A 144,179-nucleotide genomic window follows, 5' to 3' on the forward strand; every position below is an offset into this window, starting at 1 on the left:
TCAAAGATGAGGAAGGGAAACAGGATTTGGGTACAAAGAAGAGGGGGATGGAAAAATCACTGGTCACCTAGAACTTTTGTTTTTAGGGCTTCTTTGGTGCTCATTGGAGTGAGGGAAGACTTGCTAATGCATCTGGTAAGCTCAACTAGTTCACTCACGTGCCCAGAGCTGACACAGCTCCAAAATGTCAAGTCAGTGACTTTTGTCCTCAGAGTATCTTCAGCTCTCCTTTTAATGACTCTTTGTCAGCTTGGTAGCCCATCAGTCTCTCAGTGTAGCCAGAAACATTTCCTCACACAGATCTTTCAAATCACTTGTTCAATCAGTTTCCATAGAAAGCCTGCAGTGTGACAGGCTCTGAGTTGTGATTGGCAAATAAGTGAGCCAAACCTCAAGGACTTTATACAATGTGGCAGAGGTAGTGGAGTAGAGCTCTCATTTGGCATGTCATCAAGAAAAGTACAAGTGACATTTTTAGACCCCAGGATTTATACTATCTCTTTGATCCTACAACTGACATGGCAAAATGAAGCTCATCAGTTTCTTCTGGCTTGTGAACTGGCTTGCATGCAAGACAAACATCACATTTCATGGCTGCTTTTATCTAGTGATTCCCAGTGTTGGTCTTTGCAACTCTAATTGAATTTCTTATTTAGTTTCCAAGTTTCGATATTCACATATTCATTCATTTTTCATGTGTCCCCCATGTATGTCTTTCTATTCATCAAAGGCCTTCTGGATTCAATATGTAAAAGTGATTTGCTGTCCAAATGGCAAAATACGATAAACATTGAAGCTGGGGAATGGTCATATAAGGTCATTATGCCTTTATTTCCGCTTTTAGAAAGTCTAAAATACAAAACTATAACAATAGTGTTTTTTTTATGATTTTGTGTTTAACAAATGAGTACAGAGTTACAGACTTTACAGAAAGAAGTTTACAGGTAGACTCACAGACTTAAATGTGCTTCCTCTGTCCACTAAAGAACAGAAATATGCCCATTAAAAAACAAGTATTTTCTGTACTGATTTTGTGTGCAATTAAGTTTTTGTATGAAAGGCTGTCAGTCTCCTATGGTTTCTAAGTTTATTTGACAGGATGATATCATGTAAATCTTGATCAAGAGTTAGGCCTTGAAATCCTAACTGCTAAACTCACCATTTCTGTGTGGTGGTCATTGTTCTTAAATATAAAATTCCACAAGTCTGTGATTCTTTTTTTAACCTATTACTAGAGTCAGGGACCAGATGTTTCCTTTAGATCATGTTAAGGCTTCTTAGTTGCTTCCCTTTTTTCTCTTATACTACATATCTACCAATATCTTCCATGCAGTGGTTTGAGGAACATTACACTATAGAGTTCTTGAGCGGGAAGCCTGGAATAGTGTCTCAGTGACAAGGAAGGAAACTCTAAGTGAAAAATGTGGAAAGAAAAAACAACAATAAAAGAAACAAACACAGTATATGGATATACTTGACAACATTCTCCAGTTTTAACTGTGAACTTAATGCAGAAGGAAAAACAAAACAAAGCAAAACAAAACAAAACCTAATGGGAAGTGTTCTAATTCACATTGTTAGTTCAATATTCAGAAAAGCTTTTAGTAACTGTCTTTTAGGATGTGACAGTGTCTCCATGGCCTGATATCCTTACTATATTGGGGTGCGTCAAAGGACTAGTCACTTAAGCGATGGACTTTTGATTTTGGCTCAGGTCATAATCTCAGAGGTGTGAGATCCAGCCTCATGTCAGGCTCTGCAATAGGCATGGAGCCTGCTTAAGATTCTCTCTCTACCCTTCTCCTTCCTCTCCCCTCTCTCTCTCCCTCTAATATACATGTGTATATACATATAAATATACACACAAACATATATATATATATAAAATTACATATAACTATATATAATCACTTAATGGGAAAAACAAATATACTGACAATGTTATTCATTATGTTTCTTTCAATGTAACTTTTTTTCCATATGACCAAATAGAAAATACGCATCATTGAAAGGCATTTAGGATTGTAACGGCTATTTTGAAAGTCAAGTTATTCAGGTTTTATTAATTTGTCATCTTTCTGCTGCATTTTACAAATAATAAAATTAAGATTTAGAGAAGCTAAGTGGCCTGTGATCACATATATTATAAGTGGGAGAGTCACCATCCCAGATCTCCTGATTCAGATTGCTTAATTTTCAAGGATTCCCATTATGTAAACAGCTCATTTTTTCCTTTGATAATAAAAGAAAAATAGCATTTAAAGATATATTCTGGGCTTTTTTCAGCTTCTCAGAAGTCTTCTTTTTCAGATTTCAAAGAGTCTCAACTAAGTTGTCATTTCGTTGTCAAACATATTGAATTGGTCAATCCTGTATCTCATCTAAATCTCATTGCAAGTGGTTATGTGGTTTTGCCTGACAAACATTATTTTTCAAGATCTCATTATATTTAGCAACAGGATATTTCCAAAGGAAAGAAATGGCAAGGCTGTATCTTTTTTTTTTTCTTTAACAAATGCTGTATTTTAGGGATGAAGGCCAGCTACTTCAAAGTCTCACCAGAAATTATGATGAGGAATCATTTGTCACTAGGAAAAAAACAGCCACTAAATTCTGTTTCGCATGCTTGCCAATTCAGAGCCCAGAAGGAATTTATTGGTACTTTTTCTGCTATCTACTAACTTTATCTATAAACATATACACAGAATATAAGTAAATTCTGAAAATGTCCTTAAATGTGGGGATCCCTGGGTGGCACAGCGGTTTGGCGCCTGCCTTTGGCCCAGGGCGCGATCCTGGAGACCCGGGATCGAGTCCCACATCGGGCTCTCGGTGCATGGAGCCTGCTTCTCCCTCTGCCTGTGTCTCTGCCTCTCTCTCTCTGTGACTATAATAAATAAATAAAAATTAAAAAAATATTAAAATGTCCTTAAATGTTCAAATGTCTGTTTTAAAATGTATTTTAACAGGTGATAAATAAATTCAAGAAGCCTAAATAGATTCCATTTTAAATGCCAAACTGTTGGGGCACCTGGGTGGCTCAGCCAGTTAAGTGTCTGCCTTTGGCTCAGGTCATGACCTGGGGTCCTGGAATTGAGCCCTGTGTCAGATTTCCTGCTCCGTAGGGGAGTCTACTTCTCCCTCTCCCTCCTCCTGCTTGTTCTCTCCCTTTCTTTCAAATAAATAAATAAAATCTTAAAAATAAATTCCAAACTGCTAAACACAGGCTAGTCATTTGGGACAGCACATGAATGTCAAGGAAGAAGATTGATTTTTTTTTTTTTTTTAAGGACTGAGACCTCATTGAAAATAGCCCACTCAAAAAAACTGAGAAACCCTCATTGCAAATGGAATGAGCCTAAGCCAAGTCCGTAAAATAAGGCTGAGATGCATATTCCAGGCCAAGAACCTAAGAACACCAATATCAATGATGAGGCTTGAGGTTAAAATCAGAAGTTTCAGAGCTAGATGAAGGAATTAAAGAATGTCATGAAAACAGATTGGAAGTGAGCAAGCATGTCTGAATCTCCTGGGCTGTCTGAACTAAGCAACAGAGTTGAGATGCCAGTGAGGCTGACTAATTTCTCACTGATTCTGAATGGAAACCTACGTCAGTAATTAGATAAAATGACTTGAGAAAATTTTCTTGCCTTCCTGCTAGGCTTCTTCTTCATCAGGACAATAGCCTACGCTCTCAATGAGGGCCGCCCACTTTCAACCGCCCCCCACCACCAACCACACACTCACCAGTTGAACTGGAAGTAAAAGGAAAGAAGTTACATGATTACATGTTCAACAATTTATTGGCATCTGCCTTCTGGCAGATATGTGACACATACACCAGGCACATGACCTAACATTTATTATTTCTGAAGTCTTCCGTCACTGAAAAATGCATGGCAGGCCCCCGTTGAGTGCATTGCCACTCCCTGTGGCAGCTCTTGAAATATTTGGGGGAACATTAAAGAAAAAAAATCCTCTATCATGATGGGCACCAGTAAGGAATAGAATTATTGAATCACTATACTGTATACCTGAAACTAAGATAACACTATATGTTAACTCTACAGGAATTAAAATTTAAAATATATTTATATATATATATATGAGGATATACATATATATCTCACGTTCCACAATCATGATGTATCTCAGAACAAAAAAGCCACCCAGGGATAGGTTGCAGGAACCCAGGGCTAAAAAGCACACTAGTGACTCGTATCAAATGCACTACTGTCACAGAAATAAATTCACATTGACAAAAGTGGTGGGATAGGTTAAAAAAAAAAAAAATTCCACAATTGCATGCCTAGGGTGAATCTATAGTTTTCAGACCCCTGACCTTTGCTCAAATATGAACTAGTTAATTCCTTTATGCCTGAGCCTTTGTATTTTATCTGACCCTCTTGGACTAAACAGCAACGGAACAAATCTACAGCCTTTTCTTAAAGGTCCCTGTTTAAGTTTGTGCACTTTCCAATAGGATTTGACGGAGCCTGCATTAAGTCGCAATGATCGCTGTTTCATTATGGCATTTGAGCCACCATCAGTGACAGTAGACAACATTGTCCTTTGAACACTGTGTATCCTTTAGTCAATCTGCTTATTTGTTTGAAAAGGCAAAAAAAAATAGTTTATTTTTTAAAAGATTTTATTTATACATTCATAAGAGACACAGAGAGAGAGAGGCAGAGGGAGAAGCAGGCTCCCTGTAGGGAGCCCAGTGTAGGACTCGATCCCAGGATCCCTGAGCCAAAAGCAGACATTCAACCACTGAGTCACCCAGGTGCCCCAAAACATAAAGTTTCTAGAGAAAAGTAAGCTAAAAGCTGTTTTTTCCATCAAAGATAAAAATTTAGACACAAAATAAAGACTTGAAAGCTATTGGTGGTGTGTATTTTGAAAGGATTCATAACTACAAATGAAGACAAAAGTTAAAATCACTGAACATAATGGAATCTTTTGGGGATCTGTGACTGCCGCATGCAAATTCATAATAAATCAAAGTATGATCAGCAAACATGCAGGTTTATCATCTGGTAACAGAGACTATTGTGATGAATTATGTAATTATAAAATTATTTGAACTTTCTCTCATACAAAAAGACATAAAAACATCTTGTTACATAATATTATTATTAAGTCTTTAGGCTGTCTGCCAAAAATGTTTCAACTTTGATAGATAGGAAATCTCTTTTCCTTGTACTCTTATTGTTATGACTGATTTCTGGCTGGGTTTTGAGTCACCAACTGAATCATGGACACGATCAGTAATTATGATCTGAACTCAGTACAGAGATTTTGTGGATTTGGTTCCAGACCACCACAATAAGGCAAATATCACAATAAAGTGAGTCAAATGAATTTTTTCACTTCCAAGTGCAGATGACAGCTATGTTCACATATACTATGTTAAAGAGTGCAATAGCATTACAGCTAAAAATAAAAAAACCAAACCCCATGTACATACCTTAATTTCAAATGTATTGCTAAAAAATGCTAACCACCATCTGAGCTTTCAGTAAGTTGTACCCCTCCTGCTAGTGGAGGATTTTGTCTTGATGTGAATGGCTGCTGACTGATCAGGGTGGTGGTGGTTGCTGACGGGTGGGGTGACTATGGCAATTTTGTCAAATCAGACAATGAAACTTGTCACATTGAGTCTTCCTTTCACGGATGATTTCTCTGTAATATGTGATTCTGTGTGTTAGCCTTTGGCCAAGAGCAGAACTTCTTTCAAAATTGGGGTCAATTCTCTCGATCCCTGGTACTGCTCTATAAAATACATTTCTGTAGTATTCTAACTCCTTTGCGGTCATTTCAAATCTTCACCAGCATAAATTATATCTCAAGAAACCACTTTCTTTCCTCATACAGAAGAAGTAATTCCTTATCATACAGAAGAAGCAACTCCTTATCTGTTCAACTTTTACCCTGAGATAGCAGCCATTCAGTGACTGCTCTAGGCTCCACTTCTTACTCTACTTCTCTTGCTATTTCCACCTCATCAGCAGTTACTTTCTCCACTGAAGTCTTGGCCCTTCGAAGTCATCCATGAGGGTTGTAATCAACCTCTTCCAAATTCCTGTTCAGGTTGATATTTTGACCTCTTCCCATGAATCGTGAATGTTCTTCTTGCCATCTAGAATGGTGAATTGTTTCTAGGAGGTTTTCCATTTATCTTGCCCAGGTCAATTGAAGAAACCACTGTCCATGGCGGCTACAGCCTTACAAAATGTATTTCTTCTTCAGTAGTGAGACCTGGAGTTCAAAATTTCTCCTTAATCTGTGGACTGCAGAATGGATATTGTGTTATCAGGCATGGGAATATTAATCTCATTGTCTACCTTCATCAGAGCTCTTGTCAATGAACAGGAATATTTTGAAAGGAATCTTTTTTTTTTTTTTTTTCCTGTGTAGGAGGTCTCTCTCTCTCTCTTTTTTTAAAGATTTTATTTATTTCTTCATGAGAGACACACAGAGAGAGAGACAAAGGCCGAGCGAGAAGCAGGCCCCATGCAGGGAGCCCGACATGGGACTCCATCCTAGGTCTCCAGATCAGGCCCTGGGCTGAAGGCGGCGCCAAACCGCTGAGCCACCGGGGCTGCGCGGCTTAAGAGAATGTTATGGCTGGTTTGATTTTCTACCCAGACCACTAAAACTTTGTATCATCAATACAAAGCTTCACTTTAACAAGGGGTGGTGGAAAGGAAGGTGGGTGGGGGGTTGGGGTGACTGGGTGATGGGCATTAAGGGGGCACTTGATGGGATGAGCACTGGGTGTTATGCTATACGTTGGCAAATTGAACTCCAATAAAAAGAAATAAAAAAATAAAAATAAAAAAATAAAAATAATAAATCATTTTACATTAAAAAAAAACAAAGCTTCACTTTCTTATACTTTGTGTGTTCATGGTATAGCACTTTTAATTTCCTTCAAGAACTTTTGTTTTGTTTTGTTTTGCACTCACAAGTTTGTAAAGTGTTTGGCACAAGAGGCCTAGCTTTTGGCCTATCTCAGCTTTTGACATGACTTCACTAAGCCTAATCATGTCTACCTTTTGATTTAACATGAGCGTCGTGAGACTCTTCCTTTCACTTGAACACCTGGAGGCCATTGTAGGGTGATTGACTGAAATAATTAACATACACAGTTATATTAGTTTCAGGTGTACAACACAGTAATCTGACAGTTCAATACATTGTGCTTACCCCGATTAAGTATTGTCACCATAAACTGTTATTCTCTATGCTGTACTTCACCTCCATGGCTTTATTTTATATTTTATTTATTTTATAACTGGAAGCTTAACCTTGTAATTCCCTTCTTCTATTTTTCCCATCCCCTATTCCTCACCTCTTTGGCAACCACTAATTTGTCTTCAGTATATAAGAGTCTGCTTGGTTTTTGTTTGTTCATTTGTTTTTTTTAGATTCCACATATTAGTGAAATGACACGGCACTTGTGTTTCCCTGATTTGTTTCATATAGCGTAATATGAATCCTACATGTTTTCACAAATGGCAGGATCCTCTTTCTTATGGCTAATATCCCAGTGTTATACCACACATTCTTTGTCCATTCCTCTATGGATGGACAATTGAGTTGCTTTCATATCTAAGTTATTGTAAATAATGCTGCAGTAAACATAGGGGTGCATATATCTTTTTGAATTACTCTTTTCATTTTCTTTGCATAAATATCCAGTAGTAGAATTACTGAATCATATAGTATTTCTATTTTTAATTTTTTTAAAGATTTTATTTATTTATGAAAGATGCAGAGAGAGAGAGGCAGGGACACAGGCAGAGGGAGAAGCAGGCTCCATGCAGGGAACCCGATGAGGGACTTGATCCCAGGACTCCGAGATCACGCCCTGGGCAGAAGGCAGACGTTCAACCATTGAGCCACCCAGACATCCCAATTTTTAATTTTTTGAGACATCTCAACACTGTTTCCACAGTGGTTTCACCAATTTACATTCCCACCAACAGTACCCAAGGGTTCCCATTTCCCCACATCCTCACCAACACTTATTATTTCTTGTCTTTTTGATGCCAGCCATTCTGACAGGTGGGAGGTGATATCACATTGTGGTTTTGGTTTGCATTTCCCTGATGATTAGTATGTTGAACATTATTAATGTTGTCCACACAGTTGGCCATCTGTGTGTCTTCTTTGAAAAAATGTTTATTCAGGTATTCTGCCCATTTTTTAATAAGACTTGTTGGTTTTTGGGTGTTGTGCAAGTTATTTACACATTTTAGATGTTAACCCCTTATTGGGTATATCATTTGCAAATAACTTCTCTCCTTCACTGGGTTGCCTTTCTGTTGTTGATGATTGTATCCTTTGCTATGCAAGGGCTTTTTATTTTGAAGTAGTCCCAATACTTTATTTTTGCCTTTGTTTTCCTTGCCTGATGAGACATTTATCCATAAATATGTTGTTAAAGTTCTTGCCTAAGAGACTACTGCCTATTTTTTCTTTTAGAAGTTCTGCAGTTTCACATTTCACATTTAGGTCTTTAATTCATTTTGAGTTTGTTTTTGTGTATGTGTAAAAAAGTGGTCCAGTTTCAGTTTTTTGCATGTAGCTGTCCAGTTTTCTCAACACTATGTGTTGAAAAGACTATCTTTTCCCCCATTGTATATCTTCCCTATTTCATTGTAGATTATTTGGCCTTTTAAGTGGGGGTCTATTTCTGGGCTCTCTTTCCTGTCACATTGATCTATGTCTATTTTTGTGCCAATACCATACTGTTTTGATTACTATCGCTTTGTAGTGTATCTTGAAATCTGTGCTTATGAGTAGGGTTATTAACCAGCCTAATTTCAATATTGTTGTGTCTCAGGGAATAGGAAGGCCCCTGAGAGGGAAAGAAATCAGAAAAAGCTGGCCAATGAAGCAGTCAGAACACACACAACATTTATCAATTACGTTTGGTGTTCTACACAGCACAGTTTGTGATACCCTAAAGCAGTTACAATAAAAACATCAAAGATCACTGATCACAGATCAGACCACAGACCTAAAGAACTACTTAATTAAGTTAACTTAGAGTACATGAAGTTTGAGGTCTTCTGAAGGACTGCTGAGTTTTCTTTTATGATGAGAGCATTGACATATGTCAGAGTTCCCTTGTGGGCCTGGCTGCCAGGAGACAGTAATCTTGGCTTTGAGTGAACTAACATTCCTCAGGTAGGGTTTTGAAATAAATCCATCTCCCCTCCTTCGTGATTGTTTTGTTATTTATTTCATGTCTCCATGGATTTTATGTTGTCTATTGTTTTAAATAAGTTTTAGAAAACAGATACAATAAAAAAGGGGAGGTGAGTAAAACCATTTGCCTGTCAGAGATCTTTCTTTCTAAAACTATGATTCATAGTAAATCCCTTTACTAAACAATTGGTTAGTATCTAGGGACTGTGGATTAAGTTAAATTTTAAAAAAAAGCTCTCAATGTCATCAAAGAGATTAAATAGGTATGCTAAGTATGATAAAATAAGATTTTAAGTTTACAGGGAAGTAAAGCCTCATGTATAATTCTATGGGATGTCAATATAAGAGAAGCTCACACTAGGGGGAATTGACAAAGACAAGACTGAGAGGAGAGATTTTCATTGAATTTTGAGGCAGGACTACTGTGGCGTGGTAAATACAGTAATGCTTGCTGTACACTGAATAATACTAAGGAGTGCCATTTGTACTGTATGTGTGATAAATTATATATAATTTATATTATAACTTACAGTAATATAGTATAAGATATATAATAAAAATAAATGTAAATATATGGCAACTTTCTCACAGAATATAGCAGAGTATCTTGAAGAAGTAATTCCTTTCATGTGCACAATGTAACCATATGGGCTAATGGTAGCATTAACAGTCATTTTTAAACATGGAAGCATCCATTAATTCTGATTTAATTTGTCTGGGATGGAAATTGAGCACATTGTTTCTTAAAGCTTCTGGTGTACACACCATGTTAAAGAATCATTGAATTTGAAGAATAACATTTAGGTAGAGCATTGAGAATTTTACATAAAGGATATATTTGAAGCAGTGGGAAATGCAAAGTGAGAATGCAGGGACCATATCACTGAAGAAGAGACTTCACACAGGAATAAAAATGACAGATGAGGGCCTTCTACAGTGGTCTAAGGAGTTAAAGTCCATTCTCTGGGAAATGGGTACAATTAATGTTTTATTTTAAATAGATAAGTCATAAAAGCTAATTTGTGGTTTTGGATGATTAATCTGCAAGAAGTGGGAAGGATAAATGAGAAGGGAGTAATTCCGCATGCAGGAAAATCAATTAGGAGATCATGGCAGTGGACAAGGTAGGTTGGATCCAAATCTGACTTAGTGACAGCAAAAATAAAACACAGGAGACAAATAGAAGATTCATGGTAGACTTAGAATTATTAGGAATTGGAAGATGACTGGGTGCATGGGACACAGTTTCAGGCTGGGTGAGGGAAAGCACAGTGACAGAACAGTGCAGAGGTTGGGAACATAGTCTCAGAGACAAGGATGCGGAGATGAGTGTTGAAGGCAGCAGGGTAGAGTTGTTCACAGAAGCAGGAGATGAAATTATATCACAGGGAGTCAAACATAGCAGTGTCTCCCAGCTTGAGAGCTGGATCCCTGGAGAACTGGACCCAAATCTCTCCATCTGAAGCTCTCTAATTTTACTAAACTTCCATTTAAATTTGTGAAGTGGGGACACCTGGGTGGCTCAGCGGTTGAGCGGCTGCCTTTAGCTCAGAGCATGATCCTGGAGTCTGGGGATGGAGTCCCACATCAGGCCCCCCACAGGTGTCCCCACTTTACACCTGCCTTCAGCACAGGGTGTGATCCTGGAGACCCAGGATCGAGTCCCACGTCGGGCTCCCTGCAAGGACCCTGCTTCTCTCTCTGCCTTTGTCTCTGCCTCTCTCTGTGTGTCTCTCATGAACAAATAAATAAAATCTTTAAAACAATAAAAATAAATTTGTGAAGTAGTAAATATCAGTTTATCCCAAACTTTAAAAAAAATTATATAACACATACACTTTATTAGTGTATAGAGAGTTCTCAAAAATGCTAAGTAAATTTACTAGTAGGATAGAAGTTAAGGGTAAAAAAGAGATTTGGGGATTACCTGCTGGAGTGCCAAATTAAGCCAGAGTAGGATATGTTGCCAAGGAAGAGAAAATATTGGAGGAAAAGAAGAGATAGGTCTAGACCTTCATAGATGCCTATGAGAATCTAGACAGAGCAAGGGAAACCCAAAAATGGATGGGACAAGGACAGCCAACAAAATGGATGTCTGATATTTAGATGGGAAAAAAAATGCAGCAAAAAAAGGAATCAAATGCAAAGTATGACCTACAGACTGGAGGTCTTAATTCTAGAGCTTTGTTAGAATCTTTTAATTGACTTCGGGATTTCCTACTTAGTCTTCTTCTCATTTCTCTTAAAGGAAAAAGGAGAGAGCGCTAGATACTACTTTGTACAATCACTCACCAATAAAGTACTAAGATTTGCCTGATTGTTAGCTGATTATTATGTGATAACACAAAAGCAAAATATTATAAACAGAAAGTGCTCAACGTGGAAGTAATAATTATAATAAACCAAGGCTCTGTGTCTGGTTTTAAAAACCAGTGGGACATCTGCTTGGCTGTTATCGTAATTGGCTACCAGCCTGTTGTTTTGTTGTGTTGGAAGGAGGACTTTATGTTCTGTGGATGTTATTTGCTCTTGGTCCAGGGGGACCCAAGTTTCCATTAGATTACAAGTTCTATACACATAGCTACATGTGTGCAAGACTCTTGCACAGTTTCTCTAAGTCACTGTAAATTTCTTTCCTTTTAGCACTGGGTTCTTTCAGGGTTTCCTGTTCTTTCTTCTGTGAGAATTAACAATCCCTCTGGTCTCTGAAGTGTCACTTGCTGTGTTATGATTCCCCTTGTGATAGCTTTGAGAAAACTGCCTATAATAAAACAAACAAAAAAGAGGTATACGATGTCACAACATAACTGTTCACTCCTGTTTGCAACGTACTTAATTCCACTCACTCACCTATTCATTTGTCCGAGAAATCTTTCATCTGAAGAATGTTTCAGCATAAGTTCTGTGCCAAGCACTGAGCTAGATGAATTCTCTCGTGTTATCTGAAGAGTAAGTGTTCATGTTAGGGTGTAATTTTTGGAATAGCTTCAATAATTGACTTCCTCAATTAATTTTTCTTCTCCCCCCTTCCTCATACACCACAATCACAACCACCACCAAAATCTGTTGATTTTACCTTCTAAATATTTTTTTTGGTAAATCCATGTGGGTTTTTTCCCTCCATTTTTCCTTACATTTATTTTAGGTCAAGCTACCATTCAAGTTAGCTGGTTTTACCACATCCATTCTTACCTCTCTTCAATCCCAGGAGCCATGTTGCTATCAGAGTATGTTTTTTCCAATGTAATTCAGATTCAATCATGTATCTCTCTTGATTAAAATTTTTTGAAGGCTCCCCATTGTTCTTAGGATGTCTCTGCAAATGTCTCTGCAAATGTCTCTGGTGCCTGGCTCTTCCCTAATTCTTCTGTTACTCTTCCCTATCTTCTCATCCAGCCACATTGGCCTTCTGCTTTCTGCTTGCAGTTACTTGAATCTTCGGTGCTCCTTCCTGTCCATGGCAGGCTGCTTAGAGTGCTGGCTTCTTACCTTTGAATGCTTTCCTAATTCTTTGCCTCTTAAAACCTACTCACTCTTAGATATTAGCATGTGCCTGTACAATAAATGGTAACTAAAAATAGTAAATAAAAAGCCAAAGTTTGTGCTCCCAAGTATCTTCTTGTTTTATGAAGACAGCCAGGGATTATTTAAGAAATCATAATATAAAATCATACACTGAGATAAACTGAAATAAATTGAAAAGGAATGTTACACTTTATATAAGATAAGCTCGTAGATCAGAGAGGCTTTGATCTCTCTCTCTCTCTCTATATATATATATATATAAGCTTCCTTATATATTGTGTACTTATATACACAACTATATATGATATATTCCATATCCACACAGATATACATAAAAATGCTTATAATTTATATACATATACATATATGATCTCACATATAAATATATATACATACATACATACACACATATGTATTAGAGAAACCTCTCTGATCATTCAGGTTAGCTTATCACAATGACACGTTCTTTCATTATTTATCCCAGTTTATTGTAACACATTAGGATTTGTTAAATGGTGCTTGTCTTCCTTCATTAAACAATAAGATACTGAAGAGCACAAACTCTGGCTCTTAATTAAGCATTTTTCCCCAAAGGAGTAGCACAATCCTGTACACAAAAACAGAATTTCAATACATCTTGCTTTGAATTAGTAAATGAATAAATGACCACCCATCCAACTTAAAAGGGAAGAATGCTGCTTTGGGGCTATAATGTTTCATGCAAATTCTTAGTAAAGCTTTTATGACTAATGAAGATGACATTAGAGGGGAGATAAAAGTAAGGATATGAAATCTAGCAATAATTTGAGGCTTCAAAGACTTAAAGCAAAAAGAACTACTCTATTAGATTATTTTTGATAGCATAGATTTCCATTTATCATCATTACTTTTGAATAACAAACAGAGCTAGAATTCTCTCATAGAGTCAGTTTTGAGAATAAATGGTAAGAAAAGCTTTACCTTAAATGAATGTTCAGAATAAAGGCATTTCACACACATATAGATTTGAGGAGAGCAAATTAAGAGAAGATTACTAGTAAACCTTTGTCACAGCCCTACTGAGGAAAATGCTCCTTATGAAGAAGCTTTTGAGTAAAATTATTTATTCCATGCTAACATGGAGAAACAAACAGAAAATTCTGGTAAGAGGAGTCTGTGAATAGAATCTGTTACAAAGAAACCCCAAAATGTCTTTCAGATCCTGAATATGCACTTTAAGCAAGCTGATAATAATCCAAGGGCGTTTTCCAAATATGTTTTTCCTAAAAACAAGGTAGCAAGGTTAATGTGTTGAAGTATCTTGGTGAATATTCTCATTGTTTTCAAGTGTGTACAGGGGCTTATGCCAACATTTCCCAACAAGCCACAAACTATTCCTTCCCTGTTATGTTACAGAGCCAGGAATTCAAAAGCACTTCACTGTTAACTCTTACACAATGGACAGAAATATAAAATAAGGGACAGATCTTTAATTTGAATTTCTCTGAAGATAATTTTTTTCAAGCATATTATTCATTTGAAAGTCTTAAATGTGTATATCATGGCATGCTTAAGGGTGATAGCAATCCTGTTACTAGTACTTGATGAAGGCTGGTGGGATGAAGAAGAAAGATATCTGGAAGAAGACTGGCACCCTGGAGGCCTCAAAGGGAGGAGGTATTGGGAAGGTGTTGGGAAGGACAGAAAACGTGACTACTACTCATGCCACTCTATTGATGATGTTTTGCATATGTACAGATGAACTGCTTGTTTTGAAAAGAGCTTTTCACCAAAAAAAATGGGAAATTCCATAATAGCATGTTGTGAGGAACAGTCTATCAACAGCTAGCGACAGCTGCTATTAACAGCAGGATTATTGGTTCAACTTGAACGCCTTAAAGTTCTGCCATTTGGTGGGCAACAAAAACCAGATGTTTTGGTTTTGTCAGGTTCAAAAATTTAGGCTCATTGACACTTGAAAGATGGACTGATGAGGGGGGGAATCGTGGGTTTAACTGACATTCTGTGGTGAAATGTTGAATTTTGAAGATAGTTGGTGAAGAAAGTTTCTGACGATTCTCTGGATGAAGGCGTCAGAGGTCTTGTCTTAGTTCGTTGTCCCAGAGCTATGGTCTTTTTAAAATTTTAACTTTAAGTAGGCTCCATACTCAGTGTGGGGCTTGAACCCAATGTAGAGTCACATGCTCTACCAACTGAGCCAATCAGATGTACGCAGTCTTTTTATTTTTTTAAAATCAATATACCACTATTCTTTCCTCTCCCTCACCACCCATTGCTTATAAATCGGTGCCTAGCAGGGAGTGAACAATTTAATGACAATGAATATGTAATTCATGGAAAGGAAATTCAAAATTTCCTATTCTTATTTATAGGACATAATCCATATTCAAAGATAATGGTGCTTAGTGTTGGAGGCATTCTATGATATTCATTGTGATTCATGGAAAATATGTGTGATAGTTCACTAAAGTTTTTGTCTTCTCAGTTTTTTAATGAAATGTTTTATTAATAAGTTCAAGTAATAGGAAAACTTTTTACACACGTGGAACAATACTTTTTTAAAATGAACAGGGTCACATTCTATGATAGTGGAAAATGTGACACCACCTTCCCTTCTCCCCCCACCCCTCCTCATGCAAAACCTCCTAACCTCACTGGCTGACTCTCTGCCACGTGGATATTCCTCCTCTATGCTGGTCTTGCAACCTCCAACTGCCAGACCTGCTATTATGGCTGTGAAGTGGCCATCGGGCCCTACCCTGCAGGCTTTGGCAGGTCAAACTCTGCTTATACAAATTAATGAGGACAAGTTGAAAAACATAAATAAAAGATATGAGAAATATATCTGGCTAGAATTGTGCCTTATAGATTTATCTTTTCTTTGTGCTGGGGACATAATGCTTTTGGGGATTTCCTGGTGTCATAGCAATACTCCACAGGGACCATTTCTGTACTTTCCCTAACTTTGTTTTAAAATAAAAAATTTAAAGAAGCCTTAGAATTACTCATAGGGTGGCTAAGGTGATACAGATAAAGCATGGAGGAAACTCATTTTTAACCTGTAACTATATTGTATGATAAGAAAGAAATATGCTTTCAGTCAAAATCATATGAATTAGACTCTCATATGAGCCACTTATTAGCCATAGGTCCATTGTCAACATTTACCCTTTTAAGTTCTAGGTTTCTTTTCTGCAAAATTGGACCTAAAAATATTAACTTGATTTGAAAGGATATTTTTTGCATTAGGAAAATGAGATTATATGATATGTACTTAGCAAAGTGCCAAAAACACAGACATGGCCAAACACATGGGACTTATGATTAAAATACAAAAATACTGGTTTTAGTAATCTGATAAAAGAACCATTCTCCTTTCTGGGATGATAGGTACTAGTTACAGATCAGCTTCATTTGCAAAGTGGTAACCCCAAATCCATTATTTTTCTTTAATAGCATGCAGCAAAACCTACTATTAACTAAAAGTATTTAATGCCTCAAAATCTCATGAGAGCAGTGTGACTTTTCTAGTTCCTCCGTTCACTTTATTCTAAGATAGAATTAGAGATTCTTAAATTATGAATCCTAGAAAGTGATTTATTGTTAGAAATTTTGCCATTATATCTTCAAAGAAATAACTTTAATCATAGCTTCTTAGGCCAAAGGTAACCTCATTTATATGTTTCCAAATAGTACTAAGCAAAATTCAACTTAAATCCACTACATTATACAACTATGCCAAGAGATGAACTGAAACCAAAGCACCTGGCAATGCACAACACTTTCTTCCTCACTAATTGAGGCACAGAATAAAGGGCCAAATTGCTCCTTCACAATATAAGAGAGAGAATATGAGAAAGTTTACCAAATAAATACTCACATTTAAGGATTCACCTGCAAAAGTTACTTTTAAAAAAGTTGAGTAGATAATTAACATTCACTATTATGTGTCTTTTATACTTAACCAAGAAAGGAGAATTTGAGCCTCTCTTGCTGTCACAACAAATGGTAATTATGGAGAGAAGCAAATAGATTAATAATGATCATTTCAAATTTCATGTTTCATAAGCACAGAAACTGTTTTTAAGAGGCATAAAAGGTTTTAACAGGAAAAGGATTAACGGGTTTATTTTCCTCAACTGAGGCACAAAATGAATGAGATTTTTTTCAAGTTAACTTCCATTCTATCTGGCTCAGGTGTCAGGGATCTATATTTATCTTGTATTAGGCATGCGCCTGGAGTGCTGGAAGGCTCAGGACGTCAATGGCTTTCAGATGTCAGGATAACCTTAAAGACAGATGAATGGTCAAGACCCCGTGCCTCATTTTTGAGTTCTCAGCTGCTGTGCTGTGGAAATCATGTGTTTATTTTCTGTGTCTCCTCCTACAACAGTCTCTCTGCAGCCAGACTTCAGATCCCACATCTAGGCAAGCAAGCTCTTCCAGAAGTAGGTGAGCAAAATGATTTTTGTTTAGGGGTGTGGCTATAATGGTCTTTGTTGTTGATGGGCTATCATCTAGTAAATATTAATAATTATTTTTAACTCTTTGGGAAGATAATACTATCTGTTGTGATAATGTAGTCTATGATGCTTCTTCTAACATTTGTAAGCTTTCAACTAAATAGATGAAGAAAAAGATGCTTGACACTTAAATTTAACATCTCCACTAGTCTCCAAATTCATCTTATGAAACTTCCATTTACACATTTTCATGGCTTTGACTTAGAAAGTATGAGAAAATGTAAATTCCTTATTTCAAAAAGTATAATTTTACTGGAAATATTATTCCTTCAGACTCTCTAAGTTAATATGACTTGTCCCAATCTAGTCTGAGTTATCTTTTTATATAAATTTATTTTTTATTGGTGTTCAATTTGCCAACATATAGAATAACACCCAGTGCTCATCCCATCAAGTGCCCCCCTCAGTGTCTGAGTTATCTTATTTAAATTTCTGTGTGCCTTCTTCCAGGCTTTAAAAAAATATATTCTTTTGAAAAGGACACTCTAAAAATCTGACCAATTAAATTTTTCTCTTCCAAACTGAAAACTTTTTTTTTTTAAATGAGACTAGAAGCTGAATGACCTTTGTTCATGGGACTCTGAAAATGTTTTTTTGGCACGTTGTCAAGACTAACAAGTTTATTTAAGAAATAATTTAAAAGATCTGATCCCCTTACAAACTGATTTAGAAGGAAAAAAAAAATCTTTCCATACGTATACTTACTGATCCCGAGAGATCATTCAAATTGCACTGACTGTGGGCACCAGATATTTTACTTTGGAAGGAGGAGGTTTTGTCCCATAGCAGAACTTTGTTACTTGGGGTGTTTCGTAGCGTAGCTGTATCAGGTCAGAAGACACTGAAGAATGAGAGAGGAGTGACTTAAGCAGAACGGAAACCTAAGGACCTACTTAGAGATCAAACCAGATTCTGATTTAAAAATCACCCCCACCCTCCGCATGTTAACTTCTAAGTCTTGAAAAGAATTGGGTATAATTCTTTACCTTTAAAGATCATTTCCTTTTATTCTTTGGAGAAATGGTGGCTTGGAGCTGTGCTGAATTCTGGGGATAGCATTCTGGACTGATGCTTACAGAAGTGTTAGATTGTTCATTCTGCGTGTGAGAACCCACAGCTCAGGTGGGACCTGGATCACATGAAGAGAAATAGGCAACCTGTCCTGTTCTCAGGTACACCTGACTAAATAATGGAAGTGGGATTTGTAGGGCAATACATGAGACTCCTGTAATCCTGGCAAGGAAAAAAGGAGAAATATTTTCAAATGATGTACAACACAAACACTAATTATTTGGAATCAGATCCTTTTGTAAAGGACAATGACAACTTTGCAGCTAACTGCTCTGAGGGTTTAAGAAAGAAAGCAAACACCTGAGGATAATAAAACAGTTTTCACCTGGGAAAAGGTAAGCTCCTGAACTCTGAAGAGTCACTGGTAGGCAAAAAAAAAAAAAAAAAGGGGGGGGGGGGGCTTTAGCATGGTTAACAAATCACTGGTAGAGACTATATAAGCCTGCAGAGTAGCCCAATTAAATGAAAGAATGTGTTTTTCTTAGAGTGAAGAAATACATAATAATCTATTGATGTTACTGTGACTATGGCTAATTTTGCTTTTAGCACAAATGGCTAGTTTAGATTATTCACTAAGGAATTTAATATTCCTAGTTTTTATAAACTAAGCTTCATAGGATTCTGAAATTTAAAAAAATGCCTTAAAATGAATGAAAAGGAAGATATATTTTATTGGTCCATTGTCTATGTTTTTGATTGCTCTTTGGATGAAAGACTGCAAAGTGCTTCACCACTTGACCACAGCCCAAAAGTGGCCTGGAATGAGGAAGGGGGAGGTACTTCAGGTGGAGAAGCGACCCTATTTTTTCATCGGGTTCCTGGAATCCTAAATTATGCTGCATTAATAGTGATTCTCTCCATCACAAATAATGAACTGTTCATCAGGAAAAAGGAAACAGTCTAAAACTAGCTTAAGTGCACAGAGAATATTAAAAAAAAAAAAAAACCACATAGATTTGTAAATAATTGGTTTTACTCTTTGCTGTATTGTAGCAAAGTGCAGAAATACATTCAGCCACTAAATACTTTCTTCTTTCACAAAAGGCAATGAGTCAGCCGCCCCTGGTTTCCCAGTGAACTTTCTAGCCGTTTCTTTGTGAAGATTGGTAAGGTGCATTCTGATCTGTGCCTTCTGACCAATTTAGCTGTGTGGAAATTGAGTAACACTTTATAGAAGGTGCTTGGTGGTCCATTGTTAAATTATTGAAAATGTTTTGAAATCGACCCAGAGACCTTTGTCACAGAAACACTATTATCTGAAAGAGGAAATGACAGGAAATTGGCGAGCATTATTGAGGGGCATAGCCAATAGCTTGGCTCCACTCATTAAGCAGTCCAGAGTGTCCCCAAATAGAAAAGCATTGTTCTTCCTTCAGTGCTTCCGAAGTTTAAATGTGGAATAAGAGCGGTGCTTTAAAAAACAAAACAAAAAGCTATTAGGTTCATCGCTTAATGTTGTTGTTCTCCTTAAATCTTCCAAATATAAATGTTATGGTTCTCCCACTTTAATTTTTAGGAAATCAAAAAGCATAGTAGCGGTCGTGTCATAGTTCAAAAAAATTAAGAACATGGTCCAATCGAGAGTCGCGTGGAGACTCATGTTGTCCTGTTTTGGAATTTCCTTATCCTTCTATTTGAAATGTCACAGAGGCCAGTTAAAGTGTCCTTCTTGTGCTGCAATCTAAGAAGTTTTCGAAGTGAAGTAATAATAGGTCATTTATTCACTGCAGTGGCCCCACAGCATAGACCCTAAACACAGTGGTATATTTTTAGAACAGGCCTAAATTTGTAGTTAAGTGAGTGGCAGGTATTCTGACTCTAAGGGTGAGCCCTACAACAGCAAACCTGATGGAATCAACTATTTTTCAGGGTCACTTATTCATCATCGATGCATTTGTTAAAATCTATATGTGAGCATTTACTAGGTGTCAGACACGTTGTAGGCTCTGGTGAACGTGGTTAATAATGTTGTGCTAGAGAGTTCTACAGATCCAGGATCTTTTTTTCAGGTGCTTGTTCTCCCCCCCCGCCCCCAGGTGCTTCTTCTACATTTTGTTTATATGGGATGAAATCTTTTGATGAAAGTGTTTAAAAAAAAAAAAAACTTTGTAAATGATAGAGCCATGGGATGATTTTGTGGACAAAATCATGGGTTTTGATTTAAATACTAATCCCACTGATCATGGGAATAGTATTTATTCCCCATGGGTGCCCACAAACCGACCCTGGTCCATCTACCCCATAGATGGTTATGGACCATCTATGCCCTGAAGAAGATGTGCTGGATGTGGGGCTGTTCCCTTTACAGAACCAGAAGGGAGATGCGGGGCAGAGTTGCTTCCTTTGCCCACTCTTAGCTTCCTGCCCCTATAAATAAGCCACCCATTCTTAAAGTGTTAACAGAACATACAGAAACTCCTCCAGAATACGGCAACACAAAGGGGTCCACACTCTAAACTGCACTTAATAGCTCCTTAAGATTACTTTGTGTTGAACTATTTAGTTTGAAATGGGGAATAAATGCTAATCTACATTGTAGCTCGCTCTCCTGGAGGGGAAGGGAAAGATGTCTAGTTTCTATGGAAACTGCTAGTTTCTAGGAGCCTCATTCATTTAAGATCTTCTTGGTCAGGGGGCACCTGGGTGGCTCAGTGGTTAAGTGTCTGCCTCTGACTCAGGGCGTGACCCTGGGGTCCTGGGATTGAGTCCCCCATTGGGTCCCCACCAGGAGCCTGCTTCTCCCTCTGCCTGTGCTCTGTCTCTCTCTGTGTGTCTCTCATGAATAAATAAATAACATCTTAAAAGAGCCTCTTGGTCAAAGTTAGACCTAGGCAGCCACGTGGACAGGCAATTACTGTAGAGGACACAGGCTGTGATAAGTGTCCTGGATGGTGATAAGTGTCCTGGATGTTGATAAGGGCACTGCTCACAGACCTTCCCACTCCCTTGGATCAGCCCTTTGGCTGGGCTGTGAGCTCCCTGAAGGCAGGGGTCATTTGTACCTGAGCATCAGCACTGCCCAGGGCCTGACACATAGTAAGTGCTCAACAGCTTGGTCTTACTCATTTATCCAAACTTCTGATGTCTAAATGTTTTCTAACCCAGAGCATTCACCTTCCACTAAGTGCTCTAAAATTTCAAGAAATTTTCATCACTTAAATGCATCTCTTAGGCAGAGTGCTCTTTTAAAAAATCTCCAAACTAATATAAACCCCTACCATAAAGTGGTAGATCTGTGCAATGCTTTGTGTGCGACATCCTTAGGAAGGTCGTTGCATAGGGTGTTCGCACCACCCGCCGGCCCTTCCCAGCATGACTGGGTTTTTGTTTTGGTCGTTATTTGGTAACGCAGGGCAGATCATGTATTACAAATGCAATTATGGAATGTAATACACAAATATTGTCTAATCCACACGACACTAAGTGTATAAGCTCACACCGATGATGATCTGATGGGTCAAGTCCATGAAGCTCCTTTATTTCTCCTAATCCCACTGATTTCTTCCTCTCCCTTCCCCGGCTCTGCCGTGGGTATGCAAAGCTGAGATGTGCTTACTTCTGCACTCAGTCTCTGAGACGGCTTTACTACTTGTGCCACGTTTTGGAAAAAGCTAGAGAAAACCTCTTAGTTCTGTCCATCTACTCAGGGCCCAGGGGTCGTCTTCAGGTTTGCTACCCCGGCCCCAGGTATAGATTATGATTTCTCTGCTTCTCGCATACTTCATGGGAAGCCACAGCAAGTATAGTAGCTGCTGTTGGCTGGCCTGGCCACACAGAACCCCCAAAGCCTCCCTGGGGGTGGAGGGAGCCACCAGCTGGCAGTGGAAGCATGGTCATCATCTGTGGTCTCTCAACCCCGTGGTCAGTATTTCTCGGTGACCTCATTGAGAGCCTCTCACCCGTTTCTTCCTTTGGTTTGCCCAACCTCCAGGTATTGCACTCCTTATGTCATTGTCCTTCTACTGCACTCCTGTCACAATAACTCAGTGATGTCTTCTGTTTTACCAGGTGAAGGGAGGAAAAGATTAGGAGGGAAGCAGGGACGTCCTGGTATTAAGAGGCAAACTGCAGCAGCTTACTATGCTTCTGCCCATCATCTTCTGCCCCCCATTGATATTCCTCTTGAGTAACAGAGATGCCACTTTGTTTGTTTGTCTCTAAACTCTCCCCCACAGAACTTCTGTACATAGTAACCGCAAGAACATTTCTGAGGCTGACATCCTGTAGAATAAATAAAAGCAACTGAAATGAGCTGAATGGTCTTTTGTGAAAAGAAAACTACTTACTAATGATTTACCATGGCAGAGCAACAGCTATGAGGCTGGGCCTTTTCTCTAGGGGTGAAAGCTGAAGTCGACTTTCGGCAGCTCTCGCAACGTTCACATTTGTTCACAGCAAAAGCTGCAAACATTGGAAGTGGGAAGAGTTCTTAGCATCGTCTCAAGCCAAGATCGACTGATTTTACAAGTGAGGACTCCGAGACCCACAGAAGTTAAATGGGCTTTTTATGCCGTTGCCTGGACACTGGGGTGGCCCCTGAATCCTTGTCGGTGGGTTTTTCCTAAGGTCCCTCTCAACACCTCCTAAGTGACCTTCTCAGTCTTGATCGTTTGACCAATGTGTCAAAAAGGACCCGAATCTATGTGCCATGGCCCTAATGCCTGCTGCTCAGGGTCTCCATGTGAATGTTTTCTGTCTTACGTTGAAGGCATCTGACCCTTTAAAAGCATAATCTCGTGTTCTGTTTCATGATGTGCATTTGACTTTCAGAACTAAACTGAAAGCAGCCCCAAGATAGGCCTGTCGCTTACTATGCTCGAGTCTCTCCGAGCGCTTAGTAAACTGTATGTACTTACAAATACTCTGCAAATACTTCTTAGACAAGTGGATAGGCTCAGTGGGTAATTCTGTCCTGCCAGTGAAACCAGAAATTATAACCACTCTGATGATAATTACATAAAATGATTAGTATTTAATGAGAGGCATTGTAAACTATCGGTTGAAACCCCCTCTCTGTAGTCAGATGGAAAAGGTTTGAGATTTGGATCTGCCACTTGCCAGTTCCATGACCCTGGCTCAGCTAGTGAAACTTCTTTGTGCTTCCTCTTTCTCCTCAAAGTGGGGACAATAAGAGTACCTACCTCATGAACCAATTGTTCAAAGTAAGCGAGTTACTGCACGTAAGATACTTACACAAGTGCCTTGTACGTGGTAAGGGCTTAGGAGGATTAGCTGTTGTTATTTCTCACCATAATTTAGACATGGGTAGTGTTATCCTCATCTTAAGAATGAGTAAACAGATTAAGAAATGGCCCAGGACCTTACAGCTGGTTAAGTGAAAAGGGCATACACCTAACCTCCTTCCACACCCACATCTAGTCCTATTATTTCCTCTCCATTCTTTTCTTTCTTCTTGTTACTACAGCCTGAAACGTAGGGCTTGTTCTTGATTTTTTTTCTCTTGCCTTTACCTAGCTAATTGTTCACCAAGGCTTAGCTATTCCTGCCACCTTCTAAATATCTCCCCATCTCCACTAAATATTCCTGAAATCTGACCTTCTTCCTTCCCACAGCCACTATCTTAATAAGTTCAGAACATCTAACTGTCTGCCTGGGTTATTTCAGACGATCTCCTCTGACTTTCTGTCCAATCTATCTATTCTCCAAGAGTGCCAAAGCCATATTCCTAAACCTAAATTTTATTACATCTTCCTTCCCTAAAATACTTGAGTAGCTCTATACTTCTTTCAAGAGAAATTCCTGAGAGAATGAATTCCTAGGGATTGGGACACACACCTCAGTCTCGCATGGGTGGCATGAGGACTTCATGTGGTCATTTGTGCCTTTCTCTCTAGCGTCCTGTCTTGTCTTTCCAAAGCTCAGACATTGTACCAAAGCCTTCTCGAAATAGCTGTATTTCCTCAGTGTGTGTGTGTGTGTGTGTGCATGTGTGCGTGTTTTAAGATTTATTTATTATTTTAGAGAGAAAGGGAGAGCATGGGGCAAGGAGGAGAAGGAGAGGGAGACTTGATCTCATGACCCTGAGATCATGACCTGAGCTGAACTCAAGAGTCCATGGCTTAACAGAACCACCCAACTAATATATATAATTTTTTTAAGGGGGAATGTGTTTCATCCCTTCACCCTCTCCCACTTTCTTTACCTAGACTTGTATTGTAGAACTCTCTAGTAAGATAATGCTTCTTCCACCACAATGTCCTTCATCACCCTTCCCTTCAGCACCATTCTTCTCTAATCTGGGTGTGGTGGTCACAATGTATCGTAATTGTCTATTTACAAATTTATCTTCCCAGCGATACTGTGAGTTCCTTGAGGGGAAACACCAGGTTTTTGTTTTGTTCATTCTCCTATTTTATCCCAATTATAAATCCAGACTAAGAATACCTAAGAAACTTATTTTCCTCCTTCAGAGGCAACAGAAACTTTTGCCAGTGTCACTGGAGAAATAAAAGTCCAAGTAAGTGAAAAGCAAAGTTAATGATTCAGACTACGATAGCAAAGCAGCTTCGTAAGTAGTCTGGATTTTCAAGAATGAGGAAGAGTTTGATAGGGAAATGATCCAGTATTGGAACCTGTAAAAATAATTGCAAAAAGCCTGGAGCAAGGATTTGCATATCTTCTGGGTTGTGACATGGTAGCGAAGGGAGCCGGATCAGGGCTTGGTTCAGGTTGCAGGCATGGCCGCCTAACAGGTGCTTGCTATGTAGGCAAAGGGTTAAGGGCAAGACAAGATTAGGGAAGGACAACACTCTGATGGGTGAGCCAAAGTCACAGTCTGCTCTAGTTTTAAACCTTCCTTCTTTTCAAAAACAAGGACTGGCAAGTGAGTGTTGGAAACTATTATCTCCGAGCACTCAGTTTTAAGAGCTGCTTAAATCAGACCAGATTTAGCGCAGTAGTTCTCAAAAAGCTGGTGTGTATGTGAACAACCAAAAATATTTAACTCGGTTCTCATAATGCCTGTTTTGAAGAAATCTATTGTTTTATTGCTTCATCATCACCATCATCGTAGTTTCTCTTACTGTTTTTCTTAATCTACACTCACGCCTTGTACTTCCCCCCCCTTACTGATTACCAGTAAAATTTAATCCCTTTTAAGAAGTTGTTTAAAATCAACCTACTAGTATCTTGCTAGCCCTTTACTGGGAGGGTCATTAGTTCTCTAACTATATGTGCTATTGCTATGTTTTGTAGATGTTAGGCTTGGATCTTCAGTGCAGTGGCAGAGAGTCCTTCCCCTTAGTGGGGTTTTGGTCAAAAAGACTTAACATACTCCCCTAACTTCTTGAAGCAGGACTAGAAAGCTCTTGACAGTGTTTCAGTGTCCTTCAGCTCTTGATATGTCGGTCCTCCCTGTGCCCTGGCTTATGTTCCTCATCTTCGCATATTCTTTTGTTCTATATTTGATACAGCTGCTCTGACCTCAAAATCTTTGTTTAATGCCATTTTGCATGACCCTAACCACCTCTCCTGTTCCTCAGCCACTATGGCATCTTCTCATTTTCCTTCCCTCAAGTCCCATTTAGTCTTCTATAACATTCTGGGAGACTGTGGTACCAAATATATCAGAGCCTCCTGATGATACTGGCCTGCAGAGCCAAGCTTTTGAGCTGCTTCATAATTGTTAATGCTCTTTAGCCCAAGACCAGTAGGAACACACCTGCAGTTGAACAAGCTGAGTTGATAACTCACTGCAAGGAGGGCAAAGTATACTTCAGGCAACCAAGAGTGACTCAAGATGTTAGAATCTCTTAAAGAATTTGGACTTTGGACGATTGGGTGGCAGGGCAGGAGGGAGAGGTTAAGAAAGCAGCTTTGTTTTGAATTGGATGTTGTCAGGAAGCAGAGTAACTACAACCGCGTGTCTGATCTTACCTAGGAGGAGGAAGATGAGATGGCTAAGGCTGCCAGTGGCACAGAAGCCACAGAGACCCATATTAGCTGGGAAAGGGGGTAGTATGTTAGCTTAGTGTTCATAATTGGTCTATGTTTGGACACAATTACAGAGCGTTTCGTTTTTGTTGTGACCTGCCGTGATCATAGAGTGGCCTTGTCTAAAGTTGATACCCTGTGAAATTGTTCATGTTTGACAAGAGGATCCCAAGGCCTGTGAGTAGGAGGCCAGTGTCCAGAAACAACAAGACCTACCAGATAGCAGCAGGCCAGGTCCTGGCCATCAGAGGCTGTTTTCTCTTTCTCATGACAAAATTCTTTATTACTTCAGTAATGAAACCTACTTCTATAAAATCCACTTTCCCCTATTTTGGTGATAAGATTCTAACAAAGTCTCTTTGTAATTTTCTCCCCAAGCCCTAAGGTATGGCCAATGCACTGAATATTGTGATAAAAAACTTCATTTATTTTATGCTAGCATTTTGATGGTCAGTAAGAACCTCAGAAGGTCAATCTGTGTATAGCTATAATGTGTACTGGTTTAGGGAATTGATTTATTTCTTTGCCTTTACAGGATAAAAACAAGTTTGTTATATAAATGAAAAAATATACCATTGAGAGATATGACATAAATGGAATGAAATCTTAATTTCACTTAATGAAATTTACCTGTGGAGAAGTTAGAGAGTCTTTCCACTTACTACATAGGGAAAGGTCAGAGATCACAGAATCTTGGAATTGAGAATTACCATAAATCAAGTATTTCTGAAAATTGATCTAAGTCGAAGTTAAATTGGTTAAAAATAAATATGCCAAATTTCTACTTAGATATTCTAGGTGCCTCTTAAATGGGATAATCTTTTTCTTTTACGTAATAGACTATCATAAGTTTTGCATAAAAGAACATCTAGTAAGTGATTCGGGTTCACAATTGAATAATATTCAACATTTTAGTAATGTGTGGATATAAAATGATTAGAAACATTGACAAGTGCCCCAGGCTTGTAATTTGCTTTAGAATTTTTTATAAGTCTGTAGAGGAGGTGATGTGGATTGGGATGGGATAGGTGGTGAGGAGGAGATGTGATAAGGCTACAAATTAAGCTTGAATCCATAGGTCATACATGGAAAAAATACCTTTCCACAATGCAGTAACTAAGACACTTGGCATATTGTTAAATATACCACTTTTTATATGTATACTTTTTAAACATAGGCCGCCTTTAAAATCCAAGGCTTCAGTCAGATGTGTAAGATTAAGTTTCTCCATCTTTTGATTTTTTTTTCAATTGGTTTTAAAATAGAATGAAGGCAATACAAAGTAAACAGAGATTTGTTTTTACATCTGCTTTATTTATCGTACTATCTTGTTAATAAATAGAAGCTATTTTCATTGAACTTTATAGAGTTTGCCCTGTAGTTACTTTTGTGGATATCATCTAAACAAAGAAAGATGTGCATTTTTTACTTTCTCCTTAAGATCTCCCCTTTTGCAAGATCCTATTTCATCTTTCCTGTTTTCAAGTGAAACATGTAGCTTTGTTTTGTGTGAGCCAGGAATAATAATTTACTGAATGGGAGACTAAAATTGAGAAGTTAAAATTCCAGTTAAACATTCTGACTATTAATTAAACAACAGGCTTATGTCTTCTTAAAGATTACAGATGTCTGTTATGAGCCTAGGTGATGTGGGCTTATTCAAGTCTTGTACAACCAATGGCAACACTTGGGATCCCGAAATCTGAATAGTACAATAGTTACAGCAAGATCCTGGTAACTGACTTGATTCCTTGTTAATAGCAATGAAAGGAAATAATACCACTAGATATAAAAAATATCCACTAGTTACTTGGGAAGTTAGTATTTTTGAGGATCATTCTTCTCTATTTTATGCAGGGTCAAATTTGCATAAATGTATTTGTGGATGTATCTATTCTTTAGTTTTACTGTCTAGAAGTTGGCTATAGATAAACATTAATTACTGGCTTTGGTAATGGTCAAAGTAGTTTTGTGTGCTCAGTTTAGCAAGAGCTACCCACATTAAATGGAACTAAAAAAGGATGAGGGCCAATTTTCTTACCTGAAACATTCCTGTACTCTTCACATACCATAGAGATGTTCAACCACTGAGCCACCCAGGCGCCCCCATCACAGATACTCTTAAAACAGTTGTTAGGACTGATGCCAAAATAAAATGGCAACTTTCTCCTCTTGCTTTTATCTAATCCTTTTTTCTCCAGAGCATATCGGCCTCAGAGGCAAACAGAGGTGACTGGTTTTCACTGCAAAAATGACCCAGATTATTTCTTGGGGAGTCTTCTTGTTTTCCACTGGCTTCAATTCTCTTTCTTTCTTTATCCTATACCTCTTTAAACTGTCCTAATGCATTTATGTTTTAGGTACCCACTGGCCAAACAAGACAAATTGTACGTATGTGGACCAAAGAAAGCAGGTTCAAATAATCTTTTTACTTATTGCTTATTCCTGACAAAGTCCTTCTCTAAGTTACTGACCCTGGACTAAGTAGAGCAAATGATCAATGTCTCCTACTTCCTGGTCTGAGGACTTTGCAATAGAGCCCTCTTTCTCTTGACCTTTGCTCCCCAACCTCATCCCCTGCATCTATTCCCTGACTCCCATGATGCTGACATGCTACCCTGATTCTGCACTACCTTGTGAGCCAAATTGCAGCGTGGAATGGGAAGTGGGGAAAAACTAGAAATAAGGAGATTCAGTGCTCCCTAACAGAGCCGAAGGTCACGAGGGCCCTTGTTACCTGCTTTGTCACCTGTTTGCATTATACCGTAGTTGGAGCTTCAGCCAGAGCCAAGAGAAGTCCTAGGCTCCTTTGGGCTTTAGTGTTTTTGTCTCTGCTTCTACTGGGGCTGTTGGTTCAGCTCTCACCTGGCTTTCATTACTTCTCCTCTTCTGACCCCTCTGCTAGGGGTATTTCTCCCACTCATGAGGACTCAGGGGCCTAGCTTCTCGGTTTGACAGCCCCCCTTGCCATGGCTGCCACCATAACTGCTGCCCCCTACTCCAGATTCCGCCTGGAATGACTCCACCCTCTTCATAGTAGGTTGAATACCAGTTTGGGTTTAGAGCCTCCTGTCTTGCTGGTGTCATTAGTCTTCTATCCCGACTGAGTGCTTTTCATATGACCCTTATAAGTGAAAACTCTTATCCTGTCATTTCCCCTACTTAGTTACTTAATGATTCTCTTCTGCTTACAGAATAAAATGGAAGTTTCTTAGAATTAGGCAAGAGGCTTCAAAATCTGGTTTCTACCCATTTTCCTCACTTTTGGCTCCTTCCCTGAAAAATGATTTTGTGGCTTTCCAAACACATCATTCCCTTCTGACTGTGAATTTACACACCCTGTTTTGTCTGTCCTGACTTTTCTCCCTCTTATGTGATTAGAAAATGTCTACCTATCCACTGAAGCCCTTGCATTAATGTATAGTGTGTCTCCTCTCAACAAAACCACAAGCTGTTAAAGACCATATTTTTATTCATCTTTGTTTCCAAGCTCGAAGTCTGGATATAGTCAGTTAAGTGTTTAAATGAATATATGAGTAAATGAATTCCATAACACCTTTCTTCCCTTTTAATCTAAAACTTGGAACTTTCTTTACTTCTTCTACCCTTTATAATTTCTCCAAAAAAAAGCTTAGGAGGAAAGCCTTTTGAAAATTCTTGGAGTTGTTCCCAATAGCAGTTCCCAAGTGTAAAAATTACAGCCTATGTGGCATTAAATAGATCTGAATTCAAGTGTGATGTATGTGTACGTGGCCTTGAATAAATTATGCAATCTCTCAGTATTTCAGTTCCCCATCTGTAAAATGGGTGTACAATTATTTTTTACAGTTATGATTTTAAAAGCCGGACTATACAAAAAAAAATTGGAGCTCTGTTTCCTCATCTGAGAAATCATTTAGATTAAGTGATTTTTAATATCCCTTTCAGGCTCAGAATTAGAAGACTTGAACTTTGGTCCCTCTTCTCTTATTCTCTGTGACATTGAGAAAATAAATTTTAAGGTCCTTTCTCTGCTTCTTAAATAAGGAAGTTGTAGAGAGGTGTAGAGTTGTACAGAGGTGATCTATAAAGAATCTTCCAGTCTAAGTTGACTTGATCATCCATTATCTGAATCTATACATCCATTTCCTTTCTCTTGTAAATATAATTACACTATAGTTTCCCAAGTATGTTCCTACAACTATTGACAGATGAAGATAATCTCAACAGGGGAAAGTGTTCTAGATTTACAGGATAGGTGGCTGGGAACTGGTAAGTGACAGGCTATAACATCTTGGTCAAATTCCAAAAACAGAGGTAAATTTTGGTGTGTTGATCTACAGAATTATACAGCATCTTATAAAGACTTCAATAAAATGTTTAGACCAAATAGGAATGATGTCAGCAAGAGAGCAATTTTTAGAGACTTCTAGCACCAATTCTGTCTCAGAAACATCAATCTGAACAATTACAGACCCATAAAAGTACCTTCACAAGAGCTAAGGATTCCAGGTGAGGAATTATAGGACCTGTGTGAAGCAGGTACTCTATTTTTATATAGATGTCGAGACTATATCAGATGGCCTCAATATCTTTTCAGTAGAGTAGAAAGTAAGGCAGTTTTCTGAGAAGAGAATTTTCCTGTGAAATTCTTAAGAAAATGAAGACCCAGAAGAACCAAGAGAGTGAAGGTAAGAGACACAAGGTAGGGGGGGAAAAAAAAGTAAAGGATTGGTAAGTAGTTACTGTGGGCAGCTCAATTCAAATATAATATTGTTTTAAAACATATTGGATTATCAAATGTGATTGGAAAAAGTCAAAAGAATTTTAGCACCTAAAGAAAAAAAAAAAAGACAATTGCCCTAGTTCCCTAGTTTCCCTATTTTCTCCTATTCCCCGTGTCTCTTTTAGGGAGAAAAAGACCTTGAACATTTTCTAGATAACATATTTATAGTGTCATTCCTTGATTTAAAAAAAAAATGTGTTTTACACATTAGCCTTTGATTTGCTCTTGTGGAGGAGGAGGATCTCACAGAACCCTCCCTACACTTCACCCACTACCTCCACATACCTTCTTCTTCCAACCCAATCAGTGTGGTTCCTTTTTTGATATTTATTGATTATTTGCATTCATATTAGAAATTTTCTGAAAAGTAGAGCCACAAGTTTGGAATGAATGCTTTCTGGCAAAATTTTTCTTTACCTCTTTTCCTGGTGATGATAACTGTCTCCTTAACTCCTCTATCGTTTCCCTGATCTAATATTAACTCCCACCTCCCATTCCCCCATACCTCTTCCAGGCCTGTGCCCTAGTTCTTGGAGTTGAGGTTTCCTTTAAATTTCTGTGCGGAACTTCCCCTTGTCTCTCAGTTGTCAGACCAGCTATTTCTTCAATCCTCAGTCTTGTGGTTCTTTGGCTTACTTCCTTGCTTTGGTGGAGTTTCTGTGCTGGGAGTTCTTGAGCTCCTTGGGAAAGAGTAAAAGACGAGTAAAACTTGGGAACCGACAGACATTAAGAAGTCTTTATCCTCATTCCTCAAAGTATGTTTACATATAGAATTACAGTTGGAAATAATTTCCCCTCAAATTTTTGATGAGATTGCTCATATGACTTCTAAATTCCCAGTGTGTGTGACATTACTCCCAAGCCCACCAGAGGTTTGTAAGAACTTCTGTTTATTCTTGACACTCTGCAACCTCCGGACAGGTAGGACCCCGCTTGTGGCCCCGGTAATCCACTACGCTGTAGCTGGGTGACTTCTTGCACTCTGGAGACTTACAAACTACCATTCTGGAAAATACTCATGCATTCTATCCTTATTTCCTCATTTCGTTTCTGGTTTTATCTTGCTTTCCCTGGAAATGTCTTCATATGAATGTCGGATCTGTTCTCCTACTGTGAGGGTGCTCTTGTGGCTCCTCTGGACGCTAATGCTGTGACGCTCATAGTCCAACTGCTCCACTTACTGTGTTATTTCTGTAACCATCACTTCATTTTTCCAGATTGCTACGTTTAATTTCCCTTTCTATGATTTATGATTTTCTGTTTCACCAGTCTCAGGATGGAGTATCTTCCCTCAGTTGCCTAAAGACATTAATCACAAAAATATTTAGTGCTTTTTATTCCCTTTTTTTATATTTATCCTTATTGTCTGCTTGTCTGTTTTAAATTTTATCCTGCATGCCAGAGGTATTCCTCAAATGTCTGGTGATTGTCCATTTATATTGAAGTTGTGGCAAATAAATACAAATCCTGTTCTAGAGATTCGTTGACCAGGAGAGTGGCCACTAGTCATAGGTGGCTATTGAGAACTTGAAATATAATTAGTCCAAACTGAGATGTGCTGTAGTAGTAAAATAAAAACCATATTTCTAAGGCTTTGTATAAAAATCTCATTAATAATTTTATCTTGATTATTATAAATAATGCATTATAACATTGTAATATATATTAATATATACAGATTATTATAATTGATTAGAATAATAGCATGTATGATAGTGGGATAAATGATATATTAAAATTAATATCACCCATTTATTTGTGCTTTTAATGTAGCTACTGAACATTTCAAAAGTGTATAAGCCATGAGGCTCCTATTATAGTTTTATTGGATAGTATCAGACTAGAGGAATCAGATAAGGTCCTGGCCATATCATGTTCTTCCCCCACAGCTTATCTCCACTAGGAAGTTCTATCAACATGTTTTCTCTGACACTAGCCAGTTCCCCCAGAAAAGAACCCTGTCATTTCTGGCTTGCTAGAATTCTGGAAATGGCAACAGAAAAGGAAACAATATGTGGAATTTCTTTTTTTTTAATATTTTATTTATTCATAAGAGACACAGAGCGAGAGAGAGGCAGAGGGAGAAACAGGCTCCATGTAGGGAGCCTGATGTGGAAGTCAATCCCGGGACCCCAGGATCACGCCCTGAGCCAAAGGCACACACTCAACCACTGAGCCACCCAGGTGTCCCAATATGTGGAATTTCACTTAAACTTATTTCAGCATGGATCTCCCTCCTGCCCAAACTGTGTCTCCTGTTCTTAAGCCCAGAATTCTCTGGCTCAATATGCCAAAGAGGAGCAACCCCCACCTTTCAGCAGGCTGAGTGGAGTATGTGGAGAGAAGATCTAGGGTTTAGGGCTTCTAAAGATACTCAACCAAGTTAGACCCTGCTTCCCATTGCACTCTGTGCTTCCAGTTCATGGCCCTGTCTGGGATTATATAACAGATTCCTTTTGCTTCTTACTGGCTTTCTGTTCACAGCAGAAATATTGAGAATCTGACCCTCTATGATCTGCTGAGCAATTATCATTAGTTTGTTTGCTTTCTAAATATTGACTTGTTTCTGGTCTATCTCATCTAAATATTTAGGCTGAACACATGCATTTTTGTTTTTATAAACTCTATTGCTTTCATTTTAAAGAAATTTCAAGTGCAAGTGAAAATGTATTCAATGTACCATTTAACCAGAGTCTTAATAGTACTTCATCTTTTCCTTCTTCATTCCTTTCCATCAGATTCTGCTCAGGCATTTAAGTCTCCTATAACCTGGTCTAAATGTACTTACATCACCCCGTGGATATGTCGAACCAGGCACAGGTTGTTCACATGCTTTTCTTTGACCATACCAGTTACAGTACTAAATGCTTCATATAATTACCTAATTGTATTTTCTGAGAATCTCACTTCCTTCTCCTTGTTTGAATTCAATGACTCTTCTAAGGAAGATTAAGGATCTAAGAGTTCTGTGAATATATTCTCAGGACTTCATGTGACTGTTCATCTTTACAGTTTTTCTAATAGGATAAAATGTGATTGTGACATACTAATCCACATAGTTTTGTACCTCCTACACTCGTCATTCTCTTTGAACCACAAAACAGGAAGCTACAAATTGGGGAAGGACCTTAAGTGGAGACAAGAAATGGTCTTCACGTGACTATTCAGGATTTTTTTAAAATTTTTTTTTGGGGGGAAGCATGAATGAGAAGGGGTGGAGAGGGAGAGACAGCATCTCAAGAAGACTTTTCACTAAGGGTGGAGCCTCATGGAGCACCACATGGGCCTGATCTTATGACCCTGAGATCATGACCTGAGCTGAAACCAAGAGTGGGACACTGAAGGGACTGAGGCCCCAGTCACCCCAACTACTCAGTTTTAATAAAGATCTGGAAAGTAGTTATGATCAACCTGAAATCCTGTTCTCAACATTATCCCACGGTAGATAAAAGAGCAATAAGCTTGAATGGAGGTGGGAACACAGGAGCTTAGATGTGAAGGAATCCAGGGAGCTACTGTCGTGCCATAGACACGTTCCTAAAGGCAAACTTTCTCCCCTCCCCTCAGGGGAGTATGAGGATCTCAGCACTGAGGTGTGGCTCAGTGAGAGCAGCCTCAGAAAACACCTGTCCATCATGGCCCCAGAGCAGTGGTGTATCATGGGATCTGTGTGGTGTATAGGCAGATATGCTTAGAAGCAGACTCATGAAGACCCTGGGACCCTAACACTGCGCTCAGAGCCCTAGAAGGTTGTGTAAGTAGACAGAAAACCAGAGCCATCATCTGCTAAGCGCTCAGGGCCAGGGAAAGTCACAGCCACCAGTTTAGAGAAGGTATGATCTGCGTTCTCATCTTCCTCTGAACCTAACACTTCCTGAGAAATCTATAATTGAGAGTTTAAACTCTAAATGACTGAGGAGTATTTAAAAAATTGGGAAGCTGTTAAAAGTGGCTCTATGAAGTATGCTATACCAGATAGAATGAGGGCTTGAAGTAAAAAATAAAATGTAGAAAAATAGAATTTCCTCTTTGCACACCTGAGTTTGTGACTCTGAAGCTCACTTCCATTCCAGTAATAAACAGTCATTCCCAAAGCTGCCAACTTTGACGGGTCACTCTTGCCAAGACAAGTGGAAAACCCTCTCAAGGTTACCAGGATGCATAGCAGTGAACTTCGTATTCCACATTCCCTTTGTCAGGCTGGACAGTTCTGTTTCATGGGGTGATGGAAACTTGGACTTGACTTGTACTTTAGATTTTGATTTTATCTTGAAACCTTAACATGGAACATTTTCTCTCTTTAAAGAGAAATATGTACCCTTCTAGGTGACAGGAGATGCTGTGGCATTTTTGTGGTCTCTTTTAAGTTGATGGCATATGCGCGCGCGCACACACACACACACACACACATACACATGCACGATTTGATCAAATAACTGCTATCAAGATGGTATAACAGCACAATGTTTTAAAATGGCTGCTTTAGACAAAAGATAGCATTTCAGAAGCTGATAATTATTTCCTAATAGGTATTATTTGACAAGTACATCAGTGTTCTTCTGTATTTTGAGCTACTTTTTTTTTTTTTTGTACATTCTGTTGCTTACAGACGAAAGCAGTCCAGTTGATACAACAACCAGAGTTCAAGCACCCTTTGACCTTGAGCCACATACTTAACCCGTCAGTTCTTTTGCCTCTCAGCACTTTGATACTTTTGCCATTTGTACTACTGGGGAAATGATAATACCTCAAATGTTAGAAAGATTCATTTAGACCCATATAAAGTTCTTGGTCTAAAGTAAACACCCTCTGTGTTAGTATTAGTATAACATGACACAATTTGGGTTTTTCAAAAAAAAAAATATGTGCTTCTAATAAGATGATCATTTCACAAATAAAATATGATGTGACATTACAAGAAATAATAATGATGATGTGATTATTTAAAAAGTCAACCAGTACATGATAAGACCACATCAACCTGCCCTGCAATCAGATTCTGGAGATAAGTGCAATGACTTTTGAAATTACTCATCAAACATAACTTTGGTTGTACTTAACCTAAAGCATGAAGAGGTACAAGGTACCATTTAGGTAGTATTTACAGTTAGATTTAAATAATTATTTGCCCAGTTGTCTCATTCTAGGAGCTCGCCCATATATCTGAACACTTATTTGTGAGTTTAAACATTGAAGCTCAGGGATGTGTGGAGATAGAGGAATCCAGTCCCTGCCTCCAGGGACTTTGGGAGTTACCTATTTGATAGAATAAAGCAAGACTTGGCTTTTTATTACCTAATCCAGTTGAGCAATAAAGAGGGAGAGACTCCAGGATAAGCTGCCTGACAGAGGTCAGAACGAGGATTGCGTGCAGAGTGTCCTGTCCTCACATTGCCTGTGTCTTATAAGATTAGGAAAGCCTCAAGAAGAATATGACCAGAAAGCATGATATTTAGGTGGCACCTGTAGGAGTAGATTTTAAAATGAGTAATCTGGGGTTGGGAAAAGACTTTTAAAATGAGAAGAATAGAGGATATTAGAGGCCAATCAGTACTTATAGAAAGCCAAGTTCCTGACCTAATGCTGCAAGGTAGGCTATCCATATTTTAAGAATGCTTTAAGGTGAAAAAATAGAAGAACTGAGAAATTTTTCCTTAAGAATATTTTTTCTCCATGCTTTCAAGTGAAAACAAATTCCACCCCTCACCCTTGCATTTAATTTTTTAAAGAAGAATGCCTTAAGTTTCTATCTTTTGTGAATTAGTATTTGTACAACCTCAGGTTTTTTGTTTACCAAGGCGTGAATATGAATGTCTGCTTTCTCTAACACCTAACGTTCACAGTAGAAATGATAGACAGGTTTTATCCATAGTAAGGGATATATAAATATACTAAGATCTTCTTAAAATTTACTTAATACAACAAAGAAACCTATAATGCCATAAGCATGTACATTTTGATATGTTCAGCCTGACTGGTTTTAGATTTAGAAATGATTCAAGCACTTCCAAAGTCATAAATATACCTTTACTTTTCGTCTTCATTATTTTTTAATCAAATTGGTATGTTTTTATAACAACATATTTACTCTCATTTTCTGAGTTTAAATGACCTTTCGTAATCTGTGACCATACCAAACAACCGAAGAGGTTCATAAAATGCATCCAGTGTGGATTTTTTTCCAACATTAATTAAATTTTTTTGTGCCTTGAAGCAGAATTTTTAGTTCTTTCTTGGACTCATTTATGCAAAGTCATAACTCTCGGTAGTTTAATGCAAACTGCTTTTGAATTTTAAGATAAAAGTACACTTTGACCTACCAATGCCTGAATTTAGCAGACACTTGTTTGGAAATTAATTTCCTCTAATCTTGTTCATTTTAATGTTGCCACAACTACGTTTTACATTTTCTTCATTGAAGTCACCAGCTTTCTGGTAGAAATTGCTCTATCTTTCTAAAATTGAGAAACATCCTCTGCCTTTAACCCTTCTTCTCTGTATTGGCCAATACATGGTAACTGGTGTCTGCTTCATGCTTGCAGAAAAAGCTGGAAAGAGTTCCTCTGTGAAGCTTGGCATCTCTCATTCTGAAATCTCCTTATTCTGTAGGTCCTATTCTGCACCCTAAACCTTCTATTAAACCACCTATTGTACTAATATCATAATTTTTCTGCATGTCTGTCTCTCAATCCATGAAGATAAGGTTTTATTTTATTTACTTTCATAATCCCTGCACTCAGAAATATCCAGCCCCAAGAGGAATAGTTTATTAAGACAAATTTATTCACACCTTTAAGACTGTAATCTCTCTATAAAAGTAATGAAAATCTAAAACCTCAAAATAACATAGCAAAACGCATCTGCATCTGAGACCTCTATTTTTACAAAAAGCAAAGATTGAGATCTGGGCAAGGAAATGCTTGTATGTAACCATATATCCTTATGTCTTCCTACTAATCTTTGATCATATGTGTCACTTGGATGTAGAAACCCAAGATCATCCATTTCAAACTAATACTGAAAATCTCGGCATTTATCTAATGTTCCTAGTTTTCCCTGTATTAGTTGTGTCCTCAGTAAAAATGTGGCTAACGATTCCTAATTATAGAATTTTTTGTGGACTCAAATAATGACACATGGAAGCATTTAGCACAACGCCTGGCCCGTGGTATAATGTTAAAAATATTTGTCTTCTCTCTTACTCTTTCTTAGAACTTTTCAAATTGTCTCATGTGAAAGGGAAGAAATAGAATATATTAAAGAAATAGAAATGTTTTTTTTCATATTTAATAATTTAAATGATTTTTTAAAAATTTTAAATAGTTAAATAAAATTTGACAAGTCGAAAAAGCAGGAACCGGAATAGTTTTTCAAACTCACTCTAGTAACAGGGTCTAGCATATGGGAATCAAATTATCATAATTATCTAGGAACTGAATATTAAATTAACTAGCATTGCTGAAGAAGAACAAAGAATCATGACAAATACATGCAAAATTAAAGCAGTGTCTTAGCAAATTATCAAGCCAGAACCTGAAAGAAGATATGTGAAAAAGAGGTTAAAAAAATGGAGAGAATATAAACATAAGGAGAAAAAGCAGTATTCTGGTTGAGGCTGGTTTTTGTTTTTGTGTTTTGTTTTTTTGGAAACCATTAGGACAATGTAGAACAAGCATTTCTGGCTCTTTGGATCTCCCCAACCTCTTCTGTTAAATGATCAGGACCAGCTGATTCCTAAGATTCCTTCAGTTTCTGCAGTATAAAGGTCATGAATAGAGAGAGGAAATGTGTCTACACAGAAGCGGGTGAAAGGTCTTTGAACGAAGAGTCACAGCTATTTATATCTGATAAAATGTGCATGTTCTGGGAGCCCAGGAAACTTTGTGGTCTTCTACCCCAGAATTTTCGCTTAGAATTATCCTGTGTGAGCTGCATCCTTAGAATGGGAGCTCCTTGCGGGTAGGTGTTGCTAACCTGTCCTAGCCAATAATATGCTGTTATTGGGTTATCTTAGTAAATTTTGGTAGCCTTCAATAACCAACAGCAGGGAGAGCTACGGATCTCCTTTACAAAACAAAGTGAAACTCTCAGATTGGCTTCACAGAAGCAGAGGAGAAGCAAGCAGAAACTGAACCTGTTGCACAAAGCCCTCACACTTTGCATTTTCACTGTCTCTGTAGTTCTTACCTGGACAATTCAGAGGCATAAGCTTAACATGCTAACAGTGGAATTCAGAGAACTGCTCAGTAGAAATGGGACAACCAGGAGTGCCCCCAAATCAAATGCTAGACAATGGCTCATTTCTCACCTAAGCCTTAGGCAACTGGGCTTGCTGGGTATTTGGAGCCTAATATATAAGAATAGGGAGTTAGCCATATTTTTAGCCAACTCCTAAATCTTGGAAACCATTCATTTCACCATTGAAAACCTCCCTATTAAATTCTTATGGGCATTTTCAGGTTTCAAAGACAAAGATAACTAAATAACAGACTTTGATTACAAGCTAAATAGCTCTGCAATGAATGTCCACAACCAGGTGGCACCACATTTTGAGAAGGAAGATCGAAAGTGCTCAGAGCTCACACGTTACATTTTATATAGAAGTATTTTGAAGGACATTGCAGAAAACCTCCTGGTAGGTATCAGGCTCTCTTCCTCTTTGTGGCAGACTTCTGGGTACACGGTGGCCACATGATAAAGTTTTAGCAAAAACAACATGTACGGATAAGAGTGTATGTCATCAACAGTAATCCCCAGGGAATTATTGCCGAACTGGTGTGGGAAAAATCTTTTAAAAATTTTTTTTGGTCTAATTTAGCATATACTATAATGGCTTGATTCGGTTTTGGAGTGTCTTTGTTTAAAATTGTCATTCTTATGGCATGCGTTTATAATAGCATACCCGCCAAATATTGCTGTCTTGGTTCTCTTAAATGGCCAAGAGTGTTATAACTATCGTAGCCCTGAACTCGTTCATCTTGCAAGGCCTGGCACAGTAAGCCTCTTACCCCCCAGCCTTCACAAACCCGAATATTCATCGCTGCTTTGTTTCTCACCCTAGACAAGTATGCACGTTGTTAAGTGGTTCCTTGGAGGACAGTGGAGTCCTATAACAACGACACAGGATGAGAAGAGTCAAGGGAATTGCTATGAAAAAATAAGTAGGGATACCCCTGGAGAGAGACCTGCTTCTGTGTTCTTTTAAACGTCACAGACTAATTGTTTCTTTTTGTCTTTTTTTTTTTTTTTTTTCCTTTAAGGAAAGAACCAAGGTGAGGAGCAGCTCACTTTCATGCTGGGGAGGTTGGCAAAGGCTGGCGGCAGGGCTGTGTGTGGTTTAGGAATCCCACTGCCTCAGTGGGTGTCACTCAAAATTCCACAGCCATTCTGGGATCCTTGGAGGTGGGGCTGGCTGATGTACAGCAGTGGCTTGGCCCAGCACCTGGGGCAAGCTCAACCACACTTACCAGTGTTAATTCCATTGTCTTCCAACCAGCATTTTGCAAGTGAGTTAACCTTGGCGGCCTCGCACTTTTGCATCGGACTTCAAACTGGTAATTATGCTTATATAATCCCTGTCAAGTTTTCTAGCCTAACAACATAGGACCCGAGATGGTGCCTGCAACGCTAAGATCTCTACTTTGATCTGACTTTTGCTTTCTTCGTGTCCAGGGTAAGCTCTACTTGTGCTTCTCTCTTGTCTCGGGGAGTATTTGAGATCCAGGCATTTAGGCACCCTATCCCAAGCTTTCAGATAAGAAGTTGTATGTAAAAGAAAATGGAAAGAGTTGGTCAGGTGTAGTAGCTTTACTGGGCTCCTGCCAGTAAGAACTGTGATACTAAGGATCAGAGGATATTTAAAAATATTTGAAGGTACCCAGACCTTCCAACACATGTGTATTTACATACACGCAGCAATCGAGGACTCTCTTACTGGAGCAGCCACATCCTAAAAGGGGAAATTCATTCACAGTTAGCTTTTATTCTTAAGAACACCTGTGCTCGGGGAGACTTAAGTTGCAGATGGTCACTTTTTACATGAAGAGGCAGTCCGATCTCATAATAATGCAGGTTTTGGTCTCTCTTGTATTAAGATGGGAGTTGTCTTCCGAATCTTGGAGAAGGAAGCAGCCGTCCTTGCCCCCTAGAGTCCACATGATCAGTGGAGGGCACAGGCAGAGCTGCTGCTGCTGGCATTCCCGGGGTGGCTGCAGCCAACAGGTGGCTCCTGGGACTTGTTTGAGAGGTGACTCTGCAACTTTATTCTATACTCCGGTTGGGGAATTCAGCCATCGTATTGGATAGCTGACTCGGGTGACTGAGTCTTTGATACAAGGCTAACAGGATATAGAAAGTAACGTGAAAAAAGTAGCCACTCGGGATCCCTGGGTGGCGCAGCGGTTTGGCGCCTGCCTTTGGCCCAGGGCGCGATTCTGGAGACCCGGGATCGAATCCCACATCGGGCTCCCCAGGCATGGAGCCTGCTTCTCCCTCTGCCTTTATCTCTGCCTCTCTCTATCTCTCTGTGGCTATCATAAATAAATAAAAATAATAAAAAAAAAAGTAGCCACTAAACTAAAGCCCATTTTTCAACTTGTACATCATTCCTATGCTGTTTGTCATGGTAAAAAGCAGCCACCTGAAATGATAGATGGGAGGTGTCAAAGGCCAGATGTAGAATTAGGTAAAACTTTACAGATTTCAGACATAACCATTTTATAGGTCACATGTGACCATTTCTAGTGATGGCATTTTATTTTGACCTGCATTGTAACCCGGTGTTCAGCAGGAAGAAACCATGCTGATATGCCTGGGCTGCATTTCACTGCGATTATCTTAAATAGTTGGGAAGTAACCCCTGTGAATCCCAAGGCAGCTTTAGGGGCAGTGATTCCCCTCTGTGGGCATTGTGTGAAGACGGGGCTGGGGAGAGAGAGGGACGGGGATCTAATACCACCTCATTCAGGGCCTTGCTTGTACCTCCGCCCTCTACAACTGTATTTGACATCTTGGTGGTTAATATTATTTAAGCCTCCTAGACAAGCCATAATTAACCATTTCAGTACGAGATCACAGGCAACTACAGACTTATAATTACCTATGCTACCTTAATGTAAATAATTAGAAAACAAAAAAAAAATTGAAATGACATGCTGTGGCAATGCTACTACACAGAGAAAAAAAGCTTTTTTAATACTGAAAGGCAAGGACTTCATGCATGCTGGCATTATGTACATGACTTTGTCTTCAGAGAGTTGGGTTGTGTTTATTTATTCAACAAATATTTGTCTGCCCAACACATACTCAGTACTGACCATTTTCTATATCTAATTTCATCCACATAGCACTTTGATAATCAATGCCTCATTCCAAATATTATTCTTTAATATGTTAAATCAACATGAGGCATTTTATAGGAGGCCGCTACTCAACGGGGTCATCAGGGAATCCTCCACTGAATTTGGGACTACGGGTTTTCCTATTTCTCCCATAAGGACAATGAAAGATCAGTGATTTCCTGAGTATCTGAAGTCTGTGGAGTCTTGGGTTGCTTAGGAACCGAGTGACTATGGGCTTGCTATGGCAACCCAATTTATCAGTGAATGCAAAACCAACGTAGCTGGCATTGTGCTACACCTCCATACTTCGCTGGTAAGAATATTCAGATCACATCCTCTGTTGCATCAGCATTTTTTTTTTGTTATTATTTACACAATCAAACTAAAATTCACAGATTACTGAATTTTGAAATAGCAGCCTATAGTTTATAGTGGATAGCAACTACATGAAAATTAAGCTTAAATTTACTGTGTAATTTTAGTTATTTCAAATTTATTGTCTGCTGTTTATTATTCCATTGCCTACCTTGCTCTTATATATAGGATTTTCATTAAATCAAAAGCACGAGAAAGCAAGACTAGTAAAGTATTTAATCTATGTGATAATAAAAAGGTTCTGTGAGTTTGATTTAGATTAATAGCTCCTTACAAATTTGTAAATGTATCTATGTATGTTGTTGTACATTTTAGTAATATTTTCATTTTATATTAACTATTTGCATATGATTAGTATATTTTACGATACTATTTTTTAAAAATCTTATGCCACGTGTGATGTGCCATGTCATCATATGCACAAATGTATTAGATAATTATTTGAAAAGCACATTTTTTTTGCAATAATGGAAAAGACATTGGAGGCCTAGTCTCATCCTCGGTTTGAGCATTTGCTCCCTGCAGTGCATTTGCAACTGTTTTGCCCTTTTTGCTTTTAAACATGTTTTCAGATTTTAATGATGCCTTTTCATTTTCTTTATATATTCACACTGTATTTAACTGTCATCTTTGCACCTCTTCATATGTAGGTGTTGCATTTATCTTATCTCCCTGTTGATCTCAACTTTCGTATGTTTATTACAGTCCGCAGCAGAGGTAGAGCTGCAGCCTCTCCTGAGGAAAGAATGCTAGCAGGTTCTACGACTGTCCTTTTCTCCTGGGTTTTGGCATTTATGCATTTGTTTTGATATTTAGGAGTTCATTGTATTAAAGGTTCTCCTGAGAATTAAAAAAAAAAAAAATCAGTCTGATCCAGGTTTTCATGGGACAAGGAAGGATACATGTGGTGATACTTTTAATTTGTTCTCTGTACTTTATTATCTACAGAATTCTGAAATTGATCACTTTTTTTTAATCCCCCAGCATGTCTATTCAGCTGGGCAATGCCCCTCTTAATGATAATATATATGTCTCCTCTCACAGAGGGAAATAAATACAAAGACAGAACTTAAGGTGTTTTTCTGGAACTCACTGCTACCAGAAGAGAAGAGCCAGTTCCCGGGGATGCTTGTTTAAGGCTCCAGTGACTGTGCCATACTAACACCCTTGACAAAGGTGCAGTTTGAAGTCATATAAAAACCCATTTTTTTTTTTTTTTTAAGAAAATAAGCAGTCTAGAACCAATCCTCTAGGCAACCCAGAGGAATCAAACTGGGAATCACATAGTTTATGAAGAGATAGATTGGCATGTAAAAAATTAAATGGTAGATGGTAATATTCAGAAGACGTGCAAAAACTTCAATAGGTGAAACAGGACAACACAATCACTTATTAGTGATATCTACATCTATTGAATCATGGTTTTTGGTGTGGTTGAATTATTTTAGCAAGTTTTAGGATTCTTTGTCTTTTAGAGATTTATTTTAGAGAGAAAGCGCCTGCACGCATGCATGGGTGGGAGAGGGGCAGACGGAGAGGGAGACAAGCAGATTTGCTGCTGAGCACAGAGCTCATTGCAGGGCTTGACCCCATGATCCTGAGATCATGACCTGAGCTGAAATCAAGAGTCAGACGCCCAACCAAGCGAGCCACTCAGGTGACTAGAAATCTTCATTTTAAGATGTCTGTTCCTTGCTGTGGATCCATAAACACAATTGGTATATTGGATTCATTGGAAATGGTTGCAAAGAGTTTATGGTGTGGGCCCAAGTCATTCATCCTTGCATGGCAGCTACTCAGTAAGCGTCTGGAATGACAGAGCCATTCATAAGAATATTTTCTAATGCGGAGAAATCCAGTTATTTGTTCAATGCATGCAGATCTTTGCTTCAAGCAGAACACATCGGTTCTTGCTTTGATTTCATGCCTGGTGTCTACTAAATATAAAAAAATGCACACCGAGGGAAGAACCAGTTCTTTTAAACTTGGTATCAGATAACCTGGTACCTTCTCTCCTACCCAAGTATCTAACATATCCAGGTCTCTTTTTGAAATATGCTATGATACCTATAGTGTAGGTTTTCTAGTATCTGTTCAATGCATATTTAAATGCCTATCATGTGCCAGGCACTCTTTTCTTTTCCTTTTCTTTGTTCTTTTCTTTTCTTTCTTTTCTTTCACAGGCACTCTTTTAAAATCTGAGATATAAAAAATAAATAAATAAATAAATAAATAAATAAATAAATAATAAATAAATAAATAAAATCTGAGATATAATGATAAGCACTACCAACCCAATTCCTAGTGAGTACCTTATAGGAGGCCTCACTGTGACTTGCTCCCTTGAAAATCGGGAATAAACAAATAAATTATGAATTGAGCTTTTTATAGGACTCTTTATAACACTAAAGTGTTCTGGAGATACATAGAAGAAAGTGCAGTTACATGGCATTTTACATGTGCTTAATGTCATATTAATATCTCTGTTGCATATAGTGTAGAAAATCATATTTCTTTCCTTTTTTCTTTTCGTAAGGCCTTGTTAAGTTGTTCCTTGACCACATTTAATGAGCTAGAACTCTGGTTAGGTATTTTAGTTGCTTAAAATGTATGTGACGTAATGCCTACATCTTACATAGAATCTCAGGGTATCTGTTTGGGTGCTTTCAACTCAAACTGACTCAAAACAGGGATTTTTGGTGGTCCACAAAATTGAAAACTCCAGTTAGAACTCTTTAGGCATAGGTAGCTCAAACTTGCTGGTTCTCTCTATCTTTCTCTATTCTTCCCTTTATTTGGGTGTTGGCTTTGACTCAGAATGACTTTCCCTGAGGTTCTAAGAAGTCCTCCAGCAGCACGAGTATGTCCTTCCTTATACTTTTACACACAGGATGGGGGTGGGGGTGAGATAATAACAGAAAGAGGGATTCCCACCAATGTTGAGCAAAGGAGTTTTTGTGAGTCCTGAGGGAAAATGTATGTTCTTGTAACACTCCCTATGTAATTCAAGGAAAATATTAAATGGGACATTTGCATTTTTAGAGGCAATGCCTCTAGATTCAAAACTTTTATGAATCAAAACATGGAGGCAGTTTTTGAATCTTTCCTTCTGAACTCTATATTTAAAGGCCTGTCTAAAAGCTGAGTCAACCACTCATGGTTTCCAGGTCCCAAGCCACTGCTCTCTACAGAGGAGGCACTAAGGTTGAGGGTGTGAAGTTCCTAAAGAATTAGTCTTTCCTCTGCAAAATTCTCAAGCATAGTGAAATATCCCTTAAAAGTCATGATTTAGGGATCCCTGGGTGTCTCAGTGGTTTAATTAGAACCTGCCTTCAGCCCAGGGTGTGATCCTGGAGACCCGGGATCGAGTCCCACATCGGGCTCCCTGCATGGAGCCTGCTTCTCCCTCTGCCTGTGTCTCTGCCTCTCTCTCTCTCTCTCTCTCTCTCTCTCCCTCTCCCTGTGTCTTTCATGAATAAATAAATAAAATCTTTTTTAAAAAGTCATGATTTAGTTAATTAAAATGGCTATGTTTCATCAGATGTATTCATTCTGTTTCATCTTTAAAAACCAAAGCCAACTTCCCAAAACATGTACTTAATACTTATGTATGGGGCTTGAAAACAACAACATTGTCTATCTTCAGTTTTAATTTAATTCACCTAGGGTTGGATGAAGATCGAAAGACTGACATATATGATAGCAGAATATTCTAGAAAGAAAAAGTTTTCCAAGTAATAAATTTGCATCAAAAGACTTAAAAAGAAAAATCACACAATGTTCCCCCCCTCCCCAACCCTAGCTGGCTTGGAGGTTAAACCAGAGAAAGTTTAGTAAATAACACAGATGTAACATAACCTTTACTTTTTGAGTTTCATAGTTTGAAGAATTCAAGTATTTTCTACTGTACAGGATGGCAAATATGAGATTAAAAGAACAAATGACAACATAAGGCAAGGTTTTGACTAGAATATTTTCTGGTCATATTTGGAAACCAATAATTGTATATTGAACTCCCATTGGAGGCTGGATACCTTTCAAAACGGAAATATCTGTGAAGTGGATAATGTGAGCATGTTTGTAAAAGGAGTGAAAGATCAAATGAATTCATGATTTCCGCTGATCTAGGGATAGCTATGCTTTTGTAAATGCAACTGCAAGAAGTAATTTGGATGCAACTTCAAATTTACATATCCAAAATTGTGTACCCTTTCTAGAGAAACCGAAAAAGATAAAAAATGAAATATCAAATAGTCGCACAGAAATCACCTGGGATAGATGTGTAGGATAACCCAGGAAGGAAAGAAGCAAAAATTAAAACCGAGAAGCTCATGAGAGAGAAGCCTGTGCTGAGGCTTATTATAAAAACAATATTTGAGGACATACCTCTTTATGACATAGGAAATATTTTAATGGTTTTTAATTCTGAATTGAGTTAATTCATGAAATGGTGTGTTTTCCATGCTCTTATGGGCTTATTTCACCTCCTAATTTTACTCATGGTAGCCTTCGTTTCTCCAACCTCCTGTGATGACCCAGTTTTCCCTGAGGAGCTGTAGGAAATGAGCGGAAAAACAGGCCTAGCAACATTCTTGGACTGTGTCCAGAAAATAGTTTTTAGTCCTTGGAATACTTGGAGGACGCTGCTCCAAGCCTTGGGTATGCGGTTTGGGAAAACAGTAATATCCTCGGCCTTCTCTGTGAACAGGAGAGCACTGTGCAGCGAACAAAAGGAGCATCACAGAGCACAGGGAAAGGTGCTCAGAGAACACAGGCCCTCCAATCACATTTGTAGCTTTACCTGTGAACGGGAGGCACTGTGGAGGAGGAGAGTGGCTGCCTCTGTGCCACAATCCGGACACCTCAGGCCCCGGGAACCAAGAGAACAATTGTGTCCCTGCAGTCCCTGAGGACATGGGAGGTCATGAAGCAGAGCCAAGCTAGCAGGACTAGTAGAGTCACAGGAGGGTGACATTCTGTAGCAATTCAGATTCTACTCCCTGCTGCTGTTTGCTTGAATCACAAGCTCCGAACAAAAGAGAAGAGTGACCTTCAGGAATCTGGAAGGGGTGGCTGAGGTGTATGCAGGTTGTGAGTCCTGGGCTTCTTGCTGGAGAGCTGAGAGGAAGGCAGATGCTCGCAGGGACTGCATGGCTGCTGCCTGCACGCACCTCCACCCCCCTGCCACACTTACCACAAGGTAATTTGCCTCATCAGTTTTTCGGTCAATGTCCCCCAACGCAACGCCAGCTCTCATGCTAAAGCGTCAAAGCCAAAATGAAGTTTAATAGGCCAGACTGCTTTAGGAGTCAAAATTGCAGTGTGGAGGTTACAAAGGGAAGGTTTTACTCCAGTTCTGATGAGTTGTAATTTCTTTCATGCAAACAGCTAACCAGCAAGCACAGAGACAGTTTCAGGGTTTTGGTATTTTAGGTTATTCTGAGTTCCTATTTCTGTCTAATGCATTCGAGAATGGTAGCGTACCAGTTTCTATTCTCTCTGGATTCTGCTGTTTATGCTCTCTGGAATATATCCATTGAAATATATAAAGGAAGTGATTTAAATGATTCATAACATTTTCCGGGAAATATTTGCTCCTGGAAGTTTTATCAGATATATTTCTATATACACACAGTGTGTGTGTGTGTGTTCAATGTTTTTGTTGTTTGTTTTTTCGTACAGTTATATGAGGCTTTACTCAAACTGAAAAATAAATCTAGAGTAAAATGTTTCCCCTTTGAATCCTGTGGATTCCTAGAAATCAAGGATATATCTCAAGTTCTTCCAAGGAGTTCATTTGAAGAGTAGCACTCTAAACCAAACTCGGTCTCTCTGAAGACAGAAGACTTGTCCAAGAGCAAACCTTTCCCTTCAGCCCCGAGAACCAACTTTGATGATGATGGTGATGGTCTGATATCACTCTAGGATCGATGATAGACTGTTTTATATTCCTTAGAACTTCTAGCAGAGGCTGCTGTGTCACACAAATGTAGGGTTTGTGCCAAGTAATTCTTCACAGTGGCAAACTCCTCCGCTTCAAACAAACAGAAAAAGAAAGGTATCCGGATTGTATGTTTTCCTGGGTGGTGATTTTTTTTCAAATAAATTATTGTTGTACAAGTTGTATCTTAGAAGCTTTCTCTCATCTTTAAAAAAGAAACCTCATTAGGTATGCTTCTCTGTCCCTGGAAAAGTGTGAGCATGTGCGTGGGCGTATGTGTGTACGCGCGTGTGCACAGGTGCACACATGTACGTACATTTACCTCTTATAGGAATCTGATGTCCAAGTGTTGTGTATCTTTCAACTTAAGGTGACAGACTGTCAGATGGGATGGATGTCCATATAACCAAGTTTTTAATTGTCTCTAGTATATCTATTAAATGGAACAAAACCACTTTGATCCTCATTGTCCAGCTGATTTCTTTGTATAATTTTTTTTGTTGTTATACATTTGCCACACCCTTCAATTTTTTATTGGTGCTTAAACAGTAGAAAACCTTTTTAAAGCACATCATTTTGATCAAGCCATGAGCTACTGTGAGTATAAACTGATTTCTCTAGCCCTTCTCAAAATCATTTTATTACATTTTTAAGACCCCACTTCAGGGACTGTCTTTATTCAGATACATTCCTTCACAATAAAATTTGTTGCACTCTCAATTCAGTCATTTTTGTACATTTCTGTCCTGTGAAATTTCAAATCAATTGGTTGTGTATATCTTTTTCTCAACCTTTTCTAATTTGGCATTTGTTAACTAAATGCTTGTTTTCCTTATTGATTACTGTGCTTTTTTTTTTTTTCCTATTTCGCCATGCTATCTTTCAGACCTAGTTATCCTTTTACCTGATTCTTTCTGTTTTCCCCCCTAATAATTTTCAATTTGGTGTATGAGCACAAATTATTCTGACAACTATGCTGATTATAACTTTTCCTATGTTTCCTAGTATCATTTAAATGTTGACTTACTTTCTTTCACCTTACAGAGTTGAGTCAGCTTTGCAAACTGTTCAAGTAAAGATTAGGTCTGTCAACATTTTTTAGATGGCCCGTGAAATTTACATATTGATTTGGCCCCGCCCACAGGAGCACTAGCCACATAAACAGAGGTGTCCCTCTTTAATCTCTCTTTTACACACAGCTCCTACCATGGCTTCTATTAAACGCATGGGTAAGTTTATTTTCTGATTTTAATGCAGCATCTTTGCTTTTATCCCATCTTTCTGTTCATTAGATCACATGGTTTAAACCTAAACTTTAATTACTCTGATACTCTGCAGTTTACCTTCAATGATGTCGTTGAAATTCTCCCTTTCAGGCCATCTTAGAAGCCTCTGTTTTAGTCTCTAAAGCTTTCCCTGGCATTACATTATGCTGTTAAGTCTTAATTATATGCATATATGTTTATTTTTATGCCTGTATGTGATGTCCTTCCTCAGCATAGAAAGTAGGTGAAACATGCCATTGGTTTAATGCTTTCACAAATAAGCAAGGTAGCAGTTGAAAATATTAGATGTATGTTTATATATGTCCACACATGCACGTAATTATGTGTGTATATACGTATGCATAAATACGTATGCATATGTGTGTATATAAATCTCTATGGTTATCCCCAAAGATTAAAGTGATGAAAGCAATTTTACTTATGTTTGGATGCTGTTAACTAATGTTCTGCGATAGTTTACAGGCCTTTAGAAGGATTTTATTCCATTTCAACATAATTCTGTTAGCTACCACTTACAGACTATGTTCACTGTTCATTCTTTGTTATGGTTAGATATCCTTTTCCTCTCAATGTAACATCAGGTTATTTAAAATTGTTATTCAATTTGAACAGATGTGTCAAAGAATATGCAATATCAGGTATTGGTCAAGAACTTTTTATGTCCTTTTTTTCTTTTAGAAAAAAAGTATTGGATCTTCATCCAGTCTGTCTGGGTTTTAATCCTTGCATTGGCACATACTATGTTTGTGACCTCAGCTAGTTGTCTCAAGAGCCCAGGGAGGTGGTATGACAGGCCAATGAGGTAACACAGGTGAAATACTTAGTTCAACAAGCCTCCAGTGTGTGGTAGCTCTCATATTACATCATCATCATGATTAATAGGTCATTGCTTACCCATACAATCCACAATTGCCATGCATATTATACTAAGATTCTTCTTTTCAGTTCCTGAACTATAAAAAATATTAAAAGAAAAACTCCTTCTCTAGTAGAAGCTGCATAGATTTACATTAGGTATAAACCTAATATCTGATTTGATCTTTCAGCCTGAGGGTGTAGGTGGGTCCTGTATGATAATCCTCTTTGGCAAGAAAGGAAATCAGAAATACAATGACTATGTGTTACTGAGTCCACAAATCTTGTTATTTTTAATAAGGAGTGATCGGAACTCAGACCATGTGACCCTTCTTTTAGAGTCCTTACAATGCATCTATCATCTGGTTCTCAAATATGTTGCAATATTTGTTACTGAACTGACTTTACTCTTCCTCTTTTACTTCCTAAGTGTTAAGTTCCGGGAACCAGCTTATCTGAAAATACTGTTACAAAGGATTTTTTAAACCATACAAATGCTAAGAGAAGTTTTATTATTTTTAATATTTTCATGAGAAGAGGCTTTCAAAGCACAACACAATATTTAAAAGGAAATTACTTTGAAAGTTAATGGCATAAAAATTCTAAATTTTAGTAGTATAAAATTATAATAAAAATAAAGTTTAAAATACTCAAAAAATTTTTTTAATTGTCCAATATCAGAAGACTGGCCAGTTCCTTACTAACCAAGAAGGAAAGGACAAACAAATTCATAGGAAAAAAATGAAGAAGAATATAATCACAAATATTTTTAAAATTTATTTATTTGAGAGACAGCATGTGCGTGAGTGAGCACAGGGAGGGCAGAGGGACAGGGAGAGAGCGATTCCCAAGTAGACTCCCAACTGAGCATGGACACCTCCCTCCCCAGGGCTCAATCTCTTGACCCTAAGGGATTAGGACTGAGCTGAAACCAAGAGTAGGACTCCCAAGTGACTGAGCCACCCAGGTACCCCTCACAAATATTTGAAAATAGAAATGGCTAACATACTTAAAATAAGGTAAACTTCATATATTTGAATATTTACCAATAAAAAAGTATCTGTTAAAAACTCAAAGTTTGGGATGCCTGGGTGGCTCAGTGGTTGAGTGTCTGCCTTCAGCTCAGGTCGTGATCCTGGAGTGCTGGGATCGAGTCTCACATTGGGCTCCCTGCATGGAGCCTGCTTCTCCCTCTGCCTGTGTCTCTGCCTCTTTCTCTGTGTCTCCCATGAATAAATACAATTCTTTAAAAAAAATTTTTTTTTTAAACCTCAGAGTTCAGTATAAATCAGTATGAGTGTGTGTGCAGATAGGCAGCTTCACACAATGTTGTGTAGATGTATAAACAGAAATTTGGTAAAACTCCACCCCTCCCTGCAGCCCCCCCCCCAAAACCCCACAAACAACCATACACATGTTTGACCCAGAAATTTCACTCACTGCTATTTACTGGTGTCCTAGAACAGGTAAACAAAATTACTATACAGGCAATGATATTGTAATAGCCTTGTATGGTGACAGATGAGAGCGACACTTGTGAGCATAGCATAACGTACAGAGAAGTTGAATCACCATGTTGTACACCTGAAACTAACATCGTGTGTCAACTATATTCAAAAAATTTTTTAAACTGTGTATGAATCCTTAATATTTTTTGTAAGATCAAATAACTGCAAATAAAAAAGTGTCCATTAAATAAGAGATCTGTTATTTACAAGATAATACATCATTTACTATGGAATATTTTTTAATAATGGAAAAAAGAGCATCAACTCTATCCAAAATATGGTATCTCCAAGGCACATAATTTGAGAAGAGTCAAGTTGCAGAAAGTATGATTTGGTATATGTATTATTCCATACACATATGTATGTAAATTTAAAATTTGTAAAGCTATAGGAGGTTGAGAACATACCTGAAATGGGAATTGAAAGAAACTCATCATTTTATACCTTTTATAATTTTCAATATTATTTGTCTGTATTACTATAATAAATTCCTTAAAATAAATATTTGCTTGGTAGCCAATGATCACCATAGGAAGTATTGATTAAACACTATGTCAGGCTCTGTGCTAAATTCTTTATATTATCACTGTCCATCTTTACAACAATTCTGAAAAGCCAATATTTCTACTATAACCAAGAGAAGTGAAGTAGTTAGCAACAAGTCACATACTTTAGGAAGTGATGAACTCCAAAATCAAACTCTGGTCCATTGACTTTCAAAGCAGATGCTCTTCATCCCAAACAATCCATTGAATAAATGTGGTACAGACACCATAGTAACTTCTGATTTCTGGCCATCCTCACTCCTTTATTTTTTTATTTTTATTTTTTTTTATTTTTGAGGGAGAAAGGGGAGGGGCAGAAGGAGAGAAAATCTTAAACTGGCTTCACGCCCAGTACAGAGTCTGATGCAGGGCTCGATTTCACGATCCTGAGATCATGACCTAAGCTGAAATCAAGAGTCAAACACTTAACGAACGGAGCCACCCAGGTGCCCTCAGTTCTCACTCCTTTTAAAAGATTATTACGGGGGGATACCTGGGTGGTGCATCGGTTTGGCGCCTGCCTTTGGCCCAGGGCGTGATCCTGGAGACCCGGGATCGAATCCCACGTTGGGCTCCTGGTGCATGGAGCCTGCTTCTGTCTCTGCCCCCTCTCTCTCTCCCTCTCTCTCTCTCTCTCTCTCTCTCTCTCTCTCTCTCTCTCTATCATAAATTTAAAAAAAAATTTTTTAAATATTATTACAGTTATGACAATTGTTGTATGTGATCATTTATTTAACTGGTTACCAGCAGTGAGCCTAGTCTTCACTCGGGATTCAGCAGCGAACTGACTGCACAAATGTCCCCCTCCTCATGGAGCCAATATTCCAGCAGATGCAAAATCAGGGCCAAAAAAAAAAAAAAAAGAAAAAAGCCAGATCTATGTCTGATGGTGCCATGTAATCTCAAGAAAATACAACAGAAAGGAAAAAAAAGAGCAGGGGCCTGATGGAAAGGATTTGAGTTTGAGCGCCTAGTAATCAGGCCCCTGTCAAAGGGGAGTTGTGTTGACACAACTCTCTCATTTAGTTATTACCATCCTCTTACTTAGTTTTGTCCATTTTCTGATTAAGAGAATAAGAGTAAGTAATCCTTTAACTACCAACCCCCCCTTGATACAACCAGTGCCCAGTAATATCAGAATTCACTTGTCTGATTCCAAACTCTGTTGTCTCTGACAAAAAAAAAAAAAAAAAAAATCCCAAAGAATGATGCCTAAGCTGACTTTACTTTGCTGAAAGTTTTATCCTTCATTATACTAGATTCATCTAGTGCTATAGTGGATTTACATAAGGCAAGGTGTACTCTCACATAAAATATATCCCTTCAAAAAAAAAAATATATATATCCCTTCAAAATACTGCGGGTACATATTCTTTTCCCAAAAGGAAAGCCTCAACTTTCTTTATGTGGAAATGGGTGCAGCACTTTTCTGCCTTATAGTTCAAGGTATATATGTTGCTCCAAATCTAAATATTTGGTTACGGATTTTATTTAGCTGTGCCCTTTCTGGGCCTTAGCACACAAGACTCAGAAAGCTACTCAGGAACTGCTGTCCATGGGATTGAACACAGCTGCCTCTGGGAATGTAAATTTGATTCTTTGGACTGCTTGGGAGTGTGTGACATTTTCTTCTCCAGAGACAGCCAGAGGGTTTGGATGGCATTAGGCTACTGATGAGTGATCCAAGTAAGTTCAGTGTCAGCTTAAAGCATCTATTTTGCTTGTCTTTTTTCCAAAGTATCTTTCTCAAACAGTGTTTATGCTTTCCTCATAATTTAACTATGCTTTCAATATGTTTAAAATTTGCTCTTTAAAATAGGTACTATCTCAACTCCTGTGTCGGTGAGCTATTTCTGTATTGTCATGCGGGGGGCGGGGGAGATATGTGAGAATTAAAGTTGAGAAGAAATAGATCCAAGCAGCTAAAATACAATAAAACAGACATTCTTAATCAGAATATTTCTTAAAACAGCCCCTTATTACCTCTTCACTAATGCAGCCAAGATAAATGGTCACGGTTTAGAGGAATCCCCTTTTTAAGTTACCTGAAATTTCTAAGCTCTTCTTTGGAAACGAAAAGCATAAATCACAAGAAGATTGTACAAGTTCATTTCTCCTTTATCCTAGCTAAGTGGTCTAAAATTTGAAAAAAAAAAAATCCCAGTATATCTCAAGTTTTAATACCTAAGCATTAATTTTTAAATACAAGTGTCAGTAGTAAAAATACCTTGGAAAAAGTAAGCAATGCATGAGGGGAAAAGAGCATTTCAGATTCCTTTCCAGTTGTACTGTAATACTAACAACTAAAAAGATTCACCGCGCTCTCAGGAGGAATTAACACAGGCAGTCCAATGAAGAGGACTTATTTAAATATGATCTAATGAACTAAATATATTTCTGCCTGTTATTGTTAGCTTGCTTTATTTCAAGGTTGTCTTAGAGGCATCTATTCAGCTGGCCTGTCTGGCAGATGACAGTTTAACATTGTAAAGATCTTGATCTTCCTTCCATGATTTTGAGAATTTCTCTGTAAGATGACCTCCACCCCACCCCCGCCCGCCAAGACCTTCTATTTTTATGGGATTTTTAAAAGAATGCCTTTCTTTTGAAGTACCTGGAGTAAATACCTTTTTACGTGAAAAGGTCATCTTAAATGTAATTCTATTTCAATGTTATTTAATAGTTATATTTTGGCAGAAGAAATTGAAGGGAAATTTACTTTTTTTGTTTTCATAGCAGTATTTTGCTGTGCTCATGAAACTCCTGGAAAATTAACAGAAAGTAATAAACAGTTAAGAATTTGCAGTTAGAACAATATGCTATTTCCTTTTCTAAAGTCCGTTTGTCATCCTTGTTGATTGACAGTGTCTCCAATTGTTTTCAAAATCTTTAGTCTTTGTGTACTTCAGATCAAAACTGTATAGAGAAGTGCATTTTATTGAAACCTCATGGAATTTTGCAAGCTAAATTACGACAAGGAAGTGAGACTGCTAATTCTTCCCAATTTACACTTTCCACCCCCGGACCCTGTTCATCGTCTGGAATAACAGTTATGCAGGAAAATAGAATATATTAGAGGCAGATCGGCAAGCCAGTGCCTTTTGTTTCTCTGCCCTTTGACTTACTTGGATGGGAAAATGGCCAAAAAAAAAAAAAAAAAAAAAAAAGCCTGCTGAGTGTCTCAGATATAGGTAATGGGTCCTCACCAGACCATAAAAATAGACTTGTAAGAGCCATACCAGTAGTGTGATGTGGGTGGGTTTCTTCTTCTTCTTCTTCTTTTTTTTTTTTTTTTTTTCCTAATTCTCTGACAACAAACCACTTACTGGGATTTGATAACGTCCTTTTTTTTTTTTTTTTTTTTTTTTTTAAAGCGTATTTAAACTCACACACTTTATGTAATGAGGATTTTAGTGTAGGGTTTTTCTGAAGAATACCATTTGGTCCTACCAAGAACTGGCTGTTCAAATGTTTGAGCTTTTGATTGAAAAATCTTTCTTAGTTTTTTCAAAGGTAAGTCATATGATTTGTTTTTAACAAAAAAGATTTCTGTCTCCTAAATGATAGGAGATTACTCTGTAAACACTCTTTAAGAAGTTGTAGAACTTCAACAAAAAGCTGTAACTGTTTTTCAAAGTCAATTAGGCTTTATTTAAAAATTAGGTTTGTGTTGTTTTCCAGTTGCCAGTCTTTCTACATTTTATGTTTAAAAAATATTAAAACCTTGTCCAATGGCCAGTGGCATTTTATGTTTTGATGTTTAAAGTCTTACATCTGTCTGTAAACATTTATTTGTAGATATTTAAAATGATTTATAATCCACTTTGATTATTGTAAAACTTTCATGGTACAGCTAGGCTGTTTATACCTGAATTTTACTTTAAATTAGGAATAAAAATTCACCATAAGATTAAAATAATGCATTGGTTCTTTTAAGTGACTTGCCACTCATGTCAAAATACTTTCCAGTTTGTAGTTAACTACTTCTTACTCGACAGAGTCACTGATGTGTTTCATTTTCTATCTAAATTGCATTGATTTTTGGTGAACCCGACTTTGTCACTATGGTTAAATGCAATGTGTATTTTGGATATGTTCTTGGTAGGCATTTTTCCCCCGCTAATGAACAAAGATACCATAATTGCTACTTGGAATGTAAATTATATTCCAGACAATGATTCTAGATTTAATTAATTAGTGTAAATTATATAAAATGTGGTAGGAGAATAAAATCAAAATTAATATTTTTGGCCATGTAGGAAGCTTATTACAAATATCAGCAGATTATTTCCTTCAATGGTGACACCAAATTTAAATAAAGGATGAATCGTTCTAGGATAATTAAAGTTTTCAGCTTAACTACAGTAAGTTAATTCATACTGGAAATGGTATAAACTCTCTGCACTAAATCTCACACAGTTTTGGGAATTATCAGGAAACGTGGTGAAAGACATTTTAAAAATGTTTGCATGCATTTTTCAGTCTTCTATATGGTTTTAATATAGTACTACCTTCTGAAACGAAAAGAAACATTACTTCCAATATTGGTTCAGAAAATAAAATGAAATTTTAAAAATGAATTTTAAATTTTTGTTATGTAGAGTCTAGTGGCCCATTGGATTTTATGAGAGAAAAATATGTAGAAAATTTTTATTTACCAGCATCAGTATTACACCAGAACAATGAATCTAATCCACCATCATCAGATAACAGGTTAGCCTGGGAGGAACATCATCCTTACAATTGGAGAGTACTTGCACAGGATGTACTGGAAAGTTTGGAATTTATAGTTGCCTCCCTTATTTTTTATGAAAATGTTTGGCCACGTTTACTCAGACACTTTTGAATCTTGTGGATTTTTTTGTTTCTGAAGGAACAAATCTGTAGCTATCTTTTGATTTAATCGCAAGATGTTTTAGGTCACTGGCCCAAGTTATGGATCAAACTTTTAAGTCGCATCTCCTAAGCTAGCAGCTGCCTTTAAACTTGCATGATATTCTAAGTTCCTATATAAAAAAAAAAAAAATCATTTCATCAGATTTTATTGTCATCGAAGCGTTTTTTCAAATAATCATTCCTACTTGTTGTAAACTATGTACATTTATCGAAGAATTTAGCCAATATGAAATAACATTTTACTGTTTAACTGTACAGTTGTTCAAAATAATATTTCATGATAACATGTTAAAATACCATTTGCTATGATAGGAATTTTTATGTATAACCTCATTTACTTTTGTTTGACATTTACAACCTTATTTGATTAGTGATATAGCCATTTTAGAGAAAATTTAGCCACAAAGAAATTATCCTATCAAGACCCAAATTAAACCTAAATCATTTGACTTCAAAGTCCAGAATCTGAACCATCACAAAACACATGGCATTTTATTGTTTGTAATACAATTTGAGAGAGGAAAAATATAACATTCCTTCTGAAGTTCAAAGATCAAGAAAAGCTCTAGACAATCCTATTTAAACTGACATAACTCTAAGAGAATAATTTCAAACTTCTAGTAATCCCTGTAATCAAGTACTCCAAAAGATAGGCTTATTTCTAGAAGGATCCTTGGTATGACATATGAAGTCCAATGTACTTATTGTTTTAAAACTGCCACCAAAACGAGTTTTAAATTGTAATATTTGAAAAGTATAATTAATGATATGTATCATTTCATATTATAGATGTTTATACATTTTTTCCTATTACATATTTTTATGTCCACATAATCTTTTTAAAGGTTTATTTATTTATTTATTTTAGAGGGTCTGGGGAGGGCAGAAGGGGAAGAACAGAGAGAATCCCAAGCAGACTCCCCACTGAGCATAGAACCTGATGTGGGCCTTGATCCCACAACCCTGAGATCACGACCTGAGCTGAAACCAAGAGTTGGACACGGAATCGACTGAGCCACCCTAGTGCCCCTACCTCCACATATTCTAATAGGATAGAAATGTACATACGAAAAGGATTGTGGTAACGTCAATAAGAAAAGATGTTGGAGAACTTCTCATCTAGTTATGTAAGTATTTTCTGCAGAGCTCTACAGTTCTGTGCAGATGACTCAGAGCCCAAGTGAAGTATGACAGGAAGGGGAAAGGGCCACAGTTCTTGCCCCCTTTTACCAGAATAGCTTTTCTTTTAGCTATGTTTGTATAGTGGAATTGCATGTAAAGAATTCTATCTCTAAATAGAAGTTTATAAAGTACTGATCTAATAACCTTCTGTTTCCACATGATGAAGCATAAACAGATTTAAACTATTGATTTACACCCATTGCAACTAACTTGGATTTGATTCTGCATCATACTCATGTCTCAGAAATCATGGCATGCAAACACATGCAGGCATAGTGTAGGGTAAGAGTGTGAAAAAGAATTTAATTTTAAAAGCTTTCATTGTTCATATCCAATCTGTTGAATTAATCACTCCCCCCTCAAGTCTCCAAAAATGGGTTTTATGGGCAGATACTCTATTTATTAGGTGAGGAAGGCTGTGTATCAAAAGAACTGTGTGTGTGTGTGTGTGTGTGTGTGTGTGTGTGTGTGTGTGTGTCTGAAAGCAGAAGTGTGTGGTCTGGTTTTCTATTCTAAGGAAATGTGCAAAGAAGGTTTATGATAGAATAGGAAATCTGAGATACTCACTCATGAGTAAGAAAATGTCATGCAGGTCCTGGCATTCTTTTACAGTACAAATACTCTTGTAATCTGAAGCTTTTTCAAGTTTTGCAGTTCACATCCCAAGAAATTTTACCTCTAGGCCATGCCTTCTCCGGGTGGAGTTTCGCAAGGAGCACAGCTTTATCCACACATGGGAAGAATTATAGATCCTCTGGGAAGTTTTTCTGATTTTCTGACCTATTTATTGGAGAGGCTTTCTATAGCTCAGTCTCTCAAGTTTCTATCATCAGGCTTCCAACATAGTGAAAAGGTGTAATGCTTGTTAAGTTCATTCTGGAAAACCTTAATTGGTTTACCAAGAAAAAAAAAAAATTGTATTCTTCCTTCTTTCAAAGATAACCCAAGGGAATAAGATACACTTACAAATTCTACAAAGGGAATAGGATTTGTAATCTGTAGACTGATAGGATACAGCTGATCTCCCTATAGACTCAAGAAAGGTATGTGATATTTTTAAATACACCTTCTTTTCTTTATACAAGTCTCAACCATTAGTTTTCCTTCCTGAACTTGTGATTATTCTTTGCTTTCTAAATTTGTGTACTTCAAGCAAGAAGTAAATTATTGCAGATATCAATGTCTCATCTATTCTAATGATGGAGAAATAATAATAATAAAATATATTCCAAAGTTAGCAAGTGAAATCAATTACTACTTTAATATGTAAGGAACTATGTTATGAAGAAAACCAAGTGTGCTAGACACAAATTTTACATGCCCTAGCTAAATGTGAGAGAAGAGTGGGGACAAACTATGCCTTTTTTTTTTCCTGAAGATAAACATGGGTGGAAAAACTGTTGAATAGAATGCTATAACTTGGACTTTTCTCTTATGTACTCAGTGTGTGTCTAACACAATGTGTTTGCCCTCCTTTGCCTCAGGTGAATAAAACTAATTTTAATTTTATAATAGGAAACATAAGGTTAAAGTATGAGTGGAATAACAATACCTATTACGGTGTCAAGGCACTAAAGGAAAATAAATGAACCCAAGTAATGTCAAATATCTTGCCTATTATTTGGGGGAAAATGTTGGAAACTTACAACATTTTTTTGAAATGTTTGTTTTGAAATGTTTGAAAAAAAAAGTGCATAAACTCAGTCTGTCTTAAAAGTATTGGTATGTGTGTGAAGTAATGTTAGATTATTACTTGCAGCTATATCACCCAGACCAGTGTTATCCCAATAACTGTCTAACCATGAGGTTCAACCAGATAAATTACTTGGCCTTTGTGTTTTCTGATTAACTTAACTCAACAGCAGTGGAATAGACGTACTATCTCACTTCAGTTTTAAATTTACAGCAGACAGAGCCTAGGCAGGATCCAGGCATGCCCATTACTTGACATCTCTGGGGCTCTGGGTCCTTAGAAGTAATAATAATGAGTTTCCAGGTTTAGTGAGGGAAGCACTGGACAACATATGACGTCTCTGGGGCTCTGGGTCCTTAGAAGTAATAATAATGAGTTTCCAGGTTTAGTGAGGGAGGCACTGGACAACATATGCTGTCTGCTAGGTCTTCCAGTGGACATTCTTGGGACTCTCTGCCCTTTGCAGAAACTCTTCGCTGTAGTACATGGGCTGCTTGAATAAAAGAGAATAATTCTGTAAAATATCAGATTCATGACTAGGTTATGGCATAGAGTTTGGAGAAGGGCAAATCTGTGCACATATATCTATTTTAGCAACAATAGAATTGTCATTTTTTAATCCTTTTATGTCTATCCATCAGAGTTGCAAATGACATTATTAGTGAAGATGTTTAGTGACGTTTATACCAAACATAAAATAACTTTCCAAAAGGGATGACTTAATATTTGAGTTGTCCTGTTAAACAGATTCAGGATGTTATATAAAGAAAACTGCAATTTCACTCTGGGAACTTCCTATGCCAATTTTTAAATGGGTTTGCAGAGCCATTGATTTCTATAGAGATTCTCCTAGAGCTTCCTAAAAGTGGAAAGGAGATATCAGGTGGGAGTGGGGAGACCAAGCTGAGAACCAAGATGCCAGGGCGCCCACGACCATTGTCCTCTATAGTCACTCTGCCCATTTGTCTTCCGTGTTAGAATCTCAAGAACCAGTTGAGCTACTTAAATTTAAAACTGCTGATCTCATCTTGGCATCTGATTTTACACATGAGGAAACTGAAGTATTGAGAGATTAGGTGGTTTGCTCGTAGTCACCTGGCAAGAGTCGCAAATCAGGTTTGGGCTTAATCTCCAGTCTACTAGTCTCAACTACACTAGGTTAAATCTCTGTATTGGGATTGCTACTTTAGGTACAACTTGCAAATGAGACCTGGAGGATGGTCTTTGAAATAAGCATCCAGTGAGGTGTTACTTAACAAGCTACCCTGACTGTGATTATTTGTTCGTAACAAGTACAGAACACACCAGGATGGGTAGCACGTTACACGATTTCAGAGGGCAGGGAAAGCTTTTCTTCACACTCCACTCCTAAGCAATTACTAAAAAGCCAACTCCAGTCCACAAGGAAAACTAACTCACTTGCTGAGGCTTATATATTTCCTTTTACATTGGAAAAAACATATGACACTAATTGTTTTCAAGCTTCGTAGCCACCAGAACCTCCATGTGAATGAGCTCAGTGCATCATGATTTACAGCAGAAGAATCCAAGGTGTAAGGCATGGGGAAAGGAAGAGCACAAAGATTAGAAAAAGTAAAAGTAAATAGATAAAATTGCCATGGGAAAATTGTGTGACATTTCCGTCTCTCCATTTTGAGGAAAAGTCTAATTTTCCTTATTTTCTTAGCTATGCAAGTAATGTTCCTGAGAAACGAAACAGTTCCTCCAGTGGAAATAAGTGCTAATGACATTGTTAAAGGTGGCACTTCTGTTGCAACTAAGCTGGTGGAGGGAAAATCCGAGATCATTACAAAATATAATTTTTGTTATTGAGCTTACGGTGCTGACAAAAATATTTTGTGACTCTTTTTTTTGTCTGTAGTCTCCATTCTTTTAGCACTTGTGTTTTCCATGGCTTTGGGCAACGAGGTAGGGAATATTTGTTTATAAGCTAAAAGCACATTTTGACTGTTTATCAATGTCAGATCAGCCCCACTTAAAAGAATATTGTTACAACCAAAGTATGAATGTGTTTCCAAATATGAGAAGGAATAAACTCTTAAATAGAATTACTCACTTCAGAAATCATTTTCTTTCAATCTTTGTGAAATAACCGCATAGTATATACAGGCACCAAAAATAAGATCCGCCAGGTGAAATACACACTGGCACAATTTAGTTGGTTTTAACACAATTAGGGTGAAGCAATTGCCCATGATGAAAAAATAAACAATACTGCAGTTGAATATGTAAAAAAAAAAAAATCTCTGAAGCTAGTAACAAAGCAATGCCTACCATTAAAATTAGACATCCTCTACATTATGTTATTTTCTTGATACTCTTCATACCTCTGGTCTAAACAAAAGTCAATTGTTAACCACGAAATTGAAAGTAAGGTATACTTCTTTGAACTATTCAGTTTTCCACATTGTTTATAAAAAAAAAAAAAAAACAATTAGGCAAGAGCTCAGTATTCATGAAAATGAGATTTTCTTTTAGTAGTGATTTTAATTTTGGTGACATCAGAGGCATTCTGGTATTAATTTCCTGACAATATATTTTCCCAAGTTAACCATGCATTTTTATTTTAACAGCTTACAAATGATTAGAAGAATTGGTTCTTTCTGAGACTCATCAGAACATTTCCTATAAAATCTGACCTTGCTACAGACTCGTGAATAAGGTACAGTAAAGACAACACCATGCTTGCTTGGCATTTGACAGAGAAGACCTCAGTCCGCATGAGAGCCACAGACAGGATGTGTGTGGCTGTGTGTGGGGAGAAGCCAGATGAAGGGCGAGGATGCATCTGGGTGTCCTGGGACAGTAGATAAGGGAGAAAGCACAGTAAGCATGTTCTCGGAGATAACATTTCAATACTCATCATGCAATAGAAGAAAATTTCAAAGATGAGAATTTTGAGGAAATACCCTATATGATAGTATCTTTTGTTTCTTCCACTGGTAGGTAGGTAAAAGCAAGAAAGGGGAGGGACTAACCTGGTGAGTCCATCTCATTAAACAAAAGGAAAAAGCATCTGTGTATTTGGAACTGGCAAAGGGATATTTCAGTTGCGTTTTCTTTGTACTTTGATCTTGTTGTACTGATATTTAAAGCTTCTGTTTTATGATCTCTTTCTCATGCTAGACCCAGACCTCTGGAAACCACCTCATCAGACCTGGGAGTCTGAGAGCAGCAGGTGCTGAACCTGAATTTTTTTCCCTGCATAAGAGAATGGGCTGTGACCGCAACTGTGGGCTCATCGCAGGCGCTGTCATCGGGGCAGTGCTGGCCCTGCTGGGGGGCATTCTAATGCCCGTCGGAGACATGCTGATTGAGAAGACAATCAAGAAGGTACAGGGTTCTAAAGGGTATTTCTTGGCCCTGCGCTGCAGTCTGCCTTCTGTCCCCATTGCACTGTGCACCACTACTATACTTCATGGTGCCTGGCAACTTTGTGTCTTTGACACGAGGGTGATTCTGAACCCTGGTGACTTCACACGACACAGGAATGTTCAGAGGATAACGTACATTTAACAAGAATGCACCATTGTCTTAAGAATGATATCCAAATTTTGATAAAAGCTGTTTAGAGGGATGCGGGTCAGTTAGTAGAAATCGTGGCTTTTTGTTATGTCTAAAGGCTATGTTGATAGCTTTTGAATGAGAAATAAGTAAGTGTGTTTTGTGATTAATTATAGAATTATGTATTAATTATGTATAATTAATGTAATAATTATGTATTACGTATTAATTATAAAATTAGTTGTGCTTTGGTTAACAGAGAAAAGTTTTATATAGATAAGAATACATATATATACACACACACACTTAAAATTGATTGTATTTAATAATGAAGCAGGAGTCTTTGGCGAAACTGGTATTAACTTTTTCATTTGGTGAACTGCTGCTTTTTACAATACATGTGATAATGTATGATTGTCTTGTAAACATTTCCTACTTATAAAGCTTTATGCTGATTCTGCAAAAATACTTTCAGAAACGTTATGTAGGACACATGCCAGCATATATGCAATGGGTTGCCTGTAGTCTTAGCAAAAATTAATTTTTGATTCAATACGCAGGCTTTGCACAGCAAACTAGGATTCATCTCCCACCCTGGTTCTTTCTAATGAGCTTCACACTCACTGAACTATACTGAGAGAGAGGGAAGACCAGACTAAGAAGCAGATCTGCTGAAGTTCTAAACCAGCAGTGGCAAATTCAAATGGCTTCAGGGGTTTGGAGACAGGGTTAAAAAAAAAAAAAAAAAAGTGAAGGTTCCAAGAACATTCCAAGAACAAAATAACATAAGAACACGATGATTGTGAACCTTGAGAGCGTGTGTCCTGCCCCAGGGCATGGAAGCTCAGTTTTCTACTACAATGCTGGCCAAATAAAACATAATCAGGGTGCTGGCCTGGGCTCTCAGCCTGCTTAGATATCAATGGCTCAAGTGAGTTAGTGAGCATAGTAGATCATGGAGAACAACAAGAAACAATCCATAAAATGGGCTAGACTGACCAATTTATATGGAAATTTCTGTTAGTGCCAAAGCCTTTACTTCTCTCATCCATTTATCCCTGTTGACCTCTTGCTCTTACTGTGAATTTAAATAAATACCATTTTATTTCACTGAGGGATTGACTTAATTGGCAAATTAATATGAAGCATTCATTTCAAATCCGGTTTTTCATGACAAGAGGGTACAATTTTCCATTTTTTTTTCCTTAGCTACAAATGATAACGGTTTTAAAATTAATGAAATTGTCTCACTATAGCTGTTGGCTTAGTATAGAAGAGAGAACAGTAGGACATTAGATATAAGTATAGATACAGATATAGATTGGAGTGCTATATTTTCTCAATAATAATATTGGCATTTCTAGCTTTTCTATTGCTAACAGATTCCAAATCTTCAATGCCATGCATTTAACTTTAAAAATATATTGTAAATGGAATGTTACCCCCTTCCTTGGAATTCCCCATTTTCTTGCTATTATTTATGATCTAGTTTAATAGAGAAAGGCAGATGTGGATGAGGTGAGGGCTTAGGTGAGCATGTGAGATGGAATTCCATCACATGGTCCTCTCCTATTCTGTAAACTATGCTTCTCTTCTAGGATCTTCTGTGGAGAGAGAACAGAATCCGTTTCTATGCTAACACACAGGCTAGAATGTAACGTTTGGGAAAGTCTTCAGAATGGAAAGTCACAATAATCTCCTACTGCACAGCATTTTAAACTATTTTTTTTCTGACACATAACAGATGTCCAACAGCTAAATATTGATCATTTATCTTTTTCTTTTTTCATTCAACAATAGTACAGATAGCCTCTCTATGCAGTGGTGTGTGAGGGGCTAACATTTATTTTAAGTGTTTAATATTTTCTCTTCATAATAGTTAATCAGAAGAAAATAAGAGTTTTGAGATGTTAAAAATTTGTTTTTATAGAGTGACAGAGAGTAAAATAATTTTTTTTTCCTCAACAAGTATAGGAATTACCTGGGGACAAGCGTATCATACCAACATATAGGGAACTGTAAGCCTAGTGCATACTATGGGAAAATGCTACTTAGAAAGAGTAATCTCTCAGAATATTCAATAGCTTCAGAAAGGTGAAACTGCTGATTTTGAGCAAGTATAGGATTTTGAAAGTCCAAAGAGGACTGCAATGAAGGCATCTGAGGTCTCATTAATATTATGGGAAAAAATGTGAAAATGCAACTAACTACTGGGAGGCAGAAGGAAGAATATAGAAAATGTGCCCTAATATGGGATCAACAAAAGAGATGATTAGAAAAACAGCATGGGGTAAAATTTAGGAAGCTTCAAACATCAAGAAGAATATTTAATTGACTATGTGACAGGCAATGGTATTTGGTGAATGTCTCCTGGTAAATGTAAGAGATAACAAAGCCTGTGTCTAGGGGTTGATATCACATGGTGCTGTGAAGAGCTTCATGTATACCAGTTCATTTAATCTTTGTGGATATCTATGAGAAGGTTCTATTTATTATTTTACTCATTTTAATCATAAAACCTTAAATCAACTTGCCAACTTGTGTGGCCAAAAGGAGGAGTCAGTTCCCGAAACTAGGAAGTGGGAAGGCAAAAACTAGAGGACACACAGTACTGTGCACTATGATCCTACAATAGAAAGGACTGGAGAGCAAGGAAGCCAAAAACAGGAGAATGAGGAAAAACTACGTAGGACATGGCCACTTTCTCTTTCTCAAGGAGAACTTGAGACTCCCTTCTAGGAAGATCTCTGCGCAGTCTGCACATTATATCACAAAGGTGCCCCAGATAGCATGGTGGAGTACATAGAAAAAAATAGGTGATGGAGTGCAGTGGAAGTTTGGATATGGAACAAAATTAGGAGAGAGGGTAAAAATACTTCAAGATGTCCAGCTGAGTTATCGGGAGAGATGTATACCTTAGAAGAAAAAAAGATAGAGGTTTTATGAGTGCTGTGATGTGAACATGTATGTATTCAAAGGTCAGAACTCAGATTGATCATTGCTATAGAGATTATAGATAAAACCAAACAATTTGCTTTCTAGAGAGCTTGAATGTAGAGACAAAAAAGCAGAGAGATTACTACAGGTTCTATGCATAATTCAGAGGAAAGAAAACCAAAAAGCCACAATGATTTTAGGTGAAGAAATAAAAACAAGAGTATAATTAATTTGGAAGTTATCAAGAGGCCAGCGCTCAAGGAAAGAAAATAAAATGCTCTCAGGCAGATGAAAATTCAGGAAATAATGTTTAGAACATGGTCGCTAAGTTTCTTGAAAATAGAAATTCAGTAGGAGAGGGCAATAAACTTAGTAGGGTAGGACACAACAAAGAAATGGAGTACTTTCTCTTCTTGTTTTTGAAATAAGGGCTATCTGTGCAATCTTTTACAGGACAAGGGGTATACTATGGATCTAGACCTAGAAGGCAGGAGGAGGCACAAACTGAGCTTTAAGGAAGAATGAGTTCAAAAAAACTATGAAATGATAGTTTATATTGTACGCCTACCACATATCCATTAATCATCAGAATCCCTTCAATGGGGGTGCCTGGGTGGCTCTGTGGTTGACCACCTGCCTTTGGCTCAGGTCATGTTCCCTGGGTGCTCGATCGAGTCCCACACTGGGCTCTCTGCAGGGAGCCTGCTTCTCCCTCTGCCTGTGTCTCTGCCTCTCTCTGTGTGTCTCTCATGAATAAAGAAAATCTTTAAAAAAAAAAAAAAAAGAAAGAAAAGAAAGAAAAACGGAATCCCTTCAATAGTCAGAATCTCTGATGTATTTAAGACTAAGCCTGATTTTGCTCTCAGATTTCCTTGTCAATTTTAGTCCTATAAAGATGCTGGGACTTTTTCTTTCCTTATTCTAGGCTGTTTCCTTTTTCTTCAGTTTATAAGACTGTCCTAAAATAAAATTGCAATATGTATCTGTTTGACATAGTGTGGGAGTCAAATCTCTGAATTATGCATAAACCCAAAAGAGCCAAGTGCCTTTTACCTCTACTTCAGGAGGATTTAGGTTAAAGCTGTCCTTTTACAAATGTATAAAAATTTTAGTTCTGGTTTTTGTTTACTACTGAAATTCACTGAAGATTACTTTCTTCATTTAATTGACTAACAGCAAATTGGGAAAGTTATTACCTGTATACAAGCACCATTTAAAAAAAATTAAAGTGCTTATTTGAAAAAGATCAGAAAATCATCCCATACTGTTCTCTCATTAATAAAGTGGAGCTGGAACTCTGTGATATGTTCTGGGATACCGAAATGATAGCACCATGACAGCGAGACTTAAAATGGTCTAAAATGGTCCGGAAATTTCACTTCTTTGATATATATGTGTGTGCATGTATAGGTAAACATACACTCATTTTACTCTATTTCTAAGGGATGTTTTCTAGGACTTCATACCTTTTTATGGATTACAGCTGAAAACTTTCTTACCAGTTCTTTTGATTATGATTCCTAACAGAGTTCTGTAGAGCCAGCAGGTTTGTGCAATCTTACGTAGATGGACAAAGTCAACAGCATCAGCTGCCACAAATGTAGAAACTACCAGAACACTTTGGAAAAGGTCAAAGTTCTGTCACCATTTACAAAAGATAATTTATTAATTGACATGGTTAATATGACTTGATAAATTTTGTATAACATTGGTATTTTTAAATAAATCTTAGTTTCCCTATGATATTAAATATAGAACATCAAGAAGGAAATTAAAGCTTTCTTGTCTTTCCTCCTGAAAGACTAATGTTAAATTATAGCATCACTCAATTATATCATCATTTCCTTCCCCTATTCTTGAAAAGAACAATCCTTTAGTAGCTTGTAAGCCATGGCTTCAGATAAAATAAATTGAAATACTATTTTTTTATTAAAATGGCCCATATTTGACTCGATAGTCCCTATTTTAAATAATATAATACGTATATTACTTTTATAATATAAGCTTATGGTATTTCCAGGTATGAAAAAATAATTTGTAGAGATTGTTTTATATTAATAACATATGAGAATATAAACATGAACATGAAACAGTCCAAAGTAAATTTTAAATTAAAAGAGAGGTATAAAAATGGATTAAATGCTACATATATTTGCATTTTAACTGCAGTAATAAAATTACTTAACAGTGTTTCAAGAAACAGCAGGTATGTATATATAATTTTCTTCCATCCAATTTATATTAACATAACAACATAATTTAGTGTTCATGCCGAATGCACAATCTCCTATATTAAGTTCTCACATAAATTTTTGGAGGCTAATTTCCTGGGTTGCAGAAACATTAAATCTAATCGGTTTCACCAACTCTTATGGTGGGTTTTAACTGATGACCTGAGACTGAAGCCCTTTATTGACTGTCAGCACAACTGCCACTAATAATTCAGTGTCTTCCTGTGCACATGCACTATGCACACTTGTGCACACATAGTGCATGCACAAGCCTTTTTGCGAGTGAGGAAATGGCTTATAACTGGTCCTAAACTGAACACATTGTGGTGGTGAGTAAGGGGGGGTGAAGACTATTTTCAGCATGTCTCTGCATTTTAAGGAAGTTTTAATGTCAATTCAGTGAGAATAAATTTTAAAATGATTAAATAGCAAAAAAGAAGTGTCACCGTATCCTACATGAGTTATTGCCACATGACTGGTTGAGACAGGAAATGCTGTGAGTGAAATAATTCAAGCAGTATGGAGAGCACATGATGTTAGAATTCTCCCTCCAAAGGCCAGGTAGGATTTGCATACGAATAATAGCTAATTTAGCGCGCAGCTGGCGATGTGCTAACACTGGGCTAAGTCCTCGCATTTATCAATCTCTATAAGGAGGAGAATAAATATTCAATTATATGAAATGCATACATCTCAGAGGTAGGGAAGTTTTCTGTCCTGTCAAATACCTTCCATCACAGTTCTTTTTCAATTCTATAACCATTTATTGAGTTTCTTTCATTAGGAACTAAAGTAAAATGTGTGCCTTAAGAGTTATAGGATAAAGAATCGATATTGCATTAGTCCTTAAGCTTCTTATGGGGCAAGCACAGTAGTGTGTTTTCCCCCCTCATACAGTCTCTTGAAATTGGTACATTATCATAGCTTTTAGCTCCAACGCCCTCATCTAGTATCTGCATGTAACTCTGTCTTAATATTGAGCTTGTTAGTATTGGAAGTAAGACACTTAAGGAGCTAATAGAAAGTTTTTCAAGGACAAGTCGTAAAAAGTAATGGTCTAACATAATTTTAGCAGCTCCAGTGAACCCAGTGAAAATGCATTGCAACAGCATAGGATTTCGTCATAGCATTTCAGCTTGGTGCCTTGTTCTTCTCTAAGGAATTTCCTTAGTCTCTGCATTAAGCAATAAGTAACGTATCCTGAAGATATGAAATTTAATTTGACTTCTACCAACTAAGTCCAGAGTTGACAGAAGGAAAAAAAAAAAGATATTTTTAGCAGAGTGTAAAAGAAGACCAGTCCAAGAGTCAGAGACTAGGATTTTCATGGTGGTTCTGCTCCAGCTAGATGGCTCGGGCGCCAGCCACAGAGCTCCTCAGAGCCTCCGTGCAGTCTCCTAGAAGACGAGGTGATGTTCAGTGTCCCTTCCCGATTCATCATTCCATGAATTGATGCTTCCTGGTGAGGGAAACAAAGAGGTCAGATTGTTCCTGTATTCATGGGTCTGTGTGGGTCCATTTCCTGTGAAATACTTTTCTTCCTTTTCCTCAAGCACAAAGATTGAGGTTTCCATTCTGGGCATTCTTCCCAAAGTACCTAGTTGGAAATGCTGCCTTACTACCAAGTCACCTTGGTTGGCTCTAGTTAGGATAGCTTTACAGACCCTCAGCCCAGGGAGTGGGAGCCATGGACAGCGACTTGGAGAGCTTCTAGAACTCCCTCATTTAATAGATGGTGAAATTGAGCCTGAGTGGGTTGGTGACTTTCCACTCTGTCCCACGGCATCTAAAACAAGGGAACAGATTTCTAATAGAGCATTTTGTGGTTCTGTCATTGGCACTTTTTCCACTTGTTGATCTTCACTACATGGGGTGTCGAGGATTTGTAATGAATTCCACAAAATAATAATAGGACAACTTCCTTATTTCATCCTTTTATTTTAAAAGTAGGAACTTAATAATGTTGACCGTTGTAGCTTTTGAAAACATGTCCTATTCAGTTGCCACAAATATACTGAGTTAGGGATTGAGAAGGATTTTGAGAGAGAAAGAAGGTGCAGGAGGGGAGGCAGGGAGAAGCAGAGGAGGAGGGAGAGAGAGAATCTTAAGCAGGCTCATACCCAGCATGGAGCCTCACATGAGGCTTGATTTGACAACCCTGAGATCATGACCTGAGCCAAAATCACGAGTTGGATGCTTAACCAATCAAGCTGCCCAGGTGTCCCAGGATTGAAGATTTGGTAGAGAAGTCAAATTTGTTCTTTTCATCCAGAAGCTTTTTTTTTTAATTTAATAAATGTTAAGTGATCATCCTCTGCAAGTGTCCAACTTTTGAAGAAAAGTTAAAGCTTTCGATATCACCGCATTCTTCTCTCAGCTTTTCTGTTTTGTCTCATCAGTCTCACTAAGGGCAGAAGAGAAGTTAATGTTCAAGCTGATAGGAACTATTTGGAACGGGTTTAATAAAATTCGCTTAATAAATTGTGTTAAAACTGTTGCAATATTACCAGAGGGGCACCCTGAAGCTTGCCAATGGTTGGCCTTAAATCAGCTGCCATGTCGGCAGTATCACACACTGATTCCCTTTTTAAAAGGGTGACTGAAAGAGGTTTGCCCTGATAATTTATTAAAAACATCTCTGTTGCATGTATGGCAAGTTTACCAAGGTTCTCAGGAACAGGGTCCTTGAGCTTGGTCCTTTCAAAAGCTCACCGAAAGTTAGGAACATCCAGACGTGCTCCTATCTTACTACACAGAAATAACGCAAACTTGTTTTCTCTTTCATAGGAAGTTGTGCTTGAAGAAGGTACAATTGCTTTTAAAAATTGGGTTAAAACAGGCACAGAAGTTTACAGACAGTTTTGGATCTTTGACGTGCAAAACGCACAGGAAGTGGTTGCGAACAGCAGCAAAATTAAGGTTAAACAAAGAGGTCCTTACACATACAGGTGAGTCCCCACAGATAAGGGGCATTCTTTCCTTCACCATATGTATTTCTGAAAAGACTTGGAAAATGCCATTGTTTTCAGATGTCCTTATTATTTTTCCCAGTAACATATAATGAAATGTTTTAGTTCCTGTCTATAGTGAATCCTAATCTAAGGATTTAATGATCATAAGAAATATGGATTTTATTAGAAATTTAGCAGCATCAAATAACTGCCCTACATTTAAGAAATCATGGGTGTTTTACACTTGTGACATATATTCTCGACAACTCTCAAGTGTGCATGCTTAAAAGTAAACAATCAGAATTTTAAATAACCAGAGCGTCTTAAAATCCTAAAATTGAATGCATACATTATACCAGTGGTTCTCGAAGTGGGGTTCCTTCCCCAGCAGCATCAGCCTCACCTGGGAACTTGGTAGCAATGCAAACTCTCAGATGTCACCCCAGATCAAATGAATCAGACTCTTGAGTTGGAGCCCAACAGTGAGTTTTACAGACCCTCTGGGTGATTCCTGTACATACTCAATTTTGAGAACCACAGCATCAAATGGATTTTGTGTAACTGCAGGATTTCTGTTAAAACTAATTTCCAAGTCAGACAGGTGTTTCCATTGATTCAGTGGTTTCATCCTTATATTTTCTCCAGGACTAAGACTGAGGCTGCCGTAGCCCTATCTGATATTCCCTGATAGTTGAACATGCTTTTGAATAGAATCTTCACATGTTAGAACTAATGGGAAATGGTTAGCCAAGACTTTTCATTTTGCAAACTAAAAAAACTGGCACCAGGGAAAGTGAAGTGATCCGTTGTGTTCACACGGACCTAGGAACTGGTGACTCCTAGATTTTCTTATGTATCTTTTTTCCTATTTAAATTATAGACTAGGGATTTCTTCCAACTATCAAGGTACAAAAAGGGGGGGACTGAGGTGCAAAAGGCACTAACCATAACCAAAGATGAGGAATACATTTATGATATCCATGTGGGAACACAGTTAAGCCCTGCAGTATCAGCTGTTATACAAATGGGTGGCTTTTCCTCCAGGATAATTACCACTAGTTACACAGCATGATCAATTCCTACCACAAAATTTCATATTTATAATGATTTCTTATAATTCATAGTTTTGAAATCGCATCTGTTTTAGAGAGTCTATATAATTTCTTTCCCCTCTAGATGTTAATATGTCTGTACAGCTTGACAGCTCACACTCAAAATAGAATACACCGACAGCAGTTGGGAGGGTAGTGCCTGGGGCCATAGCTCATGCTAGATGCCCTTGGTGACTCGTCTGTCCTACCAGTTGTCCAGTCTCTTGTACCAGTGTCTGTGACTATTCACACTGCTACTGAAGAACACTAGGTATTCATTGTTGGTGGAAAAAAAGAAAATCTTACCTTGGAAAATGTTTTCATTTTTTCACGGTCTTAGAGTTCTTGTTATTATCAAAAGCCTCGGGGATCCCTGGGTGGCGCAGCGGTTTGGCGCCTGCCTTTGGCCCAGGGCGCGATCCTGGAGACCCGGGATCGAATCCCACATCGGGCTCCCGGTGCATGGAGCCTGCTTCTCCTTCTGCCTGTGTCTCTGCCTCTCTCTCTCTCTCTCTCTCTCTCTCTGTGACTATGATAAATAAATAAAAATTAAAAAAAAAAATAAAAAGAAACTAATGTGCTACCTTTAAAAAAAAAAAAAAGCCTCTATGAGTATCTTGCTCAAAAAAAAATGTTTATGATGTATACCTATGAAAATCTGGAATTCACACATGGACAAATGAGAATCTACGAAAAATTATCAAACAAAATTATAACCTAGGTGAACTGAACATGCGAGGAAAGTGAATCGTTGTTAGAATTTGAGAATGTCTCTGGTTTTTTGTTTGTTTGGGGAGAAGGTCACATCTTTTATTTTTAAAGCTATTACTTGAGATATGGAGAAACATCAACATAACAACTGAACCCAGCCCTCTGCTCTGATAGGTGACAGCTAATATATATTTTCTTTCTAGAGACTTTAGCCTATCCCTCCAAGGGACAGAAGGGTTAGATATATTTGATTTACTTGGAGAGGCAGTGAGAAGAAGGTTGAATTAGAGAAGTTGGGTTTGCCGCTAAAGTGTACAAATAATAAATTCCTGTTTACATAATGATGTTAAAGGGATTTCTAATTAACTCGGGGTCATCTTGTCTTAGGATGTCACCAAAGTGGAGCCATTAGTGTCTGTTTGGTTGCCTTAAATAATGGGAAAACCATTTGTTACCTTTCAGAAAAAGTTAGTCATTTTAGAGTCTTCCTAACAGTTAATAGGCTTAGGTGACCTTGCTTCCACATATATGACACCCTGAATGCTGCTCATCCTGGAAGCGTGGGAGGATGTCCCACCCCACACAGAACCACAAGCTCATTTGGCTGATGTCTGCTAAAGTGAGTTCAGTGACACTTTGATTGACAAGGTATAATATCATGGGTCCAAGCACGAAATTGCCTGCGTGCAGATCTTAATTATATATATTGCAATTTCATCATCTCTATGAAAGGTCAGTAATTCCCAGAGAATCTTCTCTGATCCCACATTACTGCTTCTTGTTGTTGTTGTTTTTAAGTTGCTTCTCCTTGGCAGCAGTACAAAGAAAGCAACTGGCGCTAAATCTAAAGCCAATTTCTCCCTTTGACCTTATTAACTGACACTTTCCAAAACCTGTATACATTCCACGTTTTTAAACAAAAGAAGTGAGCGATTATGTTCTTTCTCAAAGTACATTCTAAACACAAGCGTCAGTTTAAAGGCTTTTTCTCTTAGTGCCATCTACTGGTACAGTGTTGTAAGTACGATTTAAGTGAGCTGGAATCTTGGTCACTTACTTTGCTGTTGTCTTGATGATTACACATAGATAAATGTTCCTGAAAATGAAAGAGCTTCAATTTTAAATGTTAATAGCAGGTTGTCTGATTTTAAGATATAATTGCGTCAGAGAAAATAGTAGTTGTCTAGTAATAGACTGTCCTGGGGGATGTTTCAGAATTATATATTCCTGCTATGCCTACAGTACTACAAGAAGAATAAATAATAAAGCTTTGATGAAATCATGGTAAAAATAAATTATCTTCTCATCTTACTGTGAACTCTTTAAAAGAATGTGATCCATTAATTAATTTATTCATCTTAAATTTATCAAGAACTCCTCATGTGCCATGCACTGTGTGCTTGGGGATACGAAACAGTGGTAATTCCTACCCTACAGTTATTTACTTAAAAAAAAAAAAAAGAAAGAAAGAAAGAAAGAAAGAAAGAAAGAAAGAAAGAAAGAAAGAAAGACAGACTATTTATTTAGAGCATGAGAGAGCACTTGCGTGTGTGCACGTGTGCATGCGAGCTGGGGGATGGACAGAGGGAGAGGAAGAGAGAATCTGGAGAGGACTTGGTACTGAGCAGGGAGCCCAAAGCAGGGCTCGTGACACCACCCTGAGACCATGACGCCAGTTGAAATCAAAAGTCCTGTGCCCAACTAACTGAGCCACCCAGGAATTTACATTTTTATTATACCTGAGTGAAATAGTGTGTTTTGTGTTTTTACATTTTTTAGTCCCATGCTTTTTGTCTTCACCTTACCTACTGATTCATCTCATCTGTAGACATGCACATATGTGATAGTGCAATGATGCATACTTTGTTTTGTCTCAGTAAATCTCTCATATTTGCAAAAGATTTTTCCACATAATCACCCATCACCATGTTCCTAAAAGTAGTCGGTACTTTTCAGCCTAGAGATTTTACAGCCAGGAGCTTAGAACTAATAAGTATTTAATATATGCCTGGAGTGGGGAGGACAACTGGCCTGTAAAATGGAAATCATATTCCATTAGTTATCTTTAATTCTCATTAAAGTACTGGAAAATATGGAAAAGTCAGTGCTGGAGAAGCCACATAGGTTGAGCATTCTTTCTAATATAAGAAAAGCGAGGGATCCCTGGGTGGCGCAGCGGTTTGGCGCCTGCCTTTGGCCCAGGGCGCGATCCTGGAGACCCGGGATCGAATCCCACGTCAGGCTCCCGGTGCATGGAGCCTGCTTCTCCCTCTGCCTATGTCTCCGCGCGTCTCTCTCTCTCTCTCTCTCTATCATAAATAAATAAAAATTAAAAAAAATAAGAAAAGTGACTCTTCATATTTCCCTATGTGAACCTATCTACTGACTTCTTACCCTCAGGATAGAATTAGAGAATAGGATGCAACCCTTTATGTTTGAGCTCTTGCTTATATTTGATGGCTTTATTTCCCACTGTTCTCCTTATTCTCACTCTGCAATCCAACCAAATTCAACAATTTCTAACAATACACTGTGGGGCTTTTTACCCAGTTTCTCCTAATTTAATGTCTTTTGCCAGACCCCTTATGTGGAATTGCTACCAAAATGTATCTTGACCCTTGCTCTCACCATGACCAAGTATCTGTTCTGGGTTTTCCCATGGATTCCATGAAAACTCATAATAACATCTATTACTTCTCCCATGCTGTGCAGATTTAAAATCCCCTTCTCTTATTTGTCCACAACCCAGCATTGGCTTATTTATCATTGTAAACCAATTGGTTAATTCCTGACATAGTCTATCTACTCAAAAATTATTTATTATATGAATGGATGGAATTTGAGACCTGTTCACTTGAGACAATTGTTTTGAATTTTATCAATTTCTGTTTTTCAGAGTTCGTTATCTAGCCAAAGAAAATATAACTCACGACACTGAGAACCACTTAGTCTCTTTTGTCCAGCCCAACGGTGCCATCTTTGAACCTTCACTATCTGTTGGAACAGAAGATGACACTATGACCGTTCTCAATCTGGCTGTAGCAGTGAGTGAACAAACAACAACATTATTTGTTTTGAAATACTCTAGAACTCAGTATAGTTAATCACATGAATAGAACTATCATCAAGTATTCTTTATTTTGTCATTTTTATAAAAATATGCTCCTATGTCATAATTTTGAATGGAGTAAAGGTCATTTGGAAAGATGACAAAAATCATAACTGAATTGGAAGACCACTTAAAGTATATTATTTAAAAAAAATAGGATCTGACTTTAAATGTCTCCTTGTGCCTAGAGCTGAGGTAGAGAAATGTAATCATCCAGAGATTAGACAAATTATACTTTTTGTCCTCTAAAGATTGGAGAATAATTTAAAGGTACAGTTTATTTTCCCCCATTATACTTAATTCTAGTGTTTAATCCAACTGTTAGATACTAAATAGATACTGAAACTTATGTCTCAAACAGTGTTTTGCTTTGTTTTTTTGTAGGCTGCACCCCATCTCTATCCAAATGCATTTGTTCAAGTGGTACTCAATTCACTTATCAAAAAGTCAAAATCGTCTATGTTTCAAAATAGAACTGTGAAAGAGCTCTTGTGGGGCTACACGGATCCATTCTTGAGTTTGGTTCCATACCCTGTTAACACAAAAGTTGGTGTGTTTTATCCTGTGAGTACCCAATATAAATGTTGATTTTTTTATCTGTTGATTGGATAAATATGTTGACACTGGCAATTTATAATTTAATGATTTAGTGGGTTTACATGATTTCTGATCTGGGAACAAATATTCTAATTTTTTAAAGTCTCTGTCTCACATGGCTTCAGCTTTCCTGGGTGGGAAAATTTACTCATCTAAATTTAACAAATTTAAAATAAAGATGCTGAGATTTGAATTGCGTTTCCATTCTTTGAGAAATACACAATTGTCTAAAATAGGTTGTAAGCCAATAAGGCTTTGCATTCTATTTTCAGCTTTGCTTTCCTTTCTCAAAATATCAGGTTTATACCATACTTTTATTTGTGTTAAATGGATTCATCTAATCATTCCTCCGTCTCCAGACCTCTTAACAAATTTGTGTTAATACAAATTTAAAAGTTAGCCTAAATTTGCACACGATGAGATGAATAAATCAGCAATGTCCTATTTTAATGCAATTTGTCATGAAATGGCAGTTTGTAGATTAAAGAAAAGGTGAACTTGGCAATGTACTTACTTATAGCTTAAGGTTTTGAATTATAATAAATAGGACAAGCTATTGAATTGGAATTTCGACAATGATTTATTTGGTACTATGTGTAGTATTAGTTTATATATGGTGTTATTCAAATTTTTGTTATTTTAGTTTTTAGATCGTGTTTAGGATCGCAAGGTTATATGTCAAAAAATATGAATGTAGAAAGCCTTAAAGGATCAGAGGCTCGGTTTTTATTTTTTTTTAAACCAAGAACTCATAACTCTTTCCTTGGCTAATTCTGTTTTTAATTTTGTAGGCCTGTTTTTTAGTATCTACTTATTAAAGATCATAACACTTGGAATACCTCTAGAAGTCTGTCCTTGTACTTATAGGTATTTTTAAATATCCCCTCATCTCAGTATAATAGGAGGAGTGATGAAAATCACCTTACTGGCTTAGCTAGGACAAAGAATACTAGAGTTGGGATCATGTTAACTTAAGATATTGGTTTTTCTTCCTTTGTCTCAACCACCAGCACTTATTTCTCAGGGCCTTTTATAGTCTGCCTTTAAAATGTTCAAGACCAATAATTTTAAAACTTCATTGCATATATATTTCAAGCCATCTAAGATAATTACAACGAATAACCAGTATTTGAAAAACACAAAAGTGAGTTACATCTTTTATAACTTGGAAAACATGGCTTGTCCTAGAAGTAATTTCTTCGCGTACATATCTTTTCAGTACAACAACACCGTCGATGGAGTTTATTCAGTTTTCAGTGGGAAAGACAACGTAAGCCAAGTTGCCATAATTGACACTTACAAAGGTAAAAAGTAAGTATCCAGGTAAACTGTGTGTATTCCAAGGCAAGAATGGTATTGGCTTAACATCTGGCAAGGCACAGGCACCAACCATGGTGCAGATGTGCCTGTATCTCAGCCCTGGAAATTTTTGTGTGCCAAGTGTGAACCCTTTAGTTGTGACAGCTGGTCACACTTGGTGCACATAGCTGCTGACTGTCAGCCCCACTTTAGAATTTGGTTTACCCTCATGCACAGGTTCGCTTACATAATGAAATCCCAAGGGACTATTTCCATCTCTGCTGCACAGCCAGCACTGCGGGGCACTCCTACGGTTACGTAACCACAAATGAAAGGCAGAAAAGCTATACATCAGCTGATCAACCAGTAGTTAGAAAAACAGTTTGCTGGGAGTGTTGTATTTCTGTTATTCAGCATATGAAATAAAAATTGTTCATTTCACTGAATGACTTAATGCGTCTCTAAAGATGAAAACAACGAATCTGTGCAAATGTTTTCATGGCTTTTCCCTTCAAAAATTTCTGGAAATAATTTTCTACATTGATAAACCAGCCTTTTTAAACCTCTATCAGTGCAAAAAACTAATTACTACTGCAAGTAAGTTCTAAAATGGGCATATTAAACTTAAAAATAAAGACTGCGCCTCCTTCGCAGTAGTAATAGAATGACATGTGTTCGTATAGTCATGATTTGCTTTTCTTTTCCTGGCTCTTGACCATTCATCTGGAGTATACAAAATTTATTATATGTGTAAAAAATAGGAAGAATCTCAATAAATGTCAAGGAAGAAAGTCCTCTTCTAATCAAAGTTAATAAAATATGCTTTAGATCAGTTTTTTTCCTGGAAAAGATTACAGTAGTCAAAATTGAAAGAGATTAACTGTTTTTATTATAAGTAACCACTGCCTCACACTGAGTCCCTTTCTAAAAATTGCATACAACTGTTCAATAATAATCACTAAGGTAGTACTTTTTCTTCTACAGATTCCATAGTAACACCTTTCTATAGAAAAGCATAGTGGAAGAAAAACACTTCTAAATGCTTATTTCAGGGGAAATAGCATCACTGTATATTGAGGAACATGAACATTTCTGCCATTTCGTTATTACAGAGACATTTTGAGGAGAGTTGCTAAGTGCTTCTAATCAAAGTAAGAATTCCACATCATTTTAAGACTATGGTAAGGTCAATTTAACTGATCATGGCAAGAATGAGCATGACTGCCAGCATGTTCTGTTTAAAAAACAATCAACAGCTTGCTTTGACATGTCACTAGATGGTATGTTGACAGTGGGGAAAAGACAGGTTTTCCATCACCAAAAAGTGGCTGAGAATACAGAGAAACTATTACTACTATTGGTTTTATTGTTTCCAGTATCTTACTTAGACACCAGAGTGGAAATTAATCAACTCTGTCCTACCTGAATACCAGCTCCTCCAAGCATTAAAAGGGAAAAAAGTATAAATTGGATGGTCTGCACATTTCCACTCTCTTCTCTTTCTTCAACATCTCCTTTCCTTACCTCCTCTCCATGCGCCTCTTCTCCCTCAGACTGGAGGAAAAGTTAACCACTTCATATTTTTATCACTTCACCACTTGATATTTTTCTCCCACTTATTTTGAACACTCAACATATTACCAAGGAATCCATTTCTCCCAATGGGAAAAAAATTCTCCCCTAGGTAGAGATCTAAATTTCTGATGTGTTTCTCCATTTTCTTTCTTCAGAAATGTTCTCTATTCCAAGCTGTTTCAAATTAACACGTGGCAATTTTATTTTATGACCTGGCCACTTTACGGTATTGGGCACTTAGTTTATCTCAACAAGATGGAACCTTCAAATAAAACATGGGCTGAATGAGAACATTTCTTAAACTTAGCATGTGTCACAATTTAATCTTTATTATTTTAGCAGAAGTATTGAATCACAGAGGACAAAGTAATGGCAGAAAGGTGCTCCAGAGAAGAGAATGTTTGCTCATTTCTTTCTTTTTTTTTTTTTTTTTAAATTCCTCAGGAATCTCTCCTATTGGCCAAGTTATTGTGACATGATTAATGGTACAGGTAAGGGCATTTATTTCGTGGTAATTATCACAATGAACCCACGTCCCTCTGTTGCACAAATTCCACCACTGTAATGTTCTGAAGGTTAAGGGTATGCATTTACCTATCTTTATAGCCCTACAACATAATTCAGAGTCTCTATCGTTACGTAGGCTTAGTAAATGTCTGTCTAATGTGATGGGATTTCTGAAAATTAGTCCTTTAGGATTAGCCTTTACTGCATTACTAGGGAAATATTTGATAGATAAAAGCTTGACTGCAGGAACTACCTTCCTGGCCCCAGAAGTAAAGGGCTAAAAAAATAAAAAGTTAAAGACGTAGTGACCATTCACATATTTTATAAACATTGTGCAGATAATAATTTTAAATGGAAAGAATTTTGAAAAAGAAGAAAACATACTTCCCAGGAGGTTTTTAGTTGAAGTACAACCTGTGAAGTCGCATCTATTTTGAACAAGGTGGTCGGGGTGAAAGGAAGAAAAGAACAACAAAATTCCCGCAAGGTTAGAGATCTACTAACCATGAGAAATGTGTGCAGAAATGAACATTCTGAATTAGAAGTGGGAAAAAAAAGGAAGTGTAGTATGAGTTTACATTTTTGCAGCAAGGTTAGATCTGGCTGCTTAGTCTCCTTGAAGTAAAGCAAAAGCAAAGTACACATAGACCTATTGGTTGAAGAATTAAGGATTAAGGTTTTAAAAAGCAAATGGGAATCAAATACTGTGAGGTGATTAAAACCTGACATGAGGTGAGCTTTCAACAATGCAGAAGCAGGGGCAGAAACATGAGGGTTCCAAAGTTGGAGAGGCACCACCCTGCAGGAAACCAGTATAATAAAGATGAAGAAAGTTCAATACAAAGTTATAAAAAGGGCAAGAATAAAAAGGAAACAGAGGGCATATTTCCTTTGTCAAAGGTTATTGTTGAGCTTCGCACATCTATTTAATTTGGTTACCACTGTCTTATAGAGAAAACGATAAAACAGCAAAAATCTTGTTGAGTCTGCTTTGTATCAAATTTCAAGAAAGCCCTAAGTAAAGAATTTTTGCAAATAAATCATCAAGTGAACTAATGCTACTAACTCCAGTCATTACATAAACATAATACTTCAGAAAGTAGATTAGAGAAATATATTGTACTGCTCCTAAATAGTAAAGGATTCTTTATGGGTTTAAGAAAAAAAATAAAACTATTAAACAATTCTGTCCAAAGGTTAGAATTTTTATTTTTTTTAAAGAGTTTATTTATTCATGAGAGAGGCAGAGACACGGGCAGAGGGAGAAACAGGATCCCGATGCAGACTCGATCCCAGGACCCTGGGATCACGCCCTGAGCCAAAGGCAGATGCTCAACCACTGAGCCACCCGGGGGGCCAGGTTAGAAGCTTTAAAAAGAGAGGTAAAGGATTGGTTAATCACAAAAAGATAAATATGTGAATGTGTGAGCATCAGACATAAAGTTAAAAGTATCTTTAAAAAAAAGTTAAAAGTATCTAAGAAGAAAATGGAAGGAAAACAAATTAGGGTCAGAGGTAGATTGGACAGGGCAGGGGACTCGGATATGATCTCTGTGAGAGAGATTCTCTATTTATGGCATCAGAGAATAGCAACCAACAAAACAAAAAAGATCCTGATTTAAAAGTGCCTCGTCTACTTTCTAAAGTAAGAAGAGACATAAAATGAAAATACTGATATACAACTGAACTTTTAAAAAAGTCAGCAATCTTGTAGTTATTTCCATGGTAATTGTTGGGAATAATTATGGTATAATCTTCAATGGTATCCCATATAATGATTTTAAAACTTTTAAGTGTATTCTTTCCCTTTAATGATTACTGTGTTGGGAAGGCAGGTGTAGACAGTGTCCACTGAGAGTCCTGAGTAGTTCAAACTAGCCTTGAGGATCCAGTTCTCTTACTGCCAGGATCAAGTCCACTGTGATCTTCTATTATATTTCACTTATCACAGAGTATAAGTGAAATGTAACAAGATCACAAGGTTGAGGCATTTAGGCAGAAGCAGAACCCAGGATGCATTTCTGAAGGATGGGTCTTCCTGTTTTCAACAAATACAAACACATTCAGTGGTGTGGCTCGTTTTGGTGACACTGACTTGGGAAGCAAATGCAAGAGTGATCTAGCTATCTCTTCATATATCTAAGCATGTGATGGATAGGTTTTCAATACATTTGGGGGAAATTCTGGTTAGTGAGAGAATTTTACTAAATGACTTTCAAAATATTTGGGGTGCCTAGGTGGCTCAGTCAATCCCAACATCTGCCTTTGGCTCAGCTCATGATCCTGAGGTCCTGGGATCGAGTCCCGCATTGGGCTCCCTGCTCAGTGGGGAACCTGCTTCACCCTCTCCCTCTGCCGGCTCCTCCCTCTGCTCGTGGTCTCTGTCAAATAAATAAAATCTTTAAAAAAATAAAATATTAATCAGCCATTAGGACGGATGAATGAATCACTATCAAAAGTAGGACAACATAAATCTAACAGAAGCTCTAAGTGAACTTCACGGTAAGAAACTTCATAGTGAGAAAAGTGCCACACTACTGAGAAGGTGGGGGATTTCAAAAACTAACACACTTAAAAACATGTGATTTTGGCATCATTTTTGTAAACTTTCATTTATTTTTAAGGAGTGGGAAGACTTAATATGAAATTAAATACCAATGAATATATATTGGACGTATTGAATATGGCAGCTGCTGGCCACATGATGCTATTGAAGAAATTAAGAAATGTGCTTAATTGAATTGTGAATTGAAATGTGCTATAAATGTAAAATATACACTGGATTTTAATTTTTATATTAATTACATGTTGAAATGATGGCATTTGAGATGTATTGTTGTTTTTTTTTTAAGATTTATTTATTTATTTATTCATGAGAGACACAGAGAAAGAGAGAGACAGGCAGAGGGAGAAGTAGGCTCCATACAGGGAGCCCGATGTGGGACTCGATCCCAGGACCCTGGGCTGAAGGCACAGGTTCAACCACTGAGCCACCAAAGTGTCCCCGAGATGTATTGGGTTAAATCAAATATATCCATTTCTTTTTACTTTCTAAAAAAATGTGGCTACTAAAGAATTTTAAAATTACATATGCAATGTGCCTTATATTTCTACTGATTATACTGGAATAGAGATTTCTAGGTTTTTCTAGGACACACATTACATCTAATCCCTTGTCACTGGCTTGATTTTTAAACAGATGCAGCCTCATTTCCACCTTTTGTAGAGAAGACACGAGTATTGCGTTTCTTTTCCTCTGACATTTGCAGGTAAGACAAGACACTGATGTAGTTCTGTGAGTCAGAATTTTTTCCCCCAGTGATAAAACACAGACCAAGAAGCTCATACTTAATGATGTTACTGGAGAAAAAAGTACACATAGGGAGATTTTTCTGGATTTATTCAGAATACAATATGGAACTCATAATGTGCTTATTAACTTTTAAAAAAATTGAGGGTGGCAGAAGGATAATATACAGGATGCAAAGTGTTTCTTTCTCATTTTTAAGTAAGAGCTATTTTTTGTTTTTTATTTTTTATTGTTTTACTACACTAGAACTATATTCAATAACAGTCACGTCTAAGACATGCCCATCTTTTTTAATGATGTCCAGGGAAAATGATGCCATTGTCACCAAACGATGCTAATGAGCTCTAGTGCTAGTACTGCCCCTTTTAAGATTGGTGGGGCCCAGCAGATATCACACAAGCATTGGAGCCCAAGGCAGTCCACTTGAGTCCTAGCCCTGTTCCTAAAGAATGTATCATTATGAAAAAAAAAAAAAAATGTATCATTATGGGCAAACATTTGAAATCTCTCAATATTTTCCTTATCTGTAAAATTGAAGAGAGCAGTGTTTCTTCATATAGGGTTATGTGGGAATTAGAAGAAATATGTATTGATCCCCAGCACATTGTCTAGGTATGGGTGAGTACTCAGTAAATGGTGGGGGCGCACAGGAAATAATGAGATCTATGTATCAAGAACTCACATACACACACCCCAGTGAGTCCGTGGCCTTCCCTCCAGGATTAAGTTTTGAAAGAAAGAAATTTTAATTGTATTTCATGTAAAGTGGGCACAAATAAGGATTTGAGGGAAGTCGTATAAATATTTAATGCATAGAGGAAATTAACTATGAGAAATGTCTTCAGTATAAATTCCCATGGTAGTTCACAAAAACTGCTCTTGGAAGCTTTTGAGACTAAAGGTAAGAAGAGCTCTTACTCGAATTATTGTATGTCCTGGTATGCCCTGAAATTTCACAAGATTTTTTTTTTTTCCTGTGAATTACATGAGAGTTTAAAATTCTAACAAAAATATAAATCTCCAGAATGAAGTTCAGTTTCCTGGAATAAAGTTCTTTCTTATCTGTGTTTAGGTCAATCTATGCTGTGTTTGGAGCTGAAATTAACCTGAAAGGAATTCCTGTCTATAGATTTGTTCTTCCATCCATGGCCTTTGCATCTCCACTTCAAAATCCAGATAATCATTGTTTCTGCACAGAAAAAGTTATCTCAAATAACTGCACATCATATGGTGTGCTAGACATTGGCAAATGCAAAGAAGGTAAGTGTTCTCAGTACCACAGTCCATTATATAATCTGCAGTAGTCTGAAATGCAGCCTTTACCCAAGATCCCTTTCCACCAAACATTTAAAATTAAAGTGAGAAAGCAAGTGGTGGTAGAGAAGTGTTGTTTTGCTTTTCAGGTCCAAATTCTGTGCCAATGTTGTGAAACTTTAGTTATTATTAGGTAAAACCATACTGATGTTTTCCCTTCTACTTTGGTAAATGTCTCTTTTGGGCCTTATTTCATTTTTTAAAAATGGGTTGTGTGGTGTTTTGGGTTTTGTTTTGTTTTTTAGAGTTCTATGAATCCATTGTGTATTTTTGATATTAACTACTTATTGGATATTGGTCTGTAACCATTCCATAGTTAGCCCTTTTGTTTTGTTGGTTTCCCGTGCTCCTTTCATGTAAGATAAAAATAATTCCTAGGATATTCTGAACATCCCAACTTATCCGTCTGCCATTTTTCTAGCTTTTTCTTACCTAGAAATTGATTAATAAAAATATGTTTTCAGGGACATCTGGGTGGCTCAGTGGTTGAGCGTCCGCCTTTGGTTCACGTTGTGATCCTGGGGTCTGGGATCGAGTCCCACATCGGGCTCCTTGCATGGAGCCTGTTTCTCCCTCTGCCTATGTCTCTGCCTCTCTCTCTGTGTTTCTCATGAATAAATAAAGATAGAATCATAAAAAAATATAGGTTTTCAGTATGTCTCTGAAACAAGAATTGACTTAAACACAATTTGAAGTCCATCTTGTTTAGTGCACCTCCTTCATATTGGGATGAATGTGAATGAAAAAATCTACTAAATTAATTCTCAGTTCACAGATATATTACTCACTGAAATACGAACATAATGGTTGAAATTTTGTGCTCAGCAGCTACATTTTACATATTAAAAATGAACACCTCAGGAAGAACAATTGACATTGGTTAGTAGGATGATGCAGAGATTTGTATTTTATTTTTGTACAATAGTGATCAGATTATACAACTTCTTCCCCCATCAGTGTTCAAGCCCAGTTATGTCTTCTTTTATTGAAAAAGTTATATTTTTAAGGAACTATTTTCCGAGTGGTACGTGAAATGAGGAAAACTTTTTATCCCAAATTATCTTTTAAATTTATTTTCAGGAAAACCTGTGTATATTTCACTTCCTCATTTTCTACATGCAAGTCCTGATATTGGAGAACCTATTGAAGGCTTAAGTCCAAATGAAGATGAACATAGCACATACTTAGATGTTGAACCTGTAAGCAAATATATATTATTGATCTGATTTGATTCATTAAATTGGAAGAAAAAAAAATTCTCTTGTTAATCATTTATTGACTCACAATCTTGATAAATTACTACTTTTATTTCAGTGAAAATTACATTGATTTCTTTCTTGTGTTGGTTATGAAATATCAAGGTCATTAAACTTTAGTTTTTCATCATATGGAACTTTATAGGCCTTTTTAATGGTTCATAAGTCAGGAATACCAAAGATAGGAATGATTCCAATTGGCTTAAAACAATTTGATCTGTATGAAATAAGCATAAAACAATAATTTATGGGATACCTGAGTGACTCAGTTGGTTAAGCGTTCAATTTTTTATTTCACCTCAGGTCATGATCTCAGGGTCATGAGATGGAGCCTGCCCCCTGCTTACTGGGGAGTCTGCTTGAAGATTCTCTCCCTCTGCCTCTCCCTCCCACTCTCTCTTTTTAAAGATTTATTTATCTGAGAGAGAGATTTTATGGGTATATGTGAATTCGGGGCAAGATCTATTATACTCAGTGTCAAGAAAAATTAATAAAAATTCCTATAGCTCAACAGTTTAAATTATTTAAATATTTTCCTCTTCAGAAGTTAAATGAAATATTTTAGTGGTCATGTGTCAGTTTAAATGATAGAACTAGTTGTTATAATTAAACTGATGATACATTGATTCTGACTGAGTATACGATTGGTGATGCATAGTTCAGCAATCTATATGAGTTCTGGGTTTCAGTATTGTTAATTACCCAAAACCATTTTTTTTTTTTCCCAAAACCATTTTTGGTAAATACCTCAAATCTAACTAAAACCTTGAGATTTGATTGATCAAAGAAATTGTGCATATACATGCATCTGTATGCATACATGCATAGACACATGTAATCATAGTTATGTAATATATTTAGCATTTCAGTTTCACAAGTTGCAAGTTTCATCATAATTCTATATAATAATAATAAAAGTGAGTTTTGGATATTATGATTTTTTTTAGAAGTTGGTAATTAGTTTGTTCTCTTTTTAGATAACTGGATTCACTTTACGATTTGCAAAACGGCTGCAAATCAACATATTGGTCAAGCCAGCAAAAAAAATTGAGTGAGTCTCTTCAACAATTTTATGGTTACACAATTTTTAGTATTTTCTTGTAAGAATGTGAGTCAATCTATTAAAGTAAGTGGAAAGAATACAAAAGTTCAAGTTCTCTCTGGCTTAATGTCATTAAATAATAATTACTAAATGTTTATGATGATTTTTATTAGTAATTTAGAATTATATCTAGTGTTTGTTGAAATGATATTTACATATATTTTGGAATGTTTTGGGTATTTGGTGGTATCTTCTATTTTGCTAGCTTTCCAAATATTTCTGTGACCAGTTTCTGGAATTCATATTTTACTTTCCTGGGTAGAATTTGTTGAAAGGGAAAATTTGTGCTTAGAAAAAGTTAATCTAATTAGAAATCTGTATTAGAAAGGTTTATAAGAATAAAAGATTTCTGAGAAACAGTCATATTAACATTTAAATTACTACTGGGAACAAAAAAAATCAAGGACCTTAACCAAGTTGCAGGAGCAGCTAATCTCTAAACATACATTTACACTAGTACTTACTGAAATTTCTGTTGTATATGTGTAGTATATTGATATATGTTTCCATAATTACTTTTAATGTATATTACAGAGCATTAAAGAATCTGAAGCGAAACTACATTGTACCTATTCTTTGGCTTAATGAGGTTAGTATTTTTATCTCTCAGTTGTGAAAAGCATTAAACTTCTTTGTATATATAAAAAAAAAAGCTTTTGGCATTTCAAAATTGATTATGTATGTATAGTATTTGATGTTGTATATGTTTTCATTGCCCGTGTAGATGAGTATACATATTATACCTATTTGAGAAAACCCAACTACACTGAGATCAAGTTTGTGTTAGTTTTAACTGTTTTTCTTTTAGAAATTCAAAGCATTTTCTACCATTTTTTATTATTTTCAAAATGCATCTTTTAAGCACTTTTTCTTGCCGTAATGCTTGTTTTAGGTAACTCCAAATAACCCAAGACTGTGAATATTACAGTGCTAAAAAAATATTACAGTTTAATGTATTATCAAACAAGCTTAAAGAGGTCAGGTTAAAGTAGGTGTAGGCAGTCTATCCTATTACCAGATGAGATATTTGTAGTATAAACCATGCAATCAATTAGCCACAGGTTTAGGAAATAAGACTTTAGGGGGATCAAAACTGTTGACATTTGTCACTTCCCTCTGTCAATAGGAGACATCTGCTGGAAAATTGTGAACTATTTTAGTAAGGCCATTCTGAAGCAATGAAGCCTAGTATGTTCAATAGTCTTATATAATATCTTCAAAGGGAGGGGGGTTATATTTCACTCTAAGTAGTCTATCTTGGCATTTATTGCCTTCTACAAAGTGCAAAGTGAATTCGCTTGGCTTGTCGTAAAAATACAGTTAACTAACATCATGCAGGTGTTTGGGGAAAAGAGTGCCATATATGTGGAAGGCTTCAAGTATTTTGCTTCACTAATTTCAAATAATGCTAATTATTATTTGATTACAGACTGGTACCATCGGTGATGAGAAGGCAGCACAGTTCAGAAAACAAGTGACCGGAAAAATAAACCTCCTTGGCCTGGTAGAAATCATCTTACTCACTGTTGGTGTGGTGATGTTTGTTGCTTTTATGATTTCATACTGTGCATGCAGATCAAAGGGAAAAAGATAAGTAAGTATATACCAAAAATTACATATTGCTTCAGTAATATTAGGTTACATATTACTTGTTTTCATTTTACCAAATAGGGTTTATAAATTAGGCTGCAAATGTTTCTAGCCTTGTTTAGTCTACTATCATTTTTAGAGAATGTCTAGATTAAAACACAAATGATGACTGAACAAGTAAATATGGCCTCTGAATATCAGATTGCTACATTACATCTTAAGTTCTGAGAGGAATGGAATAAAAGATGAAATTACCACCTTTGGAAAGTTAGTATGACTACAGCTTTATTCGGATTTTCCTTGATTATTTCTTGCTCATTATAAAAAGAGTCATAAGTAATCAATATATCATTGCCTAGGGAAGGTTATGCAAGATTGAAACTCTTAAGGGAAAAAATAAAAAGTAAGCTAGCAATTAATAAAAAACCTAAAAACTCATTTAAAAGAGATAAAAGAAAAATATGCTATTAAAAAACACACTGAAGTAAAATGAACTATGTTAATATAAAAACAGAATTGCTACATATAGACATGCCGGCCATGCTGGTCTGAAATTAGGGTATGCACCCAAGACTTTTACTATGGAAGCCCCAATGTAGGATTAAAACGCATGAGTTAAGTTTGAATATAATAGTACAAGAGAATAGGAAAAAGTAGCATTCACCACAGCAAAACTAAATTACTCAGCTTAAAGGAAGTTTTGGAAAAATTGTAGAGGTAGTTCAGACCTCTGTGTTTTAGATATTAGTGCCTGTGCCACCTTGTTCATAAACAGAAATGAAAGTCTTTAATCATTACCACCGGTGGTACTGGTATGGCCTCTGGGGGAGAATTTTCTACTTTCCCAAATGTTTCCACCAGGCTTTCTTCCTAGGCACTTCAAAACAACAAAATACAACCTAAATAAAAGCAATATGCTTGCTATGAAAATCACAACTTCAAAACAAGTCCTCTTACACTACTTCCAATCAGACTTTTGACCCTAAGCTGTCTTATATAGAAATCTGGAATTGCCCCTGATAACTCTGGAGTCTTACTATGTGCCAAGATTATGTTCAACATTTTTCATGGATTATCACAACTAATTCCTAATAAAATTTCATGAGTTTACAATAGCCAGGAAATCATTAGCATTCATTCTATCTTCTGGAGACATTCCAGAAAATTTTAACAGTACAAATACTGTTCATTCTTAAAATACGAAGCAGTCAAATTAATTGTTAAAAAATAATACAGTGGAATTTTCAGCTCAATATTTTTGTGTGAGATTCAGAGCTTGTGTCTAGGGAAGCAGCCAAATCTTGTTCTGATCATTTCTGCCAATATTTGTTCACTAGAAAGTAGACTGGACAACTCTGCTTACGATCTCTTCAGACAGAATATTCAAAATGATGGCCTAATATACTCACACTAAAATAAAGGACATATTACATCACTTTAAGACCTAGCATTAGCACAGTGAAAAAAATAAGTTATGATTAGACAAAGATATTCTTATGACAATCTTTAATAGAAAAGGTCATCCTCTTAAAATCCAAATAAATTACAGCAAAAAATATTTTTATAGTGGGACAGCATGATTTTCAAAAGATAGTAGTTATAAAAATTTTCCTGGATTCTCTAGTACCATTATATGAAAAATTTCATCAGTGTTTAATAAGCCATGAATGTCAAATTTCTTCAGTCCATGCATGACTAAGTTAAGGTGAGTAAGTGAAAGCTTTCAGAGTGTTTTGGCGGCAAGTATTTTAGTTTTGCTTGAACACTTGACTGTTATAAGAAAAAGTTACTGCTTTTTATAAAACTGTCTTTTTCTTTGTAAGTACAGAAGAAATTTCTCTGTGTAGATTACAGGTTCTAGAAAAATCACAGAAGGTGGTGATTTCCTTCAGCATCCATTTTGAATATTATAAAAAGTATGTGTTTGGGTAGATTTGTAAACAATTGAAAAAATAAGGAGATACAGAGGGAATAAAGATGGTGGAGTTAATGTGTGGTTTTACTCAATGGATCACAAAATAAGCTGATATTTCTTTCAAAAGCAATAGTATATACATCTCAAAAAAATAAAAAATAAAAAAAATAGTATATACACCTCTAAGTGGAAGATAGTCTGAAGGGACAGGAAAAAATGGTTTAGTAGCTACCACTTTTTATCTGGCTAATTCTTGGGAGAAAAGAAATAGCCTTTCATGTATCCTTGATTGGGAATATGTATTGCCTTATCCGTAACATACATTCGAGAACTTTTGTTACTTGAAGAATTGGGCTAACTGAAAGAAAGTATGATATCTTGCTTATATAGAACCTAAGTAGTACCTGTTTTATTTTTCCACTGCTTTCTAACAAGTGATAATATTTCTTCTATTTTACAGGCAGTAAATGAGATTTAACCTTTAATGTACCAGCTACGACAGGACCTGTGTTACTATTGGCCTACAAGATAAAGACTTAATATGCTTTATTTTTATAAAACACACCTTATCTTCTAGTTGAAGAAATGGTGGCATTATTTTTTTTGCACTAAACAGCAGCATATTTCTAAAGGATTTTAAGATGTTGTTAAAATCCATACTTTGAACACAAATATGGAACCTTTTAAAATTCCTCATGTGCACCATCGAATTGATTTCAGTTTCTATAGACCTGGCTCAAGCATGAACCAACTGCTTTTATTTGGTACTGATTTACTAACTGGTTCCCTGGTGGCAAATTCAGCAGAGTGGACATTCTCAACAAATCTTGGACCCAGAACTCCTGTCTTCTTTATCAAGGGAAGACATCAGTATCCCTGTTCACTTGCAATAGACGGACTCCAGGACTGTCAGTACACTACATCTCATGAGCACTGACTGTTTTGAAAGACATTTAAGAATGGAAAAGAAATGATTGGTCTAGGAGTCATTCATTATATATTACTCGTCTCTCTCTCTGTGGAATCCTTCGCACAGCGACAGCAAGCATTGTAACCATTTTCTTATGTCATAACAATATGGACTTATATTTTGTCCCTGATTATGCAAATGGACATCATTTTTTTAGCACATTTTGCCTCTTCGTGTTTAAGGACTTTGTCATCTCCCACGTGCTACAGCTCTTCTGGCACTATAAGTAGACTGATATCTTTCTACTCCGTTACATGCAACTTAAGCTTGGCAACTTCAGAATGCTGTGCTAGTATTGAGATGTAAATGGTAATAAAGGAATTACTGTATGAAAGATGATCTAGAATGTGTGTTAATAGTTTTTTGTTGTAATAGTTCTTGCTTTCGTAGTCACCTTAGAATGGTCTCAACCATTAAACTATGTTCTTCCTTAAATTCCTGTACTTTGCATGGTTCTTGCATTATAGGATACTTCATATAAAAAATTAGGATAAATGTTCTGGTTCTCTATTTCTTTCTGGTATATGTTTTCTTAATTCAATCATGACCACTTTCTCCTCGGTTAAGTTTTTAAGCTCATGAGAGGAAAAGCAAAAGAGATATTTGGTTTCATACGTTACATCAGCAGGACGTCAGTCCAGAGCCTAAGGATTTTACCTTTTTATTAGACAGGTAGTCTTTCTTTGTTTAGCAAGAGCTTACTTATTGCAGACAGCACTATTCCTCCTAAAAAGCTCCTCATGGAAAGGGAAAATGGACCACATTCTGTTTAGTGCTTTATACACAGGGGTTTATAGGACAAATTAGTGGGAACTGGTATGGATACTAAAATTAAAAATAACTAGTTTTCCTCACATTACTTTCCAGGGCAAATATTGAAAACCCTAAAGACACCACCAGATTTTTCTTGAGAAAATCTCAAAGGCATACTGATTTAATGTGTTTACATTTAGATGAGTGGGGGGCGGGTATCCCTGTAAGATATGGACACATAAGATGAGATTCTAGACATCTTCTGAAAGGTCAAAGTTGACATGTTGGTCTAAGAGATATATGAAGAAAATTTAATTCTTGAACTAAGTGGGGCTGAAGAGTTGGATGAAAAACATACATATCTACCTCACACAACATCTGTGTACCTAAGCAATGATTCAGCATTAAAATCTTCATACAGAAAATCATCTACAGAATTTAGGTATCAGGGAAAATATTTTCACTTATGTGTTTTTAGTATTATTTAACTAAATGTGTGTATATTCTAATCTTTATCATTACTCAACATTTTCTTCAAATTCTATAAAATATGTACAAGAGGAAAGATAATACATATGCAAAGGTAAGTCAATTGTATTAAAAATATCCTGTGAGGAAGACAATATTTTCTTTAAAGAATCGAGATTTTTTTATAAGATTTTTTTTTTATAAGAAAAATGGGTTTGGATGTGTGTGCACATGCACATATGTGTGCTAAGATGGGAGTGGGGCATTTTGGGGAATGTATTAAATGTGTGACTTGTGTGGTGTTCAAAGAGGGAAAATGTTTAAAGACCTATACCTGTGCATTGGTAAATGTGTATGCTTTATTCCACAGAAAAACACTATTTGGTAGAGAGGCACATCCCAAACTACCTTAACCATCACACAAAATGTAGTTGTTATTCATACCTTAAGTTTGAAAATCTAGAGAATCTGAAAATCTGAAAAGGGGTTAACATAATTTAGAGACTCTACAACATCTGAAAATGGGTTAATGCTCATTGTTGCTAACAAGTGCATAAAGAAAAAGTCTATACAGCTTTTGATTCTCAGGAACAAAGAGGTAAAGGGGGTATCATTTCAAGAAAAAAAAACTATAGACAAATTGTTTATCCCTGAAAATTTACGGTGAAAGTACTAGATATTTGTGTTTGGATTTTTGCATTTGCAATAATCTGTCAATATTTTAACCCATGATCAGTGTCTGAGCCACACAACAATTTTATCTATAACGAAAGTCGAGGCAGAGGGAGAGCTTAAAGATGACCTCCATTGGCATTGGCATGTTCCTTGATAACACCACAATAGGCACCTAGATGTGTGCCAAACCTAAAGCCTGTCCCTCAGGCCAAAGTTCCTAGACAAGCAAATTGGTCTCTTCCTCAGATAAACTGAGGTATATTTCAGTCTGCTGTCTGTGCAATGCTCTGGGAGAGGTTATCTGTCAAGAACAATATCCCAATTATTTTGGTCCTATGGGATCCAGGAACATAAGCTCCCCCGGACCCCAAAGCCAGGTAATCAAAGAGTGTTTCTTGAGCAGCAGAAATCTGGGTACCAGATGTGTGTAAAAGCTCCCCTCTAGAAGCTACTGACACTCAGGAGCATGGCGAGTAGCTTGAAATTGGTGCCTATTGGCTGGAGCAAGGCAGAGAGCACAAAGATGGCAACTGCCAGCTTCTGTCCTAGGAGAGAATCTCAGCAGGCTACTAGTACTAGGTTAAAATTCATCTGGAGATTTGGTTACTGCTGTCCAGGGTACACATAGAATACCTGACTCTAGCAACCAGCAGGGTATACCTTTGCAGTTCCATAAGCCTGTATATATTTTCATATGTTAAAAGCTGCTGCCCAAGGGTCTGACTCCAGGTAGCTTGAGTGTGGATGCCTACTGAGATCCCCTTTGGGACACTGATATGTCTTGGCACACCTTCAGCTACTCAGTCATTAAAAATAAAATAGGCTGCTCGGAAAATCGCAAAGGTTTGAGAGACAACCAAGAGTGAGGGCAGAGTTGAACAATAAGGTTCATCTACAGGAGGACACTCCTTCAAGACTGTTTCATCTAATGCATAGAAACTACCACAGTGAGTCCAGTAAAATGAAGAAACAAAAGAATATATTCCAAATTTTAAAAAGTAATCATAAAACTCAGAAAAGAAAAACCTTAATAAAATGTAGATAAGTAATTAACCTGATAAAGAGTTCAAAGAAATTGTCATAAAAATACTCAAAGACCCAGAAGAAGAATGGATGGACACAGTGAGCTTCAACAAAGAGAAGACAGAAGTATCAAACAGCAGTTACAGAGCTGAAGACTGAATAACTGCATTGAAAGTACATGAGAGGGTTTCAGCAGAAGACTAGAAGACAAGATGAAACAGAGGAAAGGACCAATGAGCTCCAATAAGTGGCAGAGGCACTCACCCAATCAGAACAGCAAAAAGAAAAAAAAAAAAGAAAAAATGTAAAGATAGCTTAAAGTACTTAAGGGACAACAACAAGCAGGATAACATTTTCATTAAAGGGAGCCCAGAGGAAAGGAGAGAGAGAATGGGACAGAAAAAAAAAAAATAATAAAGGCTTAAGACTTCCCTAACTTCGGGAACAAAATAGACATCCAGATTCAGATTCAGAAAGCCCATCAAATTCCAAACAAGATGAACCTAAGGAGAGCCTCACTGAGACACATTACAATTAAATGTTAAAAACTTTACGACAAAGAGAGAACCTTAAAAGCAGAAACAAAAACTACTTGTTACATACAAGGGAACCCTCCATAAGGTTATCAGAATTTTCAGCAGAAATTTTGCAGGCCAAAAGAAAGTGGCACAATATATTCAAAGTGCACAAAGAAAAAAAAAAAATAATTCCAAGAATACGCAAAAGCAAAGTTATCTTTCAGAGGAGATACAGAATTTTTCAGACGAAAAAGTTGAAGGAGTTCATCACAACTAAACTGGCCTTATAAAAAATGTGAGAGGGACTGCTTTAAGATGAAAAGAAAGTAGGCCAATTAATAACAAAAGCTCTAAAAGTATAAATCACACAGATAAACCTAAATATGTAATAAAGGTGATAGATTACTCACTACTAAAGCTAGTATAAAGATTACAAGTCAAAAGTAGTAAAAATAACTATAATAACTAATTAAAGGGCATACAAGATTTTTAAAAATGTGAAATGTAATACCAAAAAAACATAAAAATATGTAGCTTTAAAAATGCATTCAGGGAAAAAAAAAAAAAAAAATGCATTCAGGGGCAGCCTGGGAGGCTCAGTGGTTTAGCGCCACCTTCTGCCCAGGGCGTGACCCTGGGGTCCTGGGATGGAGTCTCATGTGGGGCTCCCTGCATGAAGCCTGCTTCTCCCTCTGCCTGTGTCTCTGCCTCTCTCTCTCTCTCTCTCTGTGTCTCTTGAATAAATAAATTAAAAAACTTTAAAAAATAATAAAAAATGCATTCAAACTTCAGTTCTTATCAACCTAAGTTGTTATATTTTTATATGTATTGTTATAACACAAAGCAAGAACCTCTAATAGATACACAAAAAATAGAGAGTAAGAAATCTAAACATACCATTCTGAAGGTCATGAATTCACAATGGAAGAAAGCAAGAAAAGAAGAAAGGTATAGACAGAACTACAAAACAGCCAGAAAACAATGACTAAAATGACAAAAGTACATATCTACTGGTAGATACTTCAAATGTAAATGGACTACATTTTATAATCATGAGACAGAGTGGCTGAGTGGATTTAAAAAATTGAAAAGAAGACCCAGATACAGGCTGCTTACAAAATATTCACTTAGGTATAAGGACACACACAGACTAAAAATGAAGGGATAGAAAAGGATATTTCATGCAAATAGAAAACAAAATAAAGCTGAAGTAGCTATACTTATAGCAAACAAAAATAGACTTTAAGATGAAGACTGTAATAAATGACAAAGGACATTATATACTGATAAAGGGATCGATCCAACAAAAGGATATAGCATTTGTAAATATTTATGCATCCAATATAGGAAAATCTAAAAATATAAAGCAAATTTTAACATACCTAGAGAGGGAAATAGACACCAATATAATAAAGTAAGGGATTTTAATACTCCATCTGCACCAATGAATAGATCATCCAGACAGAAGATCAATAAGGAAACATTAGCCTTAAGCATGTTAGACCAGATGGACTGATACAGAACATTCCATGCAAAAGAAACACAACACACATTCTTCTCAAGTGCACGTAGAACATTCTCTAGGATAGAACATATGTTAAGCTACAAGTCTTAATAAATTTTATAAGATTGAAATGATATCAATATATTTTCTGACCATAATGGTATAAACCAGAAATCAATTATAAGAAACTAGAAAATGTATAAATATGTGGAGATTAAACAACATACTATGGGGCAAAGAAGAAACAAAAAGAGAAATTAAAAAATACCTCGAAACAGGGCAGTCCAGGTGGCTCTGAGGCTTAGCGCCACCTTCAGCCCAGGGCGTGATCCTGGAGACATGGGATCGAGTCCCACGGCAGGCTCCCTGCATGGAGCCTGCTTCTGCCTCTCTCTCTCTCTCTCTCTTTCTCTGTGTCTCTCATGAATAAATACAATATTTTTTTAAAAAATACCTCGAAACAAATGAAAATGGAAATAAAACATTCCAAAATATGTGGGATGCAACAAGAGCAGTTCTAAGAGGGCAGTTCATACCAACAAATGTCTATCTCAAGAGACAGATATCTCAAATATACAACCTAGCGTTACAACTCAGAGAGCTTAAAAAAAAATGAATAAAGCCCAAAATCAGTAGAAGAAAGAAAATACCGAAGATCAGAATACAAACAAACAAAAAGAATAAACACGAAATAGAAAAAGATTAATTATAGTAAGGGCTGGTACTTTGAAAAGAGAAAAATTAACAAACTTTTAGCTAGACTAATCAGGAAAAACACCTCAAAATCAGAATGAGAAAGACATTACAACTGATACCACAGAAATACGAAGGATCATGAAACTACTTTATGCCAGCAAACTGGTCAAAACTAGAATGGATTTGCTCCTAGTGACATACAATCTAAGAGGACTGAATCATGCTGAAATTGAAAATCTGAATGAACTGATTACTAGTAAGGAGATTAAATTAGTAATCAGTAACCTCCCAACACACAAAAACAAAAAGTCGAGAACAAGACAGTTTCACTGGTAAATTCTACCAAATATTCCAAGAATTATTACCAACCATTCTCTTCCAAAAAACTTCTTCCAAACTCTTCCAAAAAAAAAAAAAAAACAGAAAGAACACTTACAACTTCATTTTACAAAGCTAGCGTTACCCTGATACCAAAATCAGATAAAGATGCCAAAAGAAAACAAAATATAGGCCCAAATGTCTGATGAACATAAATTTAAAAATCCTCAAAAAAATACTAGCAAACCAAATTCAAAAATACATTAAAAGGATTATACATCATAAACAAGTGGGATTTATTCCAAGGAGGTAAGAAAAATTCAACATTGCAATCAAGCAACATGATATGCCACAGTATATCAACAAAGTGAAGAATAATCGTATGATCATCTCAATAGATGCAGGAACAGCATGTGACAAAATTCAACAACCATTAAAGATAAAAATTCTCAACAAAGTGGATATAGAGGGAGTATTCCTCAACATAACAAAGGCCATATGTGACAACAGCACAGCTAACATTATACTTAATGATAAAAAGCTGAAAGAGATCTTTTACTCTAAGATCAAGAGCAACACAAGAATGTCCACTCTCACTATTTTTACTCCACATAGTGTGCCCCATAGTCCTGGCCACAACAATTAGGCAAGAAAAAATAAATAAAAGGCATTCAAATTAGAAGAAAGGAGTAAAATGGTCACTATTCGCAGATGACATGATACTATAGAGAAAGTCCTAAAGACTCCACCGAAAAGCTATTAGGACCAATAAATGAATTCAGTAAATTGCAGGATACAAAAACCATATACATAAATCAGTTGTGATTCTATATACTAATAACAAATTATCAGAGAAATTAACAAGAATCTTATTTATAATCACATCAAAAAGAGTAAAATAACTAGGAATAAATTTAAGGAAGGAGATGAAAGATCAGTACAGTAAAAGGAAGGAGATGAAAGATCAGTACAGTAAAAACTACAAGACATTAATGAAAGAAATTGAAGGAAACAAACAAAGGGAAAGATATTCCATGCTCATTGGATTGGGAAAATATTGTTAGCACATTCATACTACCCAAAGCAATCTACAGATTCAATGCAATTCCTATCAAAAATAAAATGGCATTTTCCACAGAAATAAAATGATTAATGATAACATTTGTGTGTAACCACAGAATAGCTAAAGAAATCCTGAGAAATAAAAACAAAGCTGGAAAAAAAAAACAAAAAAAAAAAAAACAAAGCTGGAGGCATCATGCTTGCTGATTTCAAAGTATATTACAAAGCTATAGTGACCAAAACAGTATGGCATTGGCATAAAAACAAACATACAGTTCAATAGAACAGAATAGACACCCAAGAAATAAACCACGAATACATGATCAATTGCTTTATACCAAAAGAGCCAAAAACAGGCATAAAGGGCAGTCTATAAATGGTATTGAGAAAAATGAATGACCACATGCAAAAGAATGAAACTGGATGACTATCTTACAGCATGCACAAAAATTAACTCAAAATGGATTACAGAAAAAAAAAAATGGATTACAGATTTGAATGTAAGACCTGAAACCATAAGCCTCTTAGAAAGAGACAAAGGTGGAAAGCTCCATGATATGTCTTGGTGTTGATTTTTTGGATCTGACATCACAAGTAAAGGCAACAAAAGCAAAAATAAACAAGCAGAACTATATCCAACTAAAACCCTGCACAGCAAAGGAAACATGAGAAGGCAACCTACAGAACGGGAGAAAACATCTGCAAATTACGTATCTGGTAAGAGGTTAATATCCGAATATCTAAGCACTCATGGGACTCAAGAGCAAAACAAAACAAAACAAAACAAACAACTGCAACAACAAAATGAAGAATCCAGTTTAAAAATGAGCATAACATCGGAATAGACATTTTTTCCAAAGAAGACACACGGATGGTCAACATCACTCATCATCAGGGATATGCAAATCAAAACCACAGTGAGATGTGCTCGCTTTGGCAGCACATATACAAAACCACAGTGAGATACCACCTCAGACCTGTCAAAATGCTAAAATCAAAAAGACAAGAAATAATTAGTGTTGGAGAGGGTACAGAGAAAGGAACTCTCGTACACTGCTGGTAGGAATGTAAACCGGGTGCAGCCACTATGAAAAACTATATAGAGTTACCTCAAAAAAATTAAAATGGAACTACCATAGGATCCTGCTGTCCTACTTCTGGGTATTTTCTGAAGAGACAAAAATGCCAACTAGAAAAGATATCTGCACCCCTATGGTCATTGCAGCATTACTTAAAATAACCAAGATATGGAAACAACCTAAATGTTCATCAATGGATGAATGAACAAAGTTGTGATTATATATATATATATATATATATATATATATATATATATATATATAAAGTTACATATATATATATATATATAAAGTGATTATATATATACACACACACATACACACATACATATGTAACGGACTATTATACATATATATGTATAATTATATTATACAGTCCTAAAAAATTAAATCTTGCCATTTGCCACATGGGTGGAACTTGAGGGCATTATGCTAAGTGAAATAAGTAGGTCAGAAAAGGACAAATATAATATGATCTCATTTACATGTGGAATCCAAATAAATAAATAAATAGGCTGTGCTTATGGATATAAAGATTGGTCGTTGCCAGAGGTATGGTGTGTATAAGGGGATTGAAACAGTTGAAGGAGGTTGAAGGGCTCAATCTTCCACATATAAAATGCCTAAGTCATGGGGAAGTAATGTGCAGCATGGGGACTATTTTTAACTATAGTTAAAAATATGGCATTACATATTTGAGAGTTATTGTGAGAGTAAATTTTAAAAGTTCTTATCATAAGAAAAAATGTTTCCTAACTGTGTACAGTGACAGATGTGAACTAGTTATTGTGGTGATCATTTTGCAATATATACAAATACCGAGTCATTGTGTTGTAATCCTGAAACTAATATGTTTATGTTTATTCAATTTATACTCATTCGATTTTTAAAAAAGCATATTCAGCTCCGCTAATAAGAGAAATAATATGGAGAGTTGAAACTAAGTGTGTAAGGCTGTCGTTTGTGTGACATGTTAGACGTAAAGCATGTGTTGAAAATAGAAGGTATGAAATTACCAGGTATGGGAGTCCCTGAATGTGTAGAACGCATTTACATGAGGCATAGAAGAATTCCATTTTTCCCTGCCCATAACATGCAGAAGAAAAGCAAAACCCAAAGCCGTGGCTGTCTATCAGGTCACCGGTTCTCCACAGCTGTGGCTAGACATACTTGTCCCTGTACCTCTCTAATACAACAAGGGTGGATTTTGACACCGAGCACTCCCTCTATTTTGGAACCCCCTTGCTCAAAACCCAACTCTGGTCTTATTATCCTCACCATCGGCAGCGAGGGCTACAGCAGCACATGAGGGAGGGTTTATGAATGTCATGTATGTCAGGATTCAGGTCTAGTGGGACTTCCACTCTGTCCTAAGTTTGAAAACCTAAGCAATCTCTCTTTTTTTTTTTAAGATTTATTTATTTATTTGTTTATTTATTATTTATGATAGACACAGAGAGAGAGACAGACAGAGACACAGACACAGGAGGAGGGAGAAGCAGGCTCCATGTCGGGACCCCAACGTGGGACTCGATCCTGGGCCCAGAATCGAGCCCTGGGCCAAAGGCAGGTGCCAAACCACTGAGCCACCCAGGGATACCCCCCTAAGCAATCTCTTTTTGGTAATTCCTCACTGTGCATTTTAAATTTATTAGCTTATCAAATGACATAATTTAAATTTTCTGTTCCAAAACCTGTGGGATAGCTTCTGACGGTCTACTCAGAGGATCCTACTGCATCAAGCAATTCCCCACAGCACACTAAAGTGCCTATATTGAGACTAAAAACAACAAGTTTGTTTGTTGAGAGTAATTTAGCATGAGAGATAAGAAAATATTCAACAGGCTTGCTAAATAAACAAGTTACAAATAGTATATGCAGCCTAAAGACCCAGGTGACAAATAAGTTTCTTTCAGCAACTATTTGATAGTAGTTGCCTGAAATCATTTGGTTGAAAAAAAAAATGAAGTGGCTGAAAAAGATATGTAGACAGACCCAAGATCTGCCTAGATCAAAGGCCATGAACAGTTAGCAAGGTCTATCATGGGAAATATTGAGAGAAAATCTTCCCTGGATATCTAGGGGAAGGGAAGGTCCCCAAAGTTACCTGGGCAAGTTGGTAAGTGGTTTTAAACACTGACACCCTTAAATGGGATTAACATTTATGATCAACAAGTTTAATTCACTGCCACACTGTAGAAATATTTATAAATAAAAATTCTCAAAGTTTTAGTAATTGTAGGGTTTGCCTCTAAACATGAAAGTTATGGGCAGCCCGGGTGGCTCAAAGGTTTAGCGCCGCCTTCAGCCCAGGGTGTGATCCTGGGGACCTGGGATCAAGTCCCACAACGCGCTCCCTGCATGGAGCCTGCTTCTCCCTCTGCCTGTGTCTCTGCCTCTCTGTTTCTCTCTGTGTCTCTCGTGAATAAATAAATAAAATCTTTAAAAAAAAAAAAGAGCAAATGAGGTTTCTTTTTCTTAAAGACTTTATTTATTTATTCATCAGAGAGAGAGAGGCAGAGACACAGGCAGAGGGAGAAGCAGGCTCCATTCAGGGAGCCCGACGTGGGACTCGATCCCAGGTCTCCAGATCAGGCCCTGGGCTGAAGGCGGCGCTAAACCACTGAGTCACCCGGGCTGCCCTCATTTGCTGTTTTTCAGATAATCTGTATACTTGTTGGACAATAAAATTTTGATTTTATTTTTATGGGAAGATATTTGCGAATTTAGCATTTTCATATTTCAGAAAATCTTCCTTTGATTAGGTTTTTTATTTTTACTTTTGTTCTGATAGTTCTGGTTTCTACTGTGACTAAATCTAAAATTCTTTATCTCTTTTTTCTCGGTTTGATAGTCAGAAATTAGGTTCTGGTGCCTAGGTTTGAATTCCAGGCCCACCGCTTACTGTATGGCCTTGGGAAAACTAACCCCTCTATGTCTCAGTTTCCTCATCTGTAAGAGGAAGGCACTGATGGAGTGGTTCTGAGGATTAAGGCGGCCAATGCATATAAAGTGCTTTCAAGGGGCACCTGGGTGGTCCAGTGGGTTTAGCATCTGCCTTTGGCTCAGGTCATGATCCCAGGGTCCTGGGATGGAGCTGTTGCATTGGGCTCCCTGCTCCCTGCTGGGCAGGGAGACTGCTTCTCCGTCTCCCTCTGCCCCTCCCCTCTGCTTGTGCGCGCGCGCGCACACACACACATATAGAATCTTTAAAAAAAAATAAAGTGCTTTCAACAGTTAATGAAGCAGAGTAAGCACTCAAATGTCCTCAAATGTTAATTAAGAACACGTAAATTTGGTAGATCCCAGCAACTATTGAGGGGATTGTCTACTAACTCGTATTTCTCCTCTGTCAAGTAAAATTCATAAGCCTGGAAAAGTTATTCAAATCAACCTTTGGAAAGAGCTGAAAGTTTATTACCACCATTGTACTGTTGTCTCCTATATTTGAATTTACTCTACTTTTACAAGCTAATACTTTAGCCCATACTGTTCATGGATGTGGCCAGCAGACCCATGATACTCCTGGGAAAGACACAAAAGACTTTGTCGCTTACAACACACGGAAGCTCAAGCATCAGCAAATTAGCTGTCAGCTGCTCTGGACCTCAAGCCTCACGGGGCACGCGATAGGTCCCAGAAGGATGCTGTGCACACAGTGGGTTTGTATCCCAGCTGAGGAACACTGAGTTGCAGGAACCTACTACTTAGAGAGTAAACAGTAAGCAAGGCTGCTTTTGGTTTGGGGGTGGGAGTGAGACATTCCTTTATCCCTCCTGATTGACCACTGCAAACAAACATAAACCTTCAAGAAGGACCACGGGAGAAACAGCGAGAGCCTTTCTTTCTTGGCACATCCAGCAAGACACATAGGAAAACAAGAAGCCTGATGAGCACTATCTCTATCAGTAGTGTGCAAGGCCAAATGCTTTGTGCTAGGTTAATTTTTCTTTGCTCCTATTAGCTATATGACAGTTTGATATATGTGGATAAGTAATGTTAAACTGATTTCTTCCTGGAAAGCTTCTCAGAGGCTTTAAAAGTGCTATAAATCTCCAAGAGGAAAAATTACTGTTCAGTGTATCCCAAAGTTTTATGACTCTGAATTCCTTTTGCTTAAGAGCAATTACTTATGAATGCTAAGTACATTCTTTAAAAACGGTTGGCTGTTCCTATTTTGCTTGTTTCTCCCAATTTATTTCTTGGTCTTTTTTTTTGTCTCTGTAAAATAACCACACCTTTAATCTATATTAATAGAATATAAAGTGCTTAGGACAAAAAAGAGCACATATAAAGTGCTCAGTATTGAAAACCGTGGTCTTCCCCTACTCTGTGGCTTTCAATGATGTGCTAACCTTAATCATCTGATCAGGGCGGTGACTGTATTGTTATATAACTTTTTGTGCCACATGACACATTCCTGGACTACATAGCTACCCTTTCTAAGCAAATGCCAAACGTTCCTTGCCAAGACTTTCTGAAATTCATCTCTTGCTAGTACATGACACATGTCTTACTAATGCTTTAATCTTCTCTTCTACCCCGTACTTCCTCCTTCTGTGACAAACTCTATTTACCATCTCACAACATGTTTATGAATCTCTCAAGGCTTTCAGGAGACATTGATCTATTAATGGCATAGAAATTCCAGTCACAACAAGAAATTAAGCAGCATTGTTAGTAGTGTCCCTAAACATTTTGTCCACTTCCCTGCATCTCTCAGACCCCCAAATTCCAGAGTCGTGCAATAAATTCTGGCCAAATGTCTACAGACAGAAGGGCTGTGCAATACTTCCTCAGAAGCGCTGAAGCACTTTTAGATCACTGTTACCTATTGCTACAGGTGACAACGCAGATAAAGCTTGGCTTCCTGAGTCACTGTGTGCCACACAGCCACCAGCAACTTTGAGACATGTGGCATGGGAGATAAGCTGGTGTGTTATGCCATAAAGATTTTGTTCAGTTATGTTATGATAAAAACAAAACCAATTTTGAATAACAAAGATCCCTCAAAAGGATTCCTCAAAACTTGTTTCTTTAAGTTATTTTTGGATCCATGAACACTGTTAATAAATTTGGAAACCTTGAAGATCTTATATTGAGAATGAAGGTATCCTGTAGTAATGTATATTTAGTGGTGTCCCTAGCACACTAATTCTTGGATATGATACTCTACAGGAAAAATTGGTCCTCTGGTGAAATATTTGGAAAATATTGCAAACTAAATAGCCCTCTTAGTCACAGGACATATAAGCACGACATATGTTCCAAGATACCATTGATTCCTTTAATGCAATGTTTTCCTTTTTTTAAGTTTTTTTTAAAGATTGTTATTTATTTATTCATGAGAGATACAGAGAGAGAGACAGATACACAGGCAGAGGGAGAAGCAGGGAGCCCCATGTAGGACTCGGGACTCCGGGATCACGACCTGAGCCACCCAGGCGTCCCTAAACCAATGTTTTCTGAACTTAAGCATGGAATACAGTTTTTTTCCACCAAATATCTGTGGTTATAACTTACGGAATTCCAATCTGGGAATACCATTGTAGAGAAATGTTTAATAAGTCTTCTCACTCAGGCTGCTATGTAATACAGGGATTATGCATATTCCATATTGCTCAAGAGCTCCACGATAAATGGGTATGATATAAGGAAGATAAAGAAGATCGATGTTGACTCAAAAAGAAAGCCTCTTGACTCCTAGAAAAGTGCTTGGATATAAATAAGTAAGGACAACACTGAGCTTTAGCTGGCAGCTCCAAAAGCTCCAATAGATTATTTGGTGGGGTGCCTAAAGCACCTGAACCTTAACTTCTCAGGTCAAAAATTCATGTTTCATATAAAGTTTAAAAACAGACAAAAAGGGAAAATACAGGGTATCTGTGTACGCACACATATGTATGCTCTCACACGCAGATTGTATACGTGTGTGCATGTATGTGCATATAGAAGAACATAAAGATGGCCTTGTTTCATGGACAAACCCATACCCTGAATTTGATGAACAATAAATTTGGAAAGGCTAGTGGTTTAGACAAAATTCAGAGAGCAAATATTTACTGAGCATCTGTTATGTGCCAAACACTATTCCAGGATCATCAGCTCTCACAGTTTTTTAAAAGATAGGGATAAATAATTAAATGAAGGAAGGTGATACGATAAAGTGCTGAACAGTCCCTTAATACTGGGGAATCAGCAATGATCTCCGTAAGGATTTGACATTTGGAGTAAGAAGATTGGCCCTCCCAAAATGTCTATGCCCTAATCTCCAAAAGCTGAGACTTCATTTTGTTACATGGCAAAGGGACTTCAGAGCTATAATTCAAGTTACAGAGTTCAATTGGGAGATTATCCTGTGTTACACACATGGGTCGAAATAAATCACATGAGCCTGTCAAAGTACAAATTTTTTTTTCTGCCTGGAGGAAAAAGAAATGCAGCAGAAGGACATCAAAGAGGAGGCAAGCATGTTTTCTTCCTTCAGGTCTTGGTAAATGGAGGTGAAGAGTTAGATTGATTTCTGTAGGATGAACCACCTCATGAGAAGGTAACAAGAATTACAAAGAACAAGCCAAGTTAATGCAGCATTTCTCAAACATATTTTTTCAGAGCAACTTCGCAGGACTGGTTCTGGGAAACAGTCATCCAGACAAATTATAATCCATATTTGTGAAGGGTAAAATGTTTTGGCTGAAGAGTAATAAATAGACCAGCAGACAGGAGCTCCATATTCAGTCCTGTCAATAACATTCTCACTAAATTTAATTTGCTTCATCTATAAAGTGAAGGAATTGAACTAAACTAAGTGCTTTTTATCTTGAAAATTCTAGATTTTTTTTAAAAAAGCTTATGCTAGTTATAATATGCTGCACAGGAATACACACAAGAAAATTGCTATTGTTACTCTAGAATCAGTCTGGTTAGATTTCCAAAATAAATTTATTGAAATTATTTGAAACATCTTAATATTTTATATGTCTGATGAGATTTACTTGGAAATTTGTCCTCTCACTTAAGATAACATTTTCCCATATTTAAGGGTTTGTGTTTTGTTTTGTTTTGTTTTTCAGATTAAAAGTGATGTAAACACTCCTCAAAGACCACGTGGCTACCTTAATCATCCTGGAAAAACATCTTGGTCTATAAATGGTTCATGGGATTTTGGTGCTTCTGAAACTTTAATGGGCATTGAACCACCTAGGAATCTTGTTAGAAGGCAGACTGATTCCATAGGTCTTGGATGGGGTCTGAGATGCTGCATTTCTCCCCAGCTCCAAATGTGATTGAAGGCTGTTTCTCTGCAGGCAGTAGCACACACTTGAGGTTTGTTTGTTGTTTTTTTTTTTTTTTTATGATAGTCATACAGAGAGAGAGATAGAGGCAGAGACACAGGCAGAGGGAGAAGCAGGCTCCATGCACCGGGAGCCCGATGTGGGATTCGATCCTGGGTCTCCAGGATCGTGCCCTGGGCCAAAGGCAGGCGCCAAACCGCTGCGCCACCCAGGGATCCCACACACTTGAGTTTTAATGCATTTTCTATAATTGTCAGCCTTTGTGAGATTGATCAACTAAGCATTTCTGTTCCTGTTTGCTCACTGGCAAATAGTAGTAACAAAACTTGCTCTAGAGGCCACCCAGAGTTTATTGTTATTGAGATTTTATGTAGTGATTGGACAAAATTTTAAAATACTCTATCCATAAGGCTAGGGATAGATTCAATGGTTCCCCCATGGGTATTTTTTATCCTCTTTCCTATAACATATGTGACTTATGTTAATTATCTTTTAAAACCTCATTCATTGATTTTCCACATAATTCTGGTCTTCTAATAACTAATACATATCAATGATCTGTGTAAGTAAGGTTTGGAGATAGGAGAAGAGTATCAGTAAAAATTGTGATTTTTCTATTATTAAGTCAAGATTTAGTATAGTACCATAGAATTTTACAGTTAAAAGAGATTTTAACCTCAGTTTTTGGAGGAGTAAATGGAGATTGAGGAGGATGAATAAGAGGAGAAAATATTATTGTTAGTAGCCAAAAACTAGATTATACCAAAAAAAAGTCAAGATGGCAGACAATCTACTAATACATGAGATAAAAATAATCTGCACACAAAAGTGCTTTAAAAGTGTCAAATAAAGACTTTGATTAAATTTCAAAACCAAAAAGATTGAATAACCTACCGCCGAAACGATTCCTTAGCTTTTACATGTGGGTTTGTCAAAATTCCACTAGATGGCAGACAAAACCCAGTGAAGAGGGAGGAATGGCTACGCAATTTATTTTTCCTTTAGCAACTACTTCTTTATTGAAACACTGGGCCTCTGATTTTAATATGTCTATTCAATTTACTAATACAAATCTTACCACTAATATGCAGAGATATACTTCCTATATGTTATTTAACACTGAATTAATTGGCTACACAGAGAAGAGTATTTTTGTATCATGGAAAGAACATAAAGTGAAGCTTGGGGCCTGGTCATAGTTTTGACACTAAATGAAGGAATTGTATGAAGATACCCAACCTCTCTGAATCTCACATTCTTACCCATAAATTGTGGATAACAAATAATAAAGTACTACCTAACTGGAAGGCTGTAGGTTGTAGGGGAAATTGCCTTTGAACTATAGAATAGTACTCAAGGGTTGATTAACGTTATTTCAGTCTTTTCCCTCTTTTTTGACTGATGGGAGGAACTGAGAACCTCAAGTCAGGCTGGCCCTGTGACCAACCCCCACTCTGGTATCAGCCTCACTAAGGATGAGGACGCTCAGGCTCCAGGAAACATCAGTCTTCACAGGCTCTGGCTGGCTTCTGTGTTCAGCTCCCAGACTCCTCTGGACATTTCCAAGGTTGTCTACTCCAGGTAAAACATTCTACTGGTTAAACACAAGACTCTTGATCCTCCTCCTGGGAATTAAAGCCCTGAGCTGGCTCTCATGAGAGAAAAACAGGAAACTTCAGAGTCACATTTCTAGAGTCATTGAGTTTTCAAACCTACCAGACAGAAGCCAGATGATGTCACACTTGTCCCCTCCATTCCCTCTGCCCTTCTGCAGAGGTTTTGTTCCTCTCCGGGTACTGTCCCAATTCCAGTCATTCAGACTCAGCAACAGCCCAACTTCCTCCTCAGAATGCTTTACAATGGCACCGATTCCCACTTGTAAACCACATCCCAACAATAAAGCCTAATTTAAGACTCAAATTAATTACTACACCCCGAGGTTACATGAAATAGGACTCAAAACTCTACAGCAGCCAATACTGAAGACAATCGTGCTATTTAATATGTGAGAGGAAATAAAAGGTGACTTTGTCAGATCTGCAGCTGGTTAGCACAATAGGTGGTAAAATATTCCCCCATGAAGGTTGTGGCCAAGCCATTATTGGAGAGTGTGACCCCATGGCATTTACCGGGGGTGAACGAGCCATTCAGTGCAGGAACAGTGGGGGTCTTTGAACAATATGCAAAACTTCTAAGTAATAAACTAGATTCCAAGTAACAAAGCAGGCTGTCAGAAAGGTGGGTCCCTCTGTCCTTTTTGTTAATAATTTTCACAATAAACCAAACTTCTCAGCTGTTAACACTGTACTATTATCAAGATCTGCTTGTTTTCGTTTGTGAAGGAGGTGAAATGGATTCACTGTGATTTCTTTCTGGGAACACGTCACTCCCACTTCCACAAATGCCCCTACCACTTCCCAGAAATGCCCCTATGTTTAAGCTTTCATCTTTTTCCACCCATCATGTCCTACCCTCCCTGGGTTGCATTTACACAGAACGGTAAATACTTGATAAAATCTGAATAAATTAAATACTCCTTCCAAAGCTTTCACATTTCAAAGAAATCAGAATGGGATGAAGCAGAAAGAATGGCTGAGATTCTAACTGGTGCAAATTCCCCAAGACGGACACGTCTAGCATCTTTTACTAGTCTATATAAACATACTAATCTCTGTCTTTTTGTTAATGACCAGAGACAAATAGCTGACAGAGTTGTAGCAAACTGGAAGATTATGCTTAGAATGATTTGACTTGAAATGGGTCAGTCTTCACAAGAACACATCTCAAAGATATCCATGAGCAGCCTGCAGAGCAGAGGTAACGGGTGTACTAGAGGCCTAAGTTCAAACCGAACAGCGTCCTGTACAAATTGGAATATCTATATAGAGAAAACACACAACACTTTGAATTCAAAGTCCTTAGTTGAAAGTGGGAAGGACAGATAATCCAAAATATGGGTGCTAATATGATAGATTCTTTTTTTTATTTTTTATTTATTTATGATAGTCACAGAGAGAGAGAGAGAGAGAGAGAGGCAGAGACACAGGCAGAGGGAGAAGCAGGCTCCATGCACCGGGAGCCCGACGTGGGATTCGATCCCGGGTCTCCAGGATCGCGCCCTGGGCCAAAGGCAGGCACCAAACCGCTGCGCCACCCAGGGATCCCAATATGATAGATTCTTAAACAGCTTTTCACTCAAGCAACTCCAGAGTGAGCGGCAACTAAATTACTTACATAGACCAAGCAACATGAAGGAGAGAAGGTGGTGAATACATATAAACATATATTAATGACCTTATCTCTTAAAGCACTAATACTAAGCTCACATCAGAAAAATACTCCTGGAATAATAGAGAGTATCTATGAAAGAGTCTAAAGCAGTGTGGAATTATTTCTATTAAATTGCCAACACTAGCATATTCTGATCACATCCTACCACATCTTGCTTAGGCAATCAGTGACTTCACCTTCTAATTCACGAAGGTCACAGGCCAATGTGTCAGAGGGTTCTTAGATTGCTTTCCTCAACCCACCAACATGATTATTTGCATATCTTGCCATCTACATCTATTTCTGTAAAAGTGCAGGAAGTATTTGCTTTTCCTTATATGCCCATCTGAGCATATAAGTATGCCAAAATATTTCCTACCTTTAAACTGAAACAATTTCTTTGCAAGTGCAATATTCTAGGCAAGTGGTCAAAGCCACCATTGTCTTTCCTAACAGGAAACAAAGCTTCCACTCTTGCCACTCTCTCTACCCCCTACTACTGGTCTGTTCTCAACCCAGTAGTCAGAGTGTCCCTGTTCAAATTTTGATCCATGTTACTCCTCTGCCTAAAATGCGCAGAATGTAAGCCAAAGCTCATGAATTGGCCTCCAAGATTCCAGGTGATCAGTCCACCATCCACCTCTCACTCTGACCTTAGTCCTGGGATAGAGTCCCCCACCGGGCTCCCTGCTCAGTGGGGGGTCTGCTTTTCCCTCTCCCTGTGTCTCTCCCCCTGCTCATGCTCTATGTATCAAATAAGTAAAATCTTTAAAAAAAAAAAATCACTTTCCCCTGAGGTCTTTCCTAATTGCCCTATTGAACTTTGTATTCTACCTCTAGTCCCTCCATTTCTGCTCAGGAAATATATGTTAAATGAAAGAAATGGCCATGCCAGTACGGACTATGAGATTTGGTAGTTAGGATGGAGAGAATGCATAGATTCGAGCAACATGTAGGAGATGGAAATGTCAGGATTGGGGAGTCAGAGAATGGCCTCTTAGAGGAGCTTGAGAAGAGGCAAACAGAAAAAGCCAAGAGCATGGGGACATAAGGAGACAAAGAACGAACTCTTCCTGGGAACAGGAGAATACTCGAGAATATTAAGATAAAAATAAAAAAAAAAAACATTCTCTTGGATATCGTCCAGGATAAATTCTGTGAGCATATATTTGCTATAACTCCACAAATGGTCTCTGATTACTTTTACACTGTATTGCTTCTCATCAGACAAGCCTTTTCCTTCTTTCTGTGAACACATATACACACAAATCTACGCAGCACGCATACAAATGCATAGTTATTTATTCATGGTGGTTTTAAAGCATACACACAAATTGTTTGGTATTTCTTCAATCCAGAGGTGGAGTCAAATTCTTCTCCCCTGGAATATGGGTTGGCTTTAGTGACTCATTTCCAATCAGTGGAATGTGGCGAAAGTGATGCTTTCCGCCAGCTTTCGTGGCTGCGGAAGAGAAGTCATACAAGGTGATGCAGCTGCTGCTTGGCCTGGTCACCCTATTGACACATATCCCTTTGGAGCACAATGCCAACATGTAAATAAGGCTGGCTGCTCTTAAAACACCGCGCTGAGGAAAACACACGGAGATAAGGAAATGCTGTGGGACCCCAACACTTCAGCCTCCAGCTGTTTGAGTCTTTTCAGCCAACTCCAACAGGGGAATAAGGAAGCTTTTGAAAGGACTTCAGCATCCAACCCCATCTTACAATAACAATGATACAGACCTACATTAATCATACTGGGCTGACATAATAAAACACCATAAATTGGGGAGATTAAACAACAGAAGTTTACAGACTGGAGATAGCAAGACTGAAATTAGGCTGCCAGCCTGGTGGGTTTCTGGTGAGAACCACCTCCCTAGTTTGGAGATAGGCACGACCTCACTGGGTCCTGACATGGAATAGACAGAAAGCAAGATCTCCGGTGTATTTGCACTAATCTCACTATGAGAGCTCCACCCTCATGATCTCATCTAGTCCTAATTACCTTCTGAAGTCTCCATCTCCAAATACCATCAAACTAGGGATTAGGGCTTCAACACGTGAATTTTAAGGGGATCCAAACATTCAGTCCATAACAGAGACCCTGATCTGGAATGCCTACTGAGGCTGGTCCACACCAGAACCATGAGAAAGAATATCAAATAATTGTTACTGTCTCATGTCACTACAAGAGAGATAATTTGATATATAGTGAGTGACAGAACACTGGGTGACTCCTCTTTAATATAATAGGTCTCTACCACTTGTTTCACAGAGAAAAATTTCCCGTACTGTTCATTTCTCCTACCCAGGCACAGGGTAGCTATACCTCCTGTGTGCTCCCCCAAATCACTTATTTCACTTTAATATGGCATTTACCACAAATGAGTCAAATTGTCTGTGTCCCCTATGAGAGTCTCTGAAGTCAATACAGAAGTTCTAAAAACATGTTGAAAAGGGACGTCTGAGTGGCTCAGTGGTTGAATGTCTGCCTCCAGCTCAGGTCATAATCCTGGGGGTCCCAGGATTGAGTCCCACATCGGGCTCCCTTCAGGGAGCCTGCTTCTCCCTCTGCCTGTGTCTCTGCCTCTCTCTGTGTGTCTCTAATAAATAAAATCTTAAAAAAAAAAACACAACACGTTGAAAAGATAAACATTACAAATCCATGTTCATATGATATCTCTGAACAGTACACTTGCAGGTAGAGAGGAATTAGGGGCAGAAAAAGATGTGGCAGGAACAATTAGATATTACTCCTAAAGAAAATACATTAGTTTTACCCTTCATCTTCACTCCCTCAATAATTGTGTGAGTGTGTGTGTGTGTGTGTGTGTGTGTGTGTGTACTGGAGTTTGGTTGAATTTTTAGGAAGGCACAGCCACAGAGGAGAGTATTACCAGAAGTAGCATGCTTGTTTTTGATATAATTATATATGAATGGTTAAAGAGAACCACAGATGGTGACTAACATTGCAAACATTAAATAGAGGAAAGATCCAAATGTACTCAATTAATCAAAGCATATTTATCGAATGTCTGCTATATATTTACAACTATCTCATTAGCTATGGGAGAAATGAGGGAATTATAAGGAGGACTTCAAGGCAGTAATTACATAATTGGTGAGATAAGATATAAACACAAAATAAATTTAATAACAGATGAGATAAATGGCTTATTTGAGCATATTAAGATCTAATACAACCCAGCCGGAAATGATTTGTGTAAGTAAGTGACCAATGCTATGCTCAAAAATATTTTTCAAAATTGGGACATTTAAAATTTAGGAAAATGAGCTATACCAAGCTGAAACACAAAAGAGATTGCTTATATTTACTTATTTTATTAATACCACAATCATTTTAAAAAACGAAGATATGCCAAATGAACTCTGTTGAATTTTCTGATTAAGAAAATGGAAGTGTTCTCCTAGGGAATCTAACAACAAGCACATTTACTTAATGATTTTCCACTTTCAACTTTGTATTTAAAGTATACTTCTAGATTTCTCTCTGGTGTTCTTAAGGCCTCAACATTTTCAGAATTTTTCATAGGGGAAAGCATTTTGCCAAATCTGATTCAGGCCATCAAGAAATATATGAACATTTCTCACTGTTTTCCCTGAAACTCATAACTCCCATTCCAAGTGATTATTCTTTTGAGGCTCAACTTAAAAGAATTTTTCTCAACAAAAATTATACTGTTTTTAGTTTTATGCATAATAAGTTAATATAAAAGCAAAACCAGAAAAAAATACTGGATACATATTGGAGAGTTTTGAAAAAGCAGATAGAAATGTGTTAAACTAATTACATTTCCCTATCCTGTTCTTTTCCTTTCTTCTCTACACTAGTGAATGGCTCCATCATTTATGCAGTTGTAAGGAAAATGAACATATGTAACTTTCAGTTTAGTGGGGATACAAATAAATAGAGAAGTATAATGCACTGTTAAGCAGGGCAGAAGAAAAGACAACAGAACAATCAGACTGAGAAAAATGAGAAAAAAAAACTCTAATTGTTAAGTCAAAAGAGGGAGAGTTCTAAGCAGAATTAATACCCTACAAAAAGATCTAGAGTGGAAGGGGGATTTACTTGAAGGAGCAAACACAAGTTTTGCATGGCTACAGTTTCGAGTGCAAGTTGGGGATTGGCAGGAGTAGGGCTGAACACACGAACAATAGGTGAGCAGGGAAGTATCTGGAAAGCAGGCTAAGGAGTAAGGGACATAGGAGGGCAAGGTGGAGACCATGAAGCTATAGAGAGTGACATGACCAGTGATCTTTCTGAAAGATCACTATGGCTACTGTGTATAGAATCAATTGAAGGATGGTATAACAAGCTTAGCAAAAGATATCAGTGATCAGTGCTAAGGTAGTTAAAGTTTGCAATGATATGGAAAGCATTCAAGAAATATTGAGTGGATTAAGTTGGCAGGAATTATTGATTACTTTGTGGAAAGTAAGGCAATTTTATTTAGGTAGTTAAGCAACTTGATGGATGGATGTACCAATCTCTGATACAGGCAACACAAAATTAGACATAGTTTTGGTTAAGTGCTGATTTTTTTCAGATGCATATACAGTTTATAGGTAGAACTTGAGAGATCGAACTGGAAGGGGCTATAATTAAAGTCATGAAAGTGAATGAATTCATCCAGAGGAAGTATATAAAGTAATAAGATAATCCTGGACAAAATTCTGAGAAACCTAACTTTATTAAAGAACCAGGTAGGAGGGGGAGTATTTCCAAAGAAACCTACCAGGAATGCTGAGAATAGTAGAAGGAGAACCACTGTGGAAGCCAAGAAAAAAGTGTGCTGTAGAAAGGAAGTATCGGTGGTTAGCAGCCTCCAACCTTATGCTGGACTTTGGAGGGCAGCAGGGACCTTGGAGTGGTGACAGTGGATACCAACCAGAGTCCCAAGAATGAGTGGAGTATAAAGAAGTATAAAAAAAGTATACACAATCTTTCAAAAGCTGAGAAAAAAAGAGGCCATCAACTAAATCTCATCATATACATTAATCAAAAAAATTAAAAGAAGGTAGCTAGAATGGTGTAGTGAGCACACTGTTTTCTCTGCAAGCAGTTTATCTTAGAGAGTTTTAGAAGCCTATAAAATTCAATTCCACACAAAGGTAACCTCACTAACTGAAGTTGCAGTTCCAAAGCCCTTGGCTTTTCTTCTTCCACCCATAATCAACCAAACATTGGCTCTGTCACTGGTTCGGGGAAGGCATGGTATGTGTAAGAGGTCACTCAAGCTAGGGATGAGTCTTTCCTTTTCCCTCTTGTGGTACAATTTAGAAAGAACTGAGACTTTAATGAAATCTACTTTGTGACCTCAGGGGCAGAAGAAATAGACCTTAATTTGGCCAGCCTTTTATGGCATTTCAGTACTGTGGAAGCTGGAGTCTACACCTGGGGAGGTGCTCTCTTGAGGAGTCTCAAGACGTCTGTCAATTAAACTGAGTACAGGCTCTTTTTATAAGTCTTGTGAGTATAAAAGTGACTATGAAAGCTGCTATCTCCATGTCAAGAGCTTCCCCAACTGAGGATCCTATTCACTTCCTCTTCTGGGTGTGATGAAGGCAAAGCTACTTGTCAGTCATAATGGGTTTCACTATTATAATCACTCAGGATAACCTATCACCAGGATAAGCCTGACCAGCTCCTTGCCTGTTTCTGTGAATGCATTCAAATTGTTTTTATTGAAATGACTGCCTACACTGGCCTTTCAACCAGAGAAGAAAAAGCCACCGGATTTAAAATGATCAATCTGCTTGCAGATAGGACAAGGACTTGATACTTCAAGGAAATGGAAAATGAATCTAATTTGAGGTTGAGTTACAATATCCTAATTTCTTCAAAAAGCAGCCAAGTTCCCACGACTTTTGGTGGATGCTGTATAATCAGATATCCAGCTATGCTTGTATGAAGGTCACTTCCCCACTTGACAACTTTTCCGATCTGGCCTAAGTCACTGGGACAAAGGGATCCACCAGAATTAACACATATTTCATATCTTTTAAAGGAGCGATAGCACACTAGGATTTAGAGCACAGATTCTCGAGCCAGAATGCCTGGATTCATGTCCTATCTCCATCTCTTATTAGTCATGTGACATTGGGCGAATTAGTTATCTATTCTATTCCTCAGTTCCCTCAACTGTAAAATGCAGATATTAATAGAATCTGCCACGCCGGATTATTAGAAAGATCAAATAAGGTGATATTATTAACAAACTTATGATGGTACATACTACAAAGTACTCTCCACAGTGCACACTAAGTGATAAATAAGTATTTGTTAAAGTAAAAATTTCATAACCATGATAGGCTTAAGTGGCATCCAGATGGAAGCTCACAAGGATAAACACCTCAAGATCAGAATTATTTCCACATTGTTCTCTCCCCTGCGTTGTCTGGCATGTTTGTTTGCACATGGTAGTTTGTAAAGAAGAGTTTGCTCATTTTAATTTGCTTCCTAAGAACAAAAGTCTAAATGAGTTTGGAGAATTAGAACCAGGAATTTCTCTAACTGCATGCCAAAGAAGACAATAAAGAAGGAAGTGTTGCAAGAAGACTGCAACTTTATAAACTGCACCACATGCAAATAGTGGTAATTTCTGGTCAGAGCTGTAATTTCATGCTAATGGCAAGCATTTCAAAATGTTGAAAGTGTGATAAATACCACTGTCACGTCTGTTATAAATTTATATTTATTATTACCAAATAGCTCTAGCCTACAATTGAATTCTCCTTGTGACCAGTGTTCTTGTACACATAATTGACTCAGCTTGGCTTCTCAGAGTCCCTGGGGGACCTCTTGGCTCGCTGCTCACACATAGTCCCTCCATGGTGTGCTCAGCACATTGCACATCTCATTGTCAGGCACACCCACCTGGACTCCTTCTCCCGATTTACATGTGATACTGCCAACCTCTTCATCATCTTCTCGAGTCAGTATTCCCCAGTGGTCTTACATCTGGCCCAGGGACTTTGAGAACCAGGAGTCAGGCCCAGAATTCCTGGATATTTCTTACTGCCAACTGGGATTAACAATTGGGTTAAACTAACCAAGCTTTCAGTTTCTATGAACAGAGGAGCGCAGTAAACCTACGCGTGTCCAGCATGACAGCTGACCAAGTCTTAAATCCCCAAGCAAAGGTTAAGCCTTCTTTAGCATACAGCCAGGGTTTGGGATTCCTAATTTTTATCCCTCATTCTATTGTACTAGGACACTCCCATTTTCTCCTTTATTCTATTATGTGTTAATAATACTTAGTGTAATTTTTAAAAACTTTATCTTGTCAAAGAATTAAAAAGGCAAGGTAAAATAATTTTAAAGCAATGCAGAAGTTTCTAAGTCGGCAAGGCCTATTTTACTTCGGACGTGACTAACTTTTAAATGATCAAGAGCGCTGTTTTCCAAAGCAGGATTTTGGAATACTATTTCCAAACATTGTTAATGGTATTTACTAGAAGAAAAAAAAGAAAGAGAGGGGAGCAGACTGAGAATAAACCTGAGCAAAGCTAGATGGAGTATACAACATTAAACAGGCTGCTTTATTGCAAAATTCTTCAGCTGTTAGTAAATAATTGTGCAGTATGAACTCTTAAGAAGACAGGAATGCAGTGCACAGCATTTCTTGCTGGAGTTTCTTGGGTTAGTAGTGTTCCATGCATCATGGTTAGAAAAACAAATGCTCCTCTAAGGGCATCAACTACTGACAGGCTCACACAGGTCATGAATATACATGAGCTACCAAATCACTGGTGGTTTTGAATTGGCTTTAGCTCCAGGACTGGGAAGGACCATCAACCACATTGCTTTCCGGTGCTCTTGTGGACTCTGGGTAGAACAGATTAACGAAGCAGTTGATTGACTGCTTTAGGTCATGGGTACCAAAGGCATCAATCAGCTAATAATGTTGGCATCAATTTCTACTTCCAGCTTCTACTCAGACTGAACGTAGAGCAAAGTTAATCATCTCCTTGGCCCTACCTAGCATTTTAGCTAGTTAGCATTATTCCTCATAAATCTATATAAATAGGACATTTTAAAAAGAAGCTTTAAAAAAATAAAAAAAGAAGTTCTATCTAAGCCGGTATAGTATCCCTTAAAAATAAAAATAGGGGATCCCTGGGTGGCTCAGGGGTTTGGCGCCTGCCTTTGACCCAGGGCGCAATCCTGGAGTGTCGGGATCGAGTTCCGCATTGGGCTCCCTGCATGGAGCCTGTTTCTCCCTCTGCCTGTGCTCTGAAGCGCCCCCCCTCCATCATGAATAAATAAATAAAATCTTTTAAATAAACAAATAAAAATAAAAAGCTGATTTCTCACCTAGTGACCAGATTTTCTGTATGTATTTCCTGAATCTAATAGTACGACAAAGAATGTTGAAAGCACAAAATTAGATCATAAACTATCGCCTTTCAGTAACACAGCTGAGAATAAGTCATCTGATGGAGCCACAAGAGGTAAAAAGATTCCACTGCCATTCTTGAGGTGGGGGAGAGAAGCTGAGGCAAGCATCTGTCTTTTCTGGCTCCCAGTGCTGTACTATGTCCTGAAGCAGAATATCCGATTCTCTTATCTATAGGTGAAAAGGTTTATGTATACAATGGAATATTACTCAGCCATTAGAAATGACAAATACCCACCATTTGCCTCAACATGGATGGAACTGGAAGGTATTGTGTTGAGTGAAATAAGTCAATCGGAGAAGGACAAACAGTGTATGTTCTCATTCATTTGGGGAATATAAATAATAGTGAAAGAATATAAGGGAAGGGAGAAGAAATGTGTGGGAAATATCAGGAAGGGAGACAGAACATAAAGACTCCTAACTCTGGGAAACGAACTAGGGGTGGTGGAAGGGGAGGAGGGCGGGGTGGGGGGGAATGGGTGGCGGGCACTGGGGGGGGCACTTGGCGGGATGGGCACTGGGTGTTACTCTGTATGTTGGCAAGTTGAACACCAATAAAAAATTTATTATTAAAAAAAATTCTTAGAAAGAAGGGCATCACATTAACCTAAGGTTTTAAAAGATGGTTTCGAGAGGATTCTGTTCCTTTCATATGCTCGAGCAATCGTGTTATCTTGGGCCCCATGGATACCACCATTTCAAACTCTGGTGTGCTGGTCCTAAGGAATTGCCACACTCTAAGCACTGGTGTTATTTAACGATGTGCCTCAAAACAGGATCTACTGCTACAAATAGACCAGGGTATCCACAGTTCCTTAAAGCCCAGCGACAAGGGGTCTAATTTTCTCCTTCCAAATTTAGAGGGCAAAATATCAAAGAGATAGAAACTGAAAGCTCTCAGACTCAACAATCACAAAGAGTGGCTTCCTTGTCTGGATAATTTATGGATGGATGAATTGGACTACTGGCTATAGTAATACACTAAATATTAATCTATTTGACAGATGTTTAAAATATAATGCACATAATATAAATTAACATCTATATTATACATTATAGAATGTATTATACACATTTTTATATATTTATTAAATATTTTACAAAATAAAACATTAAATAAAAATGTAAATTAGGAATGTTGTCACCAGGACGTGACATAGGTTGTTCCTGGCTTTGCTCCCCCTCACAAGAAAAATAAGTAACAATTATTCATGTACAAGACACCACCAAGAAAACAATAGAGTACTGGGCTGAAGCTGAAGCATCCTCCTGAATGATAGAGACCAACACAGACCACATCAGAAGGGAAGAGTGGCTCTACACTGACGACATTGCCCCTCCCCGACCGGTGTGCAGCACCATGCTTAGAAACTTCCTGTGAGTCCATGGCTCCTCCAGTAGAAAGAGGAGAGGAGGAGAGGGGAGGCGGCGGCGGGGGGGGGGGGGTGGAGAGAGGAAGGGAGAGGAAGGAAGAGGAGGGGAGAGGAACAGCCTAGGATGGACATTCAGCTCCTTCAGTGTTATGGTTTGCCTCTCGGGAGCCCCAACTAGTCTTGCCCCATTGGAGACTACATGGGAATCTATGGGACTTGACCGCTAGGAATTGTAATGGAGAAGCAGAAAAGGGCTTGCAACAATCAGCACTCAGATGATGGCAGACCAAGTTCTCACTGTAGCCAACTCATAGTCCCAACAAGCAGTTTTGCTTACTTGAAGAGCTAAGATGCTGGTGCCATTGACCAGACCAGGGAACAGAGCAGGATGCAAGTCTGCCTAATTAAGCTTTACCAATCCCAGAGCCTAACCTGCCTTTGCCTGGGCTTTGGGGAGCTGAGTTGTAGCCCAAATTGCTGCTGAGCTTACCTCCCAGTATACCATGACAAGAAAGCCTGACTGGGAACATGATTGATGCGCAGCAACACTTGAGAAAAGAGTCTGGCAGGTAGAACTAATTGCAAAGCCAGCCAGTGCACAGTTCAGCCAGGGAACACAGGGAGTGGGTTGATTTAAGTCAAGAGCACAGAGGGTCTGGGTAAGCTTGAAGCATGCTCCTCCGCCCTGCCCAGCCAGGAAACCTCGTTTTAATTTAATTACTAGGTGCTTGGTGAGGACCTCCTTGTGATGATTTTCTCTGGGACTCTCTGTGCCTCCTACATCTGGATTTCTGTTTCTTTCCCCAGATTCAGGAAGATTTCATCTATTATTTCTTCAAATAAACTTTCTGCCCCCATTTCTCTTCTGCCTCTGAGATCCCTCTAAGGCAAATGTTATTATGCTTGATGGTGTGGCTGAGTTCCCTAAGCTTATTTACATTTTTTATGATTTTGTCTCTCTCCTGTTCAGTTTAATTGCCTTCCATTACTCTGTTCTCCAGGTCGCTGATTTGTTCTGCTTCCTCTAGTTCATATATTCCACCCAGTGTATTTTTAATTTCAGTTACTAAGTTCTTCATCTCAGATTGTTTTATATTCTCTCTTTATTAAGGGTGTTGCTGAAATCTTCCACTCTTCTCTGAGGTTCAGTGAATATATTTATGATCATTACATTCTTTCTTATATTACTTATCTCCATTTCATTTAGATCTCATTATGATTTTGTCCTATTCTTTTATTTAGGATATATTCCTCTGTCTCCCTATTTTGTTTCTGTTTCCATGTGTTAGGAGAGTCAGCTGCATCTCCTGCTCCTAAAAGCAGTGGCCTTCCAGGGTGCATGTGTGGCTCAGTCAGTTAAGCAGCTTCCCTTGGCTCAGGTCATAGTCCCCAGGTCCTGGGATCAAGCCCCACATTGGGCTCCCTGCTCGGTGGAGAGTCATTGGTGGGCAGGACCTGCAGTCAGACCAGATGCCTGTCCCCAGCCCACTACTGGGGCTGCAGTCAGACTAGTATGTGTGGTAGTTTTCCCCTCACCCTGGTGCAGGAGTCACTTTGGTGCCATATTGGCCCCTCGTTGGGGCTGCTTGTACACTGCCAGGCCTTTGGCATTGCTTTTGATAGGCTCTAGCCAAGGGAGTAGTGGAATAGGCAGGCCTGCAGGAGAACAGGAGCAGGGTCCCTCCAAAGGGGTGGCACCGAGAGCTGCTTTAAAAAATTCCTGCTGCAGGGCTGGAAGGCGTGGGTCTGCAGAAACACGGAGATGAGGGTACTCTCAGCAAGCCAGGTGGAGAGTGTTGACACTAAACTGGTACCTGCAAGTGTCTATGTGTCTATACTGAAGGGCAGGAGAAGAAAATGGTGTCAGCAAGCTCTTTTGTTCTTAGAGAAGTCTCCCAATGATCCCTGCCCCTCCAAGACAGGCTCTGAGATTAGTAAACAAGTCTCCATCCCATATACCCCATATACCCCGAAGCATTTTTCAAACTGCTGCTTCTATGCTGTATCTCAGTAGTGCTAGTCATTGTATTTCCCTTTAAGGGCTGGGACTCAGCTTCCCATCACCCTCCTAGATTTTCCAGAGCCTAGACTGCTGATTTTTCAAGTTCTTGGTGTTAAGTCCCACTGATTATAAGAACTCATGAAATTATGCCCTTCTAGATTTCAAAACTAAATGTTATGGGGCTTCATCTTCCCTGTACAGGGTCCCTGCACCTGGGGTGCCGGGTATAAGGGTCTGTTTCCTCTCCATGCTTGTCCTATCCCTCTTTCCAGACAGTCCCATAGGATCATGTCTCCACCTTTCCTACTCTATTTAATGGGGCCTCTTCTTTACATTTAACTGTGGAGAGTCATTTTTGCGAGTCTTTGGGTCATTTTGTGGATTATTTATACTGATATGGGTGTTATCTAGTTGCATCTCTGGGAAAAGGTAATAAGCTTAGTTTCCTCCTAGTCCACCAACTTCCCCAGAAGTCCTGAATAGATTAATTACTATTAAGGAGATTAAATCAGGAATCAAAAGTCTCCCAATGAAGAAAAGCCCAGGACCAGACAGCTTTACTTTAACCAATCATTTTTAAAAAGAATTAATGCCAATTTTTCTAAGACTCTTCCAAAAAACTAAAGAGAGGGGAACACTACCAAATTCATTTAATGATGCCAGCATTACCCTGACACCAAAGTCAGAAAAGAACACTGCAAGAAAAAGAAAATTACAAGTCAGTATTTCTGGTATATACAGATGCAAAACAACTCAATAAAATACTAAAATGAATTCAGCAACTCATCGAAAAGGTCATTTACCTTTAGATCAAGCAGCATTTATACCTGGGATGGAAGCATGATTTCCATACAACGTGACACATCACATAAATAGAATGAAAAAAAAGAGTACGATCGCCTCAATAGTTGCAGAAAAAACAATGGACAAAATTCAACCTCTGTTCAGTCTTAACAAACTGCATACAGAAGGAATGTATCTCAATGCAATAAATGCCAGATATGACAAGTCCACAGCTAATAATCATATTCAACTGTGAAAAGCTGAAAGCTTTTCCTTTAAGATCAGGAACAAGACAAGGGTGCTCACTATTACACTTTTATTCAAAATGGTGTTGGAAGTTCTAGACAGGGCAATTAAGCAAGAGAAAGACATAAAATATATCAAAAGTAGAAAGAAAGAAGTAAAATTGTCACTATTTGCAGATAACATGATGTTATATATAGAAAATCCTAAAGGCTCCACTAAAAAAATGTTAGAACTTATCAACAAATTCAGTAATCTTGCAGAATGCATAATCAATATATAAAAATATGTCACATCATTATTTCAAAGTAAAAGCTTTTCAAAAATTAAAAATATGTCACATTTCTATACACTAATAATAAACTAACAGAAAAATTAAGAAAATAATCCAATTTTTAATTGCATAAAAAAAGAACAAAATACCAAGGAATAATTTTAACCAAGGGGATGAAAGAACAGTACACCAGAAGCTATAGAACATTAATGAGGGAAAATGAGGGGGACACAAATAAGTTGCAAGGTATTCCATGCTTTTGTATTGAAGAGTTAGTATTGTTAAAATGGTCATACTACCCAAAACAATCTCCAGATTCAATGAAATCCCTATCAAAATTCCAATGCTATTTTTCAGAGAAAAAGAAAAAAAAAATCCTATAATTTGTATTGAACTTCAAAAGACTTTGAATGGCCAAAGCAATCTTGACAAGAACAAAGCTGGAAGCATCACACTCCCTGATTTCAAACTACATTATAATCTAAATCAATCAAAGAGTATCATATTGGCAGAAGAATAGACACATATATCAATAGAACAGAATAAAGAGCCCAAAAATAACCACACACATATATGGTCAATTAATTAACAACAAAGGAACCAAGAATAAAAATGGGGAGAGACAATCTCTTCAATAAATACTGTTAGTAAAACTTGAAAACCACATGCAAAAGATTGAAACTGGATCACTATCTTACATCATACAGAAAAATTAATTCCAAATGGATCAATGACTTAAGAATAAGATTAGAAACAATAACACTCCTACAGGAAAACAAAGGGAAAAAATTCCTTGACATGGGTCTTGGCAATGATTTTTTAAGATACAACAGCTAAAGCACAAGCAACAAAATAAAAAAAAATAATAAAAATAAACAAGTAGGACTACATCAAACAAGAGAACTTCCACACAGCAAAAAAAAAAAAAAATCAACGAAATAAAAAGTCAATCTACAGAATGAGAAAAAGTGTTTGCAAATCATGTATCTTATAAGCAATCAATATCCAAAATACATAAAGAACTTATACAACACAACAGTAAAAACAATCACAAGGAAAAAACAAAGAATCTAACTAAAAAATAAGCAAAGGCTCTGAATAGTCATTTTTCCAAAGAAGATAAATTAATGGTCAAGAGATAAATAAAAAGGCACTCAATACCACTAATCAAAAGAAAATGCAAAGCAAAGTCACAGTCAGCTATCACTTCACACATGTCAGATGGCTATTATCAAAAAGACAAAAGATAACAAATGCTGGTGAGGGTGTGGAGAAAAGACAACCCTCACACACAGTCGGTGGGACTGTAAATCAGTGCAGCCTCCATGGAAACCAGCAGGGAGGGTTCTCAAAAACGTAAAAATAGAGGTACAAATGACCCCGCAATCACACTTCTGGGTATTTCACTGAGGAAACTGAAAGTATTCTCTTGAAAAGATATCTGCACCTACATGTTTCTTTATAATAGCCAAGCTATGGAATCTACACACACACACACACACACACACACACACACACACAAACGAATGTTATTCATTAAAAAAAAAATACGATCTTGTCTTTGTGACAACATAGATGGATCTTAAAGGCATTATAGCTAAGTGAAACAGGTCGGACTGGGAAATACAAATAAACTATGATCTTATTTACATATGGGATTCAAAGGAAAAAACAATCATAGAAAAAGAGATGAGTTTTGTAGTTACCAGAGATGGGGGTAGGAGGAGTAGAAATTAGACAGTCTAAAGGTATAAATTTCCAGTTAGAAGATAAATAATTACTAGGTATATAATGCGATATTATAGTTAATACTGCTGGGTATTTTTGATAGTTAAAAATACTATGAAAATAGGGTATATTTGAGTTTTCCTAAGACTTCTAATCACAAGGAAAAAACTTTTCAGTCTTTTGATCTTGTTTGCATCACTATGAGATGACAGGTGTTACCTAAACTTATCGCGGTAACCACTACACAACATATGAAGTAAATGATTATGTTGTACACATTAAACTAATGCAATGCTCTATGTTAATTATATACGGTGAGGGAACAGGGCTAGCTGCACAAAGCAGAGCTGATATTCCACAAAGGACCCCCACCCAGGGTGGGATATGTGTGACATTCTTCAGGAAGTTTCCAATTGTGTTAATGTTAATGCCTTGCTAGAGGGAAAAACAATCTTCAACTTGACCACGGCAAGGCCTTCAGTAACCTGTAGGTCCTCCTTAGAATATGAAAATCCTTTTGAAATCTCCCTTTTTGCTTACCTCCCCCAACTCTGCAGGTATATAATCAGCCGCCCCTCCCAGGCCCTGGGCAGCCACCTTCCTGCCCACATGTCCTGTCCCCTCACCCTGCCGTGCTTTATTTGTTTATATTAAAAAAAAAAAAAACATTTTATTTATCCATGAGCAACAGAGAGAGAGAGAAAGAGAGAGAGACAAAGACACAGCCAGAGGGAGAAGCAGGTTCTATGCAGGGAGCCCGGTGTGGGACCCGATCCTGGGTCTCCAGGATCACACCCTGGGCTGAAGGTGGGCACTAAACTGCTGAGCCACCCGGGCTGCCCTTGTGCCTGTGCTTTAATTAAATGACCATTTTGCACCAGAGATGCCTCAAGAGTTCTTTCTTGGTGGTCAGCTCCGTACCTCACCTATATTCCAAAACTTCATCATATGCATCTCAATAAAACTGGAAAAAATTAACGCATGTTTTCCAATAACCCTTATTTCCCCAAATCAATTCTAATAATTTTAATTTAGGTCTCAGTAGGCCAAGGACAACATTTTGCTTGAATAGCTTCTTTAAAAAATTGCCATAAAGGATTAGATAGAACATAAATTACTATGTTAAAAATATTGTTTATTTCTTAAGCCCCGTTTTCCATTAATATTTAAAATTAGGGGTAGAAGTGTGTAAACCTAGGCGTCTTTCAGTTTTCAAATGACTACATATGCTTTGTCAGAGAAAAATCCCACTTGGGGACATGATAATGATAAAGAAGCCAAACTGTCTATACCTGAATCCTGGTCTTACCCCCTTTCATTGTGTGATCTTGAGCATATCACTTAGCCTCTCCAATGCCTCAATAAAATCTCTATACACCAAGGATAACAATAGTGTTGTTCTCCATAATTATTGCAAATATTGAGTTATTATACATGATATGCACAATGTACCCAGCACAAGTAAGTATGAGGGTGGTTTTAGCTTTATTAGCATTATAATGATCATGATACTGATGGTAATGATGATGGTAATGATGATGATAATGAATATATATGGACAATAAAAAGGAAAACTTTCCTTCTTTCTGGCAGAAGGAAAAAGAAGGTAGAGAGGACAGACAAGTGAGTGTTTAATTGTACTTCAAAGCAAACTACAATGAGCACTGCAGTGAAAATATAAGGAAGATGACCACCTGTCCCAGGACCATTCCAGTTTATCTCTATTTTCCCAGGATAGTTATTAATTTCACCCACTATACCTTTAGAACTGACTTTTGGTCACTGTAAATAAAAGCCTCCTGGTATGAGAGGCAAGGGGATGGACTTAAGGCCTCGTGAAGGAAAGACATTTGAACTGACACATAACTGGAACAGTTAGAAAAAGAAAGCCATTTTTCTTATTCCTTGCCCACCTCCCCCTAAAAGGAAACTGAGTAAGGAAAAATTAAGTTTTCCTTCTGTTTTCATAAAGCAAAATGCAGAAAAATTTGAAACAAAACTGTATTGGTTTTCTCTTGCATCAAATTACCACCAAATTAGTGGTTCAAACTAATACAAATATATTCTCCTAAAATCTGGAGGTCTATCCCACAAGAGTATCATTCAAAAATAAAGGGAGTGATAAACAGTTAATAACAAACATAAAGTAACTAATCAACAGTAATACAATAATAATATGAGACTTTAACATTACATCAATGGACAAATCATCCAAACAGAAAATCAACATGGAAACAATAGCTTTGAACGACACACTGGACCAGATGGACTTCATATATTATCCAGAATATTCCATCCTAAAACAGCAGAATGGATGTTCTTTTCAAGTGCCCATGGAACACTCTCCAGAACAGCTGACATATTAGGCCATAAAATAAGTATCAAGAAATTAAAAGAGACTGGAGTCATACCATGCATCTTTTTTGACCACAACACTATGAAACTGGAAATCAACCACAGAAAAAATTTGGAAAAAGCACAAATACATGGAGGTTAAAAAACATGCTAATAAACAATGAATGAGTCAACCAAGAAATCAAAGAGGAAATAAAAAATACATAGAGATATAGGAAAATGAAAACACAATGGTTCAAAAGCTTTGGAATGCAGCAAAAGCAGTTCTAAGAGGGAAGTTTATAGCAATACAGGCCTACCTCAAGAGGCAAGAGAAATTTCAAATAAACAACCTAACTTTGTACCTAAAGGAGACAGAAAAAAAAACAAAAACAAAAACAATAAAACCTAAAACCAGAGGAAAAGAGAGAAATAGTAAAGATCAGAGCAGAAGTAAATGATAAAGAAACTAAAACAAAACAAAACAAAATGCCAGTAAAACAGATTAATGAACTTAGGAGCTGTTTCTTTGAAAAAAGAAAATAATAAAATAAAATTGATAAACCTCTAGTCAGACATATCAAGAAAAGAGAAAGGACTCAAAATTACAAATGAGAAAGGAGAAATAACAATTGACACTATAGAAACATATGGAATGGTAAGAGAATATTATGAAAACCTACGTAGAACAAACTGAACAACCTAGAAGAAATGGATAAATTCCTAGAAACACATAACCTCCAAAAACTGAGTCAGAAAGAAAGAAAAAAAAATTTTAACATTTTATTTATTTATTCATGAGAGACACAGCAGAGGGAGAAGCAGGTTCAATGCAGGGAGCCCGATGTGGGACTCAGTCCCGGGTCTCCAGGATCACACCCTGGGCCGAAGGCAGACACTCAACTGCTGAGCCACCCAGGTGTCCCAAGAAAGAAAATTTGAACATATTAAAAAAACATTGACCCAGTAATCAAAATCTCCCAATAAATAAAAGTCCAAGACTAAAGGGCCTCCCAGGTAATTTCTACCAAACACTTAAAGAGGAGCTAATACCTATTCTTCTCAAACTATGCCAATAAATAGAACAAGAAGGAAGGCTTCCAAATTCATTCTCTGAGGCCAACATTATTCTGATAAAGACACTACACACAAAAAAGAGAAATACAGGCCAATTCCTCTGATCAACACAGATGCAAAAATCCTTAACAAAATAGTAAACCAAATCCAACAATATATTTAAAAAAAAAATCACCACCACGATCAAGTGGGATTTTTTTCTGGGTTGCAAGGGTGGTTTAATACTTGCAAATCAATCAACATGATACATTACATCAACAAGGCAAAAGGTAAGAACCTTATGATCATTTCAATAGATGCAGAAAAAGCATTTGACAAAGTACAATATCCATTCATGGTAAAAAAAATCCCAACAAAGTAGGTTTAGAGGGAATACACCTCAACATAATTAAGGGCAAAAATGAAAAACCCACAGCTAACATTGTCCTTAATTGGAAAAAAACTGAGAGATTTTCTACTAAGGTCAGCAATAAGACAAGGATGTCTACTCTCATCACTTTTAGTCAACATAGTAATAGAAATGCTAGCCAAGGCAGTTAGAGGATGAAAAGAAATAAAGGCATCTCAATCAGTAAGGAAGAAGTAAAACTTTCACTATTTGCAGATGACATGATAGATATTACATATAGAAAACCTGAAAGACTCCTCCAAAAATCTGCTAAAACTGATCAATGAATTCAGTAAAGTTACAGGATACAAAATTAATATGCAGAAATCTGTTGCATTTCTAAACACCAATAATGAAGCAGCAGAAAGAGAAATTAAGGAATCAGCCTCATTTACAATTGCACTAAAAACAATAAGATACCAAGGAACAAACCTAACCAAAGAGGTGAAAGACCTGTATTCTGAAAGCTATAAAACACTGATGAAAGAAATTGAAGAGGACACAAAGAAATGGAAAGGTATTCCATGCTCATGGATAGGAAGAAAAAATACTGTTAAAATGTCTATACTATCCAGGGCAGCCTGGGTGGCTCAGTGGTTTAGCGCCACCTTTGGTCCAGGGTGTGATCTCAGGGACCCGGGATCAAGTCCCACGTCAGGCTCCCTGTGTGGAGCCTGCTTCTCCCTCTGCCTGTGTCTCTGCCTCTTTCTCTCTCTCTGGTCTCTCATGAATAAATAAATAAAATATTTTAAAAAATGTCTATACTATCCAAAGCAATCTACAGATTTAATGCAATCTGTATCAAAATACTAACAGCATTTTTCAAAAAACTAGAACAAACAATCCTAAAGTTTATGGAACCACAAAAGAACCTGAATAGCAACAGTTCAGATTATAACTTCAGGTTATATTACATGGCTGTAGTAATCAAAAAAGTATGGTTCTGGCACAAAAGTAGACATATAGATCTATAGAATGAATAGAAAACCCAAAACCCACAATTACATGGTCAATTTAACTTTACCAAAGCAAAAAACAATATGCAATGGGTTAAAGACAGTTGCTTTACAAAATGGTTTTGGAAAACTGGACAGCTAACTACAAAAGATTGAAATCTGACCGCTTTCTTCCACCATACACAAAAACGAATCCCACATGGATGAAAGACCTAAACGTGAGAACTGAAACCATAAAAATCTTAGAAGAGAGCATAGGCAGTGACTTCTTTGGCGTGGGCCATAGCAACTTGTTTCTAGATAGCTTCCCTGAGGCAAGGAAAACAAAAGAAAAAATAAACCATTGAGAATACATCAAAACAAAAACCTTCTGTACAGCAAAGAAAGCAATCAGCAAAACTGAATGACAACCTGACTGAATGGGGAAGATATTCACAAATAACATCAAATAAAGGGTTAGTTTCCAAACAAAAATTAAAAAAAAAAAAAAACTTACACCACTGAACACCAAATAATCCACTTAAAAATCAGAAGACATGAACAGACATTTCTCCAAAGAAGACACACAGATAGATGGCCAAGAGACACATTAAAAGATGCTCATCGTCACTTATCACTATGGAAAAACAAAAGTACTACAAGGAGCTATTACCTCACACCTGTCGGAGTGGCTAAAATCAACAGCACAAGAAACAACAGGTGCTGGCAAGGAGAAAGGGGAACCCTCTTACACTTTTCATGGGAATGTAAACTGCGGCAGCCACTGTGGAAGACAGTCTAGAGGTCCCTCAAAAAGTTAAAAATAGAGCTACCCTCTGGTTCAAGAATAGCACTATTGGATATTTACTGGAATATTATTAAGCTAAAAAAAAGGAAATCTTGCCATTTGCTATGACACAGGTGGAGCTAGAGAGTATAATGCTAAGTGAAGTAAGTCAAAGAAAGACAAATACCATATGATTTCACTCATATGTGGAATTTAAGAAGCAAAACAAATGAGCAAAGGGGAAAAAATGACAAAGAAAGAAAAACCAAGGAACAGACTCTCAACTGATGGTTTATCAGAGGGAAGGTGGGTGAGGGGATGGGTGAAATAAGTGATGGAAATTAAGGAGGGCATTTTTTTTTTTAAGAAGGGCACTTGTGATGAACATTGGGTGATGTGGCAAATTGTTGAATCTCTATACTGTACACCTGAAACCAATATAACGCTGTACGTTAACTAATTGGAGTTAAAATAAAAATCTTTAAAAAAAGGAGAATTAAAAAAATAAATAAATAAAAAATAAAAAATAAAAAAAGGAGAATTCAGTAAAATATTTTATTACCAACATTTACTATAGGAAAGTGTAACATTTAACTTCTTTGTCTTTTACTATGAAACATTCATGGTCGCTAATTCAGACTCAGTATTTCCCATCATTATTTCACTGAACACAGTATTATTCAGGATAGGCATTCGAAAAAGAGGGAAATAGTTTGTTAAACAAATTTGGAAATTAACAGCATACCTAGCTCCTCTTTCTAGACTTTTAAAGCCTCTGATAAGTCCTAATACAGAACAAAACATTTTTACAACACTTGTTATACTTACTGAATAAGGGAGGAACTGACTCCCTCGAATGCCTACAAGGACACAAGGAATAGATTTAGAACATATACTTTTTAAAAAATATTTTATTTATTTATTCATGAGAGGCAGAGACACAGGCAGAGGGAGAAGCAGGCTCCATGCAGGGAGCCCTATGTGGGACTCAATCCCGGGTCTCCAGGATCATGCCCTGGGCTGAAAGCAGACGCTCATCCACTGAGCCCCCCAGATGCCCTTGGAACATTTTTTTAGAAGTATCTCCTATTTTTCTCTCTTCCACCCCATCTCTCCCTATTATTTTGAACTTTAAGAATTTGGAAAGTAGGTAATGAAGGTAAAACAAACAAACAATACCCAGGAAAGTAGGTAAGAAAGGAAGAGAGAGAAGGCATCGCAAGAGTAGAAATGTTGAACACACGTAGACGGGTACACAGGAGGCTCACCTGCAGACACAGGTGCCTGGATGGGGGAGACCTGCAGGTAAAACTGCTGGAAGCTGTGAGGGGTCACTGTCCACAGGAAGCCTTTTGTGTAATTAAACTCTCCCGGTGTTTCATGGTCTGGTCACGAGTATCTGGTTGTTTGCAGAAAACAGCTCGGGCGGGGTCGGTAGTTTGGTCTTTCCTCTCTCAGAAAGCCCAGGAGACTTTTATGCAAATGGTGCCTCAGCTCCCTAGAGCTTTGTGGAGCCAGAGACCAAGATTTTTTGACTGGATTTGCACTTATATAACTACAGAGCCCACTAAAATGACCCTTTAAAAATTTTTAATTATGAAATTATATCTACATTTGTATGTAGATGGGTGGTGTGCACAACACACACAGTGTGTGTATATGGTTGAGAGAATAAAACTAGTGTTTTCTGTATTAGGTATAGTATCTTTGGGGCCCCTACACGGCTAACTGACCACAGCTCTCGCCATCCCCCCCAGAGCTAACCTGGGTCCTGAAGTTTGTGTTTATCATTCTCCTGTGTTTCTTTATCAATTGACCACACAGGTACATGGTCCTTAACTATATATGGTTAGTTTTTCATATTTTTGAAATGATATATGGCCTCAAACTACACGTGTTCTTCTACAACTTGCTTTTGCTACTGTTGCACAACACTGTGAGGCTTATCCACGTTGATGTGTATAGCTCTTGTTTATGTTATTTTCACTGCTGAATTTTAATCAATCGTATGACCATATCATAGTTTATGCAGTCGTTCCCCATTGCCAAACATTTCAATCAATTCCCCTTCTTTTGTCAATACAGCCATGAACATGCTCATCCTGAGCTTACATTTAGGGAAAATTACTGTGTATAAGCATATTCATAACTTGAATGCTGCTAAATGTGGAATTATGTTTCAAGGTGGGTGTAGCAATTTGTCCTCCCAGCAGCATTTTCTAAGACTTGCAGTTTATCCACATTCTTAAGAACACTTGGCATTGTTCAACTCGCAGCCAGTTTGCAGCAGGACAGCAAAATGTACTCCAGGATCAGCCGCTGGGAGGCAGAGCTTGTGGAATTTTGAGTTTATGCTCTAAGAACATCCCTGCGCTCTGGCTTCCCTGTGAGGCAGCAGTTCGGACCCGGCCGCTGTGGTATTGTATCCTGTTTTTGGAAACAGCCTCTAGAGATAAATGTTTAGTTAAGGTCTGTATCCTTGAAGCCAAAAGACGGTCACCACTCCCTCCTGGGCAGGTGCATGCCTGAAGGAGAGAAACATCATCTAATTGTAGGAGACGCTCATGACCAAACCAATGCTGGTAACGGGCTAATGGGATTTTTATAGTCTCCTCTTCCTATCCAGTGTTTGGAAGCACAACTAATCTCCTTTAAGAGTAAGCTCCTTGGTTCTTGGACAATTTAGCGTGGTGTTGGAGTTAGAATACAGTAGGACATCTTGGAGAGGATCTTTGCTATAGAAGGAAAACTGAAAATTCAAACAACTAACTAGAAATAAGTGTAATTGTATTTACATTGAAACCAAGTTAAATAAAAAAAAAAGAAGCCAAGTTAAATAAACGATGCTAAATTTGTATTACTTGGAGATAGAAGACCCTCTTTGTACCCACTATTTCCTATTAAACTCAATTTAAACTTCCCTGACAAGCTGCACTGGAACCAGCCTTCTAACTAGCCAGTCTTATTTCTCACACCCCCCTCCAAAATTTCACTTTGTCTCATCAGTCTGATGTTCTTTACAAGCCTTATAAATCTGCCAAGGTTTCATTGTCAAGATTTCCCTTTCTGTGGAATGACTGCTTCTCATTTCTTTTCCATGTAAGAAGTCTGAGATTCACTTAGAGTGTACCATAAGCCACCATCCTACGAACCTCCACCAATCTTGCTTACAGAAATTACAGTATTTGTAGGGACTTCTGTTTTTCTAGAAATTTCAAACACATGCTTGTGCTGGATTATGAAATATGTGTCATTGGACTTACCCTTCAGACTCCAAGGGAGCAAAACCTCAAGTAAGGCTCCCAGAGGTCAAACTCCATTTCCAAACCCCTTCCCACCATTAGCTGAGCATGGCCCTGTGACACTGACATGACCGATGACTGTTCTTTCTGGTGGTGCAACTGGACATAGAACAGCACTGCTAGCTTTGCTGGAAGACCGAGCACTTCTCCAAGTCTGTGGCTCACCTGAGCACCAAACCCCTCTTCCTGAGTCCATGCCATGCTCCTGATGAAAACTGCTGCCAGTGGCCTCATCCATTTCCTGCCTCCTCCTTCTGAAAAGGTCTTGCCATTAGTAAAAGCCTCTCTTTAGAAGAGACCAAAGCAAATTCAAGCTAGCTTAAGTGTTGAATAAGTAAGTAAATTAAGTATTGATTTGTACACATAGGTAGTCAAAGAGTGGGGTAGACTTGGAGCACATTTCGATCCAGGTCTCTAACAAAGCTGTCTGTTTCTCGGTCTCTGGACTCTGCTTCCCTCTTTGGGACAACTTCATTGTCAATACAAGCTTTTCCATATGGCAGGAAAGAGAACCTCTGTCAGTCTCAACTCATTATGCCCGTGCTTTATGAATAAAAAGAAAGCAAGCCTCTCTCTTTCCCAGGGTTTATCTAATCTCAGGAAGGACTCAAGTCCTGCTGGGGTTCCATGTCCACCTGCTGGAATACCACACTCACTGACTGGGGATATGTTATCCTGATGAGACAGGCCAAACTGGGGCCCAGTCCTATGGCTAGGAGAGGCTGGGACTATGTGACAGGCCCCCTCAGAACCACTATAAAAGGAAGAGGAACATTTCCTCAGGGGAAATAGAACTCATGTGTGCATGTAAACACCTACACACACACACACACACACACACACACACACACACACGCTGTCCACTAGGCCCCTGTAAAATAATCCCAATTAGGGATCCTACAGTAACGACTTCCATGTCTCAATGTAGAAGAGAGACTTGCAATGGCTCTTAGGACATGTCAAACTATCCATCTCTAAGTTTCCCCTCAGTGCCACAATGGACATTTAGAGAAGTTCTGGAATTAAGTGCACAATGTGCCTGAAAAGTCACCCTCCACAGATAACGTAGACCTTGGTACTAAGTGTTCTTCACTAGTCCAGCTTCCCTTACTGAAGGGAGTTTGAGAAGGGCAAGATTCACTCAGTTGGCCCCACTCTAGTCAGTTAGGCTTTTATGCCTTTAAATCTCAGCAATCAAGGTGTGCCTCTCCTCCTGGGAGCCTCCTAAGTATAAATGCATACACAGAGTAGAGGTGCCCACTAACACTACCCACAGACACCCAAAGCCTGACTTGGGAATTGAATGGTGCCTCACTCCACTGTTCAATATAATCTGAAACCCAAGTTCCAAGACTCCAAAAAGGTCCCATATTATTTCCCTCAGGGCCCCTTTAGGGGCCTGAATATTTTTCTGTCTATTGCAACTGGCATAATTACTATTCTTTTTCTCTGAACTGTTATGCAATTATACTTTTTACATTTCAGAAAAATCTATGCACCACAGTGAATTTATGTTCAACATGAATGTGTAGTTATAGAAAGATGAATATTTTGCACTTATCATATACTGTATGCAGTATATTTATATATTTACTGCATACTTTTAAATAGCATTGAAAATATAGAAATCAATCACCCTTTCTACACATAGATTTTATTTTTGTAAGCTCACAAAGTTCCCATGTTTCAGAAAATAATTCTGATCGATTAATTTCCTGAAGGACGGAGGAACCTGTCCATAACGCTGTCCTCCTTTTCCCCCTCAACTTTCTTAGGGTAGAAAATTTCCTGATACCTTTCAACTACCGTTTCTCAAACTATTTCAATTAAGTGACAATTACTTCTGCAAGAAGTATCTCGGAAAAAAAAATCCAAACAAATGCTTACTATTTTTCTTTTGGAGATTAACAAAATAGGTTAGCACAATAAAGATTCTGAATACATCTCTACTAAAGAAAGCTGTTTAATTTAATCTAATACCTCCCAAACCTATTTGGCCAGAGAACATTTTTATATGGAATATCTATGAAAATCTTGTATATCTAGTGCTTGAGGAACACAGAATGGGAAATGCTGATCGGTTAAGAGAAATGCATTTCTCTATAATAAAACAGTGGCATGTCTGAAATGTTTTGCCAGAAGACAGTTACTTCATGCAAGATGGAAAGGAAAGGACTAAAGTGTCAGGCTGGTGTAGGCGAAAGGTCATTTGCCTTGGAGCTCAGCCATCTGGGCCTATGTCTATCGCCACACAATTTATGCACAGCTTTCACTCCTGACTCTATATTGTCTTTTAGTTTTTCCTTTGGTGCATTTCTTGGTTACTTCTAACTTGCTATTTGCTTGTATTACCTGTCTTTTGGTGGTTTCAAATTCATCTTTTCGTTTACTCAATAAAAGTTTATTGAAAACGGTTATGTATTAGCTCTGTGTTAGATGAGGAGCTGTAGGAGAAGAAAAATTAACAAGAAATACGTGAACAATCCCTTCTTTAATTTTTTAAGTCCACGGGGAATTCCAGGTAAGTAAGCAAGTTCTATCACAAAAAGTCATAAGGGAGATTCTAAGGACCCTCAGAGTGTTACCTCAAGCTTTGAGATCCTTTAAGTTGAAAGAAATCATATCGAAGTCTTGGATGAATGAGTGATGGTGAGGTGACCACCTGTCTGTCAGAGAGCAGTGTTCCAAGCAGGGAGAGGAACAGGTCTTCTGTTGAGAGAAAATGGGCTGCGTTCAAACTAACAAACTAAAATACACATCTTGTATGACTGCAGCATGGAAGGAATTCGGGGAGGGAAACGGTGGTGGAGGAAGCCAGGACCCCCTCTATGGGCGGCCCTGAAAGCCATTTTTTTGACAACTGGATATGATCAGATTTATATTTTAGAAAGAAAATGCTGGCTACAGCATTATGTGGAGAAGAGATTGAAAAGATAACACAGAGCAGGAATAACAGTAGTGAAGCCTATTCCGTAATCCGAGAGATAGTGGGATGATTTTTAAACTGAACATAAAAGTTCCTCAAATGGGAACAACTCCCATATAAGCTATGTTGGTAGCTGAGCCATGCTCTCTTTGGCTCTCCGTAGCTTCAGCTAATGGGGTTGCAAGGAAAAACAGGGATTCAGGATCGACGGAAAGGGGCAACAAGAATCTCCGCACGGTAGTCTATGCTGAACATGCAGCCAGTGGTTGGGCCAGACAGCAGGCACCCGGAGCTAATAATCGTGTCGCTCCATCCTGCTGCTCAACAGAACCACCAGAGACGTTTTTAAATGCTGATGCTAAGGCAGAGATTCTGATTCGTTGGATGTGGGTTGGGGTCTTGAAAACATTTCCAAGCGGGATCGGTGGGCAAGACTGAGATTCAGTGAGAACCAAAGAGTCAACCCAGAAATGCAGATCTAACTATTTTAGTTTTGTCAACTTAGGTTCTTTGGTCTAAGGTAAGTGTTCTCAAACTGCAGTGGACATAGAATTGCATGGAGAGCTTGTCAAAACTCAGACAGATGGGATCTACTTTCAAAGTTTCTGATTCAGTAGCTGTGGGTAGCCCCTGAGAATCTGCATTTATAGAGCACGAAGGTGATGCTGCTGCCGGTCCAGACACCACACTTTGAGAACCGCTAGTCTTGGGTAATCATTTTGGAAATGAAACTTTTAAAAAGAATTTACCTTTTTTGCTAGAGGAACCAATTTTTCTTTATTCTCTTATTTATTAAATATTTTATCCATTTATTTGAGAGAGAGGTGTGCACAGGCATGCACAGGAGCTAGGGGAGGGGCAGAGAGGGAGGGAGAGGGGTAAGCAGACTTGCTGCTGAACAGGGAGCTGGATCCCAGAGATCATGACCAGACAGAAGTCAACCTCTTAACCAACTGAGCCGCCCAGGTGCCTCTTTATTCTTTTATTTATATATAAGCGATCCTTTTAGTTTTACACCTTGCGTATTACAGGATCAAAGATTAGAAAACCATGGTATGCTTTTATTTTATTACCGACATGAGAAGTAAATACAGAGCTTGAAAAATCTCAAAATACTTACTATGCAGATTCTTCTGCTCTTTAGAATTTTATTCTAACAAGGGAGGGAAAGCCATGTTTTTAGACTATGTCATACATAATAGAATGTATAATACTCTGACAGTCTACTGTTCACAGTTTAGAAGAAGCTTGTCCAGTATTATCATGACTGGTATTTCTGGCCTATGTTTCTGTCTAAAGTGAGTTACTAGAAGTTTTGACAAAGTCTAGTATCTGGGGCTGGCTGGCTATCTTAGAACTCAGAATCAAGTACATCTTACTCTGATTATGCTAATTCATTATTCTTTATGCGGCATTATTGTTCTTTTAATTCTCTAGGAACTTTGGTTAGTTCACAGAAGGCTCTTTTTCTTACAGCAAAATATTACTAAGGAAAATTCAATTTTGCCAAGTCTGATGTTTCTCAAATACACACAAAGCATTTCAAAATTTTTATTCTTATTAAAAGTAAATTGACTTTTTCTTTAACTGCGCATAGTTTAATCAGATCAAATATAACTTAGGTCAGGAATTTGATGGTTTTTTAAAATATAAAATAAACTTCATTCTTTCAAAGACGGAGTCCCTCAATGTCAAAGATATTAACATTGGCCTTTCTGCTCAGAATAACATTTCTCATGCCAAATGATGAATAGTAAGAAATTTTCATATTCAATAATTTAATGCTTTAAAATAATTTTGGTATGTTTTATACAAACTATACATTTTATTGCACCAGTATTATTTTTTACCAGTTATATAAAATGCAATCTACGCTCAGGCCAAAAACATAATAATCACTCAACACTTTTATTTCTAAAAATGTACCAATAATAAACATCATAAGAACCATGAATATAAAAGCCAAGCCATCAAGAAAAAAAAGGGGAAATGATGCAATTTTGAAACTAAGGATCTGGCTGGTTTCTCCTCAATTAGGAAAAATCTGGCTAAACAGATCCTGAACTGAGCCCTGAAGGTAAACAGTCTTGGCTTTATTGGACCATGACGATTAGCCATGGCTGAGCCCTTTCCTTGTCATTAACTCATAGCACTTTACCAGACTGGAATATTCCAGAAATAAGGATGACTATTAAATTAGTTTTGGGGAGCATCTTAGTAAGTAAAAGCCAGCAAACCAACGCTCTTTATTTAATTTGAGATTAAATCACCAAACAACTTGAGAACTTTAAATCAATTTTGGGAGGGTTGCTCAATTTTACCTTCACACAAATTGTTCCTGATTCAACTTTCTTCAATAAGATGGTCCCTGAACACACCAAAATTCCATTACAGAAGAAATGCTGTGGTGTCTGCAGTTGCCAAGCCCCTTAGCACTTTTAATTTATTCAGAGTAATTTCAGGGCAATAGGAAATTATCTTAAGATACACTAAAATTGGAGACAAAGAAAACCAAAGCCTCTGTAAGCCCAAAGAAAGATTTACTATTCATTATTCAAATTATGCAGAAGGTGTTTTTAAGAATCATTGTTTGTGTCAAAAATATTCTGGGGAGTACACACCATTCAAAACACATTTACTAAATACCAATTCAAGACATGTGCTGGATGCTTCTCAACGTGGGTTTAGTTTCACTATGAGCATATGGATTATCATTACCTAATTTACAGGCTAAGACTCAATTTTAACTAAAAACAATCATAAAAAGCCTGACTAGTTAAACATGTAGTCACTGTTAGCTGCTAGCTAGCAAATATGTGTGGATTATATTTTTCTAATACAGAACAGCTATGCCTAAAATTAAGCACGGAGACAAAATGTGATACTTTTGGATATTACTGACTTTGTGCTACTTAAGTATTTAATATTTTCATTTAGTAGTAAGATCTAATTCAGTCCCCTTAAGATTGTCCAAGATTATCAGCATTTTAGATATTTCGAGTAAAAAAGGACAAATTTATAAGAAATCGATCAAAATATGAACAAAATACTTAGAGACACCTCTCTCTTTTCATTTTGAACTAACAGGGCAATAAAAGTAAAATATTTTTCTCTAGCTAATGCAATAAATGACGTGGTCAAGCAGGATGCCCATGGAAAACCATATCACGTTATTTTGGTTCTTTGAAGTGGCTGTGTGTATAGGTTGAGAATACGCAGTCTGGTCCTATCACTTTATGAGAAATTCGAGGTGGTCTGTTTCCACACCCTCACCAACCCATGAAGAAACCGAAGCCCAGAGCCACTACTAGGTCTCTCTGTAGCTGTCCCTCTGTCACCTTTGCCCTTGTAGCACAGACGGCACCTCTGGTGGTACGTTCTGTCATAGAGAATATATAAACCATGGAAAACTGCCCGGTGGCTCTCAAGTTTTTGGTGGCTGCTGTGTTTATTGTTAAACATGCCCCAGGCCCAGGGATGCAATTCACTATGGACCGGAGCCCAGGGGGCTGCAGTTTCACCAGGGATGGTGAGATCATCATTGTGCTGATGCGAGTCAGTCTTGGATGCGAGCAATGCATCACTGGAGAATGGAAATTTCAAAAGTTTTTTGTTTTTGTTTTTGTTTTTTTGCTAATTGAGCACACTGTTCCAAACACGTCACAGCTTTTTCATATAAATGCTTTTTCCTCCTTTGGTAATTAAAAGGAAAAAGGGAATACGATTGGAACAAGGTACTGGGAGGACCACGGAGCTGTACTCCATCAACTTCTCACCCCATCAACGATCAGAATCTCCTGGGGCTCCCTGTGAGCATATGGAGTCATAGGCCCTTTTTCTGAAGAGTCTTATTTGGGGGGAGGTATCTCGTGGTACCCAGGAATCTGCAGATTTTAGAACCACTCCTGGTAACCCTGATAACAAACCGAGGTAACCCTGATAACCAACCCAGCCGTGATCCGTTGTATGAAAACAGACTTGGGCAGTTCTGGGCTTCAGTGTATGGAATGAACCGGGGAGCTCAGCGCAACGCTTACCTCCAGGGTTTCTGAATGTGTAGGTTCGCGGCAGGCCCAAGAATTCGCATTGTTGGAAGTTCCCAGATGACGCTGATGCAGTTTGGAAAGTCAGTAATTTTGGGCGTGCAACCTGCAGCAGACACCTTTTAGAAACCCCCCAAGGCCGCCCCGCATTTCTGCCCAAGCCCAGGCCTCTGCCCCTTGTGGCCTGAAGGGCAGTAACTCGGCCACTGCTGCTTTTCTTGGCTCCAAATCTCAAGCAGGTGTTTGTGATTCATGGACCCTCCTGGTAAAGACTCCAAAAAATGCAGTTCCCAGGCTTCTGGCTGTTGCACCACGAGGGTGCAGGCGGGGAGTGGGGCCACGACGGGGAAGGGAAAGCTAGAAGGGGGAAACCGAGTTACATCGCCGACACAGAGGGTATCACAAACGCGCAGGTAAATTTTAGCAGTTTGTCCCAACTACGGGCGTCAGTTAATCCCTGACCCTATTCAAAACATAACACAAAACGTCTCTCACATAAGGAGTGTAGGGGATGCTCTGATGGGCTACCCAGGGCCCCTCCAGGCCTGGCACACACTTTCCGGGCCTTGCAGGCTGCCAGGAGTGCGGCCTGGTCAACAGCCTACTGGGAGAAGGTCATTCGGAAGTCATGAGCACCTGCTGACTTGTGAGCTGGACAGGGTGATCAGAGACCCTGGACCCTCCCTCCTGTCCCTGGGCCATAGGTTCTGCTTGCCTTTCCTGCTTCTAGAGGCTTCTCCAAGGACAAAGCCTTGAGGCAGGGATGGGCTGTTGGGACCACCTATGCGGAACCTGTGGTCGATCCCACGAAAGGCCTCTACATACACTTTTAAGACACGGTGGGCAGATGTGGTGATCCATTCCTCTTGATGCCTCCCAGGACAAGTCTCCTATGTAAGTCCCCTTTGCTTATTAAAACCGTCACCTACCAACCTGGATGGCCTGCCTCTTTCTCCACCCTCTCCCTGCCCTCTGAGCACAGGAGCCAGTTTCACATCACACCTGGGAAGCTCCCCAGGAGCCCACAAACCAACACAGCAATTAGTGCTCAGCTGTCTTCAGGAATTGAACCATTTGATGTGAGTCACCTGGTTTAAAGTCATGCCCTCCCCCTTCAGGGAGAACCAGCTCCAGTGAATGAGCCCCTGGGGTCCCCTGCCACAACTCCGAAAGGTGGGCTGAACTTCCTATAACAACCCACCCTCTGGATGTGCCCAAACATGCTTTCTTGTACCCCTCCCACAGGTGTCCATCCATGAGCACACCCCCGAATCTTCCCACACTCCAATCTATACCTTGGAGGACAGTACAGTGGGGTCTAGCTAATAAGGTTAACAAGAAGTAAAGTAGATATAAATTATTGAAAACAGAAAATTTGCTATCTAAAAAACACCAAGGAAAATGAATAAATGGAAAATGCCTATAAAAATTCCATACGGGGATCATTAAGTGATCGAGACAATAAAATACACAGGTCTGTCTTGACAAACATTTGAAAAATGTAAAGATTGATTTGCAATGAAAAAGTCCTAAAGATAAACCCAAGAAGTAAAGCACATCATATATAAGAAACAAATTTTGAAATTAAAAATGAAAAGAGGAATGAGAAGGAAATGTTTTATCCTATCAATTCTCAAAATGTAACATAAAAAGTAGAGTAATTTTATTTTAATATTGGATGAGAAATAAAGAGGTTGTGCAATGGGTGAGTCTAAAATCAGGCTGATGAATATATGAGGATTTAGTTTGTGATAAAAAGTGGTGGCACATTTTTGTGAAAAACTGAGCTAGTTGTGAATGGCGTGGGAATGCGCACCGCCCGTTTACGGGGCGCGGGGCCAGCTCTGGACGCCCCCGCGCCCCGGGGCGAGCCCCCTCTTCCTCCGCACCCTGCCCTCCCCGGGTGGGGCTCTTCCACCCACAGCTCAGGACCTGGAGTCCTGCTCAGCCTGGGGGGGGAGGAGGTGGAGGGGGGGGGAGGAGGAGGAGGAGGGGGGGGAGGGGGAAGAGGAGGGGGAGGAGGACCCAGCCCGCCCCGCCCTTCTCGAAGGTTCTCTGCGGGGCGTGCCTTGGCCTCACCGCCTCCTTCTCACCCAGGCCCCGCCCCCAGCAGGTGCACCCCGCGCTCGGCTGCGCTTCCCGCCCCCGGCTCAGGCCCGCGCGGGGGAGCCCCGGAGTCCTCGGGGCCGTGGCGGGGGCCTCTCTCGAAGCCCTACGGACCGCGG

General features: G+C 37.8%; 1 protein-coding gene across 3 annotated transcripts; it reads left to right on the forward strand.

Moving 5' to 3' along the window:
* Positions 1-17,083: 17,083 nt before the first annotated feature.
* Positions 17,084-93,008, forward strand: CD36 (CD36 molecule). 3 transcript variants are annotated; one of them, XM_041723089.1, is made up of 15 exons: positions 17,084-17,199; positions 63,274-63,362; positions 63,827-64,033; positions 72,160-72,320; positions 77,022-77,169; positions 77,619-77,798; positions 79,051-79,142; positions 81,150-81,196; positions 84,412-84,481; positions 85,595-85,782; positions 86,917-87,035; positions 88,070-88,143; positions 88,729-88,783; positions 89,624-89,788; positions 92,160-93,008. In XM_041723089.1, the coding sequence occupies exons 3-14, from the start codon at positions 63,914-63,916 to the stop codon at positions 89,786-89,788; spliced, it is 1,419 nt and encodes a 472-aa protein (XP_041579023.1). In that variant the 5' UTR covers positions 17,084-17,199; positions 63,274-63,362; positions 63,827-63,913; the 3' UTR covers positions 92,160-93,008. The 3 variants fall into 3 exon arrangements, with proteins under 3 accessions (XP_041579023.1, XP_041579021.1, XP_041579020.1); XM_041723087.1 differs by lacking the exon at positions 17,084-17,199 and adding an exon at positions 49,834-49,943; XM_041723086.1 differs by lacking the exon at positions 17,084-17,199 and adding an exon at positions 56,265-56,421.
* The last annotated feature ends 51,171 nt before the right edge of the window (positions 93,009-144,179 follow it).

This window comes from Vulpes lagopus, chromosome 11 (genome assembly GCF_018345385.1).
Source record: "Vulpes lagopus strain Blue_001 chromosome 11, ASM1834538v1, whole genome shotgun sequence".
Taxonomy (NCBI): Eukaryota; Metazoa; Chordata; class Mammalia; order Carnivora; family Canidae; genus Vulpes; species Vulpes lagopus.

Bases quoted from the DNA above. Each gene is read 5' to 3' on its own strand.
- CD36 (XM_041723089.1), top strand. From the start codon at position 63,914: ATGGGCTGTGACCGCAACTGTGGGCTCATCGCAGGCGCTGTCATCGGG. The intron at 72,321-77,021 runs GTGAGTCCCCAC...TCTGTTTTTCAG, and splicing joins AGAGGTCCTTACACATACAG to AGTTCGTTATCTAGCCAAAG. The intron at 81,197-84,411 runs GTAAGGGCATTT...ATTTTTAAACAG, and splicing joins TGACATGATTAATGGTACAG to ATGCAGCCTCATTTCCACCT.